We start from the raw sequence: 114,789 nt of genomic DNA on the forward strand, positions 1-114,789 counted from the left end.
AAACTGCAAATGTAAAACAATGTAGCAATATTTTGACGTTCACCTACAGTATAATATTGAATAGAATATCCACTTTTTACAGAATTAAATAGAGCTTGAAATTCTAAACATTTTAGGATTTGTATATTTTGTCAGGAAATATGCTCTTTGACTGGATAATCTGCATTTTAGGTGTGGGCTTATTCTTTTTAAACACTTTGAAATAGAATAAAGACAAAAAGAGTGTTGAATGAGTTGGATTTTGAAGCTTTATTGCATCTTTAATATTATTGTGCTGCTACATTCGACAAGATGGACACTTGCAATGTCTCCAATAAGTTAATCATCAAACAACGGTTAAAACACACACACACGCACGCACGCACGCAACAATAATACATACTGTATACACAAAACTAGAGCACAACACGCTTGTCTACTGGCATACAGTAAAGTTATTAACCCTCTGAGGCTCAAATTAAACTTCGGTAACAGGAACAGATATTTGGGGAAAATTATCATATGAGGTAGTAGTAACCAATTCAGAAATCTCTATATTCTCCCGAGTCATCTTATGCAGTATTGGTTTCAAAATAAAGGAGATTGGTAGTGATGCTTACATTAAATTGATGCCTAGAAAATCAATTTCAGTGAAGCCAAGGAGGCAGACATTTTGAAAGTGAGTACTGTATGGCATCTTGACAAGCATCTTGCAAGTCACAACGTGGTATCCATAGTATCGATGCTCAAAAATTGAAGTATTGCCTGCATAGTAATTTCTATTTGATTGGTTTTTCAAATAAATTTAAGTAGGTTTAACGAAATGCCTACTTCTGCACATGCGCCAAACAAAGGCGGAAACATCTTGCTCTGCTGCGCATTAAAAATATTCTAATTACACACGTGTGCATGCATTCCAAATTCACGGATGAGTGTTTCTGCTGTCTAATAATCAAAAATGCTAAATCGGATATCATGTCATGTTGCCTCAACAGATAGCATCTATCAAATGCTGAGTACCAAAGAGTTTTTAATGTATACATTTGTAGAATTAATCATTACACCTTTTTCACAACCACTAGGTACCAGTAAACATTTATACAATGTGACACATTTTCTTCATTGTACGTGAACTTATGTATATCACACTTCCTGGATTGTTTTTTTTTTATATAAAAAAATGCTATTCTTAAGTAATTACGCTACATCTGTGATCATTATATTATCTGTCTACACGTGTTGCTCCTCTTCAAATATGTACGTGTACTGTACTGTATATAAGTCAATGGCATTTTGCATGGTTTGTTAGCATTTAGTTAGGCTTAAGCTATGAGCATATTTTAAATACAGTATGTATACTGTACTGCCCTCTGGTGGAAAAAGTAGTGTTTGCGCCTTTGTATGTTTTTTTACCCTCGAGAGCTACCGGAGTGCATTGTACTCCAAGCAATGTTCCTACACGGCTACACAGCTAATCCAAAATGTTGAAGCCTATAGTGTTTAATTTTGGCACCAGAAATATCTGTCAGTAAGTATATAATTTTCAGGAGTGTTGGCTTGCACTAGGTTACTGAATCGGATGTTTAGATGTTAGTGTTTAGTGTTTTAGTGTTTAAAGTTCTAATGTGACATAAGTTACTAGGCGCTAGTTAGCATAGCATTTGCATGGTAGTGCCCATGTAAACTAGCATTATGCTAACGGTTGAAAACAAAACCGTTTTCTGTAAGATTTGCAGCTAATTTTTGCAAATGATGCAAATCTATATTATTTCTCATCTAGTAAATTGCCAAAACAGCAGGCTTCCTGGTCTTTATTGGAGACGCTGATTGCTATCTGTACAGCCAGCTCCTAAACACTAGCAAAGACAGAATATATACATTTCTTTTTGTATGTTTAGTTTGACACTAAGCTTCAGCTGAGAGTGGCATTAAATAGCTCGAAGCCTCTTAATGAACAATTGTCGACTATTTGGCTAACAGTTGCTCGTATCTCAAGTCATCCAAATGGAGACTCCAAAAACCCACAAAGTTGGGTCACTCATATCTCAAGGCACTACTGTATTTACAATTTCAGTCCTACGGAATTAGAATTTTGTGCGGTATGCAATGATATAAAAAATAAACAAAAACAAAGTGCACAGAGAAGGCAAGTTTTTTTCCCTTCATTTCACCAACATTCCACTGCAGCAACCTCTTCACAGTCATGTGACAAGCATTGAGTGAGACCAACAAACAGCATCAGGTCCTTCAGTGTCCATGCAGTGACGCTGGCGTAGACGCTAGCTGGTAAACGACACACGCAGTCCACCGACTCCAACAAACTCGCCGCTGAGGCTGCTTTAAGGGGAATGTTTTTCGGGCCTCTTCCCACTTTCTAAACTTCAACAGAACCTCTCAAATCCGATACTTTTGTACGATTCGAGAGATATGGACATTTGTGCAGAAAAATGCATTTTTTTTTTTTAGCAAAACAAACATAAAATACAAGACTAATCCAGAGCAAAGTCAAAAAGTCAAGAACCAGTCGATAACAAAACCGTTTAAAAAAAAGATGTGATGTATACCAATTAAAACCTAATACAACAATAAAAAAAAACATTGCAAGGACCATTGAAAAACAAAGTCCAGAATTGGCCTAAAACAGTGATCAAGTAAAAAGGTAAAAACAGGTAGTAACAAGCTACCATAGTCAAAAATAGACCAAAACTAAGTTAAAAAGTAGTCACAAAAAAGGAAAAAATATCCCAAAAGAAAGTGAAAAACCAAGTCAAGAACAGTCAAGAGTAAAGTCAAGAAGTAAAAAAACAACAACTCAAGAAATATCCCAAATGAGTCAAAAACTAAGAAAAAATATGTTCCAGCTTGACTTATTTGACTCTTTTTGGTCATTGTCAATTTTTTACCTAGTTTTGGACCTGCTCTTTCTACTGATTTTGGCATGATTAACTTTTTTTTTTTTTTTTACCTGGATGTCTGTTTTTTAATTGCTCTTTTCTTAACTTTTGACTGGCATTAACTTGGTTTTAGCCGTGTTTTGAAGATAATTCCATTTTATTTTATTTTTACTGTTTTTGACTTTTTACCTTAACTGGCTCTCTATTAGTCATAACCAGTGTTTTGTTTAGTGTGTGTAGCCAGTCTTTTACAAGCATGTACCACCGTATTTGACTATGGTTGATGACGTCGGCTAACCTTTCACAGGGGAGCCGCCGCCACAAGTGTGCTAGCAGGATTGCTGGCGGGTGGCCAGCATGCCCGCGACGGGCGCCACGGCGAGGTAGTTGGAGGGCACGTAGCCCCTCTGCCGGCCTCGCACCTCCACCAGGCTCCACTCGCGGTTGCCACGCTTGTCGTGAGGCTCTAGGACGCGCACCGGCTCGCCCGGCGTCACAGAAACTTCGTGGTTCCCTCGCGCCGTGAAGCCATACGCCGCATACACCTGTAGACACATCAGGCAGACAAGTGCATTAGCAATGCTAATGTGCTAACACACTACTCATAGCTAAACACTAGTTAGCCTTGTGGGTTACATCCCTCCCAATTCTAAGCCTCAAAACTTTATTCTTCTTTGACTGTGATTGACTGGTTCTTTTGTTGTTTTTGAACAGTTCATAACTTCTTTTTTTTTACTGGTTCTACTGGTTTTACTGGTGTGTGTGTGTTTTTTTATGCTGTTTTTTACTGTTCTCGAATTGTTTTTGTTTTTATTGTTTTAGACTCTTTTTTAACTGTTCTTGACTTCTTCTTTTTTTACTGTTCATTTACCTGATTTTTGACTGTTTAAGAATTTTATTTATTTATTTGGTTGGCTAGGTTTTTATATTTTGTTACCTTTTTTCTTCACTTTGTGGCTTGTTTTGGACTGTTTTTGACCTACGCGTATATTTAATTGGTACTTGACTTGCATTGCATTGCAAGTGCATTAGCAATGCAATGCTTTTTTTTAAAGCTCAAATTAAGAAGAACAGCGACTCAATCAGAGCTAATCTTTATTTATATGTCACATATTAATGAGAAATTCTTACATCACAGGCATTTAAAGACCAACTAAAATAGCTTAAAAAATGACATTGTGTTATCTTGCAAACCTGACAAAAGACATTATTTAAAATTTTTTATATATATATATATATATATATATATATATATATATATATATATATATATATAATAGTGGCATGGGACCTTTAACAGTTTTTGGCTTTTACTGGGTAATGTGTTAGCATTGTGTTTGCATATTGGCATATGAGCGTGCTCCAGACTGTTGGGAATGTGTCTGATGGCACCACATAGAGGTTAAACGGCCGCTGATCAAGCCTTCTTTGACGTGAGCTTAACATTTCAGATCAATATGGATCTTACTTTGAAAGGGAACATAAAGCAAATCCCTGACTGCTTCATAGTCGCAACTTTGAACATGCACATGCACATACTCATTTACTAAAGAGCAGTGTGCTGATGACACGGTACCCTTGCAGAGTTTTGTAGTCAGCTCGGTGTCACCTCACAGCGACCTTTCTGTTGTTGTTTTTTTACTCGGCTCTTGTAAGCGATTTATGAGTGGTTCTTAACTTGACTTTAATTGTTCTAGTTGTTTTGGACTTCTGCAACTAGGGTTTTTGGACGGTTGACAAGGTTTACTGTTTTTTTACATGTTTCGTCAGAGGATTTTGACTTATTTTGACTCAGTTATTAATTGTTTTTGACTTAACAGTTTCCTTTACTTGTATTTTGTTAAGTGATTGTGGACTTGTTTTGCTAGTTAGTTTAAAAAAAAATTGTTTTCAGAACGTTTCTAAAACTTATTTTAAATGGTTCTTAACTTGTTTTTGACATGTTCTCGATGTTGATTTTGACATTTTTTGGGCTTTTAAAACGTTTTTTTTCTCTTCTTTTTTTTATTTTTTACTGGTCTTGACATGGTTTTTACAGTACATGTTTTTGGATTGCATGTTGACTTTTTTTTGACTAGTTCTGAACTGGTTATTGCCTTTTGTGGCACAGTGGTTTTTTTTTTTACTTGTTGGATTTTGATGCATTGGGATTTAGTTTTTACTTTATTTGCGTGTTTTTGTGTATGTGACAGTTTGTCTGGTTTTTAACTTTTTAATGCGTTTTATTCTCTCCTTTTAATAGACTAGTTCTTTACATGGTTATGAGTCTGTTTTTTTTAGATTGTCTTGAATTGCTTTTTGAATAATGTTTTGACTTTTCTTGACATGCCTTTTGATTTGTTCGTTTTTTTAATATGTTTTTGGAATGGTTTTTGAATGTTGTTTTTAAAAACTTGTTTTCTGAACTTTTAATACTAGTTACTCACTTGATTTTTGACTAGTATTCACTTAGGTTTGCTTTTGGTTTTTCTTCTGTTTAACAGTCTTTTTAACAGTTTTTGTCTTCTTTTAGCAGCTTCGTAACATGGATCTACTTTTCATAACTTTTGACACAAAAATGCACACACACACTTGATATTGATAAGCTAATAAGCGGTGTGCCAACGACCTGCTGCCCTTGCCGAATTCGGTCGCCATCTTGGTGTCATTACAAAGTCTTCATCTTGCAGCAATAACATCATCAAGTAGCATGTAGCGGGTAATTAGCATTTTGCTGAGTGGCTGTCTGCAACCTTGTCAACACCCCCCAAAAATTTGACAGTGACACTGTTGTTGGGAAGGTGGGGCTATAACAAAACATAACATTTGGGCATGACTCAATGGCCCCGTTGCTTGAAATGAACTCTTCATCATCATTATCACGATCACATGGCCTCGAATCGTGTGTATGTCTTTTATAGGAGGAGGCTCAGGGACGCCTGGAGGAGGTCACCTGAACCTTCAGTCATTTTGACAGGCGGTCAGGGAGTGCATTACGCACGCACGCGCACGCAGCAACACATCTTATGAAATTGTGCTACATTCATTCTCACTCTCTCCAGTGTACACACTCACACAAACTATCACACACATTGACAAGCCTTGACATTGCACACTTGTCACAAAACACACAGGATGTATGTGTGGTCATCTGACAGATTGATGCGCTTGCTGCAGCATACAGGGTCAGAACACATCACTTAAGCGCGCGCGCACACAAACAAAGTTGTCACAACATTTAATTTAGGAAGTAAACACTTGCTGGTGTTCTAATGATTTCAGACTCAACCATATAAACACTATTATACAATGTTGCTATATTATTGCCAACACTATACTATAATCGAATATCATTCATGCGTTCATGCTGTGATTATGTATTGTAAATAGTTGGGGATGTGTATAGACTCCCCTGCACAGAGCCCGGCAACTAGCCAACTATTATGGGTATTATTTGGGGGGTTTATTTATATGAATGCTTTTCATAATAAGAACTATTGTTGACATGGTTCTTGGCTTTTTTATTTTTACTGGTTTCAGACGACTGGGTTATTCCGTGTTCTTAAAGACACTGCAAAGTGAATTTAGAGATTTGTTTCTCAACACATGATACATAATTACTATGAACTATGTATTACCCAATTATGGAGCTGCAGTGTTCTGCCATTTTTCACTATTCCAGACACTACTTACTACGCACCCTATTTTTGATGATCCTTTTAGCTACTGTACTCTATTCACACAGCGCTGCTGCACACATTCAATGGTCTGACCGGCACCCTGTACACCTGCCAGCACGTATTACCATAGACAACAGTACATATACATAGGGTCAGGGCCTTGAGTGCTGAATCAAACGTCGATGTGGCAAAGTCAAGCTGTGAAGATACCTCACTCATTTGCTGCTCAACAAAACAGAATAATTGGTACATTAAAAAAAACATGTACCATGTGAAGTTTAAATAAATAAATGTTAAAAAATGTCTTCTGTTTTAATTCTTCTTAGTAAGTCACAGTGTCCCATCAAAAATCAGTGGGCTCGTCTTGTTGTCCTTGGGGCTAACTAGTACCCACTGGCACAATTTAAAAAAAAATAATTCAGGACAATGAAGCAAAAATGCATCTGTGCTTGCTTTCATCTTGCTCCCTCCCTCCTCCTCTGTGTCTAACTGCTCACCCCTCACTTAACTCCATCATGAATGAACATCATCTTTACAGATGTCACGTCTGCATGGAGGGGGAGAAATTAGGAGCTTTTTTTTGGAGGTGTGGCCATTTATTTATGCAAGCCGATGATACATCCAGCTGGTCAAGTATTGCATATCAGTGTAAACAGCAGTAACTGACATAATTTGTACAATATAGGCGTGTGAGGTTGAGTGTAGTCACCCGGAAGCATGGTTGGCTGAACGCCACCCCAGCCGCTGTTGTGGTGGTGTGTGGTAGCCCTGCCGTGTATGAGTGTCTTCTGATGACGTTGACGTCCTGCGGGAGGCTCAGATGAGGCGAGGGGGGTGGCTCCTGCTCCGCCTGGTGATAGTGGATCAACCTGGAGGCCGGCGCATAGCCTCGTGGGCCTGCGGGTCACAAACACAACCACACTAGTCAGTTCATTAGGCACAGCTTGATACAACAGTGGTGTTGGGTTCTGGTTTTGCTACTGTTGACTGCCTTTGGAGGGGGTTGAGCAAGGTTTTCATGTTTTTGACTTTTTCTTCACTTGTTTGGATTGGCTCTCAATGTGGTTCTTGACTAGGTTGTTTTTGAGGTTTTTTTCTTTTTACGGTTTCTACTCTGTTCATATGTAACTGTTTTATAACTCAATTTATAACTGTTTTTGACTTGTGTTTTGTTCACGTATTTCTTGTCTTGGCTTTTGATTTGGGTCCTTTACTTGGGATTTTGACTTTTTTTTGGACCAGTTCTTCACTTTTTTTTAAAATAATTTTTATTATAACAATGTTTTTAAACTTGTGTTTTGGAGTAATTGTCCATGTGTTTTAATGATTATGACTATTGAATGACTTATTTTCTTAAATTGGTTTTGGCTTTGTTCTTGAAATAGTTTTTGACTTGTTTTCAACATAGTTCTTAAAAGTTCTCTTTTTTCCAATTGTTGTTCTAGATGTAATTCGTGATTATTAAAATAATAATAATTCTTGGTTAATTTATTTATTTATCTTTTTTTGGGATACAGTTGTTGAAATGGTTCTTGCCTTATCAATGTGGCTCCAGAGGTGTTCCTCCTAGTTTTTTCACAAAGGCACTGGCCTTGTAAAAGGTGTAACAATCCTGTAAGGTGTTACTGATAGTTTGCTGATCCGCAGTGACTGAAGTGCAACTTCCTTTTATTTTTGGTGACAAGCTATCAAATACAATGTTTCCTGGCATGAAGACAATGTCCATGCTCCAATTTGAATAATTGCAAAAGGATGACCATCACTACCCACAAGATAGAGCTAGTACGCTGCATTAGTGTGCGGCACTCAAGTGAATATTGTTTATCATATTCCACCTCCTATAAAAATAACATAATAGAAATGGAACGCTGTAAACATTAGCTGTGCGTATGATCATATGGTGTACTGTCCAGTCGGCATCCAGTCCCTCACCTCCGGCATCCACGAGCCACCTGCGTTGGTCTCCGCGAGTGTCTGCCTGGCTGATGACGGCTACGAGCTCTCCCTTGGCGAGGTTGAGGTCCAGGTCCCGACTGCCCACCACAGCGCTCACCACCTGGTAGATCTTGTCGGAGCTGTGCTTGATAGTCAGCAGCTGGAGCCGCTGATGTGAGGACGAGTTCAGGGGCTGACCAAACCAAATGGGGAAAGAGAAATATGTCATGGCTGAGTCTTGTTTGTTGGTAAAAAAAAAAGATTTGCAAAGGTAGACACAGACCTGAGAAGTGGGCCGCAATAGCAGCGTCTCCACACTTTGAGCCAAAGTATCCAACCTCCTCGCCTCTTCGAGCACTGCCGTCTCAGCCCACTCCCAGAATACACGAGTGTCTAAAGAGCTGTGAGCAAGCTGCGAGGAGATGAAAGGCATGCTGGGAACTGGTCTAAAATGGCCATTAACGGCAATGACTCGTATTTGGGGCTGGGGATACCTGTTGGGCGAAGCTCTGGAAGAGCTGCTCCAAGTCGGAGGCAAGGTCTCTGTGTAGGCAGCTGAACGTCCCCAGCATGCTCCAGATCATCTGCAGCGCTAAACTGTTAAACTTGGGAAGCTCGTTAAGCAGCAATGTGTTCATCGTCCTGCATGAAGAACACCAGAAAACGTTTTCACTTAGCAACATGAGATTTGGTTGGAATGCTTATCATGAGTGGACCTACAAAAATCTATGACTGAAATGAACTAGGAAGTCTGCCAATTTGGTTTGAAGCACACGGTTTCATTTCATTGTGTCCTTTAAAGACAAAATTGTTCTTGCCACCTTCCACGAGCAACACCATCAATTTATGTATCATGAGAAGAACTAAAAATAAAAGAACAAAAAGTCTCAAAAGCCAAGCAAAAAACACAGACGGCTAATTTAACCATTTCCACGGGTCCGGTTGCTATGAAATTCAAACCTTGTATACTAGACAGACGGCTAACGCTAAATCGTGATTTATTGGAACATGGAAGAAAAGACGTAAAGTGCACGGAGCCTTGCCAGTCCTCACCTATACGTGTTGGCAATGGCCTGCTCCTCATAACTCAGGGCAGTCTTGGCCTCGATCACTTCATAGTCAAGCAGCTTATGCAACCTCTTACGAATCAGGTTCCTTGGGCCCACCAAGAGGTCACGGAGCGCACACAGAGGCTTGTGGATCAATGTCCTCATCCTCTTTTCCTGCGAGGCAAACAGTGACAACATCAATCATCAATAATAATATTCTTACAATAATTTTAGTGGGCGCTGGCGAATGACTCACAAATTCAGGTAGGATCCACTGTCTGAGTCCTGTGGTGATCTCCTTATAGCAAATGGGTGCCTTCTCACCGTCCATGTCCAGGTCAAACTCCTCCGTCTTGCAGTTCAAGAAAGTCTGACGACCAAAAAAGAAGATAGCGAAGATGGCTGATGCGCTAGCAAGTCAACATGTTATGTTGGTCCAGCAAGGTGAAGCTACCTGGAGGTGATGGAGGTAGAGCTCCACGTTGTCCAGTAGCTGCAAGATGCCATCCTCGAGGACATTAAAGAAGCCTTCTAGTGTGTCAAACTCCTCATCCACTAGCTGCAACAAAACATATATGAGACACTACATACTTGGCAATTTCAAATTAAAAAAAATATGTTGTACATATTTTTTAGCTAGATACATAAAGTTTTTTTTTTAATAACTTTGTATACAGTGACTTTCATTAACGAAAACCAATGTGAATCGAAAAATCACTTTTGATTTAACCAAACCGAATTGTTAATTTTCAAATATATCATCCTTGAATCATATCCCACACCACTTACTGAGATACACATTTGTCTTTCCTGAGAGAGGCACAATTGATGTTTCTTTGAATATAATTAACTTCAATAGTTTGGGTTTTGGAGAGTTTTTGGATGTTCTTACTTTTAGTCATTATAAACATGACAAAAGCTACAGCCGTCCCATATCATGTTTCATATTTTATATTTCTGAATAGAAATGATAATAAGAAACAACCCTCTCCTAGATTTTCTTGTTTAACACATTTGTTTCATTTAAAATAATGTCAATAAAAGCATTTGAATTAGTATAATTTATACAAAATAATGCAATAGAAAAAGTTAATATTTTCCATATTTTTAAGTTAAAGGGGAAGTCAACCTCAAACATTTCCTGACAATAATATGTTATATGTGACCTCACTAGTCTAAAAATGACATTCTGATTAATATTACATTTGTGGAATAAGAGTTATGATGCAAAATCCAGCCATTTTTATCCATCTCAGCTTCCATAAACAGGTGAGCTGTGATTGGTCGTGGACTGAGCAACATTCATGTCCAGTTCAGTTGAAACCCAGTGGCAAAATGGCCGCCCCCTGAGATGGATAAAAACAGCTGTATTTTGCTGCTTAACTTATATTTCACTAACATGATATTAACCAGAATACTATGTTTAGACTACTGGGGCTGCATAGAACATATTATTGACTTCCCCTTTAACTCATTCACTCCCAGTCATTTTCACTGAAGCAACCCCCTTCACTCCCAGCTGTTTTACTGGATTTTGACTGATTTTGCAAGGCCCACAGAATATTGTGTTCTATTGCTATAAAAAACATGAAACCTACCATTAAAGTCTCTTCTTTTATCAGGAAAAAAAAAGTATATTTCTATCTGTTTCAGTTTTGCAGAAATTAGCATTAGAATCTAGCTAAGTATTATCATTATTCACAAATCTATTTAGAATTCTGAGTAATTAAGGGGTTTTTTTCCAACATGGTCCTGCTTCATTTCCTATGCTCTGCTGCCACCTGCTAGCTGTTTGTGTAATAACTACCATTTCTTCAACTGTTCTTTGCAGTTGAGAGGCTGCATCAAAGCCTTCTTTCTGTATGCTTAAGCATAAAAAAAAATACATTAAAAACGTATAAATATGTCATTGGGACACTTCAAAATAGAACATATTTACACGTTTTGGGGAGCAAATGAGTTAAGCATGAAGATAGGTAGGATTTTATGATGGACAAAGTAGTATTATCTTCCTCTAAGAGTGTGCGTTTGGTGTGCGAGTGAGACTTTTGTGTGTGATACCTTGGTAACCATGCCGGTCTCATGTTTGATAAACTGTCCAATCCTGGCCGTTTTCTTAGCAATGCTGTGTGAGTTCAAACGGTTGATCTTGTCCATAATGCTCAAGGTCTCGCTCTTCTTGTACTTGTCGGCTGTGGGGATGGATGCAAGGCACAAAGAGCTCAAACTCATCCCGTTGACTGATCTTGGATGTGCTGAGAGATTTCAAGCGCTTCTCACCAACTTCCCGGAAGCGCTTATACTCGTTGATGCGACAGTTGATGGCGATGGAGGTGTGTGCTGTCTTTTCCAGCAGCGTGTACGTCGGGTGCCCTGCGCCTATGTGCTTCTGGATTGTCTGCAGGAGGAGAGGGTAGCGGGCAATTCGCTGCACGGGCATCACCAGGAAGAAACTCAGCGAACTGGCATTCACTTCAGGGCTGTGGAATCAAACATTTGAGGCCAGGGAGTCAGCAACTTTTGGCTTGTGAATGTTCAAAAAAAACCTACGCTGATGCCTTGATGACTTCGACAATCTGGTTCCACAGCGCCTCCTTCTGTTTGTAGGAGTTCTCCACCACGATGACGCAATTGTAGTTAGCCAGGTACTCTTTGTAGGCCGCCTCGATATCGGAGGACAGGCTGAGGAAAGTGTCACCTGTTAGAAAGTCCGACACGGGGAATATAATGTGAGTTTGAAGACCACGAATTGTTACGGTTGGATATAACTCTGCTATGTTACTGGAGTGTTTTATTAAAAATATATCACAATTATCTATCAAATATTTTTGCTTGTTTTCAACCTGCTTGATCTATGTGAGACTATGATTTTATTAACTATCCAGAGCAATAAGTGTTACGGGGTAATGAGCTAGCGTTGATTCATTTCCGTGGCAAAATACAGACTATCCATAACAGTTGGCAGCTCTGCATAATCACTTTTTGCTGTCTCTGTGCTCTAAGATTTGGTATGGTTGGAAATAAATTTTGAACAGAAAGTAATACAAAGACAGATTTAACTTCTACTCCCACATTTTAGTGGTGAGCAAATGATAACATTCGTGTAGTTCCACGATAACAGGAAGTGTCCTTGGATGTTTTTAGTGGTGGTTACAGTTGAAAATAATGAAGGACTTAAAAATCTATTGCGACATTTTCAGTGTTGACCTTTTCAACAGTTACACTTGTGTCCTTCTTTAACATTCGGAAGTGTCCAAACCAGGAATTGAGCAATTTCGACAGAATGTCACAGGAATTGTCCTGAGCTGGGATGGTGTCTATTTTAATTTCAAGGGAAATCCTCCCTGCTCCCGAGTCCCAAAAGCAGCGTCTTTGCTGGCAGGAAGTGTCAACAATCTATGGAGGAAATAGGGGGAGGTTGTGGAGTTCCCACTTACACAGCACCTCCAGGAAGCGTGGCTCTTCGGGTTGGAGCTGCTTCTGATCCAGCAGACTGAGGAGTCGACTGGACACGTCCATTATACCCTCCACGTAAAGGAACATGCTGTCCAGGTTGGCCAACGGAGGCTGCGACCAACGCATAAACACACAAACACTCACAGTGAGACAAGAAAAGGCCACTCACTCAAATTGCGTTCACAAGCCTTTTTTGTTTTGTGTGGTTCAATAAATTGTCCCCCCATCACCAGTTATCAGTAGCCATTTTAAGGGATTTCAACCATTCAAATGAAGAAAATGGCCTCAGTTAAGGATTTAACAAAATCAAAACCTCACCAAATTTGGCACACACTTATATGCCGGTGGCAAAAGTTTTTTTTTTTTTGGTGGGGGGGACGTGTTTTGGGATTTTATTAATATTACACTAGTGATTACTGGATACTTTACTGTTTAATGCTTTTTCTCTTTTTTTGGGTGTGGGTATCTTGTTTCCTTTTATATGGTATTGTCGGTTGTGGTGCTCCATTTATTTATTTTTTTATTCCATTTTTTTTAATCCAATGGCCAAGTACGTTCTGTTCTTGTGTCCCCTGTGACTGAAAGTTTGCATAATAATAATATATTTTTAAAAAAGTTTAAAAACAAAACAGTTTCATAAACAACCTCCTCAAAACTGACTCAATTGTGCCCTTAGTAAAATGGAAAAAAAATACTTTAAAAAAAAATAGCCCATGTTACATTTTGGAAAGAGTTCAACCATTAGTAATACAGTTTAATTGACTGTCAGTAGCAATGTGACAGTATTTCCACTTAAGTAACATACTAGCACCCACCAGGAAGACGTCCATTAGTATTTTAGCCCTTTGAAGGTTCATACATGAACAAACTACTCCTAGAGAGTAGAGATGGTTGGTCTTTTAGCTACGTAGATAATACACTGGGTATATAACACAATGTCTCTCACTCGGCATCGTCCAATTGTTTGTCATACTGTACATTGTATATGCACATGGTACACAGGTTTCAATAATAAGCTCTTTTCTATGACACTGAAATGTTATAAGGAAACAATGTGGACCATAGCTGTTGAGGAGGTCTGATGAGGCAACAGTAGGCAAATTTACCAGTGAGACACTGAACAATCTGCACTGTGCACTGAAAACAAGGCTGCTACTTGAGCATTTAACAATACTGCACAATGGCAACACTGTGTAAAGGAGGTCATTGTTCACCATTCACAATGTTTACGACATTTCCATCCTCACGCCTTCTTATTTTACAAGGACAGCTATATCCATCTTTGGGTTTATTCCCTGCATGTTATTTCTGTGTGAGCAGCGCCACATTTCCTCCTTTTGATCTTCTTCAATCTCCCACAGTCGACTACCGTCTCCATCACGCGTTATCGTTTCCATAAAGTCAGATTCCATTACGCTTCATGGCGCCTTTCATTAGCTCCAGCGTGATTAACGATCACACAGGCCACAAAAACCAGCCAAGCGGCTGATGTGTTGAACGTAAATCAGCAACAGTGATAACGTCTACTCGTCAAGATGTCTGTTATCTTCTTCTCCTCTTTTGTTACTTTTTCTGCTATTACTTTTTTTTTTTTTTTTTTTTTACTTCTAATCCCAAAGTTATTATATACTTCCTTTTTTCTGTTTTCTTTCAGGTATCATTGGGACAGATGGCTATCAGCAGCTGATAGCTTAGATTTTGCAGGTCTTGTAAGCATATCATTCTTATGCCTCACCAATGCCTGACATTGGAGCAGCACTGCACAATTGTCACCTGGCAAGAAGTTTTTCCCGTCCTTGACTGCAATTAAGTACCAGTTTGAGGGCAGACATCGCATAGCTCCATTTTGTAGTATAATTCATCTTATCTGTTCTTGATAAACCACGCAGCACAAGGCCTACTATTATCACCAGTGATGAAAACAACGCCAAGGAAAGTCTATCTGGCTGTCTGCACTACAACTCAGCATCAACAAGAGTTTGATTCAACAGATGCTTTAGAAAGTGATCATGCTTTACCCAAACTGACTTGAAGTTGTTCAAAGGCTATAGCCATAAGACTATGATGCTTATCAAAACAGGGTTAGGCTGGGTACACACATCAAGCGAATCCGGCTATCACAGCAGTCTTCGGGCAGTACGTGCCCTACCCAAAGTCGTTTTTTGGTATAAACTTGGGTTCCCAAGAAAGCAGGAAGTATTTTTCCAAACCAAGTATTTCCTTGCCGACATTGCCACTAGGGTGGTTCCGATACCGTTTTTGGCCCCCCAATACCGATTCCGATACAAAGTTTGTACCGATACCTAGGTTGTTTTTTATCAACATGGAAAAGCTGCCCTGCCATTGGTTCAGAGCATTCAAGGGCCAATAGGATATCTTGGCTCGGCATGAACAAGTGAATTTGCAGTCCCCTGGTCTGATTGTATACCTAATGTAGAGGCCAGTGTGTATGAAGAATTTATTACGTAAACAGAGGAACTTTGTGTGCTTTGAGATCTCCTGTGTATTTGATATGCATTTATTTTAGTGCTGTCAAAGTTAAAGCGTTAACTAATTAATTAATCACGAAAAATTATCACATTAATCATGTATTAATGCAGATTAATTTTGGCTGCAGATGATCCTTTAGCTGATAGTGGATAGTTGCGTTAAAGGTAGCGCAGGTTATGTTTGAGCTATAAACATAACTACTTGCATTAAAGTAAAGCATTTGATAAATGTTTGCGTATGACAGTCAGAATATTTGTTCATGTCAAACTATTAAAGTCATTTTAAATTATGCAAGTAATTAACTGATTGGAAAAAGAGGAGGATGAGCATGCTCAATGGAGACATTTTTTTGAAGACGTCCTCATAACATTAAATGTCGAGAAAATTAACAAATAACAGGTGCTCTTTAAATTGCCTAATAAGCCTTTTTAATTAAGCGATTAATCAAAATTCTAAAATGTTGATCAATCTGATTAAAAAAGTTGATCGTTTGACAGCTCTAATTTATATTTATATGCATTGTTCTACGCATGTATTGTTATGCTGTACCTGTAATTTTTGCAGGTTGCTCCTGATGGTCACCGTGCTGACCTGCAGCATTCTCAGGTAATTCCTTTCAGACTCCACCAGCTCCCGGATGGACATCAATTGCCTCTGTGCCGCCCTCTCCTTCGCCACCCTCTCCTCCTCCGCCATCTTTTCCACCTCTTCTGCTGAGGAAACATCTACACTCTTCTCTTCTTCATCATCTTTAAATGCATCATCTTCTAGATCAGGCTCCTCCTGGAGCTTCTCTTGTTCCGGCGGTGGATCATTCATAGAGAGATTCTCCGTAGCGTCCACAGAAGACAGAGAGGGATTAAAAATAGTGCGGGGGAAGGGCACAGGTCGAGGCATGCTGGGCACCTCCATGATGGAGATCACTCTAAATGAATACAGTAAAAGAAATGTTTCATTTACAGTAGTGTAGGATACAAGGTTTGTTAAGAGCAGATTAATTAATGACAAAAAATTTGCGTGGTATGGTGTAGCTTTGAGGAGCACAACGAAGCCACAGGTGACGAGACTTTGTTATTATTATTGAGCGCACAATGGAAAGCAGCAATCTCTAAAGTTTTGTCATACAAGTGGCAAGCCAGAATGATCCGGAGCCCAGCTCGGCTCACCAGGAGGCCGAGGGAGACGCTGACAAAAAGCATCCGCTGTGACAACTGCATTGCGATGGTTGCAAAACAACAACTCTGATGACTCTAATCTAATGTGGGATAAATTGTAAGACCTCTTAGGAAACTACAAACTCATGTAAAACATTTAAAGCATCCATTAGCTCAACTGAGGTTGTGTGTTCGATCCCAGGCCATTGTGACCGCGTTGAAAGCATGCTTGAGCAAGATACTAAACCCCCAGTTGCTCCTGATTCGGTGTCATCAGTGTTTGTGCCACTCTAGATCTGATGATCAGTAGGTGAATGGGTAGTCAAAATGTAAAGTGCTTTAAGGGCCTTGTAAGGTGGAAAAGCGCTATATAAATTGACGGTTTTCATTTTGTTTTGCCGCTGAAGAAAGGCTGCTATTGGCATTACCAGCCTAACCCCGACCATAACCCTCAGGGCAAGGTTATCAGGCGGTAGGATACACTTGCTGGTCACAGCAAAAATAGCCACCAGGTTAAGGTTTCAAATAAATGTTAGTGTTTCAAATTAGGGATTCAATGCTGGGTTGCAGTTTGAGATTTTCAAGACAGTGTGAAGGTTTATAAGCCTTCATTAAACTAAATTCTGCTGGTTATGTTCAATCTCTAGTTGATCCCAAAACGCGTGTTTTTCCACACCGGACTCATCGTTAGCATTTTTTTTTTTTAAACACTTGTATTACTATTTTAACGTGAATAAAATCAATGTCTCTCTAGTCACTAATGAAGCATTGACAGCAAAAGTTTCACACTGGAACAAATTATCTCTATAAAAACATTGTATATTTCCTTCAAGCATGCTAGTTGTACTCCGTCTTATTTTAACCATTTGGCATTCCAGTGTGGCTCCATGTGAGCGTGGAGGAGTCCATAAAAAAATACACAGAAAGTAAAATGAGCCAGTTGGTTACAATGCAAAAGTACATCCTCATGCTCAAAATACAAAACAACAATACAAACCTTGTAAAGAAGACTTTTCAGTGTATCTGTGAGGATCCTCGATGTTCTTGCTGCATGGAAACACAAACAGGCGCAAGCTGGTAGAAGTTTCCCCCCTGACTCACGCACACACTGCACGGCCTCATGTGGCACAAGTGTGTGAGTGCTGATTCACTAAAATGTGTGTGTTGTGGGGGGGGGATGGGAGTGGAAAGGAGGGTGGGCCGGCTGTTTGGTAGAGGAAAACAGGAGGGGTGGCACACACACATACACGCACACACATCCATGCACAATAAGCTGATTGACTGCAGCAGCCAAGCAGCAGGGAGAGGAAGTGACACTCACGCTGATGCAAAGCCGATTGGTCGACAGCTCCTCACAGGGCGGGCGAGGACCAATCAGAATGTCTCCCGTCCCACCCCTCCCCAGCGGAGGGGCGTCAAAGGCCTAATAAGACGTCACTGAAGTGGTCCCCTGGCGGGAGACAAAAGCGTGGCGGGACGTCCCATATGCTGCCAATTGGTCATGTTGTTCTGCGGAGAGACAATTTTGATAAGATTTATAACAGCAGCAACAAAGTTCTTGATTCTATTGTGCAAGGTAGCATTTATCATGAATAACTGCCAAGAGGTGAGATAGTATTATTAACTATATCACATTTTACATTGTTACTGAGCGTCCCATCGAATGTTTTTTTTTCCATCACTGTATTTACTTCTACTGTGCATCATAGCTGCCTGTTATCATGACAAAGTTGCAAGCGGAACGATCATGCAGATCAACAATCGTGCAATGTGAAAACAAGTTTTCTATTGTACAAAGTGATGATTATTGTGAACAGATAGCAAGAGGAACGATACATTGCATGACTGAGCGTACCAGAAACAGGTTGTTGTTTTTTTAAATTCAGTCATGTATGTGTGCTAGGTGGCTGCTATGAATAGCTAATGAGAGGGATGATTGTGCATATACATTTTTTTATTTTACCCTTTATGGATGTAATGATATCCATACGTCACGAAATGAACCTCACGAATGTATAAAAACGAACCATCTCGTAAAAAGAAATTAAAAAAGCGGTTCATATTGGAAAAAAAAAACAATACTGTGTTTTTGTACATAACATCAGTGACAAAGAAATGTAATGTTTTTGACGGAGATGTTGAAAAAGATTTACTGGTTTGACTGAAAACTGCCGCAGTGGCCAAAATCTTCCTAATAAACTAACCACCAGAACTACACAAATGCAATACAACCTCACCTTTTTTTAACAGATGTGCTGCTTTTAATATTGTGGCATGTTGCAGACAACTTCATGGCACTTTTAATGTCGCAATATCAGGATATTTCCGTTATCATTACATCGCTAATCCACTGGTGCCTTATATAAAAGTGACTCGGACTTTAGGAGTCTTTTAAGATATGAGCCGTTGCATAGTTGAGCTCAGTGGGAAAAGATGATCTGAGATACAGTATGAATGCTTCTGAGTTAGAACCAACGAACCAAATTCAACTTGTATCCCAAAGCACCATTGCACATCGAGTACTGTAATTATACTTCTTTCCAGTGTGCAAGGTGGTGGTTATATTGAATAAATTAGAAAAGACAAAAGTGATTACATAATCAGATGACGTGTGTTAGTAGGTTGTGGGAATTTTTTTATTTTTAGTCTTTGGTCCATTTCTAAAATGTATGTTTAATTTTAATGTGCAAATGGTGGCATAGTGGCAAAATGTGTCTTGGCATGACGTTCATTGACGAAGGAGACAAAACGGAGTGCTGCTCCCAAGCCGACAGGGCCAAGCTAACAAAAGTTTGTGCATTTATTTTTATTATTTCTTACCGGGAACATCACAATGTCAATGACGAATCAACTGGACAAATGAGCTTTGAAGGAACAGTAGCTCGCTTGGAACCAGGAACTAAGCATAGTACCCTGCCCACTGCCAAGAATAGTACATGGTCTAGAATGCTACAAATTGTACCTAGTAGTCGAGTAATGCTGTATCGACGGGAAAGGGTCATGAATATTGTGTCATGCCATAATCAGCTTGAGACAAGGAAGGAATTCATCGCTGTGGAGAGCTGGAAATGCTGCATGACGACATTCCTGAAGGTAACAATGGATCCATACTGACGTTAGCTCAGTTAAAGGCTAAACACGCCCTTAAGACAAAAACATCAACATGACCAACAACATATTATCGTACAGCTTTGCTTCCTTTTACTTTACATTTTGGTTTGTGTTTATTTAAACTGCCCAAAGTATAATTTTTATAACCAAAATGTCTTTTTGTAACTTTATGAAAATACAATTTTAAAATTACATGAAAAAAGGTTTGGGGGCCGGGGGGCGTCGGGTGTGGGTGTGGGTGGGGGCGGAAGGTCGTTGGGGTCGTGGGGATTGGGGTGCCTGGAGTGTCTGCCGTGCCCTGTTCTGCTACGTTGAGCTTGGGGCGCGGGCCGTGTCGGGGTGGAGGGCGCTCCGGGCTACTGGGTTTGCTCTCTGGCCGGGGACCAACGCGGGGCACGGGGGTTGTGCTCTGGGGCGGCCTTGGGGGCCCTGGGGGGTTGCGCTTGCCGTGTCTGGAACCGGGGTCGACGGCTCACCTCTTTGGTGGAGGTTCTCATGCACGCCAGATCTAACACACTAGTATCTACCGAAATTCAAACAGAAATTGCTTCTCCCTTTGGTCGCTGAATCGGTGGAGGCTGGTGTTTGTGGATCTCACTCTGCTTCATCTATCCTTCCTTCCTATCCTTAGTCTTTGCTTTGGTCTCTTGAGGTATCCCTAATTTATTGGAATTTAGATGTTTCTGGGGTTGGTGAAAGATTCTGGTTTGTAACTGCGGGTAGTATGTGGTGTCTGGTCGGTGCTGGATTTCACTTTGTTTCATCTTTCTTTTCTTTGACCCTTCCTCTGGTCACCTGACAACTTCACGATTCTAGCGGGATTCTGAAGTATTCGGTTAAGGTGAAGGGTATCGGATTTTTAACAGGTTGCAGGTGAATTATCGAGCACAAACTCACGCGCATACAAATCTGATCCATTATTATTATTATTATTACTATTACGCAGTACAAGAAAAATCAAACGCTGCAAAGAAGTAAACAGATTTGTGCCACATGCATCCCCTGTGCAATAAGTCAACTTTCAGGATTGTGACCGGGGTCACATTCACCAAGTCGCAGATTGGCAAACATGACAGGAATCGCTTTTCTCGAAATAACACATGGTTGTACTACGATTTTATTCTCCTAAGATCCTGTTTATATTCTGGTAAATTACTACCATTTTCTATTTAAAATTTACAATTTTATTCTCATAAATTCATACATTTTTGGTTGTGCTATGATTTTCATCTTGTAAGATTCCAACTTTGTTTTCTTATTATCATGGTGACTTTTTTCCCTGAGCAGTATATAAAACAACAACAATTTATTTATTTATTTAAGACTATTTTTGCTTTCATATTATGTTGTTCTGTTGTGTTATGTTCTATAAAAGGTTATCAACTTCTCAGGACATAACTTTTTACCTGAACATATAACATAACATAATTTTGAATTGATTGCACTACAATAATTTTATTGTATTATGAACGTTGTTCTTATAAAATTATGATTTTTTTTCACATAGCATTATGTATGAACAATATTATGTATACTTTACCGGTACTTTTATGACGTTATTTTTTCCAAAACCAATACATAGTAACATATGACTTATGTTAGGTAACCATTCTACTGTTTTCTAGAGAGAGGAAAAAAAATCTAAATTTATTCTGAGAAAACTGTCAACCATATTTATGTAAAATCACAACCTTTTTCCTCATATCACTTTTTTTGCATTACGACTTTTTCCATGCAAATATAATGAATTATTTCTCATAGCTAGCATTCTCCATTGTTTCCACTAAACATTACCATGTTATTATGATAAGATTATGATCATTTTCTCTAAATAATACAAGTGTCTTAACGTTTCAAGTTAAGAACGCAGATGTTAAAATAGCTTGAGGGCTCTATTCTCAATCGTTTTTAACAGCAGTCCCGGCTACAAAAGAAAATTGAAACAAATCACATTTCGTAATACGTACTACAAACTCAGCTGTAGGGTTATTTTAATCGTGAAGTCACATTACTGTGACTTTATGTCATTAGAATCCTGTGAGAGTTGCTCTTGTAATGATGAACAACAAAACAACAAGGAACAGGTGCATATGACTCAATAAAATAGTAAGATGTATTGACATTTTTGCTCTGTAACAGTGGAAACACCTTTAAAAAAAAAAAGACAAAACAAAATCGAAGATTTTCTTCAGGTAGTTTCCATACGTTTGTATTGTTACGAGTGGATTGAAAATGTTTTCATGCCAGTGCCGTTAGCTGCTAAATGAAGTCGTTTGTTTTAAAATTAGACACAATTTTAGTTTCTTTCGAAGAATAAACGATTTTAATTACCTTGTCTCGGTCCCTTTCTACAACGTACAAACTCCTTGTTGTTACTCTGGTCTGGAGTCGCGTGCACCTCATCAGTTTAACACACAGTACGCTTGTCAATCTCGCGAGACTGCTTCACAAACGTGATGATCGTCTGGTCACTAAAAAGTAGTTATTTGATTTTTTTGTTAAATCGATTTAGGTTAACACATTGTTTCATTAAACGTCGCTAATAGCATTTTTCAGATGTCACAATAACAAAAATGGTAAATTATATCTTTAAAAAAAACAAAAACAGTTCTCTCCGCTGTCCACCGAGACTTTAGGGGGCGATATGCAGCTGACTTATGTACTGTGTTGTTGAGGTGAAAGGTTAAGAGTTTGACGTCGCCACATGTTGTTGATGTTGCGCTTCAGCTACAACAAACCACATACAACTGCACCCGTCGGTGAGTTTAATTGATTTTTGTTGCGCCTTATAAGTAAAGTGGGATCTATTTGGTTGTCGTTATGAAAGTATGAATCTCGTTCTCAGCAGTTAGTCACACAGTTCCATTTTCGGACGGCCGCAGTGACTGGTTGATGAAAACTAAACAATGAATAACTCATACTATGTTGTCTCTTATTCCCTATTAAAGTTATTTTCCCCATATTATATGGTATTCGCTTGGTTGGCCGCGTTTTATTTGTCGTTTTGACAACGCCAGCATGTAAGCTAGCGCTCTGTGTTAGATTTTCTCACAGGCGCACCCACTGGCAAAAAAATTGAATAAAGCAATTAAATAAAATCGTTATCTTTTAATCATCAACGGCCTTGACAACGTTTGCAGTAGAGTAAAGTGTCTATTTTCCATCAAGTGCACTAAGCGAAGATATTAACTTCTTGAGTTACAGTACAACAGCATAATTAGTAATTAATTGCATTTGAGGGAATTAAAATCGAAATTGGGCCATTTAATTATGAAATGGTCCAATTCCCTTTTAATTTAAAAAAACAAATATTAAAAAAAAATGCAGGGTTAATGAACACCTCACTAATAAAGTCATCATCATTTTCTTTGTAAAGGCATTTCCCATGTGCAAGTGTCCTGAGTTGCAATGAGGAACTTAAAGCCACTAAAGAGCCTGCAGAGTTCGGAGCTCCAGGGCCCAGGCTCACCGCAGTGTTTGTCGCTACGCACCGATGCCGGGACGCTACTGGTCGTCTCCCAATACTCCATTACAGAGTTCAACCCTCAAATTGGACAGGTAAAGCAGGGTACACACATTTTTCAAAAATGTTCTGTTTGTACCAAGGTTTCCTGAAAATGACAAATTCGATTTTTGTGTTGGGGGTGGAAATAAATGCCTTTTTTGGGAATGCTTTTGTTTGATTCCCTACAGAAAATCTGCTTTAAAAATGCCTTCAAATTAGAGTGAAGCAATATACCCAACGGGCGGGTATCCACCGGCCAGAAGATGGACTAGCCATTCGGTTGTCGCATTATGTACAACTCCAAATGAGTAGAGAGTGAAAGACATGGAAGGCAGTGTGCCATCAAGCTTATTGATAGATACATAGACTTTGGCTCATTTTCTTGCATTGTTGTGCATTTAGAATGTGAATTTCTGAAGTAGTTACATGCATGTTTATGTACATGCTGTGACAGAGGGGAGGCTTTTTACCTTGAGGTTTGTTTTTGTTTTTTAATCTGTAAAGAAAATAATTTATTTATGTGGAAGTTGATGCTAGTTAATGCTAGGCTTTGTAAAAATGTTCCTAAAGTAAACAAAAAAGAAGAAGAAGAAGAACAAGCAAAGAGCAAAACTTTTAAATAACACAATTCAACTGGTCAGCGTCAGTGAAGGGAAAAAAATACCGGTAGATTTTTTAATTACAATTACTGGTTGATTATTTTTTTTTAAAGAAAATGTGGAGTTTATTTATTTATTTTTAAATAACTACTGAGCCCTACCTGATGCTTGCTTTTTTTATGATTGATTGTTGATGCACTTTTTTTTATTTGTTTAATTTAAATTTTTTCTTGTCACAGGTGGTAAGTGAGGCCTCACTGACAGCGGACGGCTACCTCCCAGCAGATGGCAGCGGCTGCGCAGTCGGACTGCAGGACCTGGCGGAGGTCGAGTCTGCGTGTTTGGCCACGGCTGGTGGGGATGTCGTCGTCTTTGACTTCAACACCAGCCAGGTGGGTTGCACATGGTTTTCTACAGTGGGCTTCTTTGTTAAAGTTATTATTAACTTGTCTGGTCTTAACAGTTGGAGTGTGTCGGCAGTGTGGAGAGCGGGCTGACCTCCATGAGCTGGAGCCCTGATGAAGAGCTTGTCATTCTCACGACCGGTCAGCTGTAAAATTAATTTGAATGCAGACTTTCCCCAGCTATATCGCGGCTCATCTTTTGTTCCCCTACTGTAACACAGATTTAAAAATATATACTTTTTTTTAGTTTTTACAATATAGAGTGGTGCCTTGGCTTACAAGTTAATTCATTTCATGACCACACTCGTAACTCAAAACATTAGCCCGTTGCTTGGTGTTTGGCATTGCTTGTTAGCATTAAGCTAGCAGGCTTTGTATTAGGCAAAGTTATACGAATGTTTTAAATAGACCACATTGTGATTCTCTGCTTTATATTTAGTTAGACACTAAACTTCAACCGCACTGTACTTGCAATGCATCTGTAAAGTATTTACAGTGCTTCACTTTTTCCACATTTTGTTATGTTACAGTGGCAGCCTCATTCTAAAATTGAATACATTTGTTTTTTTTCCTTCGCTGCATGAGTACTTTCTGGTTGCACTGTTGTGCTTTAATGCCATTACATATAGGAAAGGGCAAATTGGACATCTACAGTTCCGATGCACTTTTCAACTGTTTATAAACACAGACACAATGAGGACACTCACACAGGAGCTGCTGGTGGCCAGTGATTCCTATTCAGTGATTCATACTTCCGTGCTCGCAGGTCAGGAAACCGTCATCATGATGACCAAAAACTTTGAGCCCATTACAGAGTTTGCAATTCACCAGGATGACTTTGGTGAAGGTACAGTGACTCATTTTTGGATTTATGGTACATTTAAGTACTGTTGTTTAACTTATTATCCGACTTAACAGGGAAATTCATCACAGTTGGATGGGGCAAGAAGGAGACGCAGTTCCACGGTTCAGAAGGCAAACAGGCCGCACAGAGGAAGGCTCAGGTCTGTTACTGTGTCGGGAGAGCGATGGTAACATTTTGTTACAGTACAGCCTTATTACTTATTATGTTGAGCCTTATTCCAAAATGGTTTATTTTTCCCCTCCAAAAAATTCTATACATAACACCCCATGACAACATTTTTACACGTTTGCAAAATTATTAATTCTAAAACGAAGAAACCACATGCACCTAAGTTTTCACAGCCTTTGTCTTGAAGCTCAAGAATATAAAATTAGGTTGCCCTGACGGAAAGATGTATTTTCCATAGCAAGTCTTTTCTGGCCAACATCGCCATTTTATAATACTACCGTCTCCTGTCCTCTTTGGAAACATTCAGGAAACATCAAGCATTTATCCGGCCGGATCTGTCTGTTATTACGGTACCGGTACTCGCTTTTTGTGAGCTCATTTTTGATCATGTGAGATTTCTTTAACATAATCCTAATGTTTGTGGCGCTCTGTTGAGATTATCGGAACAGACCACACACAATCCCACCATTCTGTCACATAAAAAAAATAAAAAATCTTGAAATTAAAAAAATGTCTGTGCCAGGCCTTAATTGGAGTACGCTTGTTGTAAATTCTGTTGAGTTGACATGATTTGGAAAGGAAAACTTCTGTCTATACAAGATCCCACAACAAGCATGAAATAAAGGAATTGTCTGTAGTAAATAGGTGTGTTAGAAGTTATAGATCTGGGGCAGGTACAGAAACATTCTGTTGCATACTCCCTCAAATTGTTTAAACTTGAATTTGTGGAGACTGGTGACCTAAAAATGGCTTTGCAATGACTCGCTAATCCAACTTCGTGGATCTTGAGAGATGGTCTGAAGAGGAATCGGTGAAACTGTCCAAAGATAGGCAGGCCAATCTTGTGATCATTAAGAAAAACGTGAGCCCGTGAGGCTGTAATTGCTGCTAAAGCTGCATCAATCAACAAGGTATTGAGGAAAGGCTGTGAATACTTGTGTATATAAAATGTATTTTGTTTTTTTAATTTTAATACATTTGCAATTAAAACAACAGCTCGTTTGATTTATTCAATTTAGGGCTATGGCTATATAGCTATAACATAACAAAATGTGGAAAAAGTGAAACGATATGAATAGTGTCCGAATGCACTAGACATACGTTATAAATGACTGTGGTTGTTGCCAATGCGCTTGCAGGACGTGAAGCCAGCGGCAGAATGGGACAACCGCCGGCCTCGGGTGACGTGGCGAGGGGACGGACAGCTGTTTGCTGTCAGTGCTGTGTGCCCAACGACAGGGGCCCGCAAGGTCCGGGTGTGGAACAGGGAAGGCGTTCTGCAGGCCACCAGCGAGCCTATCGATGGCCTGGAGCAGCCGCTATCCTGGAAGTAAGAAGTTTGTTGATTTAAAGATGACAGAAGTGTGGAAAGTTCTCTTTGCACTTGTTAATCCGTGTCGTGCTTGGGCCTATTTGACACCTAAAGTCTGGTACATTGTGGCTAGTGTAAGTTCAGTTATTTATTGTCAAACTAAACATAAAACAAAGAATTAGATGTTTGTGTGTATAAAACGGCCACCTATTTTAGCTTTTAGTCCACTATCTTAATGCTATAGTCTTTGGAGATTAAATGGGTCATAAAGTCCATGGTTTGATTCATATCTCGTTGTTGTTTTTTGTGATAATTTTTTGTGTGGTTCGATGCATACTGACTCTTAGGAAAATCAGTGTTGTATGATTGGGCTAAAAGTGAAAGAATGAGGCAGTTGAGCATTTGACAAATTGTGACAGTCTGAGGTCAAAGGTAGGTTTCTTTTATAGTTATCATGCTCGCAAATGTTATACCCTTAAAAAGTGGAATATTAATCAGAGAAAAAATGGACACACTTGCCTCTCATCAACAACTGTCTGGAGTGAAGGAGCACACTTCATTAAACAGAAACAAATTAAACATGGGACAACTGTAAACAAAATGCCAAGAAATATGCTACAATAAAAAAAAAAATCCATGGCTGTGTCACATGATTTATGCAGTTGCTTCTCTTGACAGTTATCTAAAAAAAAAAACTCCATGTTTCAGACCCTCCGGCAGCCTGATGGCGAGCACTCAGCGCCACCCCAACAAGCACAGTGTGGTCTTCATGGAGAAGAACGGCCTGCTGCATGGAGACTTCACCCTGCCCCTAAGAAAAGACCAGGCCAAGGCACGTCCATGCTTCTGCAGCCCGCTATCCTATGCTTCTGATGCTAAAGATTGATGTGTTTTCCTTTCAGGTGAAGGAGCTTCTGTGGAACAATGACTCCACGGTCCTGGCCGTCTGGTTGGAGGATTTAACAGCGGGCGAAGATGGACGCCTTAACACATGTGGTGAGTTCACTTTTTAGTGTCGTCAACACATTGTAGACATGAACATTGTCACATCTTCCACCTGCAGTGCAGCTGTGGACGGTGGCAAATTACCACTGGTACCTGAAGCAGAGCCTGGATTTCGGCACAGACCCAAGCCAGACACCGCAGTGCGTGTGCTGGGACCCCGAGCAGCCCCTGCGGCTGCACTTGGCCACCCGTGGCTGGCGCTACCTGGCTTACGACTGGGGCTGGACGACAGAGAAGAGTCCGGGGACGGATTCCTCGGACAACGCCAATGTGGCTGTGATTGATGGAGGTGAGGACCAATTGGATAATAGGAATGCTGTGGATTAATACTATCAAAAAATATAACATCTAAAATATAATTACACCTTTCCAGACAAGATCCTGGTGACCACCTTCAGGCAGAGCATGGTTCCTCCACCCATGTGTTCCTTTGAGCTCCAGCTCAGCTCACCTGTCAATCAGGTTACTTTCCTCTGCCAGCCTCAGAAGACCAACCAGCTGGCGGCACTTACTGCTAATGGAAACATAACCATCTACGGCCAAGGTTTAGTTTCCAAAATGAGTACTCGACAATTTCTTGTAAATTATTAGTTCCAGCATATATTAAGTTTAACACAGCTACCATTCCAATATTTAATATATTTTACATTCAAAGGGCATTATTATATTTAAATATCTTAAATGACTTAATAATAATGTATGATATTTTTAATAAATTGCAAAACAATGATGGTAAACAAAACAAGCATAACTTTAATTAGTATAGGCATGTGAGCACAGATTTTTCATTGGTTAAACTGAAAATATTACACATTAACAAATAATAATGGATCTAGTGTAAAACCTTGTGGAACTCCAACACTGGCAAAAATATATAATTTACCACAAAAGGCAGAAAAGCTTGAAGATAAATCTCAGTGAATGCCTGAATTTGAATTTGAAATTTATCATACAATGGTTGGAACTTGTGAACCTCCGCCACAAATGTTTACATAAATATTTAATTTATCGCTGCTGAGGTTAATTAGTGGAACTACATAGCAACTAGGAAAATGACTACTCCCAATTTTACCACAGCAATAGATAAGCCTCAACATTTATCTTAAACATGCTTGCTTGCATTCGACTGCAAAAATATGTGTGACTCTAGCACCAAAGGTTTATGGAACTCTGCCACAAAAATCCACATTAATATTAAGTGTACCACATCTGTAAATTGTTAAAAATGCTTGAAATTGACTTTGAGTAATAATAATGATGATGATAATGCATTAGATTTATATGGCACACTCTCATATAGGTAAATGACAGGGGATTCAGCACAAAGCTTTGTGGAACTTTGCCACAAATGTCTGTACATGAAGCTACATTTATTTTACCGTTTGATTGAACAGGTTCTGGAGGAAAACCTGACAAGGTTGCAAATGAATTCAGAACTGTGGTTCATCCCCTGGTCCTTCAGAAAACCTTCAGGTAACAAAACCGTCAGTCACAAACTTGTAAAAGCAATAATCCATCTTAAAAACTTGACCTGTTGTTTTTGCAGCATCGCCATCCACCAAGAGTCACCGCTGTTTCTGCGACATCTGCTGTGGCTTCAGGACAATCTCTTCGTGGCTGTCAGCACGGGTCTGCTGCCCACTTCCTCCGCCCTGATGTTGCTGTGCCCCGGCCAGGATGCCGATGCCGGCACGCTCTCAGTCAGGTATCGAATCATGCTGGAACATCGATTATTCATTAGCGGCGACATGATTTTTTTTATCTTCTTCTTTTTACCGCTGCAGATGTCGGCTGGAAGTGGAAGGCGTCGTGATTAGTGTGGTCCACTGTTGTAGCACGCGCTCGGTGGCCCTACAGTTGGAGGATGGGCGCATCAGGAAGCTGCTTTGGGGTCAGTCAGTAACACTCACATTAAGTCATTTCGTGCTTGGGTCAACTAGACACTTGTATGTGCTCATCTGTAGACTTGGAACAGGGGGACGTGTGCAATGTGGACATGTCATATACAGTTACTGCAATGTGATCGATTGCTGCCAGTCATTCATGTTAACTGCTACCGTGCGCAATGTAAATACACAGAAAAACTTGAGAAAAAGGTACACTTCCAATTTCACAAGACACCCAGTCACATGAGCAAGCATATTGTACACGTCATGTGACTGATTGCCACCATTTGGTAATCTCTGCACAATAGAAATAAACAGAAAGGCCAGTAATAATCCACAGAGCATCAGATAAAAGTAATATTTTTGTGCAGATTGTGCCAATCCATCGGTGGAGGAGTGGCGTGACTCCAGCGGGTACAGCGTCAACTTCCCCGTGCCCTGCACTCAGATGGCTTTTTGCAGCGTGGATGGCCAGGTAGAACCAGGCTTAAACATAGCATTTAAATTCATTTCTATGAGTAAATTTGTTTTGATATATAAGTAAATTAACTAATGAACTAAACTTGGTACCACTGCAAGTGACTAGTTTCCATTTAAAACCAACACTAACTTTATCTCAGGAATGTGTGATGGGCCTGACGGACAGATCTCACTTGTACGCTGCTGATATGGAGGTAGGTGGCCATTTTGGCACACTAACTGACAACCACATTCAACTTGTCCGCTTCGTCACTTCCTTCAGCTCGCCTCCAACGTGTCATCTTTCGCTGTGTGTGACGACTTCCTGGTGGTCACAACGCACTCGCACACGTGCCGCTGCCTGCGACTGAGCACGCTTGGCCTTAAAGGTACAGGACCATCATTTTGTCCCTCTAGAGATGACTGCCAACGTGGACACTAGTGATAATCAGCAATCCAAAAATTCCTCTTATACTTAATATTAGTGAAACCGCCACTTTGCACAATAGCAACTTTTCCAAACACGAGTAAAAGTCCACTATGTCTGCAATGAGGCTAACATGCATGTTTTTCAAATGCGACTCCAAGGGGACAAAAATAATAGCTGCACCTCACATTAGTGTTGCACGAGATACCGGTACCAGTACCGTACCTGAATTTTTTGGGGGGCACCGGTACTTAAAAAAATAAATACAAGATAGCCCGCCAACTTTGTTTTAAAGGCGGGTACACATACACGCATGGCCGCCTGTCTACCAATATGCGGAAAACGCCTTAAAGGGCACGGCTCAGGAAGATGGCTTCACGCACTAAACATTGACGAGCTCGCTGACCGTGCACTCCTCGTTGAGAAGCATAACTAGCTAATTAGTAATTGAGGCTTCATGCATTGTACACTGCAAGCGCTCGCGCTAATTAAGTGTAGCACTCGCTGGCCACTCTTTGTTGAGAAGTACAACTCGCAAAGTGTCTATGGAACTTTTTTTCTTACATGGCCAACAGCCACGGCAAGCAAGCCGACATGACGTTTTGTAGCGAGAGCAAATGTTTTTTCGCGGAGAAGCAGAAAAAAAAGCAACAATCACTCCTGGCCCTGCAGTGGACTCAAGGTGCGTTCAATGAACAGGCACACAGTAGGAAATCCTATTTATGCATAGAAAAAGTTCAGATGACTGACAGAGCAACAGGTTGCGACACATTTTTTGACACTTCCCTTAAAAAAATAAGTCGAGTGTTAATTATTTTGTTCCCAGTTTGTAGTATTTGATTACACATTTGACTAATTGGGAGCGTAATGGAGAAGAGCAGAGACATGCACGCACACTAAAGCAAAATTACATTGAGTCATGGGAGGAGTGCCACTCTATTACCAATATTTAAAACGGATAACAACAAATGCAGTCAAATACAGTACTTCAAGAATATGGCATGCAATGTGAAAGCACATACAGTATATACATAAATATATACAGTATTTACATAAATTAACATGTATACATCCTAATATTTTGAATTAATAAAATAAAAAGTGCTGCTTTTGCTGATGTTTTAGATTTTTGTCGAGGTACTAGTTCAGTACCGGTATCGAGGTATTTTAAGCAGATATAGTATCGAAGTCAAAATTTTGGCTTTGTGACAACACTACCTCACATACATATTGTATCGGTAATATATAAATAATAAAACAAATAGATGGTTGCTATGTCAGAGTTTTCTGAATGTCTGGAACGTAACACCCGCAATAAATGAGGGATTACTGTGTACATTTTGTCCCATTTGGAAAGAAAAAAATACAATAAAATCCCATAAAAAAATATATATATATACAAAAATCTAAACTTCTTTTGAATAACGTTATTGTCATTTGCCTTTTCTATAAATCAGGGAATAACGTCAATCTGAAATCTGACAACAAATGCACTTTGAAAATGAAAACCTCCACAGCACTGCAGGCAGCCATGGCCCAGGACGGCGGGCAGAATGACGAGACCCTGCGGCGGGTGGAGCGGGGGTCCCGTGTGGTCACAGTGGTGCCGCAAGACACGCGAGTGGTCTTACAGGTGATCAGCAAACGCGCACCCTCTGCCGGTCACGGTCGTCCACAGATGTTCACCGCGTTGCGTTTGTGTGTGCAGATGCCGCGTGGGAATTTGGAGACTATTCACCATCGGGCTCTAGTGCTGGCGCAGCTCAGGCAGTGGCTGGACGAGTGAGTAGATGACAGTGCAGAACTCCGCCAAGGCCCAACAGTCTTGTGTGTGTGTGTGTTGTGTACAGGAGGTAAAGATTCATGCAGTAACTGCTGTCTTTTGTTTCCCAGTTTGAGGTTCAAAGAAGCTTTCGAGTGCATGAAGAAGCTGCGCATCAACCTCAACCTCATTTACGACCACAACCCAAAGGTATACCCAAATCACTATTAATAATCTATGATAATATTATTATTTTGATGTCATTTGGAAGAGTACTATCAAATTCATGTGAAACTAGATGAAATAGTATAATGAATTAAAACATTCTGTGATGCAACACCTGCTCAAATCCCACTCTGACCCGCTGTCATATGGGTCATATGACACAGGGTTCAATTTTAAAATTATAGGTCAATTAAAGGTTAAAACATTGAGGGAGGAGAAAAAAAAACAAGTATGAAACTAAGTTTAGAAATTAAATGAACAATTTTCAAAATGTTCTCTTCTAAATATCTCAATTCTAATAATAGGTTTTAAAAATATAATAACCTATTCATAGTTTTACAAATTTAAGCAAGGAAAAGAACTGAGACTCTTTTTTTCTATTCAAATGAAGGTCAAATGATTATTATGGTCAGGTCAAAATAAAGGCTAAAGAGAGATACTTAACTCATTTAGCCATTTTAGGCGATAAAAAGTTAATATTTTGTCTAGAATTAATTTAATAACTTAAATATTTTTCATGTACAGTTAATTATTGCCTTTAAAAACACATTTTGCCACTTGCTGTCGACTGAGATTTTTTACATCACAGGAGATCAGAGCTCAGATAATGACCAATCACATTACAACTGACCTGTTTTCTTAGTTTCATCATGTGCCATTAGCACACTGAGCCCCATGATTGGTCGTTACCTGAGGCCTGAGCACACGTGATGTCATTTTCAGTCCACAGCAAGTAGCAAAATGTATATTTAGCGGTATTAATTGTGCATGAAATATAATGAAGTTATCAAATAAATTCGCGACAAAATAAAAAAAATTTACTGCTGAAAATGGCTAAATGAGTTAAGTACCACTCCTTTAAAGGGATAGTTCGGGTTTTCGGACATTAATCTGTATGGCATCGTCACCTAAAGTGGTGTGCAATTAGCACTGACTTAACGCTGACAGCGTCCTGTGACACGAGATCTGGTCCGGTTTTGGTCGAGACAAAAGTAGTCCTGCAAGTTGGTTGGTGTCACGGAAATAAAGTGTTTTTCTTTTCACGCAACCTGCTACTGTTGGCCGCAGCCAACGCCGAACACAAGAAACTTTACTCGCAAGCCTAATTAGCACACGTTACCAACAATGTATGGACGAGTCCCTTTCCACCGCGAGACGTGCGATGCGTTCACAAACACTCAGACACAAGAATACAAAACAGAATGTGTAACACAAAAACGCACAACACATCTTAGTTATACAATCTTATAAAGTTTATACAATCGTTATATGCTCTCGCTCTCCATTAGATCTCTCGCATCAGGTAAACACTTCCAATCAACTTGGTTTGTGCACGTCTGTCAGCTGGATGCAGCGCGCTGCGCGGTGATACAAACAGAAAAATAGCCCGGCAGTAATAGTCTGGCTTTTTTCTAATGTGCAGTTTTGTGATGCAAATGTATCACTCTTTTGAACACAAATTGTTTTTAGAAGAAAAACGCTTTATGTCTGTGACCCCAGCCAACTTGCCGGACTACTTTTGTTTCGACCAAAACCGGACCGGGCCTTGTGTGACAGGATGCTGTCAACGGTAAGTCAGTGCTGATTGCACACCACTTTAGGTGAGGATGCCCTACAGATTCATGTCTGAAAACCCGCACTATCCCTTTAAGTGAATGTAGGGGGCGGGGAAAATATATATATATATATTTATATATATATATATCTTTTTTTTTCAACGAACAAAAACCTTTTTCTCCTGTTCAGTTTTTACTCCCCTCTTTCTTCCCTTTTCAACTGCTCGCTTCAGGTGTTCCTGGAGAACACGCACACGTTCCTGACACAGCTGGACTCCATCAACAACATCAACCTGTTCCTCACGGAGCTCAGGTCAGCCCATCATTGTCACGTGATGGCTGCCTACTTCTGGTTCTAACATTCCAACACCATCAGGGAGGAGGACACCATCAGTAGCATGTATCCTCGCCCGGGAGGTTGCATGCAGCTCCAGCAGTCGCCGCCTGTCTCCGCATGCAAGAAGGTGGACGTGGTGTGTGACGCTCTTCGCAAAACCATGGAGGGCACAGATCCCAACAAGTCAGTGACAACTTTCAATCGGAATTCATAGAAATACATTTGTATTAACTATAAATAATAGATGGATTTAATTTTTTTTAAATCAATGTAATTCGATTTTTCTTTTGTTTCTTGAGTAGTCACCGGTACCAAATACCATACCACTAGTACTTTTGATACAACCCCCCCCCCCCCCAAAAAGACAGATCTTTATATCCCAATATAGCATTTCCTTAAAATTTCATGAAATTAATGCCAATTTTCTAATTGTCTATTTTATATTTCCTGATTGTAAAACAAACACGGGGGGGGGGGGGGGGGGGGGCAGACAATTCTGGTATAGGCCTGCCACGAGTACTTAAAATTGTTTATATATGTATTTATCTATTTTCTTTTTTCCCCATTTTATTATTTTAATCAATTTCATTCATTTTCTAATAATAGGTCAGAATTTTTGTTTTCATTATTTAATGTTTAAAATATTTTTCAATAAATATTGAATTTTTGAACTCTACTATTTAAAATTGTAATCTGCCCATTAACCATTATTAATGCATTTCCTTTTTTAATTGGATTTTTAAAAACTATTTAAATTTTTTTATTTGAAGATAATAAAAAATAAAAAAAAGGAATAGTGTTCTTTGGTCTATTTCCATTTTTACATTTGAACCCAATATTTAAATTATTTATATTTTAGATTATTTTAATCTATGTTAATTATTTGGAATTTATTTCTTTTTTTCTATTTAAATGTCATGAAATTAGTCACTTTTGATATATATATTTTTAAATTTGACTAGAGGACAAACTCCTTTTTTTCCTTCTTTTTTTTTTTTACTTATAGTTATGTAAAGTTTTTAATCTGATCTCATAAAATACAATAACATTTAATACACAATGACTTTTTCTTCTGTTCAAATACCAGTAAGTTAAATAAAAATAAATAATGAAAATGGATTTAAAAATGTAATGAAACAATTTGTACTTTTTAATGTGTTTGCAAGATAGAAGGCTTTCTTTGTATTGTTATCTTTTCAAAATTTTAATAAATAATAATGTATTGTATTTAATGTGCTACTGTGTCTTTTAGCACCAATAAGAACCCTCACATAAAATAGAATAATAATTAAAAATACCAAAAATGATGTTGTGTGTTTGATTCCCGGTGGTTCAGGTTCTGTCTGTCCATACTAACGACGCACGTGAAGAAGTCAACTCCTGAGCTGGAGATCGCCCTGCAGAAAGTCCACGAGCTTCGAGGTGAGCACTTGGGCACAAACAACACGAATCGTACGGCAGTTTTTAAGAACAAACATTGTCATTGCGTTTGCAGTGAACCCCCCTGAGGAAGACGGTGGCGCGAATGCCGAGGAGGCACTGAAGTATCTTCTCTTCCTCGTCAATGTCAACGACTTGTACGAACACTCGTTGGGGACGTACGACTTCGACCTGGTGCTCATGGTGGCTGAGAAATCACAGAAGGTACTAAAAGAAAGTCTGACCGGGAATGCTTTAGGGCCTATCTGTATTTATCTACAGTATATGGATGAGGTCAGAGGTCTTGGAGCCAAAGTCAGCTGGATGCCTCCGGATTTTTTGTTTGTAAAAAACTCTGATGATGCTGTGCACAGGACCCCAAAGAGTACCTCCCCTTCTTGAACATGCTGAAGAGCCTGGAGGTCAACTACCAACGCTACACCATCGACAAACACCTGAAACGTTACAGCAAGGCGCTGACGCACCTCACGAAATCTGGTAGGCCTCCATTTTGTCTCACACAGGAAGCCACCTTTACACAAAGGTGGGTATTAACAAGTAACAACTTTACACCAATTGGATTGGCTGATATTTTGCATTTTATGGACATTTTCTGATCGGCTTTAATGTCTTAATTTGCAGAATAGTGATCGGTTCCCTGAATTACAGCCGTGTTGTTTCCCACATTTACATTTATCCGTGGCAGGCCATCATAAATGAATCTTGGACGCCACTAAATTTTTGACTGTCAATATTTAACATAATTCTAGTTTTTAGTGAAAGAGACCCATAACCGATATTCGGAGCCGATATTCCTTTTCACTGAAAGAGAAAATATTGGCGTCAAAATTAAAAAAAAATACAAACTTCAACTCTTTGTCAAATTTTTTTTTAAAGCATATGTTTATTGAACAACTTTTAAGATTTGCAAAGTAATGGAGTTTTTTTTTCTTTTTAGCCTCTAGTCAATAGACATCTTTGTTTTTAAATTCAAACAAAAGATTCAGGGACCTCCCAGGGTCTTTAGCATGTAAAAACTAAATAGCTTCATATTGTTTCAAAATATCTGAAATGTTGAATTGTTATTTATCTTAGTTTAAATTTCAAACAAAAACAGAAGGTGCAGTTCACTGAAAATTTAAGTAAATAGTTCCCTGAAATTAACACAATTGTACATGATCTATTATCGGCCATCGGATTCTACGAAAAGGTTGACGCTGATATTTGCCAAAATGCTGAATATCAGTGCCGAAAATCAACTCTGCCAATCTGTCAATCTTTAATATACAGTACCTCAAATGACTGAAGCATCAAACCTATCGTCATATAAGTTTAAGAGTTAATCTTAATGGTGTCAGAAGCATCAACAGCTCAAACGGTATCGATCCCCATGTCACTCCAGAAGACGTAATGACGTCACAAGGAGGAGGTGCTTCAAGGACTGAATGTTCCTTTCGCGTCTGCACCCTGAACATTAGCTGCTTTTCCACCAACAAGCCCAGGATCTTTTGAGTTCCGGGTAAAGGGAGGTCTTGGTTGTAAAAGTTCCGCAGAGAATTTGTAATTGTTTTTCCACAGCGTCTTAGAGTTCTTGGTAATTTATTCAAATGAGTTTGATGACGTATGAGTTTGATGAGCCCAGCCGTTGTAAAAACATCCCCCGCCCAACCAATCAGCCTTGGTCAGTGCAGCCCGCCCCCTCAAAGTTTCAACTTGGCTCAGCAAGACCCTTTTGCTGAGATAGTACTTGGATGCCCCCTGGGGAATTTAATTACCCCGGAAATTGTAGTTGGTGGAAAAACTGAATTTTACCAAGGTAAATTGAAAAGTTCTCCAAAAGTTCCGGCGGTGGAAAAGCCCCTATTCAGTGCCTCGAGCACTGCCTCTGGCCGTGGTCCGGCACTCAGAACCTCAAGCCTGGTACACACACAAGGATTTTTCAAATCTTAAAAGATTTTTTTCTCGTTGTCAGACTGCCACACGTAAAAATCGGCCATTTAACAGTTTTGGTCGTATTGTGTGTGGGGTGCTCAGATAATCTCATCACAGCTCCTCACACACATAATGATGGTCTTCCACCACTGGTCAAGAATCCAGTCCTCCGAGGGAAAATCTCTCGTGTGATCACAAGTGACTACACTTTTTTTATTTCATACAACTTTATTGAACAATACTAAACGATACACAAATAAATTGTAAACACTACACAAACATGTTATTATTACATAAAAAAAAGAGCCACAGTTCTCATCGCTTTCTTGTTGATAGTGACTTCACAAACACGAAGTCCAAGCACTTCGGGCTATGCGCCGATGTTTGCCAAATGTTTCCGAAGGTGACAGACGGCAGCAGTATAAAGTGTTTATGTTTGCAAGGAAGTAATTGCTTTGGAAATGGGTTCTGGTGTCTGGGCAAGCCACGTTTTTATAAAAATGACATTGTGTAGGCATATGATAATGTTTAAAAATAAATAAATAACACTGAGAAAGCTCGAACCCGTGACCACGCGCTACTACCCCACGCAGGACAACACATTAGACCGGGTAAAAGTGCTACCTGTAGTCATCACGGCAACGCTTGGTCCTTGTAACTGCTTGGTATTCATAAAATGGGTGGATGAACTTCAGGTTAGGTGATATTAATGTGTTTAATGTATGGGCACACAAAAAAAAAACATAAATAGAAATTAAAATATGAATTTTCTGGTTTAGGAGCTTGATAACGTTTTAATTGCATTTACACTATTTCCCATGGGGAAAAAATGATTCGGAGGTTGAACAATTCGGACTTTGAACACTTCGCAGGAACGAATTATGTTCGAACTCCGAGGTACCACTGTGCAAGTATATACAGTACAGTAAATAAGTTATTGCAATAGACATTGCTTCTTTTTGTGATTAGATCAATGATCAGTTTATTTAAACTCCCCAATAACCCCGATCGTGTAGCTACATAACTCACCAGTTACTCAGTACTTGAGAACTTTTTCACTGATTTTACTCAAGTAATTCTTTGAAGGACAACTTTTTGAGCATTTTTATTCAGAGGTAACAATACTCGAGTGAAATTTTCAGCATCTCTAGCCACCTCTCATTACACACAACTCAATGAAAGGGAACTCAATGTCTTAATCTTTTGTTTTAGGAGATGAGCATTTCCCAGAGGTTTTGCAGCTCGTGAAGGAGCAGAAACTTTACAGCCAAGCTCTGCGTCTTTACCCCACCGAAGGCGCACACTACAAAGTACGTCACATTACCCCACTTCCCACTCAGCTTCCTCTCACAATCACGTGACCTCCCCCAAGGCGCTGAGCTGCACTTACGCCAAGCACCTGCTAGACGGGCAGCGGGCAGAGCCCGCTGGCCTGATGCTGTGGCGATGCGGCGAGCTCGAAGGCGCCTTGCAGGCCTTCACCGCCGGCGCCAGCTGGAGAAACGCCATCTGTGTGGCGCAGCAGATCCCGCTGCCCAAGGACCAGCTCGCCCTGGTGGCCCGAGACCTGGCAGGTAACCGTGACGACTGGCTGCTTAGCCACTTCGCAGAGTGAAGCTGAAGTTTTAGACATGTTGTTTTTGGGGCCATTTTCCAAATGCGTGGATGTGCACTTGGTATGTTGTGGCTTTTTAACTCGAGTCGATTCAACTTGAAATAGTTGATCTGCCACATCCAATATGGCGGACGCATTGGGCAAGTTGCTTCCACGTGGGGTTTATGTCTGACGACTAGCTGTTTCGCAAGTTGGCGCTAAACTTGCTTTTGTAACCGTTTGCTTCCTCTCAGGAAAGCTGAGCGAACAACGACGCTACACGGAAGCAGCCGTGCTGCTAGACCAGTACGCTAAAGTAGGTTGTTCACACATAAACAACAGTTCTTAGTAATGGCAATAAGTGTGATTTCTGTGACCACGCAGGACTGTGAGGAGGCCATCTTAACGCTGATCACCGGTGCGGCCTGGGAGGAGGCGCTCCGACTGGTTGGTGGACAATGTGCAGCACACATGTTGATCATGCTTTATCTTCCTTCCACTGTGAGTTAATTTGAATGTGTTTTTTTATGCTTGAGATCACCCTGCACGACAGAGCCGACATCATAGAGACAAACCTGAAACCTGCCCTGGTTGAAGGTAGCTTGAAGAGCCATTTTGTGTCCATTTTTTTCTCAAGTAAAACCTTCTGTCTTTTAATTAATTAATTAATTAATTAATTCTCCCCCACTACGACAGCGGCCTCAGCACAGATCTTCTTGGTGGAGACGCAGGCGGCCACTTTCTCGCGCCATCGCTCACGTCTGGCGCTGGTGCGGCAGCAGAAGGCGGACAAAGCTCGGACGGGCATGCTGGGTGAGGACGGGGAAAGGTTACGTAATGGGTATGGTAATGGTAACGTCAGCCCCGAAACAAACCGACATCTCTTCCCCTTGCAGACGAGGATGGTCCCGACTGCGCAGACGCTGACCTTTACTCCGAGGCCAGCAGCGTCATGACCGCGTCCAAGTACTCGCACAGCAACTCGCGCGTTTCCTCGTAAGACACACACACACTCCTAGAGGCCTTCAGTTCATGCATTCTCATGTGGTCAGATGTGTACTAATTATGATGCTTGGTTTTTTTTTATGAATAAAAATAGTTTAAATGCATCAAAGGGATGTGGGGAAAAGTACTGTAGATAAATTAGTTTTCTCCTGAGCAAATACTAAGTTAAATGATTTTTTTTTTTTAAGTTAACATTGAATCATTTTTAATTAATAACTTACTGTATTCACGTGTATTGCCATAAATTTCACCTTGAGATTCAAAGTTGAAAGTAGAAAAAAATCAAATGTAAAAATTTAAGTGTTGCAATTTTTTTTATACAGCATTTTGCAATTGTATTTTTATTGACATTTTTGTATTTAATTTAAAAAAATATGTTTTTATTTAAATGGTATTTAAAAATATATTACACATTGTACAAAAATTGGTTTTGTTTTCACATGTTAGATTTTAAGGAAATTAACATTCCTATTTAAAATATGACCATTAACTGTATGTAATTAAAATGTAATAGGGATTCATTATAAATTAAAATCTATTCTAAATTATACATACCATTTTATTATACAAGATTACATTTTTGATTATTTTATTGTTTGATAAAAAAATGTTTTTTTATTTATTTATCTAAATGTATTATTGTTTTAATTTATTTATTAAATTTTAAAAATGGAAATGGCATTTTATATTCGTTGGTCATAAATGTCTTTTGATTTTGACCAAGCCGTTTTCTCAACAATATTCAAAAAGATTCTAAATGTCTCTTTATTGTGATTTGGAAAACAGCCACGATGCAACGATTGATCGACAACTAATCGATGATCAAATCATTTAGAGACCTATTTGAATTTAAAATTCCTAAAGAAGATGTATGAAGCTGCTGTTTCCTCAAAATTCCATTCCTTTTTAATACATTGTTCTGCCTGGAATGTTTGAGTGTAAATATGTCACCAAGTGACATTAAAATTGGTGTTATGTGATGCAGGAGGTCTTCAAAAAACCGCCGCAAGGCCGAGAGAAAGAAGCTGAGCCTGAAGGAAGGAAATCCTAGGGAGGAGCAAGCCCTCATGTACGCCCTCGGAGAGCTCGTCACGAGCGTGGACAAGTTGAGAGGTGAACGCCGTACACTTGAGCTTTTATTAGGCACATTTACACATTACAGGGATTCAAGTTTTCTTTTCTACAGAGGAGGTTCAGGCGCTGCTCAAGGCTCTCGTGCACTTCCGCTTCGACAGGCAAGCCGATGAGCTGCAGCTCGTCTTTGATGAAGCTCTGCACGCTATGGAGGAGGCCATCCCTGAAGTGTGGCCACAGGACTCGCAGAGCAGCCACACACCGGTAACCCGTTATCTTTTGTCACATTCATTGCAATAAATACAAATACTGAATACTACTACTTTAAAAACCTTGGCTAAAACAACAAATCCGTAACTTAATTTTTTTTTTTTTTTTTTAAGTCCACCTCAAAGCATGCTGGGTACTCCTCATTGAAATAGTCTATAGTGACAGCTGTGTCAAACAAGCATAGCAGTTTGCGGGTCTAAATGAGCAGTTTTAGCATCATTAAAACACAGATTTTTAAGCTTTTCTGAAAATTGAACGGCGGAGAAAGCCCCCAAAAGCTTCGCTGGGATGCTTACGTTGCCTACTCAATACCTTTCATATCACTAAACAGTATTTGTATCACACTGCAGTCCTAAGTTTTGATTTAGACTTTTGAAATCTGCACAATAAATGTTTTCAAAACATTACAGTAGAGCTCATCTTCTTCTTCTTTTTTTTATATAAAACAATTTCTGTCAGTGGTTACTGTGCCTTTTGTGAACATTTGATAATTTTATATAGCAGCACTACTGGATGTATTTCTCTTTTGATACAGATCTGTTTAATGTCACTTCAAAATAAAATGAAAAAAGGTAAACAGTCGTAGTATGTTGTATAATTTTATTAAATAGCAAAACTGAAAAATATATATTGTCTTATATCGTTATCATGATATAAAATAGCCCATATTGTGATAGAAGATTTTTTTCCATATTGCCCAGCACTAAGCAGAGATATACATATAGTAAAAAAAATAATAAGGAATTATCTTAGAGATGATGAGACTTCAAGTGGGGCATGAAAGAAACCGTTTCAGTTTTTATTTAGTGAAAACTAAACTGTGACATTTTCAGTTTGTATATTTAAAATTATTGAATAATAAATAATTATTTTCTTCAATATTTTAGAATTAAATAAAACTGTAAATATAATATATAGCAGAAGCACACATTAAAATTTACAATAAGTTTTAAAAATCTGACAAAATTTATTTTAAAATTAACTATTTTAAATGCAAAATTAAAAAGTTGTTTTTTTCCTTTTTTAAATTAATAAAATTGTAAATGTACACACATGTAAAAAAAATTGTGATCAATGTTTTTTTACAAATTACTTTCTTTTTTCTTTTTTTTCCTTCTTTTTTTTACAATTTTTTCCATTTTAAACTTTTTTTTTCTTTCTTTTTTTTACCCTTTTAAATAGTTCTCCATTTATTTAAAATTGGCTATGAGATGATAAAAAAAAGATGAGCCCTTACCAATGGTAGGGGCTCATCTTTTTAGCATCTCAGGAGTTACAATACAAATACCCCCCATTCCAAAACCATGCTATACAAACAACAAGAAAACGCACCAGACCTTTTAAATAGTTCTCCAATTATTTAAAATTGGCAAAAATTTATAGTACATACAATGTTCATTTGTTTCATTAGGAAAAATGTACATGAAAAAAAACATTTTCCTTTTATGAAGTCTGAAGGGGAAAAACATAGGCGTGTTAAACATTGTGGCCTCTCTAAAAATGAAATACCTATTTGACATATATTAAACTACAGAAAAACATTGCATTGTTTCAAGCAGAAACAAATGTGAATATATATATATACATAATATATAATGTGTGTGCTTGGTGCGTTTCAGCTGACGGGACCCAACTCAACAGCAAATAGCATCATGGCTTCCTTTCAGCAGCAGCCGCTGCCGCCAACGTCACAACAAGGTCAGCCTCATTTTAATTGAAGAGCTCCTTTACTCAGTACATTAATCAGAACAGCAGTTTAATTCTGATGTGGAGCAATTTCTTTCCATTTGGCTATAACGATTCGTTCTAATCAAAATACAGGTCATTTTATCAATCTTATTATTACTTTCAGATGACAGTAAGTAGGAATAAGTCATGCATTACATTTTGGAATTGACTTAGCATAACACTATTGGTCACCAATAGTAACCACTCACAGTTTACAAACAACTTTTAACCCTGTTTCTTTAACACAGAATTCATCTGTAGGAAATAGTATTGAACAATTGTCTTTAGCGTAGCTTTGCAATGAAATTGCATACAAAATTATTGAAATATGTAGATCTTTGTTTTCTATTGTATGTTAGCGTTGTGACTTTGCATTTAACAATTTTTGATGTGAGAGATCTCAAATGAAAACTTTATACCATAAAATAGAGGGGGGGGAATATTTTCTAAATAATAAACGTTTTTTTCTTTATTAGCAATTCAATTGTAAACATTTTAAATTAACCTTTTTCCCACATTTTTGTAAATACGAACACTTTAAAAGAATCATAAGATCTATTTTTAAAGTAATTTATTCAATAAAAAAAAGGGGGAATAAATTTAGCAGTTTATTACATTTTTTTTTTTTTTAAATAATACTATAACTTATTGTTTGTTTGGATCCCCAATAGCTCTTACAATGTGCAAAAGCTCATCTTTCTGGTGTCCGTAAAAGTGAAGAATAAAACAATACAAAATACGGTTAAATAAGCAATGAATAGACATAGTATTAATAAAGTAAATACAAATAGAAGACAGATAATACAAAATTATGAAAAACTACCAAACACAAGAAAAAGACCCATATGCATTCAATGTCGTGTTCAGTGCAGTTATTTCCACTACCCATTGCAACCCACATTTCCAACTTGAGACTTTATTTTCATTAGATGTTCTCTTTACATCTTCTTGAAAGTGTATTTCGTTTGTATATTTACGATCTATATAGATATAGATATATATTTCAAGATTTGAGTTTTGAAACTGCTAAATAGTTGCAAATAGCTTGTCTTGTAATATGATTGTGTTCACTTCATGTACACTACTTAATCTGAGATGTACTTTGGATTTTTATATTGTAAAGACAAAATTTATGAAAACAGTTTGCAAAAAAATATATATATACTTTCATCATTTCCTCTCTCCAGATATCGAGATCTCTACTCCACCTACGATGCGAAGCAAAGTTGAGTGGAAGTTGGACTTTTAAACTAAACCCCCCCCCTTTTTTTTTAATGTAAAAGACAATAAAAATGATTTAATTATACTGTAAATATGTACTTGTTGCAGCATTTCCTCATCGATTCCGCACACCATCTGGTGTGTACAAACGTTCTCATTATCCTCACATGGTTTTTGTTGCATCTGCCAAACGGCCACAGCTTGCACAAGCGAAGCAGGCGCCGCTGCATTTCCCGTGGAAGCTGGCCGCTTTTGTCCTGCCTCGTCTCCTTGAGACTTGGCGGAGGCTCCTTGGCCGAATCTCGCTTCTGTTGCTATGAGATGAGTTGTATTGAGTTACAATACAAATCCCCCCCATTCCAAAACCATGCTACACAAACAAGAAAACGCACCAGACCACTTCTAAAGAATGCTGAAAGCCAGTTGGATATTCTGACACTCATTCTAATGTTTCGTTGTTTATTGCTTCATTTGTTTTTTTATTGATGAGCGAACTGTTTAACAATCAATATTATTGAGGAATATTGCAGGTTTATGTAGAGAATGTATCGGTTATCTGTACCCAAGTACATTGATATTGGTCTTATTTTCTTTCAACTGCATTTTTCTCTTGTCTGTCATTTGCTGCAGCAACAACCAGATTAATAATCATAACAGTAATACTACAACTAATGCAGTAATAGCAGAATAACAGAAACAATAACATCAGCATTCTGCACAGAATACATTATTTACTGGGCCCCAAAAAATTAAATTCAGGAAAAATTTGGTCCGCAACTTGGCAAACTTGATTTGGGTCTCAGTGAGAACTAATTGGAGAATTTAGTCTTACAGAAAGGATTAAAGGGAAGGTTTCTGCATTTCAAGTTGAATCAGAATATACACTGAATTCACACATCATGCTTACAACAACACGGCACTGTGCCGTGCACCTGTCCCTTATTTCAGGATCAGAAAGTTGCCAACCCTAGCCAAAAGAGCACACATCCATTCACAAAACATAGAAAACCTGCTTCTGTTGAGTTTTTTTTGTGTGGGGGGGATAATATATGTTTACAATCCAGTCATTGTTTATACATACCCCTAGTAGTTTGGAGTGTTTTTTTTCTTTTTCTTTTCTTTTTTTGTGTGCACTTTTCTGTACAATTTTCTAAGTTATGACAATGTTGAGAACACCAAATTCCCCAGGTGGTCATGAAAAATACAATGGCAGCACTACATATGCAACTTGACATGTTATTACTGATTTGTTCTGGGTTTAAGAAAATAAAGAATTAATAAACCTAAATTTGGGTTTTATTTTGGCAAAGATCAATTTAACTCATTCACTGCCATTGACGGCTATAGACTTTTTTAAAAATCATTTAAACTATTTCTATTAGTTTAACTTTTTTTTTCCACTTCTGTTAAGAGTATGAAAACTAGAAAAAAAATATTGTACATTTAGAACAGATAGAAAATTTGTGATTAATCGTGAGTTAACTATTAGTCATGCGATTAATTACAATTAAAAATTGTAATCGCCTGACGCCCCTAATTTTTAACAATCTTTTCTTTTTTTCCCCAATAAAAAGATTGCAAAAATGTCTAGGTTTTCATACTCTTAACAAAAGTGGAAAAAATGTTAAACTAATAGAAATAGTTAAAATTAATTTTTGACATTTATAGGCGTCAATGGCAGTGAATGAGTTAATTTTTACTTAAGTACATTTTCAAGTTGGTACTTTTACTTAAGGGGGTGACTTCAGTACTTTTTTGCACAAATGACAATACTTTTACTTAAGTACTTTTGACATCTGCTTACCATGCTGGACCATATTTACTTCACTTCAGTAAAAACTGCCGAATGACGTCGTCCTTTGTGCGCGTTACCATGTCTCTTGATGTCGTATCACATTACGGACATGTTGCGTTCACATTAGAAGTTACATTTGTTGTAAACGAGTACATGAAAAGATCAGATTCAACAACAAAAATCCTTGAATTGGGCATTACGCGCCCTGCAGTGTAAACACCCCAACTCTGCTCATCAGTGCAAAATCTGGCAATTGACAGAAATCTTCCTTTTGATTCAGAACCAACGGGTTTGCTGCCTCAACAGGCAGCTGCAAAATTGAGGTTGTTTGAAGGATTTCTTGCCCATCCATATTTGTCAGCGATCCAAGTGCAAAATCTCTCACGTTAGGGGGCCATTTGTGTGAATTAAGTGTAGGCCCACCCTATAGTTTTCCTATTTGGATGTGTGACTTGTTACCCTGGAGATGTTCTCTCTCTGTGATGTAATTCTGAATGTTCCAGATCTGACCCGTGCAGCGCTGCACAATGAGATGATAGTAGCTGTCTTCACCCTGGGCGATCTCCAGGCACCGCTTCGTCACCCTGTTCTGGATCGAAGACCCCTGGAATGCGGTAATAGTTGTTTGTTGTTGTTGTTGTTGTTTTCAAAAATGGGAGATTTCCCCTCAAGCTGCTGCCACCCACCTGCTTAAAGTCCCACAACATGTGGAACTTCTTCTGCGCGGCTATCTTGCACTCGTAGAGGGCCGGGTAGATGCCGCTGCCGGGGTCCACCAGGCAGCGGTTGCTGTTGTACTTGTGGGATTTGATGCCACCCACGTAGAGTTCCCCGTTGGTGCGGTAATAGCAGCGCTGAGGCAAAGAGTAAGGCCGCAGGGAATTTACACATTTGGAAACTTTTCCATGGGGATTAAAAGGAGTTAATGGGGAGAACAACACAATTTAAGTTTTGCTCTTAATTAATTAATAAAAATAAATAAAAATAATGATGATGATTAGGGATGGGCGAGTGCCGATACCAGAACACATTTCACGTATCGGTACTCACAACAGCTATCGATACTGGTATAGGCCTACTGCACTGCTTTGAGAAGAATGGCGAACAAAGAAGGTGAAACAGGAAACAGAAATGCAGAGTAGCCTTCCAAATTAAAAGCATGGATTTCAAAACAAGATGTAATTAAACATTAATTAAACACTAAACCGCTTGAGGAATTCTCAACATATTATATATATAATATAAAACATATTTTGATTGGGATTATTTGTTTTATTTTATTTATCAATTTTTTGAAATTCATTTTATTGTGTTTCTATGCAAAATTACTTTTATGACTTTTATTTTTATGATTTATAAAAAAATATATAATTGCCATTAATTTCAAGCCATTTTAAGGAAATTTGCTATAATTGGGATACTGTATCGAGGTATTTTTTGAAAAAAAAAAATCTGTCATTGTTTTTTATGCATCATAAGTACTAATGGCATCAACACTTGGTATTGTGTCGGTCTAAAAATAAAAAGTGGTATCGAACATCCATAATAATAATGATGATGATAATAATAATAATAATTAATAAGGTTCTTAAAGAGCCTGTAATGTGAATTCAGAGTTGTTTCTGAATACATTCTGTGTAAAGATAATTGTGAAAAGGCTAACTACACAGTACTGAATTATTTAATTTGAATTTTTTCATTAATTTTAAGGAACTTAAAAAAAAAAATTATTATGTAATTACTGAATAATGCGGTTCCATCCGTGAAAAGTGTTACGTGAGACATCTTATTTCCAGCCTTGCTAGTGGGGCAAAACTGTATGTCAAAGCTGCCTTTTTGTGAGGTTAAAAAGTGTACAAGTTGGCCTTAAGAGCCTCATTGAATAAATGCTCAGAGCGCTTCATTGATGGTGGGCTCATACCTGTGGGGCAAAGTAGTGGCACGAGTAGAGGATGGGTGTGCTGCCGGGAACCGGACCCTGGTCGATGCACAGATCCGGCTTCAGCGAGTTTATTAACTGCAGAGAGGAAATGGAGCAAAAGTTTTGGTTCCTGGCATGTTGTGCGACGACGTGCACAGAGCACAGGATGCCATTGATGACAGGAGTCTCACTCGAACAAGTTTTTTTTTTTTTAGGCCTTCATGTGGGGTGTTTGCGTCCCCTTGTGGGATTGCACTCTTATTAATGTAGATGATGGATGGACAATATTTAACAGTTAAATATGTCAGACTAAAACAGACTGCCTTAAAAAAAAATCGTTACAATGAAAGATTTATCTTAAGTGAAGTATAGAAATTGTATTTTATTTTTTGTTTATAAAATCAAGCAGCCAATTATGTTTATTGAAATGCATAGACTCGTTTTTTTAAATAAAAATAATTAATGATGTTAAGTTTTTATTTTTTAATGAAAAAAAATTAAATGTATTCTTAAAAGTCACTGTTATAAATTTAAATCAAGTATTGGCGATTGTCAATTTTATGTTAAGCGATGTTGTCGGCATCTATTCAAATTAACCATTAAAGTCATCTGTAATCTAACGTAGTTACTTTTAAAGTCAAGTCAATCTTCAAGTCAGTAAAGTAACTGTTACTTTTTTCAAGGTAACTGAGGCCACACTGGTTATAAGCATGTTCTACTTGCTGGCCATCATTCTGTTGTATCTTCTTCAGCTAGTGGTTGAAAACTAGGGGTGTGAATTGCATAGTACCTGGCGATTCGATCCGTATTACGAATCATAGGTCACGATTCAATTCGATTAATCCCGATACAAATCTATAAATTGATTATTGCGATTTTTTTCTTTTTCTTATTTTTTTTTTACTCAAATTTAGAAAAAACGAATCAGTTAACTTGTACATGTACACTGTAAGATTTGTATGAAAAATTATTTATTTACCTGAAACTTTAGGCTTATAACTGAGCTACTGTGTTTAACAAACAGGTTGCAGTCTGTTTCATGTTTGAACAGCACTGAAATAAAAATATTAAGGCTTTAATGTTCCATTAATAGAACCCTAATCCTAAAGTAAGACATTTTGTTGAATATTTCCATCAAAAATTGATGTTTAAAAATCGATTCTCTCGCATATAGAATCGATTCGAGAATTGTGCACTATAAGATCGCGATATATTGCCGAATCTATTTTTTTTAACACCCCTATTGTCTTCAGGTTTATGCGACTTCTGAGGAAGGCGGCAGCGAACGCTGAAACTAATACAAAGGTAAATACAAACTCTACTGTCTCTAAAAATAAACAAACAACATTACAATCATGACACATTTCACACACATCTTGACAGCAATGAAAAAAAAGAAAGAATGTAAATTATCATCTTACCCCTGGACACATTTACAGCCAGGCCTTACGTGTGTTTTATTTACGCGTGTAAATAAAAACTACTTTATGGTTGAACCAGTCCTCAAACGCATCCTTCACACGTCCACAGTATGGGTTGACCGGCAAAAGATGTATTTATTTTGGTAGTTGACTATAATCTGATGAAAGTCTCACCGCTCCGTAGCCGACCAGGTCTTTGAGAGGTTCCAGTAAGGGGTAAACGTTATCCAGGTACCACTTGAAGGGCTTGCACTTGAGCCGCTTCCTCAGCGCCTTCCGTTCAGACACGTCGCCGATGTCCACGCTGTGATTCTGAGTTAGAAACATACAACAAAATGGCCACCGCGCTGGCTTTTCTCAAATTTCACTGTATCAACTACTGGTTTCATTGGCAAACTGTCATATTGTGACAAGGGTTGCAAAGGCTCTGATATTTTTGGGCACATTTCCAGGAAGTTATTGGTACATTTCCATTATAAGTTTAGCTGGAGAGTTTGGAAAATAATAAGCAGAAATATAAATGTTTTGTAATGAGTAGACATGCATGCAAATAATAGTAATAGTTGTGCCTTGAGAGACAAGTTGAATTGTTTTGTGACCACGCTCCAAACTCAAAACACAATTATCTCATATCATCTTTTCCCATTGAGATGAATTGAAACGCCATTAATCCGTGCCAGCTCCCCAAAAATAGCACTCTATAATATCATACTTAATAAAAAAAATAAACCATCAGTACAGCACTAATAGTAGCCATTTTTTGCAGAGGATAAAGAATACATGACTGAGTACTGTTATATTGTCTGTCAACATGTGTTGATGTACTGTTGGTGTTCAGTCCATTGCTTATAGATTTACAGCATTGTGACATCAATACTATTTTTTTTTTTATTAACATTAGCATTAGGCTAGATGGCTTAAAAGCTAAATGTGTGGTTGTTAGGTTGACAGTTAACTTCAATTGGGAGTGGGAATGAATTGTTTAGCATCTACCGAAATTGCTATTTATTTTGAATCACTGGCACCGTAATCCCCATGTCAAGTTTCTGGGCTTGTGAGTGAATCTGCAATTGGTTTACCTGCAAGGGAAGGTTCCAGGCGATGTTGACGTTATATTTGTACTCATCCATCCACACCTCGGCCACGCGCAGCGCGTTTCTCTTCATGGTGACGCTGAGGTCGGGCAGGTAGGGCTTGACGGCACGCTCGACGTGGGCGATCTTGGAGCAGGGGATCACCTCCACGCTGCCGCCGCACAGCCACGCCTGCGGGCGCAAACACCAACCCGAGCCACCGGATCACACGCTGAGCAAACATTCCATCTTTGTTTAGTGCTGGAACTGCACCAGAGTCTCACCCGGATGCCCAGCTCCACGTTCTCGCCGCCGTATATTTTCATTCCTCCGTCCAGGCTGCCGATCTCACCAAAGAACTTGCGATCGGCCGCGAGTATCCCCATGATGGCCGGGCTCCTTTTTGGGAGCAAGAACAAAAGTTTCTTTCCAAATTGTCACTAGTGAGGTGTGTGCATATTGCGTCAATAGAACTTGCAGTATCCTCAAAAATGGCTGTCGCTGCAAAGAATGTGCTCATTTTAAATTGTATAGGCCTAAATGTAAGAACTCTCCCAATATGGTAATTAACGCTGTCAAAGCTTTAACTTTGACATCACTACTAATTATGTGTTTTACATGTTATATTTTAATTATATTTGGAATTAGAATGTTATTAATTTGTACAAATATTAATGTAATATGTTCTTTTTATTTAATATAGCCTATTTATTATCCTAACTAAAGTTTACTAACTCAGTCACTGCCATAAATTCATAAAAATAAAAATAAAAAGATTATTACAAATTAGGGGCAAGAGGCGATTAAATGTTTTTAATTGTAATTATCACATAACTTCACTAGTTAACTCGTGATTAATCACAAATTCTATATGTTCTAAATGTACAATTAAAAAATTTCGGTTTTCATACTCTTGTTAACAAAAGTTGGGGGAAAAAAACTAAAATAGAAATAGTTCAAATTAATTTTTTACGTTTATAGCCGTCAACGGCTGTGAATGAATAAAAAATATATATATATTAAAAATTCGGGGCGTCAGGCAATTACAGTTTTTAATCGGAATTAATCGCATGACTTCGCTAGTTAACTCGCGATTAATCACAAATTTTATGTACAAAATTAAATGTACAATAAAAAAATCTAGATTTTCAACAAAAGTGAAAAAGAATGTTAAACTAATACAAATAGTTATAATGAATTTTTGACGTTTATAGTCGTCAATGGCAGTTAATGAGTTGGTGTTTTAGATTTAATTTGACATTAACTTGAAAGTTGAAGACTAGTGTCATGATGACCGTGCAGTCCTTGATGCAAGCCAGCAGGTGGCTCTGCCCTGAACAAGCGGATTTTAGTGGTGGCAATATGAATACATTTTCATCAATGGAGCACCCCCCCACCCCCCGCATACTCATGGTTCAGCACCTGGGTTTCACCGATTTGCAGATGTTTACTTTCCCTTAAATATACAGTATTGTTCAATATTTTTTAGAATAGATTTTTGGTTAGCCGCTGTTTTTCATGGAAAACTAATTTTGGAGGTGTAGCAGTGTTGTTGTTTTTTTAAGAATTCTTTGGGTTATTTCAAATGCATTCAAATGGCCGACAATCATTTGCCTATTTCACTATTCATAGGCCAGCTCGGTCCCTATTCCGCTGCATTTTTTGAAAATTACTTTCATTGAATATTTTAAATTTGTTTTAGGATCCATTTAGTATCAATATAAAAATAAAAAAATGAATTTCATTTTCAATTACTATTTTATTAGATGTAATTATCCATCCATCCATCCATCCATCAAGGATCATGGGGGGTGCTGGAGCCTATCCCAGCTGGCTTCAGGCAGTAGGCGGGGTAAATGAAATGTTTTTGGAATTATGATTCTATCTGCTTCAGGAGCTGAGATATTAATTTAGTAGGCATTGACATTATTGTTGAATATCCAGGATCCGGGGTGTGGAGGGGTGGCCGTGGGTGGCCATTGGTGAATTTTGATAACGCTTGATAGTAGATTTCCGAAATTAAACCACATTCAGCTGCACTGGGAGGCGGACGTGCTGACCAGTCAGACACCGTGACGCATAGATGCAATTTTTTTATTTCAATACTATTTTTTATTAGCACTTTTTTTCCATTTAACTGTAAATGATCATTTATGACATCATTTTGATCACGGCAAAAATCAGCACCCAAGCTAAGCTAACCTTTTTATGATCGTGAGGCGAAACCCAAAATGTGCGACTCACTTTGCAGGCAGCGACTCGTCCTTGAGCTTGTACCACTCGGGCCTGAAGGACTCGTACATGCACCACAGGGCCCAGTCGAAGGCGTCGGCCGATGGGCCGTAGCGGGTCACCGTCAAGTCATCGTAATTGACCCGATCGAAGACGGGCGTCACGATGACCGTGCGGTCCTCCTTGACACGAGCCAGCAGCGGCTCTGCCCTAAACACGCAAGCGGATGTCAGTGGTGGCAAGCCAAGAAAGTCAATTCATTGAATCAGTACTTTCACAACGCTATTTATTTACCCAAGTATCTGTACTTTGACTTAGTTACAGAATGACAGGCATGGCAAGCATGAAAATGGCAAAATGACACCAACCATTGCACGTGGACTTCAATGTGGGCATCCAATATGGCCAACACGTCGCCGGTGGCTATCTTCCATCCGGACAGTCTGGCCTGGGTGAGGCCTAACTGCTCCTTGTGCATCACCCGCTTCAGCAGGCCTGGACGCTCCTCGTGGATGACCGCCATGTAGTCCTCCAGCTTCTCCTTCAGGTCGTCTGTGGATGCACGTTCAAGGTGACAAATCCATTCTCATCTCTTACTTCTTTGTTTGTCACTTACTGAAATAGTGACAAAATGTCCATTTCCAGCATCATGCTCTAAGGAATTCTGAATGTTTTTATTTTATTTTATGCGAGCCTCTAACAAAATGGTTGGTATGTACCTTGATAATTTATGTTTTTGTTTTTCAAAGAGGTAACCAGAAATTCTTCAGTGGCTTGCCAGGTTGACAACATCTCACTTGCCATAGTAGGCAGTGTGTGGCCATTCACATGTAGATGTGCATGCTTATTGCTTAATGTCCTCTGTAATTGAGAGGTTATTGTTTATCACACCATCCACAGTCAGGGTTCTATCAAATAAAATGCACACATATCCAGAAACCTGCTCAACACACTCATATTACAAGCTGGAATAAGTATAAGTAAAAAGCAATCTTTTGCTGAGCTTAATTTACTAACTAATGCAATTTTATCTGCCGATGTTTTGCTTTTGTGTACCATCTCTGTCTCATGCACCGGTTTGCATTTGCTAGCTCGCAGCTAATCAGATTTGCATTTGTCACCAGTTTGCATACTGTAATTGACGGCCCCTCTGAAAAGCACAATGACACAAAAATCTTTTAATTCTTCACAACTCTAAATGCCGTTTTATTTATTTATTTATTTTTACTTAGGCTTGCTCCTGCTTGTATTTTATGAATGTGTTGAGCAAGGTTCTGGATGTAATGTGTGCATTTTATTTCATGAAACCATAAGCGTAGACGTTATGAAAACAATGACTTCCCTTCTCAGCCATGTCATTTGCTTGCTATGGTGTGGAAGTAATTATTTTTTAGTGTTTGCGTTCAGCTACAGTTATAAATTTATTTTCACATTTTGTTGACACGATCCCTCGTTTATTTAAGTTTTTTTTTTTTTTTACTTCTACATAATATAATAATATACATTAGCTAGAGTATTGGTTTGCATGTGTATGTAAAACAATATAAACTTCCTTAGCATATCTTTACACCGATGGATTGGTTTAAGCGTGTTAAATAAATTGGGAGAATGCCAAATTGGTATGTGCTTTGAAAGAGGAATTTGGACATCCCACTTTTAGTTCCTGTACCATTTGTGCTGTGGTCATCCACCAGTATTATCTCTTTGAGCAGGCTGGCGGGGGTCTTGTCTATGATGCTGCGGACAGCCCGCTTGATAATGGACAGAGCTTCGTTCAGGTAGATCAACACCACGCTCAGGCTGGGGAGATCGTCGGGGTACTTTTTCTCTGCACATCTATTTAGAAGGATGAGCAAGAAAAATGTCATAAATCATATGCTTAAATGATGGGTTATGATACATCATGCTCTTGTTAAACATGATGTTTTACTATACATCAAATTTAAGCGATGATATAAATCATATCTAAAACGGTCATAACAAACATCTTATATTCATCATGTCATTTTATAGTAGAGATGTTTGGTGACTTTGGAATTCAAGTCATGATGCAAAGATCCCCTGTAGGGTCAAAGAAGTACATTTATCCTAAGACATAGGGGAGATCACACTTTGTATCTGAAATGCACATTATCTTTTGACCATACTTAACAGGACGATTATATTTGCTTCTGTTATAGCTATAGCTTTAAAGCAGACAATCACCCTTAAACTGGAAGGATAGGCAAAAAGAATTATAGCTATAATGACAAAATTTGGTGTTGAATTTTTGGGGTCAGTGAATGTAACTGAATGGGTTTCAAGTTTAAAAAAAACAACAACTCTGGAGTAAAATATGCAGCGGTCTCTATGCATGTTTTCATTCCACTTTTGGGGTACAGACAGACATGTTAACTTCCACAGTCTACCCCATAGCGTAGCATTAAACTCTTTCAAATATATATTCACAGTCTGCTTAAATAACGTCACAATACCATAAATGATGGTATTACCTTATTGTTGCAGTTGCCCAAGTGTAGGCGGAGCGATTAAAGCCCCATATCTCATTGAACTCATTCACTGCTAGCCCAGTTCAAATAGATTTTTGCCGTCTATAGCCGTCAATGGCAGTGAATGAGTAAAAAAAAAAGAAGAAAAAAGATTATTAAAAATTAGGGGCGTCAAGCGATTAAAATGTAATTAATCACATGACTTCAATAGTTAACTCACAATTAATCACAAATTGTATATCTGTTCTAAATGTACAATAAAAAAAATCTATGTTTTCATACTCTTGTTTACAAAAGTGGAAAAAAATGTTTAACTAATATAAATAGTTAAAAATTATTTTTGACGTCTATAGCCGTCAATGGCATTGAATGAGTTAATGACGCATTTGCTGTTTGACAGCTCATGCAAAACTGTGTGAACACAGACTTACATGGCATAATTTGACATGCTCAACTCAACTTCTTTATAGAGCACAAAAATAAATAAAAACAAAATAGATTAGAAGTACTTTATTGTCATGATCTATGACGCAGATGCAACAAAACTGAGCTTATGAAAACATAAACCTGTGAATAAGATGCATTTTTTTCCATATAAAATGATCCAAAATCGTCCCACCGTACTATACACAGATTCATAATATATATATATATTTATTTATTAGACGTTTACTAATACCTTGATGTTATAGAAGAAAGCAAACATATATTCCAACATATTAAATTTCTTATGTTACAAATTAATGTAATAGTAAGTACGTAAAAAAAACACACACAAAAACAACAGTTTGATTGTAAACCGAAAGGGAAACTAGTCAAGCTAAAGCCACAATTGCTACCCATGACAGAACTTGCACCAATGTGGTGAGCATGTCGTGGCATAACCACTGACTTGACTCGTTTTGTAAGTCACTGAGGTTTCGACCTCTTGCAAAATCAAGTTCTATCGCTAATTATGAACGCTAAAAAGCTACGTACTGCTAATTACGCTGACATGGTATTATACGCCCTTTACCAGCATTACCGGCTCCAGTGGGATATCTCTAGCGTTTGTGGCTCGTTGCCAGCAGATTTAATTTGTAGGCATAGAAGGCTGAACTAGTTTCGTAATTCCATTGTAGTAATTTAAAATAAGAATTAAAGTTGAATTAGTGCTGTCAAAGTGAAAGCTTAACTCCAGAGTTAAATCTTTAACTCTGCTTTATCTAAAGGTTTAAGGCTTTAATTTTGACAGCACCAAAGTTGATTTAACATCTTGTGAACTACTGTGTGGATTTTGTACCTGGCGTTCCGCGTGTCGGGAATCTCCCTGTTGAGCGGCAGCCTGTCGCTGAGGAAGGCGTTGTAGCCGTATTTGACGAACAAACCCTCGGCCTCCTTCTGCTCCTCCTCGCTCAGACCCTCACCCCACTTCTTGAACAGCGCCGAGTTGGGGAACAGCTTCTTCACCACCGCCGTATCCTTGTTGTCCGCCTTTTCTGCCTTGTCCTCGGTTTTCACCGCCCGCACTGCCTCTGGCTGAAGCTTGTTTACTGCTTTGACTGTAATATGGAAAGCTGGTTCACTGTTTATTCCATTCCCTTCATATGCAACTTAAAGTCCATGTACTAGAAGTGTTTAAAACATCTCTGCATTCGGGGCCAGTGGGCCGGGCACCACCAGATAGCGCTGTTGAGCACTATGCAGGCTCATAATTGGCCTTCTTTACAGCTAATAGTTTATTAAATATAATTTTTGCAAGAATAATAATACTCAAATAACAATTATGTTTGTAAGGTATTTTTTTTAAATAAATATATATGTATAATACAAAGCCAAGTTAAATGGTCTAACTTTCTAAATCAGTGTGCATGCCCCAGGCTCCTCTCGATAGTCAGCCATAGGGCCACATTAACTTGGCAATCCAATTAAAATGCAGGACTGGTGTCACGTGACGCCAAGGCCCAATCAACACACACTTAATTTTCGCGGATAGCAGTAAACTAGATTGGTTTTCACAGGGAGCAAAAAGGTTATGCGTATTACTATGGAGGTAAATTTGGTGCAAAACTAACTTGTGCAAAAAATGTGTACCTGTAGAAAAAAGTCTAAATTTGTATCTGTAAAAGTCGTGATTTGTATCTGTAAAAAAAATGTGTGCCTGTAAAAAAAAAAATTGTGTCTGTAAAAGAAATGTGTACCTGTAAAAAAAAAAATTGTCTGTAAAATAAATTTGTACCTGTAAAAAGAAAAATGTGTATGTGTAAAACAAATTTGTATCTGTAAAAACAAATTTGTACCTGTAAAAGTCATGATTTGTATCTGTACAAAAAAAAATTTGTACCTGTACAAAAACTAAATTTGTATCTGTAAAAGTTGTGATTTGTACCTGTAGAAATGACAACTTGTAGTCAAAGAAGTCGCCACTAGGAGTCACAAGTGGGTTTTCTGCTGCTGTCCAGTGACGTGAGTTTTGCCCCATTTATCTCACTACAAAAGGTGCAAAACTGATTCGTACTTGTAGAGCGCCGTGATTTGTACTTGTAAAGAAGGGGGCGGGCTCTGGTGTAATGAAGGGTTGTTTTGACCAATCAAGTGAGAAGGATTTGAGCGGATTGGAGCGCAACCTCATTGGTTTAGCGAACGACGGTGGCGGGACTCGCGGAAGGATACAAGCAGGACACATCGTCGCCAACCAACATACATATTAAGAATACTTCAGTCGACTGAAGTATTCTTCCTCAACATACATATTAAGAATACTGAAGTATTCTTCCTCAACATATATATTAAGAAGTAAAAGTTGTCATTTCTACAGGTACAAATCACAACTTTTACAGATACAAATTTATAGTTTTTGTACAGGTACAAATTTTTTTTTGTACAGATACAAATCATGACTTTTACAGGTACAAATTTGTTTTTACAGATACAAATTTGTTTTACACATACACATTTTTCTTTTTACAGGTACAAATTTATTTTACAGACACAATTTTTTTTTTTTACAGGTACACATTTCTTTTACAGACACAATTTTTTTTTTTACAGGCACACATTTTTTTTACAGATACAAATCACGACTTTTACAGATACAAATTTAGACTTTTTTCTACAGGTACACATTTTTTGCACAAGTTAGTTTTGCACCAAATTTACCTCCATACATGCACAATTCTGAAGCCTACTATATGGGCTGAGACCATTTATAGGCTGAGGAAAACCTCTGCAGTTGTTTTGCATTAACTAGCTGGCAAGATTAGGACCAGGGTTATTAAAGTTTTGGAATTTTTCATTTTAGTTGGGTATTACTTCGTTTTGAGTTTTTTTAATTTTTTTATTCAGTTAGTTTTAATTAGTTTTCAGGGTGGTTCTGTTCGTTTCTATCCGTTTTAGTTATTTCATAAATGTTTAGTTTAGTTTGAGTTAGTTTCAGTATTAGTTATAGTTTTAAAAAAACAAGTGTATTACTTGTGCGCAGTATTTAAAAACCACCATGGGAGTGACATTATCTGAAGGTGCTTTTCTATTGTGCTGCTACGTCACTTTTGTGTTACACACTTTCAAATGTCCTTATTCCAGTTAAAATCAAAATAAATCTACTTAAAATCATCCCCAAAGGCTCATGCATTAAATTAATGATCAAAGACTAAAACGAAGGACGTTTTTGCTATAATTATAGTTAGTTTTAGTTAGTTTTGTCAACATAAAATGTAGTTTCAGTTCGTTTTCGTTTTTAGTTTTATTTCGTTAATGAAATTGTTTTTTGAATTTTTGTTTGAGTTTTTTTCGTTAGTTTTAGTTAACTAAAATAACCTTGATTAGGACACAGGAAGCCAGCAATATAGAACTTCACAATATTTTGTGAATCAATGGATTTATTTTTATTTTTTTTGTGTTTTTATTTCTGCCATGATCATGAAAATCGAAGCAAATAGAGGTTTAAAATATTTCACTTTGTGTGTGGTGAATATAACACATTTCACTTTTTGAAAGAGAATATTGAAATAAATGGACTTTTCTTCAACATTCAAATTTTCTGACCTCAGTGACCTGCATCTTTAAGGAGCTGCCTCTGGTTCATTTGAGACGACAGACACATCACTACTATCTTGTCTGTTTGATTCTCAGTTTTGTAATTCAATGTGTATAAATGAGGCAGAAATTATACATTTTGACATGCAAACTGTGATGTGACGCCGCTTATTACGATCTTTGAGAAAAATGGGTTTGTATTTTACTATTATTTTATATTGAATAAAAATAACAAATGAATACAAGGACATTAATATATGACAACCAATCAATTTCAAGGGGATAAGTAGATAATACACGAGGGATAATACAATAAAATAAAAAATTCTGATGACATTAATAATAATAATAATTACATACAGTACATGGGCAGGCTTCATTGGGATGAAGACAAACCAAATAAGAGTGAAGGACTCACACAGGCTCTCAATGTTAGCCTCCAGCTTTTCCATCCTCTGTCCCTGGACGGAGTCGTTGTAGATGGCCATGTGTAGATGCCCCGAGTGGCTTTGCACAACAATCCGAATGCAGCCCAGGTACAGCAAGGTGGCAGTCACCAAGGCAGCCAGCAGGATCCCTTTGAGCCACCCGGGTCTCATGTCGACGGCGCCTGAAAAAACAACAGAAGGGAGGAGGGAGTCATTCAGCTTTTATCCCAGGCCGCGCGGGTGGTGTGGGTGTGGGCATTGGGTGCATAGTTTGCTGGGATAGGCCTACATATGCGCACCCACTGAGCATATGCACTTCCTTGAGATGCTCAAATTAGCAACATTCGTTTCAAGAAAGAGTGATAATTACGGCGATTACGAGAATCGAGACCTGATGCAAACCTCATTTGGCAGCCGAGAGAGTCAAGAGCGAGAAATTGGCTCTTTGCAAAGCTGACTACTTCTTGAATTGAATACCACTCCTTCTTTCATATGGTTTGCAGGAATACAATAATTTGTTCCATTTGTAAACCCGTTTGTCACCATTTGCTGATTGTACTTCAAATCCTTCCGGTTGCTCCATGTACACTTCACAATCAATTGGAGCGTGCAAATAAGCAGTTTTGACATCCATTTGGTGAAGCTTTAAGTATGGAGGTACTCGTGCATGAAACTGCACTGATGTCATTCAATTTAATCTCAAATTTCCAGTTTAAGGGAAGCAAAAGAGGCATTTGAGGCTAAGAGCTATGACCTATATGCCAGCAGTTCCTAAGGACTTTAATCTTCTATTTCATAATATTTTATGTTAAAGTTTCCTCAATGACTATGGTAAATTTTCAAGATCAATGAAACAATTTCTCTGGCTTTAAAAAAAAAGGGGGGGGGGGGAAATGAATAATTTTGTCCTTGTTTTATTAGTTGCAAAATCCAATGTGACATCTTACCCCATACAGTGTGACAATTTACACGTTGGTGGGGCCACATGTCACATGTTCACTCCCTCTATTTGATGGATTATAACTTTGCACTGACACAAAGTATGAAAATGACATAAATACAAAAAAATAAACGTAAGAATTTGGTCTTTCATCTGGTATACATTTTGTTTTTATATGTTGATTCCAAGAAATATATAAAAGTATAAAAAGTGATGCAACTAGCCCCGCCCGGTCTGACCTCGATTTTTAATGAGGACTTTAACCAGCTGACATTTGAGAACGATATCTGGTCCAACTGGAATTCCCCAACCTGTTTTAAAGTGCTCCTACCGAGCAATTGCTGTGGTTTTCTTAAACTAACTATCTTCATGTTTTTCCATAGCACCTTTGATATGGAAAAATATGAATGTGTGTGCCTCATATGAGAAAACATATTTCATAGTGAATGGTACGTAAAATCAAGCCAACTGTCCTGAAGATTTTGGAAGATCCTGTTGGTAATATTTTTATTTGATTCATATTCAATTATAATTGCAGTCCATTATTTTATTTTTTTCATTTCTGCTGCTTGATTGTGTTTATATTCAATTTTGGGGTATTTTGAAAGTATTTCTTTCAAAAGCATCTTTTCACCTTCACTAAATTTTTGGGAATATTTTCTTGCATGCTTCATCATTGGTCCAACTTCTGTTCCACACACAGGCACACACAGCACTTTAACATTTATATTACAAATAATCCATTCCAGGTTTTTAGGGCACCATCACCTGTGTACAACTTGATTTCCTTAGTTTGAGGCCCCGTCGACATGAAAGCTTAGGAGTGTCGCGCAAGTTTTTTTTCCCCCCGCTCTCTCTCTCTCTCAGTTTGAGCAATACGTCCACAAGGAGGCGCCGTTTCGGAGCCGGAAAACAATCACTTGCATAACCTGGCCCCATAATAATACTATATTTTAATGGAAATCGAACTTGGATCAGCGGCTCGGAAGATGAACGTTTATCTTTCTGAGCTAACGAGCCAGTAGTGACGTTAATGTTTTTGTTAGTGTTCACATGTATGTCAATTTGCCGTCGAACTAATGTTGAGGTTAGTATGAGGCTTTCAGTGAGATTATACAGTACACGTTACGTCTTTACATGGGACACTAATGCTTGAGGTTAGTAAAAAGCAGTGAGGTCTCACTTTTGGATTTTTGCGCTATTTAACATGGCCGATACATGTCGCTAAACTAAAATACGCAACACTTGATCATCATTTGGAACCTTTTCAAAACGACCTATGTGGTTGTATTTATTGGAGGACTGTCTCGTTTGGTCTAAACAGATGAGTTTAGAGAGTCCGCCTGCCTCGTCGCCAGAACCAAAGCGACTGAAGGCTCTGCTCCTGGTGACGAGGCAGGCGGGTGGGACAGTGAAGAGGAGAAAAGAAGAGCGGGCAGGTGAGGCAATATGGATAAGGTAGGTCGGAGGGGCGAGCTCGTGGATGGCTTTGAATGTGACGAGCAGGATTTTATACTGGATGTGGTATGTGATGGGGAGCCAGTGGAACTGTTGAAGGATAAGTGCGCGTGCGTGCGTGCGTGGTGCGAGCGGGGTCTTGTTTTTGTTACATAGTGGGGCCAACATTCTGGGATTTCACAGAGTTGTGGGGCCCACCCGTCCACGTGGGGCCATTTTGATGGTCCCCACAAGTTTAGACCTCTTTTTGAGGGTCAAGACTTGGTTTTAGTTTAGGTTTGAATTGGGTTATGGTTGAGGTTAGGGGCAGGGGCTAGGAAATGCATTATGTCAATGAGATGGCCCCACAAAGATAGTAAAACATACCTGTGTGTGTGTGTGTACTTGTACATACGACATTGTGAGGACCAAAATACATCTTTAACCAACAGATTGAGGACATTTTTGTGAAGTGGGGACATTTTGGCCGGTCCTCACAACTCAAGATCTCTTTTTGAGGGTCAAGACTTGGTTTTAGAGTTGAGGTTTGGGTAAGGAATAGGGGTAGGCAATCATTTTTGATGGTTGGGGTTAGGGGAAGGGGCTAGGAAATGCATTATGTCTATGGATGTCCTCACAATTATATAAGTACAAATATGTGTGTGTGTGTGTGTGTGTGGGGGGGGGGGGTGTGTGTGTGAGAGATTAGGGCAGATGAGTTTTTTGGACCAGTTGAAGTTTATGGAGTTTTTTGAGGGAGACCAAACAGGAGGGAGTGGTGACGAGGCTATGCACGAGAATGGCAGCGGTGTGAGGGGTGAGAGAAGAGCGGAGCCAGTGGATGTTTTTGAGATGGAAGTATGCGGAGTGAGGAGAGGAGAGAGGAGCGAGTGATGTTAGGCCCTATTGATGTTTGAGTAGATCTCAAAAGGCCGTCCCGTCCTTGCGTTTCAGTGTGGACAGCACATCCCTTCCTGGAATAATGAGTAGGCCTCGTTGTCGCAGTCTGATGACGCATCACCCCGTTCTTGTTTGTTACGGTGTATAACCACCACACCATTTGTTTTGTTTGTTGTTTTTATTTGTTCATTTTTCCTTTCGGACGAGTCATTGTGACAGTTTCAACGTACAGTTTTCAACATGAAATGAATTACACCCGAAAAGAAACAGGGCTGACGGGATGAAGCCAAAGCTTATTGATTCCCCAAATACATGTTTTCCTCTCAAATCATTATTTCGATTCCCTGGCCTGGAAGCAAATTTGTAAGTTATAAGGTCGGCCATTTTTGGAAGCTTTATACTTTATCTGCATAGTCCCGAAGTTTATTAAGTCATATAATTTCAGTAATTTTGATTTCATAAATAATTCATGTGTATGTGCATTTGAAGCGCTTTCTGATTTAACCCCTTTTGAGCTTTGAATAGGATTGATACACTTCTGGCTAGTTTTCTTTTTTTGTAGACTTGTGTGTGGATTCCATGTTAACATGTCGTCAATAATTATTTCCAATAGCTTGTGTTTTCTAACACGTTCAATAATTACATTGCTTACTTGAATGCTTACAATTTCTTTGAAACCTTTTTTTGCCCAAAAGAATAAACTTGGTCTTATTAAGATTCAGTAGCAATTGATTTGCATTAAACCATTGTTGCAGTTTGTATAATCCATCATTTGCAGTTTGAACTAACCTTTGTATATCCTCACCTGCACAGAGAATATTTGTGTCATCAACAAAGAGTACCATTTTTAATACACTTGAAGCCTGACATACGTCATTTATATATAGTATAAAAAAAATTGGACACAAAACTGAGCCCTGAGGCACACCACATACAACTTCCAAGCTTTTCCAATTCTCTCTAATGTTTTAAGTAACATTTCATGATTTACTGTATCAAAAGGTTTTTAGATTAAGAAACATTTTAATATAATTCAATCTTTGATTTATGACATCTGTAATGATTTCCACGGATTCAGTCAATGCTTGTGTGGTAGAATGTTTTTTTTTCCTAAAACCATACTGACTATATCGTCTAGTAATTTGTGCATGATTATGAAATTGTCAAGTCTGTCATTAAAAAGTGTTTCTAGTATTTGAGACAGTTGTGGTCAAATTGAAAGAGGTCTTTAATTACCATATTCATACACCGGCAACAGCTCCACTTCATTCGCTCTACTGGCGGTCACAAAATCAACAATGCTTTCATATGGACACTTTGAACCCTCATTTTGCCGTTACAACAATCATGTAACAATATTTCTGCAAACACCACCGATAAAAAAACAAAACAAATTCATTGAAGTCATTTGCAATTTCTTTCATATTATTGACGTTCATGATATCCCATAATTGACAAGTATAACTTTTATTCTCTCTCATTCTATAATTTGGCATAATACTGTTTTTTTCCAATCCCTCCATATAGCATTTAGTTTATTTCAATATTTGTTGTATCTGACTTCTGCCTGTTCTGTCCTTAGTTTAATAAATATCTTGAAATCGTTTTGTTTTTTTCTACAAGCATTTATAAAAGACTTGGTTTGATTGTTTGATATAAAGCATCTTTACTGGACGGTGTTGATCAAACAATTGTTCTAGTTTGTTCATAAAACTTCCATACGCTGTGTTTACATCCATTGCATCACAAACAGCTCCAGTTTTGAGTTGTGTTGTTAATATGCTGCCAATCGTAGTTCGTGAATATTGGGAGATGATCGATCGGTGATGTCATTAATCAGTCATTTTGAACTCATTCACTGCCATTGACGGCTATAGACGTCAAAAATTCATTTGAACATTTGTTCCCACTTTTGTTAACAAGAGTATGAAAACCTAGAATTGTATTTATTTATTATTAAAATTTGTGATTAATCACTAGTGAAGTCATGCGATTAATTATGATTTAAAAAATTAATCGCCTGACGCCCCTAATTTTTAATAATCTTTTATTTTTTTAATTAAAAAAAATAGGGCCGTAATTTTTTTAGTAATTAATTGCATGACTTCACTTGTTAACTCACAATTAATCACACATTTTATATCTGTTTTAAAAGTGGGAAAAAATGCTTAACTAACAGAAATAGTTCAAATAAATTTTTGACATCTGTAGCCATCAATGGCAGTGAATGAGTTAATTTTCTACACACTCAGTGAAGAGCTCGACCTTTTACAATTATATGTTTACCTTTTGTCAATCAATTCCATGAGATAATTAAACCGAGTCGACATATTATTTAATATGTCAAACTTCATGCTACTGTCCACAAACAAGGCGACCCCTCCTCCACCTTTGTCAGTTCTGTTCGTACATACCATATTACATCCTTGGAGATCAAGGTCTAAGTCTTTGTTGTCTTTCATCCATGTTTCAGAAACAGCTATATTGATTTTTTTTTTGCCAAACTTCTGTATATAATACAAAAGATGTGTCCAAAGTTAGTGTTGAGACTCCTGCTGTTGAAATGAATTAATGAGAGTTTACTGTCCAGATTGATTCATTTGTTGTATTGATCTTCAGGATAGTAGTTAGCTGACTGGTTAGCATGTCCGCATCCCAGTGCTGAGGGTGCGAGATCGAGTCTGGGCTTCGGCCTTCTGCTTGTGTGTGTTCTCCCCGTGTCTGTGTGGGTTTTCTGCGGGTACTTTGGTCTCCTCCCGCATTCCCAAAACATGCATGACAGGTTAATTGAGCGCTGTGAATTGTGAGTGTGGATAGTTGTTCCACTCTGTGTGCCCTGCAATTCAATTGGCTGGCAATCCCGCCTACTGCCCAAAGCCAGCTGGGGATGCACCCCAGCGACCCTTTTGAGGAAAATGCGGTTAAGAGAATGGATGGATGGATTTGACAACGATATTGTATTATTTATTTATTTTATTTCATATTATTTTTTATTTATTTATTTTATTTAATAATAATTAGTTGCAAGTTAAATTAAAAGGGTCAAATGTACATGTTTGAACTTTTAGACCACGATTAGGTCGCTTCCTGTTTTTCGCTAATATAGCAAAGCAGAAGTCCGATGCAGCTCGCAGAACGCTCCACCTCACGCAAGATACTAAAGTGAAGCTAATTAAGTCAAATAAGTGCCCCTGTTTGTTCATTAGCAGGCCAAAGTGGTGTGTATATGTTTTATTTGTATTTTATGTTTATGTATATTTAGTAAAGCTTGGTTTATTTCATTGTACACCATTTGTTTGTCTCAGCAGTTCTACGGTGTGTCTGTGGTGTAAAAAGCGAAGTAAGGCCCACAGTAAACATCAATGCAAAGAACTCTTGTCTCCGTTTGTGAACAAACCGGCATACGCCCTCTGTGAACGCCCCAACTCTGCTCATCAGTGCAAAATCTGTCAAATGACCAAAATCTTCCATTTGATTCAAACACAACTAGTTTGCTGCCTCAACAGACCCGATCGTTTTCCGATTTGAACGGGTGACTTGTTACCCCTCAAGTCGCTCTCTCTGTGATGTAATTCTGAATGTTCCAGATCTGACCCGTGCAGCGCTGCACAATGAGATGATAGTAGCTGTCTTCACCCTGGGCGATCTCCAGGCACCGCTTCGTCACCCTGTTCTGGATCGAAGATCCCTGGAATGCGGTAATAGTTGTTGTTGTTGTTGTTTTTCTCCAAAATCCCCTCAAGCTGCTGCCACCCACCTGCTTAAAGTCCCACAACATGTGGAACTTCTTCTGCGCGGCTATCTTGCACTCGTAGAGGGCCGGGTAGATGCCGCTGCCGGGGTCCACCAGGCAGCGGTTGCTGTTGTACTTGTGGGATTTGATGCCACCCACGTAGAGTTCCCCGTTGGTGCGGTAATAGCAGCGCTGAGGCAAAGAGTAAGGCCGCAGGGAATTTACACATTTGGAAACTTTTCCATGGGGATTAAAAGGAGTTAATGGGGAGAACAACACAATTTAAGTTTTGCTCTTAATTAATTAATAAAAATAAATAAAAATAATGATGATGATTAGGGATGGGCGAGTGCCGATACCAGAACACATTTCACGTATCGGTACTCACAACAGCTATCGATACTGGTATAGGCCTACTGCACTGCTTTGAGAAGAATGGCGAACAAAGAAGGTGAAACAGGAAACAGAAATGCAGAGTAGCCTTCCAAATTAAAAGCATGGATTTCAAAACAAGATATAATTAAACATTAATTAAACACTAAACCGCTTGAGGAATTCTCAACATATTATATATATAATATAAAACATATTTTGATTGGGATTATTTGTTTTATTTTATTTATCAATTTTTTGAAATTCATTTTATTGTGTTTCTATGCAAAATTACTTTTATGACTTTTATTTTTATGATTTATAAAAAAATATATAATTGCCATTAATTTCAAGCCATTTTAAGGAAATTTGCTATAATTGGGATACTGTATCGAGGTATTTTTTGAAAAAAAAAAATCTGTCATTGTTTTTTATGCATCATAAGTACTAATGGCATCAACACTTGGTATTGTGTCGGTCTAAAAATAAAAAGTGGTATCGAACATCCATAATAATAATGATGATGATAATAATAATAATAATTAATAAGGTTCTTAAAGAGCCTGTAATGTGAATTCAGAGTTGTTTCTGAATACATTCTGTGTAAAGATAATTGTGAAAAGGCTAACTACACAGTACTGAATTACTTAATTTGAATTTTTTCATTAATTTTAAGGAACTTAAAAAAAAAATTTATTATGGAATTACTGAATAATGCGGTTCCATCCGTGAAAAGTGTTACGTGAGACATCTTATTTCCAGCCTTGCTAGTGGGGCAAAACTGTATGTCAAAGCTGCCTTTTTGTGAGGTTAAAAAGTGTACAAGTTGGCCTTAAGAGCCTCATTGAATAAATGCTCAGAGCGCTTCATTGATGGTGGGCTCATACCTGTGGGGCAAAGTAGTGGCACGAGTAGAGGATGGGTGTGCTGCCGGGAACCGGACCCTGGTCGATGCACAGATCCGGCTTCAGCAAGTTTATTAACTGCAGAGAGGAAATGGAGCAAAAGTTTTGGTTCCTGGCATGTTGTGCGACGACGTGCACAGAGCACAGGATGCCATTGATGACAGGAGTCTCACTCGAACAAGTTGGTTTTTTTTTAGGCCTTCATGTGGGGTGTTTGCGCCCCCTTGTGGGATTGCACTCTTATTAATGTAGATGATGGATGGACAATATTTAACAGTTAAATATGTCAGACTAAAACAGACTGCCTTAAAAAAAATCGTTACAATGAAAGATTTATCTTAAGTGAAGTATAGAAATTGTATTTTATTTTTTGTTTATAAAATCAAGCAGCCAATTATGTTTATTGAAATGCATAGACTCGTTTTTTTAAATAAAAATAATTAATGATGTTAAGTTTTTATTTTTTAATGAATTTTTTTTTTAATGTATTCTTAAAAGTCACTGTTATAAATTTAAATCAAGTATTGGCGATTGTCAATTTTATGTTAAGCGATGTTGTCGGCATCTATTCAAATTAACCATTAAAGTCATCTGTAATCTAACGTAGTTACTTTTAAAGTCAAGTCAATCTTCAAGTCAGTAAAGTAACTGTTACTTTTTTCAAGGTAACTGAGGCCACACTGGTTATAAGCATGTTCTACTTGCTGGCCATCATTCTGTTGCATCTTCTTCAGCTAGTGGTTGAAAACTAGGGGTGTGAAATGCATAGTACCTGGCAATTCGATCCGTATCACGAATCATAGGTCACGATTCAATTCGATTAATCCCGATACAAATCTATAAATTGATTATTGCGATTTTATTTAATTTTTTTAAAAAAAATTTTTACTCAAATTTAGAAAAAACGAATCAGTTAACTTGTACATGTACACTGTAAGATTTGTATAAAAAATTATTTATTTACCTGAAACTTTAGGCTTTTAACTGAGCTACTGTGTTTAACAAACAGGTTGCAGTCTGTTTCATGTTTGAACAGCACTGAAATAAAAATATTAAGGCTTTAATGTTCCATCAATAGAACCCTAATCCTAAAGTAAGACGTTTTGTTGAATATTTCCATCAAAAATTGATGTTTAAAAATCGATTCTCTCGCATATAGAATCGATTCAAGAATTGTGCACTATAAGATCACGATATATTGCCGAATCGATTTTTTTTAACACCCCTATTGTCTTCAGGTTTATGCGACTTCTGAGGAAGGCGGCAGCGAACGCTGAAACTAATACAAAGGTAAATACAAACTCTACTGTCTCTAAAAATAAACAAACAACATTACAATCATGACACATTTCACACACATCTTGACAGCAATGAAAAAAAAGAAAGAATGTAAATTATCATCTTACCCCTGGACACATTTACAGCCAGGCCTTACGTGTGTTTTATTTACGCGTGTAAATAAAAACTACTTTATGGTTGAACCAGTCCTCAAACGCATCCTTCACACGTCCACAGTATGGGTTGACCGGCAAAAGATGTATTTATTTTGGTAGTTGACTATAATCTGATGAAAGTCTCACCGCTCCGTAGCCGACCAGGTCTTTGAGAGGTTCCAGTAAGGGGTAAACGTTATCCAGGTACCACTTGAAGGGCTTGCACTTGAGCCGCTTCCTCAGCGCCTTCCGTTCAGACACGTCGCCGATGTCCACGCTGTGATTCTGAGTTAGAAACATACAACAAAATGGCCACCGCGCTGGCTTTTCTCAAATTTCACTGTATCAACTACTGGTTTCATTGGCAAACTGTCATATTGTGACAAGGGTTGCAAAGGCTCTGATATTTTTGGGCACATTTCCAGGAAGTTATTGGTACATTTCCATTATAAGTTTAGCTGGAGAGTTTGGAAAATAATAAGCAGAAATATAAATGTTTTGTAATGAGTAGACATGCATGCAAATAATAGTAATAGTTGTGCCTTGAGAGACAAGTTGAATTGTTTTGTGACCACGCTCCAAACTCAAAACACAATTATCTCATATCATCTTTTCTCATTGAGATGAATTGAAACACCATTAATCCGTACCAGCTCCCCAAAAATAGCACTCTATAATATCATACTTAATAAAGAAAATAAACCATCAGTACAGCACTAATAGTAGCCATTTTTTGCAGAGGATAAAGAATACATGACTGAGTACTGTTATATTGTCTGTCAACATGTGTTGATGTACTGTTGGTGTTCAGTCCATTGCTTATAGATTTACAGCATTGTGACATCAATGCTATTTTTTTTTACTAACATTAGCATTAGGCTAGATGGCTTAAAAGCTAAATGTGTGGTTGTTAGGTTGACAGTTAACTTCAATTGGGAGTGGGAATGAATTGTTTAGCATCTACCGAAATTGCTATTTATTTTGAAACACTGCCACCGTAATCCCCATGTCAAGTTTCTGGGCTTGTGAGTGAATCTGCAATTGGTTTACCTGCAAGGGAAGGTTCCAGGCGATGTTGACGTTATATTTGTACTCATCCATCCACACCTCGGCCACGCGCAGCGCGTTTCTCTTCATGGTGACGCTGAGGTCGGGCAGGTAGGGCTTGACGGCACGCTCGATGTGGGCGATCTTGGAGCAGGGGATCACCTCCACGCTGCCGCCGCACAGCCACGCCTGCGGGCGCAAACACCAACCCGAGCCACCGGATCACACGCTGAGCAAACATTCCATCTTTGTTTAGTGCTGGAACTGCACCAGAGTCTCACCCGGATGCCCAGCTCCACGTTCTCGCCGCCGTATATTTTCATTCCTCCGTCCAGGCTGCCAATCTCACCAAAGAACTTGCGATCGGCCGCGAGTATCCCCATGATGGCCGGGCTCCTTTTTGGGAGCAAGAACACCCACAAAAAAGTGCTCAGTTTCTTCCAAATTGTCACTGGTGAGGTTAGGAGTAAGCCTGGTGTGTGCATATTGCATCAATGCAACTTATAATTTGCTAATTTTCCATGTAGAAGCTATCCTTATAAAATAATTTATACTTAAAATGTGTTTTACATGTTCTATATTTTAATTTTATTTGAAATGGATGGCTGGCTGGATGGAATTAGAATCATATTAAATTGTACAAATATTAATTACTCTTAAATTTAAAATATTTTAATTATAATTTATTTTAACTTCCTCAATATTAAAAAATATATAGAATTTTTATAAATGTAAGTATTTTTTTATTCAAGTTTTTAAATGTCATCAATTTTCCAAAAATATATTTCACTGGAAATTACAATGTGATACATATATATATAATATCTAATGTACCAATAATGTAATATTAAATTAATTTAATATAAAATATTTTTTACATTTCATATATTTCTTATCTTAATTAGAATTAGAATGCTATTAAAGTTTATTAACATTTTAAATGGAATTTTATATCAAACTATCCATCCATCCGTTTTCTGAACCTCTTATTTAGACTGACTAATTTGTACTATCAATACAGAGCACCCCCCTGCATACTCACGCTTCAGCACTCGGGGATTAACCTACTTGTGGATTAAAAAAACAACAACATATATATATATATATATATAGTTTGAACATAATTCGTTCCTGATAAGTGTTCAACCTCTGAAACGTTTTTTCCTATAGGAAATAATGTAAATGCAATTAATCCGTTCCCAAGCTCCAGTAACAGAAAATTCCTATTTTCATTTATATGTATGTTTTTTACATTTACAGTACAATACAGTATTTAAACAATAAAAAATACCTTATCTTACCTGTTGTGGTGTGATGGCATCAGTGGATGATAAATGCTATGTTAATGCTAGCTTTAGTTCAGTGCTGAGTTTGTGTATTTTTACATTGGGCATATTGTTAGACTACTAAGCGGTCCTTGCATATCCTGATGTTGTTTTTTAATAACTTAATTAGCATAGCATTAAGTTGATACATATTTACAATATTTTAATTATTTATTTTAATTAAATGTATTTCAATTGTACTGTAAATTTGAGTTTTATCAATTTATTATCAATATTTAAAAAACGAATTTCACTTTGAATTACTATTTTATTAAATATAATCAGTAGTTTTTAATTTATCCTTTTCATTTGCGTATTTTTTATTATCTAAGTGTAAATTCTAATTTATACATGACATGGTTTGATCGTAGCAAATATTAGCAGCAAGCAAGCTAAGCTAACGTTTGCAAGATTGTTTGATCCGTATCGGTTTGAGGTGAAACCGAGGAGAGCGGGCGGCAAACTGTGCGACTCACTTTGCAGGCAGCGACTCGTCCTTGAGCTTGTACCACTCGGGCCTGAAGGACTCGTACATGCACCACAGGGCCCAGTCGAAGGCGTCGGCCGATGGACCGTAGCGGATCACCGTCAAGTCATCGTAATTGACCCGATCGAAGACGGGCGTCACGATGACCGTGCGGTCCTCCTTGACACGAGCCAGCAGCGGCTCTGCCCTAAACACGCAAGCGGATGTCAGTGGTGGCAAGCCAAGAAAGTCAATTCATTGAATCAGTACTTTCACAACGCTATTTATTTACCCAAGTATCTGTACTGTGGCAAAATGACACCAACCATTGCACGTGGACTTCAATGTGGGCATCCAATATGGCCACCACGTCGCCGGTGGCTATCTTCCATCCGGACAGTCTGGCCTGGGTGAGGCCTAACTGCTCCTTGTGCATCACCCGCTTCAGCAGGCCTGGACGCTCCTCGTGGATGACCGCCATGTAGTCCTCCAGCTTCTCCTTCAGGTCGTCTGTGGATGCACGTTCAAGGGGACAAATTAATTCTCATCTCTTACTTCTTTGTTCTTCTGTTTCTCCAAGAAAGTGGGAGAGAAATGACAGGAAAAGCCTACTAGAACAGCAGAAATGTATTTTGGATTCATCAGGGGCACTTTAAATGGCGGCTCCCATTTTGCACATGTTTGAATTTGATTGGTTAATTCTGAACAAAGCCACATCCCAGTTATAAGATGGTGTGCATATTAGTGTAATCACATTATTAACCACATTTATTTTTACATCCTCTCTCGAAAACATACATCAATTGAGTTTTACAAGTGACAGTTAAGATCTTGGTCTCAAGTATATTACAAAAGCTCACATATTGTATAGACTTCTTATATTCACTGTAATGGGATAGTGGGTCACTGACGTTTTTGTTTTGATTTGCTTTTTTAATAGTAACGTCCAATACAAAACTGCTTGCATTTTATATTTATTTTATGCAGTTAGTTACAACAAAAATAAATATTTTTTGAAATGTGAGTCTCAACCAAATGGCTGGCATGTACCTTGATGGGATAATGGCAGAAACTGGAAGAATGTACTCATTTAAAGAAATATTACAAGCAGCTCAAATTGTTGTGGACATTGGAGTCATTGTATGTTTTGGATTGTTTTTGTATCATTCCATTTCTGTTTTTCAAGGGTGTAGCCAGAAATGTCAACATCCAACTTTTAGTTCCTGTACCATTTGTGCTGTGGTCGTCCACCAGTATTATCTCTTTGAGCAGGCTGGCGGGGGTCTTGTCTATGATGCTGCGGACAGCCCGCTTGATAATGGACAGAGCTTCGTTCAGGTAGATCAACACCACGCTCAGGCTGGGGAGATCGTCAGGGTACTTTTTCTCTGCGCATCTGTGTGGAAGGAAGAGCAAGAAAAATATGCCATGATGAGATAGACTTGCAATTTGTTGCTAGAGCGCAAAAAACAACAACCACAAAATAGAATAGAAAGCCTTTATTGTCACAATATAGGGCAGGGGTAGGGACCTGTCCTGCCTGTCTCCCTCCTTTAACACACCTGATTGATGAACAACAGCTGAGTCAGCTGTGTTTGAGGAGAGAGACATGGAAAGGGTTCCCTATCCCTGATTTCGGGTGCAGAGGCAACAAAATTGAGCTCATAAAAACATACAGTAAAAGGCAAGCAAAAATAAAAAAAACAATGACAGCAGGATGAGGATAAATGTTCATATGAAGCTTTGCAACCTAGAAATATATGTAAGATTCGTTTATGCAACTACTACGTTTTTAAGTCCGAGTCCTTGACAGGCGCGAGGGATGTAATAAATATCTGTTAGTTTAGAGCACTTTACAAGCACTTCTGCAATCCCATATAGTCTCTGCAGCGTGTCCTCATGTTTCTGGGACGTCAGGGAGGTCGTCCTAACCAGATGACCGAGTGCCTCATCCTATCTCTAAAGGAGATCTCGAACACCCTGCGGAGGAAACTAATTTTAGCTGCGTATATATCTTGATCGTGTTCTTTCGCTCATGACTCAGAGCTTGTAATCTAGAGATAGGTGGTAGGAATGTAGATTGACTGGTAAATCAAGAATCATTATCATAATCATCATGACTGCAGACAGTGTGCCTACCTGCCCGTCAGGTTACGAACACGGGCAGCCTTGGCGGAGTCCAACTCTCTCTGGAAACGAATCCGACATGTGGAGTGGAGCACGCGCGGTCCACTCGGACTTAATGCCCCCCACCTCCCGCCAGACATGGGCAAAGTTCTTCCGAAGGTGGCAGTTAAAACTACTCCTGACAGATGCAGCTCCTCACAATGCATCAAGCACCCCCCCCCCCCTCCCCCCCCTCCCCCCCCCCCCCCCCCCCCCCCCCCCCCGCCCCACACCATCAAGGTCTTCAGCTCTTGTATGTCATGTGCAGCTTCCTTCTAACATGATTGATGTATTTTTTTCTTAGTTGGAATGATGATGACGGATCTCATCAATCTGTTAGGGCAGATCTGTTTTTAATTTGTAGAAGAGATTGACAGAGGAGGCATGAACTCCAGTTATGGGATTTTTTTTTTCTAGCAATCTAAAATAAGAACTAGAAAAATTTCTGCGGAAATTTTGAATGGGACTGCTGACTCTTGCGAGGTGGAAAGACACATGTAGTACTTGTAGCAATAGTAGTAGTAGTAGGACTTTTAGTGGTAGCAAGTACTTGTAGTAGTAGTAAGTAGTATTATTAGTAGTACTTGCAGTTTGTAGTAATTTTAGTAGTAGTCAAATGGCCAAGATGGCCGCCGACCCGGGTGGTCGAGGGGGAGAGAGTCCATGGCGTACACCTAATTAATTGGCCAAGATGGCCACCAGCGAGGCAGATCGAGCCGCATCGTTTTTGATCTACGGTACGGTCCGCATTTTTGCGGAAAAATCTGTGGAAGATAATATAATAAAAATAATAATAATAATAAACCCGATTTTCTTAGGATAGTCATATGTGCCTGCTTTGCTACGCAGCAGTCCCATAATTAAAGGTGATATAACGCCTTGGGAACTATTCATAAACAGGGCAACTGTGCCTGAGTGTACAGTTGTGCTTGAAAGTTTAAAGTTATAAGAATGCCCATAAAATCCAAAATACTGTGCCAATTGTTTTGACATATTCACGGATTGTAGAGATGTGCATGTGAATTTCGATGACGATTCATAGCATTTTTGTTTCAGTAAGCAACGTTTTAGCTTTTGTACAATTACAGTCAAGCACAACTGCAAAATCCGGCGCACATCATCTCATGTTGAACATATCTTACTTCACGTATCAGATTGAAAATGATGTCTTAACATACATCATGGCATTGAATAATGTCATTTTATGCATTGTGTCATGTTCAAAATGTCTTGCTATGCACAATGTGATTCAAGATGGTGTCTTACTATGACAACAAGACAAATCATCTTTGTCATATTACACTTGACGTCTGACTTTTAATCCCGTCACGAGTCAGCCATCTTGCCTGCTAGAAAGAGCCAAGTGGTGTGTTTGTGTGCGAGAGATTTGGATTTTGCACCTGGCGTGCCGCGTGTCGGGAATCTCCCTGTTGAGCGGCAGCCTGTCGCTGAGGAAGGCGTTGTAGCCGTATTTGACGAACAAACCCTCGGCCTCCTTCTGCTCCTCCTCGCTCAGACCCTCGCCCCACTTCTTGAACAGCGCCGAGTTGGGGAACAGCTTCTTCACCACCACCTTTTCCTTGTTGTCCGCCTTTTCTGCCTTGTCCTCGGCTTTCACCGCCCGCACCGCCCCTAGCTGAAGCTTGTTTACTGCTTTGACTGTAGAATGAAAAGCGGGTTCACTGTTTATTCCATACCATTCATATGTAACTTAAAGTGGAGCAATTTGCTCAAAAATATCTTTCCAATAGCCTCTTTTTTTTGGGGGGACCGGTTATGACTCAAACATCTTCTAATTGGCATATTTACACCTTAGCTGTTCACAATTGGGTACTCCTGCAAGCCTGTGGCCAATAGACTGGATTTGGGTTCGAATTTACTGCCCTATGTCTGTGATGTGATATCATGCGCCCAGTGTACCTGAAGATGCAGTTTGATGTTTTGGCCACATGTGGCAGTAGCGATTCAGAATTTAATTTCCTGCATTGATATGCTTTCATTTACAATATATGAATAAAAATGTAACTCATCCCCAGCCAGCCTTTTGCTCCACCCCTCACTCATAGTTGAAAAAGGTGCTCAAAGGGGGCGTGGCCTGGAGAACCATTGGGTTTGCGAGGTGGGTAGAGGTTGGGCGTGGGCTGGCTGAGATTGACAGCAGCAGTGAAAACTATCATCTAAATACTACGACAAACTATTCTAAATAAAGGAAACAAAATGTGATGCTAATAAATCATTAACCTGAAAATCAATATAAAGATGTTTGCAAACACTAATATTCCAACTCGCTAAGGAGGCGTGTATATATCATATATCATATATAATTCCATGGTGGCAGAGCGGCTACATCAGTTTCAAGGAAGTGGCGTGGGTAGACCGGAACAGCCAAATTATGTTTTATTCCCAATGTTTAACCTGAAGATGGTGCCACACGTTTTTTTTTTTTACCCAAATCCAAGCTTTCCACAAACCTGCACTAAAATGTCAAAATAGTTGACAGCATTAGTAGACATTCGTTTATACAGTTTATCAGCACAACAAATTCTGTAAAATAATAAAAGGAATAATTAACCCCAAAAGCCCTAAATGGATGCAACAAATATTGCAGGACTGTTAATTTAAAATGCTCAGCTATACATGGCCCACTCTTGCACTAGATGGAACATCTGGTTGGTTGTTGTGTTGAATACGGCACATAAAGTACATGGCGTCATTGGGTTGAAAACAAACCAAATAAAAATAAAGAACTCACGCTGACTCTCGATGTTAGAAATCATCTTTTCCATCCTCTGTCCCTGGACGGAGTTGTTGTAGATGGCCATGCGTAGATGCTCCGAGTGGCTTTGCACGACACTCCGATTGCAGCCCAGGTACAGCAAGGTGGCAGTCATCAAGGCAGCCAGCAGGATGCCTTTGAGCCACCCGGGTCTCATGTCGACGGCGCCTGAAAAAAACAACAGAAGGGAGGAGGGAGTCATCTTTGGTTTTTATCCCGGGCCGTCCTTTGCCCTCCTCACAGGGCCGCCCCATCAAACACGCACTGTGCGTAGGCACGGACTAATTTATGAGTGGACTAACATTGTCACAGACTTGCTGTTGGGGTAAGTGAAACCATCGGAAGAGGCCTGGCGGCCATTTTACGTTGCCGCTTTCTTAGTGCTCATAACTTGAATACATTCATTACTCTGAATTGTTTCCATGTTTTTTTTTTCTGTCTTTATGACAACAATGCCAGTGTGTGTGATGTACGATTGTACCATTAAGTCTGGGAGAAGCTGTACATGCACATTCCATCAGTAAGAATGCAGTTATACAGTAAGAACTTATTTTTCAATGAAAGTTTCACCTGTTTGCTTGGTCCGGCCTGTCTCATTACACATTTTTTTTCTTTTTAAATACATTTTTAATAGATTTTCTTGAAAACTTCTTGGGTGTTGGCAGTTTACTTAGGTGGCCCACCCAAGTATTAATATGGTGTGGGAAGCACTGATTTTTGTCCATGGTCATCATTAATCCTTTATTCTCAACCACTGTTTTATAAATATTGACTTAGTGAATTGTTTAAAGCAATTTCAATTGTTATGCTCACAAGAATTATGCATGTACATCCATATGATCAATTGAGCCACAGTCATTATGAATGAAATATTTTATTAAATGCATTTTTATTACTTTACAAAATGTACATATTACTGGCGTCGGGCCAAATTTTCATAATTTATATTTTGGTGGACAAGCGGTTAAGAAAATGGATGGATGGGTGCTTTTTATTGATTTTTTAATCAATACTATTGGTCAGACTCAGTCCACACGTGAGTTTTAGTTTTATGAATTGTTGAACAATCTAATGTAATGAAAATGGCTTGATCTCTTTAATGATGCAGTTTTTGGTGTCCCTGAAAAGTGATGATTTTGGAGATGCAAGGACTCACACCACCAGCTTTTGAAATGGATGAAAAGGAAAGAAAAAAAAATGAACATGTACACTAATATTATGTTTTAAATGTATTACTATCCCAACAGTAATTTATGTGTGTTTTATTCCTCTCATATAGAGAACGCGGTTAAGGATCCCCGCATCGATCGAGCCATCGGAATTTGCAAAAAGGTTGTCGCTGCTTTTTCCTACAGCTGGAAAAAAAGAAGAGAGTTGGGTGAAGCGCAGTTAGAGCTTGGCTTGCCTCTTCATCAGCTCATAAGAGAATCCCCAACGAGATGGGGCTCGCGTCAAAAGATGATTGAGCGATTCCTCGAACAGGAGAAGGCAATAATTCGTGTTCTGGGGTTAGATGTGAAAAGCCGCCATCTTGTGCCTTCTTGGCAAGACATTGAGGTCTTGGAGTCAGTGAATAAGGCAGTTAAAAATGCGTCTGTCAGCGGAGAGGCATGTCAGTGTCTCCTGTATTAAAAATGTCATCCATTTGTTTAAAACTAGGAAGGAAAATGATACCGATCTTACCAAAACAATAAAAAGGAACATACTGGGATACCTCGACTCAAAATACAGTGACCCTGTAAAGGATGAACTCTTGGACATGGCCTCTCTGGTGGACCCAAATATTCCAGACAACATACATATCTGCTATTGCCAGAAGCAAACCCTGACACCGATCCACTTGAGTGGTGGAAGAGCCATGAATACAACATTTCCCGGCTTGCTAACCTGGCCAAGAGATACCTCTCTAACCCGGCAACAGGTGCACCATCTGAATTGTTACATGCAGCAGGGCATGCCTCAAGCCAGAGGACAGGCTGGTCTTCCTTGCCAAAAATGTGTAAAAAAAAAAAAAAAAAGACACTGAATTATTACATTTGTAAAGTGCAAACTAGGATTTTTTTTTTTATCTCTATCTCTATCTATCTATCTATCTATCTATATATATATATATATATATATATATATATATATATATATATATATATATATATATATATATATATATATATATATATATATATATATATATATATATATATATATATATATATATATATATCTAGATAGATAGATAGATAGAGATAAAAAAAAATCCTAGTTTGCACTTTATAAATGTAATAATTCAGTGTCTTTTTTTTTTTTTTTACAGTGTCAGTGTCAGGGTTTGCTTCTGACACTGAATTATTACATTTATAAAGTGCAAACTAGGATATTTTTTTTTAATCCCTATCTATCTATCTATATCTATATCTATATCTAGATAGATAGATAGATAGATAGATAGATAGATAGATAGATAGATAGATAGATAGATAGATAGATAGATAGATAGATAGAGATTAAAAAAAAATCCCAGTTTGCACTTTATAAATGTAATAATTCAGTGTTATGTTATATTTTGTTTCCAGAAGTATTTTATTTAAGGCAGAAATTTCGCATTTTAGTTATGTTAAGTGCTAACACTTCGGGTATCCATAGCTACGATGGCGTATTAGGGCCACGTATAATATATATATTTTTTTATTTATGAGAAAATAAACTACTGCCAGTTTTGCGAAGCTTCACACCCTCAGGATCATGCATTTGAGTTAATTTGTTAAAATATTTATATTTACTTGTACATTTATGTTTCCAGAATTATTATTTACACATTCATACTTTTATTTCCGTCTACGTCTCTGGCCTGGGAACGCCTTGGGATCCCGTCGGAGGAGCTGGCTGAAATGGCTGAGGAGAGGGAAGTCTGGGCTTCCCTGCTAAAGTTGCTACCCCCGCAACCCGACCCCGGATAAGCGGAATTGAAGACGGAACGGAACTTCTTTTTTTTTTGTACAAAAAGCTAAGTTGATGTGTGGAATCTGCTGTTCTTATTCACTTGCATTTACTTAAAGTATGCTATCTTCTGATTGGTTAGTGTTAGTCAGCTGATAGGGGGTCAGGAAGTGTTGTCGCTCTAGCTGCCGAGATGAAATTTGCCACTTTATAATGTGGCAAAGCTGCCGTAGTACAGAGATAGGAGACAGAGATTCATATCTGAGTGACAATGTTGTTTTTCAAAATATTTTAAGTCAAGTGAAGCACAACCTTCCTCGCGTCTGTGTGTGTGTGTGTGTTTTCATTGCTCCTGGCTCACTTGGCCGGCATGTCAGGTCTGCGTTCCCTCTGATTGGTCATTCGTCATTCCTGAAAGGAACAGTGTGTAATATTTTGCGCCATCTAGTGGTGAATTAATTCATTTAAAAAACACAGTATTTAATTTCAATAATATGAAAAATATACATACGTTCTATCGCATTATTGTAATCGTAGGTCTAGTCATCTTAAATTATAATACATAGGTCGTGCAGCACCTTACAGGAGGCTGACATTTTTCGCCACCATCTTTCTGCTATGTACGACGGTGTATTAGGGCCACGTATAAATAAATTCATATATTTTTAGCGTGGGGGGTGTAATATTCCGAGAGAGAAAACTCACGAGACAAAAACTTGTATATTTGCGACTTTATAATGTGGCAAATTTGCCACTTTATTTCTCGTAAATTTATGAATTTATTCTTGCAAATTTGCCACTTTATTTCTCGTAAATTTATGAATTTATTCTTGCAAATTTGCCACTTTATAAAGTCGCAAATTTACAAGTTTTTGTCTCGTGAGTTTTCTCTCTCGGATTATTACACCCCTTACACTAAAAATATATGAATTTATTTATACGTGGCCCTAATACGCCGTAAGTAATGTGGTTGCACAAGTGTGTGCACCCTCTTAAAGCACAGATGTGGCTGTGTTCACAATTAGCCAATCATGTTCAAACTCATGTTAAATGGGAGTCCGCGTGTACCTGACACCATCTCAATTGCCTCTGATTAGCCTCAAATTTATTTTGGATGTTCTAGTGGGCTTTTCCTGCTGTTTTCCCCCCATTTCTTGTTGAAGCCTAAAAGTGTGCTAGCACTGACTTGCAAGTTTGAACTGCTCATAATTCCGTCCACAATAATTTTCACCAAAACCTTTGAAAAGTAAAAGCGCAATAGAGTTCTGTCATTGCATTTAGAAATAAATCTCTGAATTTGCATTACAGAGTAATTCATTGGGTTTTTGTGTAAGTGTGCATTTACAAGCACACTAATGTCCACACACACACACAGGTATTAATTAACACTATTATGTTTGTTTTTGGGCTGGTCGAACCTGCGAGAAGCACCAGGACGCAGTCTCTCATGCTGCGTTTAGCTTGTCCAAGGGCAAACAGGAGCCTGCATCCTTGTGAGCCACACGGCCGCCATCTGTCAGGCGGGACACAACACACTCCCATTGGAGTACAGATGCAACATCATGTCGTAGATTTCAATTGAATGAATGTAGGCAGCATTGAAGGCGTGGTCTTGGTGTGTTTGAGAGGCAAACTTTCTCTTCTTAGACAATAGAAGCTTTGACAGCCATGTTTGCTCATCGATTAGCAGTGCTCCTTCATCCTGGTTGCATCACATTCAGATGCTTTCCGCATCATCATGCTAATGCCATGTCTATGCATTTTTACACAATGCATCGAGTCATGGTTTGGAAATGTGACTTCACTTAATTCATACGTACAACAGAAGGGGAAAACAACATGCAGGGTTTCTTCAGGTTTCGACACTACTCAGAATAAGAGTGGGAAATGGGATTTTGTATAAAAGTTCAGAGATTTCCAGAAATGCAGACTTCTATTTCTGTTTAATCAAAATAAGATTAAGATATAAGAAATACAATTTGCAAACATCTTTTACTTTGGAAAACAATCAACATTTTTGCCTATTTTCCAACCTGTTAGGAATCAAACGAGTAAACAAAACATATAATTAATTTTGTTTGTGCCTTTAACGCACTGTCAATTGGAAAAAAAACTTTCTGTTTTGAATAAATGGATGGAAATGATGATTATTCAATTAATCCACAAAGTAATCAACAGATAAGCAATTATTAAAAAATAATTGTTAGTTGCAGTCTATATGGACATAAAAAATGTCAAATGTTAAAATTATTGTTGTCATTTTTATGTATAGATAAAACTGGAAATAGCATCTTTAAACTATTTTATTTTCTTCATTAAAAAAAAATCAAATAGAATTGAATATACAATAGATAAAATTCAGGGTTAAAAATTATTATCATTATTATTATTATGTTCACTTTTTGTAATTCACTAAATGATATTTTACATACAAAATTATCTTGCTTTCTTTAATTAAAATATTAAATTGTAAAATAATTTTTTGTTTTGAAATTGTAAATAAAATGTGAAAATGAAATGGTCTTTTTCCTTATTTTTAATAAATGTACTAATTTATTAAAACAATTGAAATCAATGTCTGATGTTTTTTTTTAAATCATTAAACACCACTATAAAAACACAAAATAAAAAATAGAGAAATTGTTTCAAAAAGAAAAATAATGCTTGTAGTATTTTCTCTGTCCTTTTTAACTAAGTCCGTGGTTGGTTAAATGTAAAAGAGAAAAAAAACAATGTAAAAATGATTTACTTCCACCGACAGTTCTTCATCCAGAGCGAATGAAGCCGTCACCCTCACATGGTTTTGGCACGTCTGCCGGCCAGCCGCAGCTTGCGCAGTCGACGCAGGCGCAGACGCTTTTCCCTGGCGAGCTGGCTGCTTTTGTCCAGTTTTGTCTCCTTAAGCCTCGGCCGGGGCTCCTTGCCCAGGCGGAAGTCGCAGACGGTGGGGAAGTAATCGTACATCACCATACAGAAGCGTGAGGACGGCAGGTAGCCGGCGGCACTGGCAGTCACACGGTACTCGCCGGGGTTCAGCAGGCGCCAGTAGTCACCGGCGGCGGCTGCGTGGGAACAGCAAAAATGGAAGAGAGTGGGAAAAGAACCGTCCCCGTGGCTGTGGTTCTCAACTGTCCTCAAGCCACTTTTATAGCAGTTAAGCTTTGAGCATTTACACAACCATGAGCCCGTGTTATAAAAATGTATTCAGTAGTTCAATTATTCAACACAAACAAACCACCTTCACACGAGGAGTCATCAGTCATATTCACGGCAAAGTAGACTGCACGTAGCCACCAAAAAACAGGACATTTCTTCTACTGATAAAACAAACGCCATCCAATGAAAACTAACAACAAGATTCCACCAGGGGGCGCCAAAGTAATTGGCATGAGTACAAAACTGCAATTAGCCGAGGGTGAGCATACCAAAAAATGTGGTCCCAATTCTTCTGTCTTTTGATCTTATTGAATTAAAATTTGTGATGTGGCACTTCAACATACTTCCGTGAATCCCATTACTATTAAAAATGATTTTGGGTGGCATTTTAGGGCATTTCAGAAAGAAAAAAAAAACGCTTAGTGCTGGTAAACTTGTCAATCGCAAACTGTGAATAGGCGTGTGTTCACTTCATCATAATATTTAGGGTTAGTTTTGTGTTAGCAGGGTTTTTACAGTTTGGGAATTTTTTATTTTAGTTAGTTTTTATTTAGTTTTTTAAATTTCGTTAGTTTTAATTAGTTTTCAGGGTGGCTCTGTTAGTTTTTATTAGTTTTAGGTATTTCATAAATACTTAGTTTTAGTTAGTTTCAGCATTAGTTAAAAAATGTGTATTACTTGTGCGCAATATTTAAAAACCACCATGGGAGTGACGTCATCTGAAGGTGCGTTTCTATCGGTTGCTGCTAGATGACGTCACGTTTGTGTGACACACTTTTAAAAGTCCTTATTCTGGTTAATATCAAAATAAATCTACTTAAAATCACATTTGAAATCATCCCTCAAAGGCTCATGCATTAAATTGATTACCAAAGACTAAGACAAAGGAATTTTTTGCTATAATTATAGTTAGTTTTGTAAACATAAAATGTAGTTTCAGTTAGTTTTAGTTTTTTTAAAAACATTTACGTTTTTATTTTATTTCGTTAACAAAATTGTTTTTTGAATTTTATTTTTTTACGTTAGTTTTAATTAACTAAAATAACCTTGGTGTTTAGTCATTTTAGCATACAAACCTTTTGTGACTTTTTTTTTAACATAAAATTCGGGCCTTGGCTGAATAAAGGTTGTAAAAAGGCTGCACTAACCTACAGTAAATATAATGCATAAAAAAAAACATGTAGGTCACAATGCAATGAAAAATGTCAATGAAAATTCTGAACTCTCCATCCGTGACTGACCAGTTGACTATCATTGCCCTCGAACCCGTGTCAAAAACCTTTGCTGTACACATGATTAAATTGACAGTACCTGAACGGATGTGATGGTCGATGTCTTCTACTTGAATAACGGCATCGGAGATTCCCGCCTCCGTGTCTTTGTCCCGGACCACACCTTTGATGCCCCGGTGAACCTGGAACATGTCAACCGTTCATTTTTATTGAGAAAGGCGGCCGTTATGTATTATTCACGTAACAGGACAAGGACATTTTTGACTTTGTGGATTATTTGTCATCATTCTGTTCACTTCTATCGTGCGAGGTAGCAGATATCACCAATAGCTCACATTAATCAGTCATGTAATACATGCATGTGCCCATATTGCGGAATTTTTTTGTATTTTGTGGATGATTTAATTTTCTAGTCATTCTGTATTTTTCGATTGTGCAAAGTGGTTGTTCTCAAGAAGAATAAGAGAGAGGAGCAGTCCCATGAATCATGTAACACGTGCCCATGTCGCGAACTGTTTTTATTTTGTGGATTATTTCTCGTCAATCTTTTCATTTCTGTTGGGCATGGTGGCGGTTGTCACGAATAACTGGCAACAATTGTGGTCATAATATGCATGTGGATTACTTTGAGGTGTTTTGTTTTTTCTATTGTGCATGGTGGCGGTTGTCATGAATAATGGCCAAGACTATGGCATTACAGTAATACCAAAAATATAAAATGTGTCTCCTTTTCAGATTACTTCAGGAACAATGGGCGAGAGGCGCAGTCTCCATGACCATATATGGCCATGCTGTGGACTTTTTTTGACTTTACAGATTATTCTTGCAAGAGGAGCCATTGCATTCATTTTGTGATCTTTACATTGATCATACTTGCCAAAGCATATAATGTACTTTTTTTTTTTACTTTCTGTATTATTTCTCATCATTGGATTATTTCTTATTGTGTTTGTATTGCGCAAGGTGTCACTTATCACAAATATTTGGCTAGAGGAGCGATTGCATGAACTGTGGACACTATTCTTTTTTTCTTTTCTTTTTTACTTTGTGGATAAAGCTACGCTCGGGCACCTGCTCCATGTAGACCAGCAGAGATTCTCGGTTGTTCTCCCACTCAATGGGAAGCTCGCTGGCGTGCGGGAACTTGTCGCAGGACAACTCCACTGTCACCTCGAAGCAATTTGTGTGCAGGTAGCTGAAGTCGTTCATGCCTACACACACACACATAATAATAATATATGTGCGGTATTGCTAAAAATGGAGTTCTCGCTCTTACTTCCAGGCACGTTGTGCCAGTCAGCACCGTTGATGATGTTGTTGTAGCGGATGAAGTCCTTGTTGTGGCAGGGCCGTCGGTCCGGGTTGGACATCACCTGCAACGTTCCAGAGTCAAGAGGTTTGGCTTTGTTGGCAACCACCAGCAGGGGGTGAAATTCATTCGGGCCTGACTAGTCAGCTGCCAATAGGGGTTGCTGTAGCAAGCAAAACAGGAAATAAAAAGGAAGCAAACAAATAATGTGTGGGGCAATAGAGACGTCATTGACTTGCTCAAAACGGCTATCAGAAGTTGAGTTGAAACAAAATCCTGTCGTTCTTATCCATCTCAGGGGGCGGCCATTTTGCCACTTGCTGTCAACTGAAGATGACATCAATGTTGCTTAGGGCTCAGGCAACGACCAATCATAGCTCACCTGTTTTCTGAAGCCGCGCTGTGATTGGTGGTTACCTGAGACCTGAGCAGCTGTGATGTCATTTTCAGTCGAAAGCAAGTGGCAAAATGGCCACCTTCTGATATTGATAAAAAGTGCTGGATTTTGCTGCTTAACTCATATTCCACTAACGCAATAATAACCAAAATACCGTATTTAGACTAGTGGGGCTTCATAGAACATATTATTGTCAATAAAAAATTGTTAGGGTTGACTTCCCCTTTAAGGCACAACTAGTTAGCTGCCATAACAGGTTGCTATATTAATCAAACTAAAGTAAAGCAAGCAAATCACGGGGGGCAATGGTGGCATTATTTTCTTATTGGCAACTAGCCAGTAGAGGGCACAATTTATTCAGGCCCACCGCTCCCAAAGAGGGTTGCAGAAAACAAATCTAAATAGGAATTAACAAGGGATAATAAGAAAATCAAGTGTGGGCAAAATTGTTGTAATTTACTTCTTGGTAACTCAAGAAGCCATGTTGTACACAGTCTGCTATTTTGGTGTAAAGCGGCCATTTTAGGAAGAATTTTGATTCACCAAATTGAAAAGCCAATTCCACTTACCAACATGAACATTTGTAGTCATGTCTAACATCATGAGTAGACACACAAAAAAGTTTCAAGGAGCAATACTTTAAAAGACACAGTAAGTTGGCCATTTTTGTTTGAAGTAGCCATTTTTGTTCCATTTTGGCCTTTTCCAGGGATCCTCCAAAAATGAACTTATCCAAGCCAGTTTCTCTTGTCAACATGAAATTTGGTGGACATAAAAGTAGACCCACAGAAAAAGTCTCAAGAAGTCATGCTTGAAAAGTAGTCTGACATTTTGGTCCGAAGAGTCACCTGATTGGTGCTGGCGTAAGCGGCGGCCAGCCATCGAAAGAAGCTGTCGTCCGGGGTGGGCGTGTGCTCTCGCGGCGCCCAGTCGCGGGTCATGTCAAACGGGTACGTGACCACCAGCTCTCCGCCGTGAAGGTTGGCGCCAAGCACGAACGGGATCTTGCGCATCCAGCTGATGACGGCTCTGGTCTCGGACGCCACCTGCCGGGCGGACGGAAGCTGAAAGGAGGCAAGATGATGGCGAGGAGGAGGAAGGGCGGAGGAGAAGTACGTACGAAGGCATCCTCCGAAGTGTACTGCTCGGGGATTGGGAAGTAATGGTTGATGAGTTTGGAACGGTTCGTCTCCAGCTCTAAGGCGGTCCACATGACTGAGTTGAGGTCGGCGAAGTTGTGGTTCATATCGATGCCTTCGTAGCTGTATCGGCCTAAAGTCCACCCGGACAATTCTGAGCCCTGCAGATAAACACTCCATCATCATGGTGGGCAACGTACAGGCATTTACATGAGCAAGATTTCAATCATATTTGTTGCATCAATTTGGCTTTTATAATTTAAAAAAATTGAAAGGTCGTTTTTTTTTCTCAGAAAATGTGAGTTTATTTTCATAACAATATGACATTTTACTTGAAAAAAAACTTTTTTAATGTTTTGAAATTAAGATTAGTTTTCTCTTGAAAAAAAAATACTTTATTCTCGTAGTACTTTGGGGAAAAATACAAATTTGTTCTTATAAGATAACGTTTTCTCTCGAAAAATACATTTGAATTCTTGCAAAGTTTTGATTACAAGGTTTTGATTACATTTTTCCTCAAAAGTTTGATTTTATCTTCCAAACAATATGGCATTTTTTTCTTGAAAATACCCCAGCGTAACCTTAAACTTAATTTAATACTTCACTTTTATTAGATTGAAAGGTTTTTCCCGAGAAAATACAACTTCAGTCTTGTGAGATTAGGATGTTTTTAACTTGAAAAAAATATAACAATTGCAGCCTATTTTTCACCTTTTTTTTTCTCATAAAAATGTGATTTTATTCTTGCAACATCACTTTTTTCTTGACAAAATAAAGGTTTTATTCTTATCATCTATATTTTTTTAAACTTTAAGATGATAATTTTGTTCATATAAAAATGTAACTTTATTCTTGTAAAGTTATTACTTTTTTCTTGAATAAATATGCTTTTTATATAGTAAGACTAAATTTTATATTGTCAGGAAAGATTACATATCCTCATGTAAAACATGACTTTAATCATAGAATTTAAAGATTTTTTCTACCAGATTCTACCCTCATAATAAAAAAACAACAACAGCCAAAAATCCAAATACAGTATTCTGGTAAAATGACATTTGACAGGTGAGAAGGTACAAACCTTTTTGAAGGCCATTTCATAACCGTCGGGGTTCATGGAGGGCAGCAGGTGGATGCGAGTGTCTTGGACCAAGCGGACGACGCGCTGGTTTCCGCGTTTGTACTCGCGACACATGAACTGCATCAGGTTGAGAAGGAGCTCGCGACCCAGGGCTTCGTTCCCGTGCATCCCCGCCACGTAACGGAACTCCGGTTCTCCTGCCACAAACACACAAAGCAGTGGAGAATTCACACATCATTCACTTGACATTACAACTTGAATATTTTAACGAGCACCTTTTTCCTCAAAAATGTCAAAATAGTACTACTTATTTGGAGTAATATTCCACCATCACCATTGGATATTTTGACCGTGCTAATGATAGTGAACGTATCATCTCTAAATTTATGCTAACGCTTGAAAGGCCCAGTCAAATGAGTCTCCATTTAAGGCTGCCAATTTACAGGCTCTCTGCGTGAAAGAGGCCTCGTGTCATCCACATACATGCGTGTTAGAGTATGTTTGTCAAATAGTCAAGTATGGAATGCCTTTTCCACGCGACAGCGTCAAATATTCCCACAGGAGGACCAACATTCCACAATAATCTCCATGTGTGGAAGTCTTGTTGCACTCAGTCATAAAAAAATATATATATATATATTTATATTTGGATGCACATTCCCACGATAAGGCGGGAAATGGTTTGGCATGGGGGCGGAGCCGAGGAGGCCAAAGATAACATTTGTACAAGTGGAGCGCAAACCGGACAAAATTTCACACAGAGGCGACCTGTTTGGACGTGTGGTGTAGAAGACACACAGGGGACTGTAAGAGAGCATTACCACAATATAAAGTGACTCCTGTCTCTCATCACAGACCTTCAAATGCATCAGGGGTGCCTTCAGATACAGCTTCCATCATCATGCAATACACAGGAACCTCAGAAAGCCCATAAAATAGGAAATCATGGAAATACAACAAATCTATTAAGTTGTTTTCTTCTAATTAATCTTTTTTTTTTTTTACAAAGTGTTTTATATGGTATAACTATGACTTAAACATTTTTAATAAAACTTTCATCTTGTAAATTCAGACTTTAAAAAAAACGGACAGTAATTTCTGGACTACAAGGCGCACGTGACTATAAGACGCGCAGGCTAAATTTGGGGAATACTCGAGTTTGTTACACATTAAAGCGGGTTCCCACTACTTTCCTTTCCATATTGAGGGAAACAATTGTCTTGCTCTCGTTCTGTCTCTCCTACTGTATTTGGGCTCACTTGGTTTGTTTTGCTCTGCCTGACGTTCAAGCGCTTCCTTTATAGTGCGCCTTTTGTATTAGCCACAGGGTTGATTGCAAGTGAAAAAAGTAGCGCCTTATAGTCCAGAAATTACTGTAAGTCAGTAAAATATTTTTTTCTGCAAAAAAAAGTGTCACAAAACATTTTAGTACAATTTTAATCTCATTAAATTGTGATTTATTTCTAAAACAAATATAGCTTAAATCTTGTACCTTTTTTTTTTAGGTACAACTTGACGTTTTTAATACAATTCTAATCTCAAATGATGACTTCTATTTTTTTTGGGGGGGGGGGGGGCGTACAATTAACTTTATGACGTCTTTTCTTTAAAAAAAAAACAACAACTTTCGGACGAATTATGCTTTTTTTCCAACTCCACTGTTGACTTTTTCTTGTAAAATGATCAAGTTTTCAAAGGTCTTTTTAGACTTGTAAGATTCCATCATTTTTCTAAAATAACAGACTTTAATCTTGTAAAACTACAATTTGCTCTTAATTATTGTAAAACGATATTTTCATTAAAAAAAACTAACTAACTGAATTTTGGAGTAAAAAAAACTTTTTAAAAATTGAAATTAATGCAATTTTTCTCATAAAATGAAAAATTTCTTTGGGCATCTCGGGTGCCTTCTGACACTTCCTGGGTACCTTTAATTGCCATTTCCATCATCATGCAATATTTTCATAACATGATAACAATTTCCTTGAAAAAACACATCTTTATTCTTGTACAAAGTAATTTGACAGAATTTTTTTCCACGGAAAAATACTTTTTTTCATGACAAAATACAACTTCAATCTCGCAAGGTTGAGACTTCCTTTACTTTGTTGAGGTGGGGCTACTGGTATTTTGTATTTATTTTCTTTTTCTATTTTTTAAACAAAATGTTCATTAGAGAAAAAATTTTCTTGGACAAAATTTTTCAAATTTCTCGTGAGATGACAACTCTTTCTGAAAAAACAAAATATTTAGAATGACTTCACGTGTATACATTTCACTTAAAAGCCCGGCTTGCGTTTGAGGAGTCTCATTTGAAATGTTGAAATTTCAGGATGTATTCTGACTTGATTGCCAAAATAGCCGTCAAGTAGCGCTCACCCAGTTCATGTGTTCCCGGGTTGTCCGAGATCTCCATGACGAGCAGCTGTAGCCCGGTGTAGCTCTTCCCGATGCTGTACATACGGGTGATGTCGGGGCACGCCTCATTCACCGCCTTCATCAACTGCAAACACCAAAAAGCATCACATGCGTCTGTCAATTGAAGAAGAGAACAAGAAGAGGCACACTTCTGGTCTGGATAAACTGAGGAGGAAAGCGAGCTGTGTTGTGGACATCGAGCTAGAAAGGAGGACACGAAGCAAGCTTCTGTCCATCTTGGACGATATTCTACAGAAGCCTTCAACTTTATTTATAACTTTGACTTCTTTCTTTCTTCTTCCAAAATATATATATATTTTTTTTGTTGAGTTACATTAATGAAGGAACATATTTTAAAATGATTGAATTGGTCTAATTTTTTAACATCACAAAAATATATTATTTGAACAGGGGTGTTTAGACTTTTTATATCCACTGCATTATATAGTAGGAATATTAATAATGTTTTTTTTAGTTTGTCTAATAATTCCTGGAAAGTGTTCGGTTGTACTGTAGTATTAAATTGGAGTTGAAATCATCTTGTTTGTCTTTGGTCTGATCTCAGGAGCCAGGCCAGTAAAGCGTGAATGTTTGCCTTTGTGACCGCCGCTCGTGCGCCGTTGCACTAAAACATCTCACAATATTTGTTTTGTGGTGGGGGCGGCAACAGGAGCGTGTTGTGGCACCGCCTCCCGCCCCCTTCCTCTCTCTTCACCTTCCTCATCTCTTTATAGTTGTGGTGCCTGAAGTCTAGTTTGTCCCGGGTGACTTCCGTCTGCCACGGGTACGCCACGTTAGGATCTGGAACAGCAGCACAGTGGAGCGCAGAGGTGAAGGGCAAATTCAAGGGTCACAACTGAGTTTTTAAAACCGACAGATGGACCAGTTCAATTAAAAATTTAAAAAATACAATACAATACAATTTGTGCATGTAAAATATGTAAAACTTACTAACAATAATTCATTCTCCATATTATTTTTTATTCAGTAATAATTATGAGTCTATTTAATGCAATAAATTAAGAATGAATATGTAAATGTATACTTTTTATTTTATTGACAAAAATATTAATTAAGCAATTGTTTAATAGAATGAAAACACAATGTTAACGTGTATGTAAAGTGACTTATTTTAGTCGCAATAAATTAATTAAATGATTTGCTAACCTGGTGTAAATTTGTTTATTTGATAATATTTTATTTTTAGCAATTATTTCGTAAAAAACATGACACCCTGTTTATTTACTAATTACTAATACTATTTATTTCATTATTAAAAATGAATTTACAACTTATTTAATACAATTTTTAAAATGTATTTCCTTTTTTTAACAAACATTTTAAACCTCATATTTAAAATAAATATATAAATTACTGATTTACAAGAAAATACTATTATTTAAAGAAATCAAACTGAAGTGTACAAATAAAACTTTTGAATTTTTTTTTACTTTATTATTTTTTGTAATTATAATGACATTTATTCTGTCTATATTATTGTTTCATTGTTATAAAAGTATTCATTTGTTTTTATTAGAACTGTCAAACATTTAAATTTTTAATCAGATTAATCACATCTTAGATTTTTGATTAATCACTTAATAAAAAAGGCTTTTTTATCAACAACAAAAATTCCCGCCAAATTTGAAGAGCACCGGTTATGTGTTAATTATTTTGACATTTAATGTTATGAGAACGTCTTCAAAAATATTTGATCCACTGCACATGCTCATCCTCCTCTTTTTCTAATCAGTTAATTATTTGCACAATTTAAAATGGGAAAAAAAATGACCCCGATATTTTGACATGAACAAATATTCTAAATGTGATACGCAAACATCCATTAAATGCTTTACTTTAATGCATGTAATTATATTTATTGCTCAAACACAACCTGTGCTACCATCCACTGTCACGCTAAAGGATAATCTATGGTCAAAATTAATACTGTGATTAATCTGTGTTAATTCACGATTAATGCGATATTTTTTTGTGATTAATTAATCAGTTAATGCTTGTTTTATGTTCCAATAAGCAAATAAGTAGAGTACCTGGCAGCGTGCATCCCAGCACCTCAGCCCTGAGGCAGATGTCTCCCCGCGTCCCATTCTGGTACCACGTCTGAGGGTTGATCCGGATGTAGCGTGCCACCGTGGATGTGTTGAAGACGGCCAGCACCGGCGTCTCCGCGTCACGGTTGCCTTGGAAAACCTGCGCAAACACACACATATGGACAGAGATGCGGTGGAGTGGCAACAGGACAAGACCAGGTGGCGGCAGGAGATACTTACGGCTTCTCGAGTCCCGTTCATGCATGGTGTCCACAGCTGGGAGTCGTTACTGAACTGCACCTTGTAAGAGTAAACCACGTCCCAACTGCACAACAAACAAGCCTTTCGTAAAAATTGATTTGATAGAACTTTTTTGTGTGCATATTATTTAAATTAAAAGTATTATTTTTTTTATGAATTAACATTGGAAAATCAAAAAATTCTATACACTTTCCCTTTAATCCAAAAATACTAATTCATTCTCCCCCCCAAAAAAATCTTGAAATTATTATTTTTTTAAACTTTGATCTAACTTTTTCCTTATAAAATCAGATTTGATTGCCATATAATGTGGACTTTTTCTTTAAAAAACATTTTTTTACATCATGTATTCATTTTGTTTTTTATACATCTCAAGACTAATGACTTTTTCTTTTAAAAATCTAATTCTATTCACATAAAAAATTCTTTTTTTGGGGGGGGGGTAAATTACTTTGTCCTGAAACTACATTATCATAAAACTAAGATTATTTTTCTCAAAACATAATAAAAAAACAATGTGAGACGATGACTTTCTTAAAAAAAAATTAAAATACATCTTTAATTTGGTATGATGAATTATTATTATTTTTAAATACACTTTTGATCTTATACAATAACGACTTTTAACAAAATAAATTATTGATTGATTGATCTCCAATTAATACAATTTTTTTTCTTGTAAAAAAATTGACTTACTGGTAATTTTTGTAACAAAGCAACTCTTGTTCTTGAAATAAACTGAATTGCCATAAGAAAATGAACACAACATTAATCTTATAAAACTGACTTTTTTTCTTGAAAAACACTTTCTTATTCATTGTATTGTCATAAAAATATAACTAAAAAGACTACTTTCTCTTAAGATGTCTAAAATTATTAATTTAGGCTTGTAAGATAAGGCATTTTCAAATGTAACTTGAATCTTGTACGATAATTGTGACTTTGATGTAAAAATACTTGAGAAAATATAACTTAATTCTTAGAAAAATTATGATATAAAAAATACAACTTCGATCTCATACACTGACATTTTCCTTTAAAAACAAATGTAAAATCTATTTTTATGCATAATTTAACTAAACAAATTAAAATTCAATCTTATTAGTCTGTGTTGAAAAAAAACCTTGAATCTTGTTGAAACTTATATTTTTTTCTATTGTAAGATTACGGGGGACAGGGGGGTCGCAAAAAATATAAATACAATTTGAAGACTGATCTGGTAAACCTTTCAAGAAAAACAAAGACAAAATGACTTTTCTTCATAAGATTACAACTTCTTGAAAAAATATACTTCATTTGACTGAAGTGCAGTACTGTTTGACAAAAGTGAAAATGTTGACGACTTAGCTAGCTTGTGGAGCTAACTAACTAGTCTTCTTCTCTTAGTCCTGACCTCCAGATGGAACTGCGCCCCTGCAGGATGACGCCGGTAAAGCGCGTCAGTCTCAAGGCGTCCACTTCGAGCCACTGCTTCGTGTTGCGTTCGTGGGCACACCAGGCTCCGTCGTAGATGTCGCCATCCTCGATGCCCGACTGCCAGGTCAAGACAAAAAAACACGTGACCGCCGCGTCGTTGTCATTGCGACGTGTTGACGCTCACCTGGATGTTGAGTCGCCCGCGGTGGGGGCCCAAGCCCCGGCGCTTGTAGGACGATGCCCTCAACTGGGTGTCTTTCACCTTGAGGGACTCCAGACCCAGCGGAGGACATTCTGAAGGCGATGCCCACGCCGTTTGATTGGCACGGAATTAAAGTCGCGCAATTAGTTCACACTTTCACACTCATTTCTGTTAAGCAAGTTGGCAGGTATCACAAATCACAGGCAAGAGGAGTTGTCACGGTATTTATAGGAGAGTACTTTGCACGTGCATGATCACGGATGCTGTGGATCATTTCAAGTTTTTTTTTCCTATAGCAAATGAAGATTAGCTTCTTTCAGTGTGTGTTTTTGTTTGTGTCAAACATTACAGCCAAGATGTAAAAATGGTCATCTTGCTCCCTGTGACCTTGTAGTCCTGCAGGATCTGGGAATGGCACTACAATTAGCACTAATACACAGTTAGGCAAAGAGATATTTGCACAGCAGAGTCCATTCATGCGCCACACAAAAGATTTGATTATTCCCTGAGAGTGGTCCTGCAGGAGACTTTGTGTGCGATCAGCGAAGCATGAAGGAAGCAACAAGCATCACAGAATTCAACATATGGACAAAAGTATTGGGTCAGCTCCAGAAGGTATTATCACAGCCCGTTCTAAATGTCAAAACATTAACGCGGCGTTAACATGAATGGCCAAATTAGCTTTTAAATGGCCGAATTTCTGTGTCTTTTTGGCCACGGCTTCTTGAAACTTTTTTGTGGGTCTACTACTCATAGACATGCTAAGCACATTTTAAGGTGATAAGTAAAAGTGGCTTCGGGGGGGGATTTTTGAATTCTTATAAATGGCCAAATTGACCCTAAAATGGTTGCTTCAAACCAAAAAAAGCTGACTGCTGTCTTTTCAGGCATGACTTTTTCTACTCGTGATTGATATGTGTACCAAATTTTCTGCTGCTATGCGGAACTGGCTTCGAGGGCTGAATTTTTGAATTTGTGTCAATGGCCAAATTGGCCATACATATCAAACCAAACCGGTAGCCTTCTTGTGTTTAAGGTATGATAACTATGCTAACAAAATTACTATTGTTGAGGGGAACCGTTTTTAAATGCTGAATTTTAGATTTTGCGTGAATGGCCAAATTGACCTAAAAATGGCTGCATCAAACCAATATGGCCGACTTCCTGTGTCCTTTCTTTCTTTTTGTGGGACTATTCATGCTAGAAGAAATGTCTACTAGATTTTATGTTGTAGTGAAACTGGATTCGGGGAATCCATTTTCAAATGTGTGTAAATGACCAAATTACCTTAATGCTACAGAGTATATTTTTGTTTTGTTTCACCAAAATAGAACACCTCATGTGTCCTTTCAAACATGGCCACCTACAATTTGGTTATGGGTCAACTAATAAACATGTCTTCATGTTGACAAACTTCATATTTCTATGTGAAACTGGCTTCAGGGGCTAAATTTCCTGATTTGTGTAAAGGACACTAAAATGTCTGCTTCAAACCAAAATGGCCGACTTGCTGTGTCTTTTCCGGAATGGCTTCTTGCGACTTAGACAAAACTCAAATTCATGATTGGGAGCTGAATTTTGAAAAAAAAAAAAGTTTGTGACAATGCAAGCACGCAATTCCAAAGTTGTAAATTTGACAGCCATTGATGTCCCAATACTTCGGTCCATGGGTCAGAGGTCACGCGACTGATGAGTATACAGCAGTTGTCACATGCACACTTGTCATGCCTCAAACTCAAAAAAAGTTGTCTCTCTTGAGTTTCGTGACAATGTAGCATCAGCGACACTCTGCGCCATACGTACGTGTCGCCGTCTCCTTGGCAACAGGCGGGTTGGCTTTGGATTTCTGAACAAATTTTGGCCTCTTGGGGGCAACTTTTAGTTTCTTGAGGACACTTTTGGACTTCTTTGCTATCTTCACGCTCCTGATGGGTATCCTCTCTACGAAGAGTATGTGGCATGCATTTGTCAAAATACTCCAAGGATCAAGAATTAAAACACATATTTTTTCAGCAAACTGTTCTTCAATGACTGCGTTCAACTGATCAAGATTATCTGAACACAAAAGACTTCTGTACGTTCACTATGTCGCCAGAAGTGGGCTACTACGGTAATTCTCCCTGCTGGCACACTTGTGCAGGTAATATACCGATGTTTTGTATTTGCATTGTTGACATGCATGTAACCTGGAGCACACTTTTGAGTGTCAAGTCGGTGACACACAACACTTTTAATAAAGCCTTGAAAACCCATTTCTTTTTGTTAGCTATTGGTGACATCTTGTACCCGTGCCGCCGTGCGCTACTTTACCTCACACCCTGTGCATCTCATGGAGGGCATAAGTCTCAGCTGCAACCAAGTTACGCCCAGAGGTGGTTATTATGTAATTTAGGCCCACTGTGATGTCACAATCTTCCGAAATTCTCAAGAGCTCGCTCACATACACATTTTCAGATAATTGAACATTGATTTTGCTATTTAATTTCACACTTGACAGCAGAAAGGCACTCCAGAGACCTAACTAATTCTATACAAGACATTAAGAAGCAAATATATATATATATATATATATATATATATATATATATATATATATATAGGTGCATTAAATGACAGCAGACTTGTCACATAATTAAATATACAACAACTTAAAATCGATTGTACCTAACTGCAGAGGAGTTTCTGGCTCCTTACTCGGAGTTTTCCGACTGGTGGACTTCGGAGCCGTCGGGCTGCTGTCGGCGGGCGCTATTGGAAAGAAGCCCGCCTCGGTGGAGGCTCCTTCGGGCCGTGCGGTGCTGGTGTACCTAGTGGCGGCGGAGGCCCTGCAGGAGATGAGCACCGGGGAAATACAAAGAAGGAACAAAAACAGAGACAAGTGCAGACTCAAAGATGGCATCGTGACGTTTCGCTTTTTTCTTTTTTTTTAAGAAGTTGCCTCTGCGCGAGTTACATATCATCAAGTTAGCAGAAGCAGGTAGTTATTTCCGGTCAATCAAACAATTAAAAGCTCATTTTGAAGACACTAAAAGAAAAGTTGGGCTGAACCCGGAATAAAAATGTACGATTGACTTGTTTTAATCAATTATCAGTTTTCCAACATTTCTTGAAACGCTTCAATCCCCAACTTGCAGATACAATAAGAGCATTGCATTTTGTTATGAAAATAAATTGAGCGGAAGCAAATATTTTTCTTTCGTACACTCACATAGTACAGTATTCGGTAGCCCCCTCAAGATTTCTCAAATTATATATTAAAAAAAACCCGCAATTATTAAGTGCCCAGACAATCAGGTTCTTAATTGCCCCAAGATGTTACAGATGGAGGCAAAGCAATTTATCGATAAAACTAAGTTATTCCTTACTGAAAAAAGCTTCTCCCCTCAGGTAAACATAATTGCTCGGCAACAAGACGCCACCAGGGAGCGCCAAAACAAATATTGGTGGCTCAGATGAGATTATTTCCTCAAAAATATATATTCTTTAGTTGCATTTGGATATGCGATTTACTGCAAAACCTTATCATCTCCAATGAAAGTTGAACACAATTACTCCATGCTGGTTAAACAGCTTTAATAGCACAGTTAAGGTGGAAAAAGGACAGTGGATAAACTGACCTGTCCAGAACTGAGATGGTGATTGTTATTTCTATGGATTAGAATAATCCTATTGTTGACATGTTTGAAATTCACGTGTCATTTTTGTCACTGATAGTTCAGGGGGAAAACAAACATAAAAAGTCCTTAAAAAATATTTACAAAAGTAGGAAAAAATACAAGTGTAAATGACAAAAAAAAAAAAAATCCACCCAGTTGAACACAAAACTTTCTAAACTCCTCATCAATCCATCAACAAGTGATGTTTTTGCTTCTTCTTCTTCTGAACTTCTCCAGGGGGACTACGACGCCACCGTGGCTGTCTTGCCACACGCATACAAGCGAATCCCAAGAGTTCACATCCCGGATTGTTCAGGGCTTCCAGAGCTTCAGGAGGCCGTCTTCGCCGTATGTGCCGATGAGGTTCTGGTGTGGATGGTGGGCGATGCCGATCACATCCTTCTCATGAACCTGAGAGTGAGGATGGAGGAAACGTGGTGAATGAGCGCTTTCTTTCCCGCCAAAACCTCAAATAACTGGCCGCACGTGTTCCATACCGTCAGGGTTCTCTCCAGCTTGCCGGTGACGGTGCTGAAACAGTAGAGCACGAAGTCTTCGCCCACACAGTAGATCCACTCGCCGCGCGGTGATAATGTGCAGCACACAAAGTCACCTCCTTCCCTCTTACCCGAACTGAAACTTCTCACGATCTGCAGTGAATCCACAGTTGCGACATTTTAATGATGATAATGCTCAAATCTATTGGCGCGAGAGGAAAAAAAATTAGTACTTTCAAGAAGCTTGGGGAAATTAAGTTTAAAAAACCATATGGATAAAAGTAATTTGCAGCATTGGGTATAAGATCTAATGGAGGGCTGGGTGGGGGTTGGGGGGAATCAGCTAACGCGACCACAGAAATTGGTTGACACAATTTTTTAAATATTTTAAACAATATTTGGCCACTTCTGTGTTTGTTACATGGAAATTTGTTGATGACAAACTGTCCGTCATTAACAAATGTAAAAAATTCTATGCAGCAATACTCATACATTTAATTAAACCCAACATTTAGAGTCGCTTTGAACTTAAAAAATAAATAAAATAAAAAACACACCAAAAATAAAGTTTTGCAAAGCGGAGCTAGCGTGTATGCGTGACGACAAGCTGAGCAATCGATGGGATAATTAATAGGATAATTTGATAGTGAAAGCGCTAGGGCCTAGGCAGATGAAGTGCTGAACAGGAAGCTGTGAGTTCCAGGACTACAAAGTCAAACAAAGAACAGTGACATCTAGTGGATTTGTTCAACACAACATCAACTGTGCATTCAAAACAATAAATGGAAGGTCAAACAATTTGAGAATTGTAGTTAGTACTAGTTTATTTAGTTTACTTGACTATATTATACAATAGTTATTTTTTAGTTAGTTTTTTTTAAAATAAATCCTGCGCTCATTAGGTACTCTATTTTTGAAAAAAAAAAAAAAAAAAAAACTAAACTGAAACGGGGCCATTTAAAAATTGTTTTTAAATTAAAACCAGCTCTAAAAAAATAGTTCAAACGAACTGAATTTAAAAAAACTAAAGTCAAAACAAAAATAAAAACTAACTTAATGAAAAAGTAATATAATCCTGGTCTTTACACGGGTGCGTGTCCGCCTGTGTTATGCGTTTGTACCTGTCCCTGCATGTTCATGATGACCACGGTGTTGGAGCGGTTGCACACCACAAAGTGTTCCGGGTTCTTGGGCAGCAGGAGGACGTTGTTGACAGTAATGTCGGTGCCGGCTGACGAGCCCAGCGGCTTGAAGGTGCTGCTGCACTCTGTTGTCTTCACATTCCACACCTGAAGTACACAAGTCGCATAAAAAAATAATAATACAAAAACCACTCCAATAACATACATGTCAAGCTGCGGGCGCACCTTGACTGTGCCGTCAGAGGAGGCACTGACGATGTGGTGACCGTCGGGGGTGAATGTGGCCTCGTTGACAAACGACGAGTGGCCCCGGAATTCCTTCAGGGACTTGCCTGACTTCAGCCCGTGGATCCTGACCATAAATAAATTCATACATACATACATAAATAAATAAATATGAAAGCTTCTTAACACTGTTATAGTATGTTATGACTAGAAATACATTTGGTGAACAAAATGTACATGAAGTATGATGTAAATGTCATACATTACATTAGTAAATGCATTAAATATGGTACGTTAGGTGTATAGATAGTAATTAGTCAATATGATGTAAACAGATTACATTAGACGTGCACAATGAGTACATAAATAACTTTAAATGTGATCATGAGCATTAGAGGTGTATAGAACATTAAATCTGACATCAAGATGCTAAATTAGAGGTGCATACATTAAATATAATGCAAATATGGCACACTAGTTTTACACACGCCAAATATGATTTCAATATGGTATATTTTAGGTACATAGACTTAGAATATGGCACATTAGAGGTGTACAGACGGCAAATATGCTACATTAAATGTATAGAACAACACATATGATATGTATGGTACAGTCAAGGGTTCAGACCGCCTGTTTTGTGACTGAGGGTTCTTCTCACCTGATTGTCTGGTCAAAGGAGGCGCTGAGGATCTGGCTGCTGTCCTTGCAGAAACTGAGGCAGGTCACTCCTTTACTGTGCGCGCGTTCGAACCTCCTCAAACACTGACCGCTCTGAATCTTCCACACCTGCCGACACATTGGACGCACGAGGTGTGTCAGTCATCGGCGTGCGCATACGCACACACAAAACCCACCTTGATCTTTCCGTCTTGGGCGCCGGTGGCCAACATCTCGGTGTCTCGACTGAAGCTCATGCACAGCACGGCGTCGTCCATCATCATCATGTTATCCTGAGCTTGGTACTTGAGATCCTGAAAGACACATAACAGTACTGTAAGATGAGGTGAAAATGAATTGCATTTGAAAACTAACTAAAAATCATTTTCAATCAAAATGCATTCTTGTGTTTTGACCTGCTAAAAACATACACAGCGCTCTAAACTCAAACAAAAAAGTCACTTTTCTTACAACATATTCCCCTTTTAATGCCTCGACCGGTATTTTATTTACCTTTCGGATTTTTCCTGTGGTGAAGTTCCACACCTCGATGAAGCCGTCCACAGAGCCAGTCACCAAGTACTGGCCGTCGGGGGAGAACCTGGAACATTCCACGTGGGATTTTTGGCCAAACTGTAAAAGAAATGAGACATTTGAGCCTCACATAGAAAAAATCCGAGAGGATTCTGGTACAGTAAAAGTCCGGCGCTACCTTGATGAGCTTGCTGAGCTGCGTTGGGAAACGCTCTTCTTCGACATCTTTGACGGCCGCTTTGCCCCTGAACAAGTCGATGGTCATCCCGGGGGGAAGGAGACCTTGATGCTGCTGCCACTTGAGCGACTGCTCACAAAAACAAATTGTTCCTCAATATTGTGACTGCAATTCAATATGCAACTTCTTTTTTTAAGGTCTTTTTTTTTTAACAAACACAAGCAAATAAATGGACCAGTGTGTATTATAATCAACACTAACAGATCTATTGTACAAAATTTAAATGACACCAAGATGGCGACCACTTATGTTGCTACTCTGAATGTGTGCGGCAGGTCCTGGAATCAGCAAATAAAAATGTAGAGTTGGCTGCTGTTGGCTCAAGTTAGCAGCTGGCCATTAACTGGCTAACGGTTAGCCAAACTTCGTGTTGAGTGCCTCTGGGCATCAGTTGCAGTGCAGCTACTAATACCAAACTTTGCACATTCTGTATCTTTTACATATTGCTTTCCATTGGGCTGGTGTTGATTTGCATCATGAGTCTGGCTCACCTGGCCCAGGAGAGCCATCAGACGGGACGGTGGCACCACGCTGACCTCTCCCGCCAAAGCCTGTGCGATAGCCGCCCGACGCTTCTCCTTGCTGCTGCCATCTGGATATGCCTGCAAATAAATTCATTGGAATTGAGCTCAATGATCGATGACCATGACGATTGATACAACGACAACACGGTGCATTTTCCTCACCTCACGGGGATCAAAGTAGGAGCGAGCAAGCAGGTTCTCCAGGTGGATGTACCTTTCCGGCTGGGTCTGCTTCAACATGATCATTGGGTCCGTTTGCCTGAGGAGGGAACGCGCCGCGCCCAACTCTCTCAACTCTATGAGCTCCAGCACAACCTGTACACAATACACATGCACAAATGTCACTGTTATGCTCCAACCGCAGGTAATGATGAAATTGCAAACTATTCGTTGCCGATCTGTCTGGCATACAAGGTTCAAATTTGGTAGCAATCAGACAAAATCTCAAAGACAAGTTGAAGTTGGCTTTAGTTTGAGCCAGTAATTGCTGTCAAAATACCTAAAAGCGACTTCCTGTATATTTTCAGGAATGGCTTTTTGACACTGTTTGTGGGTCTACTTATAATATACATGCTTACAAAATTCCATTTGGCCAATGCTAATATAATGCCTTTTTAAAGGAGATCCCGGAAACGGCCAAAATGGGCTCAAAATGGCAGATTCAAAACAAAATGGCACACTGATTGGCACGGTCACCTAATGAGAAAATATTATTTTGGGATTTTCATATACATCTCTTGTATTAAACTGTGTGGTTATACCTAATATTATGGCCTGGTGAGAGAAAAGAAGTAAAGTGAGCTGACCTGCTCGTAAAGGTCTACGAGGGTCTTGTCAGGCAGCTTGAGGGACTGGATGGCCTGGAGAACGGTGTCCCAATGTCCGCTGTTGATGTCAGCCACAAAGCTCTCAATGCTGTCGACTGTGTTTAGAGACACAGTGGTCTCCTCCTGGAGGATTGCCAGCGACCTGTGCAGGTTGTTCTCCTTCAGGTACTGCATGATGAGTCGGACCACGCTGGAAGTGACACAAGTTAGGGGGGTCAGTCTTGCAATAAAATAACTAGCTCAAGAGCCACCTTAATTTTATTACAATATTATTATTATTATTAAATGGACAGATGGGCCCAAGTGATTAGCAGATGTACTAAAAATGTCATAAAAACGGGTGTAAAAAAAATTATATTTTTTTAATCATTACCACCGTTTTTTAAAATCAATGTTTATGTAAAACTGCTCAATTTATTCTTTTTCAATGTAGCCTATGTACCGAACCTTCATTTTAGGCGTACTGCTGCATCCCTTGCGCGTGGTTTTAAAGTTGTAACTAAAACTGCAAAGTGGCCCGCGATGAAAAAGATTGACAACCCTGTCCTGCAATATCGTTGTACGTCTAGTGGTAGAAAGAAACTATTTTAACGCCAATTTTAGCTGGTCGAGCTATGGCTTAGCCCCGGGTGGCTAACGCTAGCTAGGTCGAGAGTGGCCTCGCATGCGAGGACGTGTGAATGCAATACAACGCGATAGATAAAAAGGGAGGTTTGTTCTTTCGTGTACTTCAAATGCAAGATGTCAAGAGTTTGTTTACTCACTCTGCGGATTCAATCTCCAGAGACATGGTTAGTTCTGTGATGGAAAAAAAATTCAACAAGAAACAAACACCAAGCAGAAGCTATGCAGGTTAACCCGGAAGTAGATCAACGACTTCATCGCTCTGTGTTTCATGGCTGGTTGCAAATAGCATTACTTCCATCTACTGGTAGTTTGTGGTATTGGAGCTGCTTCTCCTCAGTCGAAATATTGGGCCTCAGTGCGTGTTCACTAAGTTCGCGGGTGTGCTCAACGTGGAGGAATGTAGGGACGCAAATTTTACGGATATCATTTTTTCCGACTCTTTAAGGATGGCTACATTTTTACGTCATGTATAATGTTTGCTCATTCATTTAGATCATGGATGGGAAACTTAAATGAAGCAGGGGGCCACAAAATGAAGTAGGGGTCACAATTTTTCATCAGCACTACCGGGGGAGAGGGGGCACATAGCATCAAGCACTTCCTAACGAGACGGGAACAAAATGGGCATTTTAAATATGGACAAAATAGCCTACGTGCAATGTCTTTTTTTTGTTTTCTTTTTTTTAATTGAACCGCTGAATAGCAAAACTTCATTAAGTGCAAGAAATCTTTTTGTGCATTTTCAGGTACAATGTTTGTCCTGCATGTCATTCAACAATTCCTGCTATCTAGTGGTAAATTATGATAATAAAACTTAAAACTATGCAATGGAACCCCGCTATTTGCCAGGTATTGGCACCGGGCCAGCCCATGAATAACAAAAATAAATAATGAGGTAATAATCATCATCATCATCATCATATAGAAACAAAATATCGAGGAAAAATCAGCTAATAAGTGATTCCACTACAGGAGATGTCAAATGTCTCTTTCTCTGTGTGCAAAATAATTATTATGTGTAGCAGACTTAAGATGGATCTAGCACTCAAGAAGGTGAACACTCAGGCAGGAGTCAGGACAGACACTTGTTTTTATTCTGCATGTTGCAAAAGAAAGACAGAAAGTCACACTCGGAGGCAACGGCGAGGTCTTTCCCCCGTACAGAAGCAGTCTCTGCTTTTCTTTTTTCTTTTTTTTTCTTTTTTACCCTGTGTGCACCTTAACAGATATACCTTAAAAAATAAGGTACACCATTTTAAAGAAAATACAGTGTTATTGTAATTAAAGAAAAATATTGGTTGACAAATAAACAACCTCAAATAGAATTGTAGTCACTGTATCACATTTTGAATCCACAAAAACATATATTTTTCCAGCTCAAAATTTGCAAGACAAAAGTAACATTTTATATTATTACTACCACATTTAGTTAAGTTTATGTGCAACAGAGAACATTAAATTAACAACGAGTCAAAACACACCTGCATGTAGCAAGAGAAAGGCACAGTCACACTCGGAGGCAACCGCGAGGTCTCTCCGCTGCAGCGAATGTGGTATATGCCACTGAAGAGGCGGGACTTCCGAATTCCTGGTTTTCACACATGAAACCCGGAAGTCCGTGGCATCTACCCCATTGATCATGTACAAATGAAACCAAAACTCAGACATTTATTATAGTTTAGTGTCACTTTTAGCAACCAAAACCAACTCTCAAAATATGATTCGTTATAAATCTACATTACATTTCTATACAGTTTAGGAGCTTCTCATTAACTTTTGCAACTCGCTAGCGTAAAACAATGGAGAGAACATCGCAACACGTCTCACCCGTACAAAAGCAGTCTCTGCTTAGCCGGGGAAACGCAGCATTTACAAAATAGTCAATATGAATTAACAGTATACAGAAATGACTTTTAAATTGTTTTAAACCTAAAATATGAGTTTTGAGAATGTTCACAAAATGAAAATAGCAAAATATCTTAAAACAAAAATATTTACTCGGCTACATATAGATATACTATTCCTCTTTTTCTGTGCAATTCTATAGAACAATCATCCTTTCTTCCTTTTCTCTTCTACTTTATGATGTAATCTTATTAACTCCTGTTAACCGGTACTTACAGATATGGCTCTATCATTCTATCTGGTGCTCACGTGTCAGGTGATGGTCAGCTGTAAATGGGATGATGATGATGAGACTGATGAGATTGATGGTTTATTTGAGTAGTTATGTTGTTGAACATGAACACAATGACAAGGACGGCAGCAAAGTAACAAGTTTTCATCAGGAAACACAAGTTGGACCGTAACTGAGTGCTAGAAAACACCATCCATCCAGCCATCCATCCATCCATCCATCCATCCATCCATCCATCCATCCATCCATCCATCCATCCATCCATCCATCCATCCATCCATCCATCCATCCATCCATCCATCCATCCATCCATCCATCTTCTGAACCACTTATCATGTCATGATAATCACTATACTCACCATAACAATCAAGTCACCATAACAATACAAGTCATGTAACTCCTGCAAAAAAACGATTGTTCATTGTATTATTTTGTCTCCCAACTACACGATGTCATGTTCGTAGTATACCATACTAACAATGTAGTCAGACTTTGGCCTACATCCAAACATGGTCATGTGTCGGCGTGTCGCGCACTGAGCCATCCTTCCTCAGTTGTCGTTTATAATTGCATGCAGCAGGGGGCGCTGCAGGCGCATTTCTTCCCTGGAGTCTCTGAAGGTCTTTCAAGGTTAACATGTTTTGATGCTCTGAGGTTGGTAATCGTGACATCATCCCGCAGTTTGGGGGAAGAAAAAGATCCGGTGGGATGGCGTCAGGTTGGATTTCACCATCTCCCAGCAGGACACAACATCGCGGGGCTGCCAGGAGAAGGATGGTAACGGATAAAAGCAAGAGCTTGAGGGGAAGAGGAATGAATAAATGCATAGTTTATTTCAGCAAAGAAAACAGTGGCAAAGCCCCACAGAGTTGTTGTTTTTTTCCATTAAAGGGGGTGCAAGCTTTAGAACTAATGGTCCACAATAAACTTGTAAAACACACAGATGGGCCAGGTCACATGTAGATTAATTAACCAATTATTGAATCAAATAAACATTACTTACAGTAAACTCCCATTTATTGGATATGATAAGCCAGTTTCACTTGGCAACGTGAATTTTGGTAGGCATGTCGATCATAAGTAGATCCACAAAAAAGTCTGAAGGACACATGCTGTTAAAAATGCAGAAAGTCTGCCATTTTGTTTGGAAATGTCAATTTTAAGGTATTTTTTTGGCATTTCAGCAACAGCAACATGAAATTAGACCTACAAAAGTCTCAAGATGCCATATATGAAAAGATACAGGAAGTCTGCTATAGGTTTAAGTAACATTTTTGTGTCATTTTGGCCATTTACACACCGCCTTTAATAGATGAACTTGCCCTAACTCATGTCACTTACTAACTTAAAATTTAATTACAGTTTATTATGAATAGACCAGGAAAAAAAGAATCAAGATCACATGCTGTAAAATGCAGAAAAAGTTTGCCATTTTGGTTCAAACATCAATTGTACAATAAAAAAAATAAAAATAAAACACTCAAAAAAAACTAGTCCTATAGTCAGTTTCACTTCGCACCATGAAATGTAATAGCAATTTGCACCCAGAACAGAACCACAAAAAGGTCACAAGAAGCCATGCCTGAAAAGACACAGGAAGTCCACCATTTTGGTTTGACGTAACCATATTAGGCAATTTCCTGGGTGGGGAAGGAAACACAAGCATTTAAATAAGATTTTTTTGAGTTTTGACTTTTATAGTAAAAGAAAACCTTTTTATTGTGCTGTAATATGATGATTATATTTGTGGGGGTTGATGACTTTAATCATGAGGAAGCTTGGTCATCATTCTTCCCTGGTGAGGCGTTCTGGCCATATTCACCCGGGAAGAGGCCTGGGGCATGAGCCAGGACACGCTGGAGAGGAATCCCCTCTGAAAGAGCTGAAGGAAGTTTCTGGGGCGAGGAAAATCTGAGCTTCCCTGCCCGGGGACAACCCTGGATAAGCGAAAGAAAATGGATAGATGGATGATTTAAATTGGGATTTCAATCAAATGAGGAAGTTTGGGAGTCCGCTAATGGCACTGCTCCTGTTAAAAAGGAGGGCGCCCTCAGCTATTTATTAGTCTCTCAACAGCCTGGATGAGGCAAGTACACAGCGGCTTCCGCGTACAAAGAGACTTCCCATGAGCTCGCCAGCTAGAAAGCGAAATGGGAGGACTTTCATGTGTGTGTGGGGGGGGGGGGGGGGTTGGCACAATGTGCTGATACGAGTGCTTGGAACACGGCGAGCCTTTCACTTTCACTTCTCCATCCACTCGGGCATGCAGCGCAAACACGAGCGCCAGGTGCTTTGAAAAACACTAGCGAGGAGGCTTGTGGGGAGATGAGCATCGAGCGTTACACGCCCACACACAGACCACAATATCATGTTTAGAAATAAAGTAGAAGAAAATAAAAAACAGCACACTTTGTAACAAATGGACACATGCACTCATTATGCCATACAATTACTTAAATTGCAAACAGTTAATAACGTTAACCACCACCTTGTTGGCCATTTTGGTTTAAAGCAACCATTTGGGTGTCCTTCGTTCAAAGCATTTTTGCTTGGACTTGCCTTCCTAAGAGCATTGGAAGTGTGGCAGAAAAGCAGAAAAGCCATTTGGAGCTAATTAACGTTGTTTGATTGTCGGCAGGGATGTGTGACGTGCTACCTTTTGTTTGTTGTCCACCAGGTTTTAAACATGGACACACGGGGGACAAATTGATTCCCCGAGTAGTGCTGATAGGCATGCACAGCCACGATAATAAATAAATCCGTCTTCTGTCAGCGGCCTCTGCGGGGAACTCCATCCCAAGGGAGGCGAAAGGGGGAATTCAGCAACAATTTACCTTCCTTTGGAATTCCTTTCTGCTTTTGCAGCCTGTGCTGCAATAATGGAAACGTTCCATGACTTAACGTCACAAAAATTACTTGTAGCGGCAAACCAAGAATTTCCCGACACAAATCAGCATTTTGGAGAGCTGACCTACAGAATGACGTCGGGGTCACCAGTTGTAAGGAGACATTTTGACCCAATTTTTTGTTACCTTTTTCATAAAAAAAAAAAATACAAAACAACAACACTCTATTGAATAAAAAACAATAAAAGCCAATGAAAAGAAAAAATATGTTAAAATTTAAGGTGAAGTGTAATTAATGTTCATACTGTATTTGAGAGACTTTAAAGAGGAACTAAACCCAAGATGCCAACATATTCTGTTATATTTGAAATGTGCATATCTTCTTGACCAGCTGCTGTTTACTAAAGCCGAGGAGGCGAACGTTTGCAAGTGTTTTGAGAAGCCAGAAAATGCTGATTTCTCATCATTTTAACTCAATCACTCCCAGCCATTTTCACTGAAGCAACCCCCTTCGCTCCCCGCTGTTTTACTGGATTTTGACTGATTTTGCAAGACCCACAGCATATTGTGTTCTATTGCTATACAAAATAAAGATTCGATTCTCTTCTTTCATCAGGAAAAAAAGTATATTTCTATCTGTCTCCATTTTGCAGCAATTAGCATTAGAATATAGCCAAGTTTCATCATTATTTACAAATAAGTTTGAAACACTGGGGAAAAGAGCTTTTTTTGCAACATGGCCATGGTTGATCTCGTATACTCTGCTGCCACCTTCTGGCCGTTTCTGTAATAACTAACATTGATCTAAGCTTTCTCTTCAGTTAAGAGGCTGCATCAAAGTCTTCTGTATGCTCTAGCATAAAAAAACCCATAAAAAACATATAAATATATTTTGGGGAACATGGCAATATTTAAAATAGAACATATTTATACGTTTTTGGAAGCAAATGAGTAAACATTGTTTCTTGTCGCAAGGAAATCTTGAGCATGTTCAAGAGTTCTTTTCAACAAGGAAAACCATTAAAACATTCGGCGAACATTGTGACGTTGAACGAACCCTGATGAACCCTGCCCAGATAGCAACATTTATTCCCTTTGGTGATATCAGAAAGCGGAGTCAGTCGAGTTGGCCAGTCAGTTCAGTGTAAGAATCTGCTTCTTATGAGTGTTCTCATTTTGTATTTGTCTGTTTGACTTTTTGCCCCAATCAGTAAGCAACTGTGGCTCTCCTTGCCCATATACAAGGGCATCAGAGAACTTCAATTGCTCCGTTTTTTTCGCCTTTCTCCGTGGCTTTACTTCGTTTTCAAGCAACAGGTCGTCACTTGGAAAATTTGTAAGTTGGGGTACTCGTAAGTCAAGTTACCACTGTATAGAAAATAAGCGGTTGTAGTAATTCCAAACAAAATGGAAATGCTTTCCCTCGTGCAATTTCAAGTGTGCATTGAATTATGGATAGAAACAAATTGATACTTGGAGCTAAAGGTGGTACTACCCCATCCTGTCCCCCACCCATTTCATTATCTTTTTATGATTTCTTTGAATAATTTAGATTTAATAATGCCACTGTCACCCAGAAAATGATCACATCACTACTTATTCATCTTAAATAGCAATGTTTTATTCAGCGGGCACACTTTTTGTTCTATAATAGCCTTGTGTTAAACAACATTCATCATTTTGTGATGATTTTTTATGAGTTTGGATCATGCATGTTGACGCAACCTCATAAAAATGCATTGATTTCATGCTTTTATGTTGTGGTGCTTAACGCGCATTATGAATAAATGATGCATGCATGTTGTATTTACATGTAAAAAATGCAAATGTATGGGTTTTGTATAAACTGCCCATGTCGACTAATGTCTTTAACGCCGCACTACAGGGTAGACATTTTAGAAGCCATATTGAATTTATCAAAGAACAAAAATGTCAGACTAATCAGCTATTATTCTTTTTCATTGTCTAAATGGTCATCGTTTGAAAAATATCGCAATTTTAGCCATGGTCAGAAAATAAACGATGGCATGATAGATGAAGATGCAACATCTGAACAGACAAAGGAAGTCTGCCATTTTGGTTTAAAGCAGCCAGTTTTAGCTCAATTGACTCAGTGGCAACAGGATTCAAATAAATAAATAATGTCTATCATGAGGAGACCCACAAAAAAGTCTTAAGAAGCCTTTTGGCATCGACTATTTTAGTTTGAAGCTCAACTCAACTTTATTTGTATCTCACAACATAAAACACAATAATTCAAATAATAATAACGATACAATATTAAATAACTATACAGTATAGAAATATTCTTTTCTCATTAAATCCTTCCAGTTAACAGCGTAAAAAAAACGATCGTAAAGTTTACGGTCATTTTGGCAATTTTCAGGGTCTTTCAAAGTCTTTCACTCACCAGAGACCAAATTTCAACTTCATATACTTGACAGATGGCTCAAGTGCGATAGTAAACAACATTCATCAGGGCGGTGCTGCACAGCCACTGCTTGATGCGGGATAACGCTCAAAAAGATTTTCCCGTTTAGAGGCGCACACACACCCCCACACACACGCATGCCCTTTTCAAGCACTCCAGTGTGCAGCTAAATAATTGATTGAGCGCTTTTTCCTGCGGGAGGCGAAGTAGGCCAACATGTCTGCTGGTGTGTTCAAAGACCTCCTCCTTTCTGTCTGCCGGGTACATTCGAAATGTTGCTCCTTTTCATCAACTTCAATCAGGTACTGAGAAAAGGCCAACTTTTTAGCAGGAAATAGTAGACCGATGCCACGTTTTTGCCATCATCTCTCTTTTTTCTTTCTTCACTGGCAATAGCAGGTACTATTTGCTCGAGCGATTGTTGTCATTGTATCAGGATAGAAATAAAGACCAACCAACATTGGACTAAACAGGGAATCGAAGACAATCCGTAAATTTGCTTGATCATGAGTCTCGACGTATATATATATATATATATATATATATATATATATATATATATATATATATATATATATATATATGTGAAAGGTACATGCTTAGAAGTAAGGGTTCTAAAAGGGTTGTTCATGAATGGCAGAGGTTCTACCAAGAACGATGGGCTTCTGGAGAACTATTTACTTTTGGAAATTGGGGAGTTGACCTATTTCTTCTTGGGTGTGGCCGGCAGTTGTGGCTCAGGAGGTAGAGCTGGTTCTCCAGTAACCAGAAGGTCTGCTGTTCAATTCCCACTTTCTCCAAGTTGTGTCATTGAGTCCTTGGGCAAGATATTTTACACACATTTCCAGTGCCAATCACACCGGTGTACGAATGGTGCGAATGTTTGGTGGTGGTCGCGTTGCCGAGGGGGAAAAGCTGGATTTGAGTGTGACTGAGTGCTGCCACCATTAGGATGTGCTAATAAATAAATTAGAGCTGTCAAACGATTATTTTTTTAAAATCAGATTAATCACAATTTAGATTTGTGACTAATCACGATTAATCGCTTAATAAAAAAGGCTTTTTATCTAAAAAAAAATTCCCGCCAAATTTAAGAGCACCGGTTATGCGTTAATTTTATTGACATTTATTGTTATGAGGACGTCTTCAAATTTTTTTGATCCACTGCACACGCTCATCCTCCTCTTTTTCTAATCAGTTAATTACTTGCATAATTTTGACATGAACAAACAAACAAATATTCTAAATGTGACACGCAAACATTTATTAAATGTTTTACTTTAATGCATGTCATTTGACAACCTGTGCTACCTTAAACGTAGCCATCCACTGCCACGCTTGTCACGGTGGGGAGGAGGACCCAAATGCAGGAGAACCACGGCAGGGAAGCATGTAATACTGAACACAATTTATTTAACAAAAACACTAACAGGGGAAATGGGTAAAACTCTAAATAAACAAAACCAACAAAGTTATGAAAGGACCAAAAATCAAAGTAACAACAAAACACAAGAGTGGTGACAGCGACAATGATCCAACTGACGAGACAACGAGGGACACCTGGACAAGACACAAGTGGCTGGGGGAGATGATTGGACGACAAGGGAACAGGATGACGAGTACAGGTGCAAACAACCCAACCAGCAAGACAGGACACAAAGCCAAAACAACAAACCCATGCATGACAGACACAAATCACAACAACGCTAAAGGATAATCTATGGTCAAAATTAATGCGATTAATCTGCATTAATTCATGATTAATGCAATATTTTTTTGTGATTAACTCATTCACTGCCATTGACGGCTATAGACGTCAAAAATTAATTTGAACTATTTCTATTAGTTAAACATTTTTTTCCCACTTTTGTTAACAAGAGTATGAAAACCTAGAAAAAAATATTGTACATTTAGAACAGATATAAAATGTGTGATCAATCGTTAACTTTTGAAGTGATGCAATTAATTACAATTTAAAAAAAATTATCGGCTGACACGATTTAAAAAAGATAAGAATATTAAAATTTAGGGGCATCAGGCGATTAAAATTTTTAATCATAATTAATCGTTTGACTTCACTAGTTAACGCATGATTAATCACAAATTTTATATCTGTTCTAAATGTACAATATTTTTTTCTAGGTTTTCATACTCTTGTTAACAAATGTGGAAAAAAATATGAAACCAATAGAAATAGTTCAAATGAATTTTTGACGTCTATAGCCGTCAATGGCAGTCAATGAGTTAATAAAACCCTTAAGGAACAAAACTCCTTGTGTATGTTCTAGATAAAACCTTTGAAACATAAAAGGGTTCTCAGTTTAACTTGCTGTATAAGTTCTAGATGAAACCCTTGCAATATAAAAGGGTTCTCAGAGGAACCTTCTATGAAGGTTCTAAATGAAACCCTTGAAACATCACAGTGTTCTCAGTGGAACTCCCTGTGTGAGATCTAGATGAAACCCTTAAAGGGTTTGTTGTTGAACCTTTCATACAGGGTCCTGGGTGGAACCTTTCACAGATGGTTGTGGGTATAACCCGTTATGTTCTCGGTAGAACCCTTTGGAAGGGTTCCAGGTGGAACCTTCAAAAACAGCAACCAAAAAAGGGTTCTCCTATGTGGACAAGCTGGGGAACCTAAAAAAGGTTCTAACAAGCACTTTTACTTCTAGGCAAGTATTGAAGTGGGCCAGCGAAATTCCAACATATCAGAGGCAGAACGTCGAATGTATGAAAGCAATTGTCGCTATGATATTAAGCCCCTTCCTCGCTGAACATCAACGACACCAAAAACAAGACTGTAACTGGAGGGACGGCTACAAAGGCAAACGTTTCGAAAACTCCTGGCTTGGATCAATTGTGATCAATGTGTCAGAAGCTTGCTGCTAATTACTCCATCAGCAGTGACAAGATGGCAGCTGTCAGCCATCAATGTGGGCCGGGGGAGAGTGGGGGGAAAAGGGGGGTTTGGGGGGTGGGCTTCATCTTGAGGGTCTATGACAGAAAGCATTCGTGCTTCATGGGCCCCCTCACATCTGGACTTGGAACGGCTGAGTGGATTTCTGCCATTAAATCGACATTTATTTCAATCCGTCTTGCATTCGTTCATGCAGTCCCATGGTGCGTTCGGGTACAATCGAGGGAATTCGAAGGGGACGTATGATGTGAAAAGATTATTTTTTAAATTGGTGGAACGCCTTTAGTTTGTTTTTCCGTGGTTTTTCGGGGGGGAGGGGGAGGTTGTTGGGTAACGATTGTATCGTAACTCGATTATTTGTATAGTTACATTTTAATTAATTAATTTTAAATTTTATATACTGTATTTTACGATATTGCCTTTTGATGCTGAAATGGATAGCGCACTGGAGATGATGTTTTGTTAAATGACCACAAGAAAACCCAACCAAACATTTTATACATACCTGTGAGAAAATGCCTTCCAAAAACCTGATGGGGGTTGGTTCGGATCCCAGTTGGTTCCCAGTTTAAAAGTGG

The 114,789-nt window shown here is 38.5% G+C and overlaps 6 protein-coding genes, 1 long non-coding RNA gene and 1 pseudogene across 13 annotated transcripts; 3 read left to right on the forward strand and 5 right to left on the reverse strand.

Moving 5' to 3' along the window:
* Window positions 1-230: 230 nt before the first annotated feature.
* arhgef37 (Rho guanine nucleotide exchange factor (GEF) 37) lies at window positions 231-22,151 on the reverse strand. Of its 2 annotated transcripts, none has more exons than XM_086085459.1 (16): window positions 22,059-22,151; window positions 17,938-18,125; window positions 17,614-17,663; window positions 16,012-16,387; window positions 12,954-13,083; window positions 12,067-12,214; window positions 11,797-11,996; window positions 11,578-11,708; window positions 9,971-10,075; window positions 9,773-9,886; window positions 9,521-9,690; window positions 8,962-9,109; window positions 8,751-8,879; window positions 8,465-8,660; window positions 7,242-7,429; window positions 231-3,418 (listed from the first exon to the last, which is right to left on the reverse strand). In XM_086085459.1, exons 4-16 carry the CDS (start codon window positions 16,372-16,374, stop codon window positions 3,203-3,205), a joined length of 2,238 nt encoding a protein of 745 aa, XP_085941585.1. In that variant the 5' UTR covers window positions 16,375-16,387; window positions 17,614-17,663; window positions 17,938-18,125; window positions 22,059-22,151; the 3' UTR covers window positions 231-3,202. The 2 variants fall into 2 exon arrangements, with proteins under 2 accessions (XP_085941585.1, XP_085941586.1); XM_086085460.1 differs by having other exon boundaries at window positions 17,614-17,820.
* Window positions 22,152-22,376: 225 nt separating this feature from the next.
* On the forward strand, window positions 22,377-46,875 carry elp1 (elongator acetyltransferase complex subunit 1). Of its 4 annotated transcripts, XM_086085744.1 has the most exons (37): window positions 22,377-22,486; window positions 23,104-23,285; window positions 24,071-24,223; window positions 24,295-24,376; window positions 25,002-25,082; window positions 25,154-25,239; window positions 26,408-26,598; window positions 27,289-27,412; window positions 27,483-27,576; window positions 27,644-27,874; window positions 27,959-28,129; window positions 28,980-29,058; window positions 29,132-29,290; window positions 29,370-29,476; window positions 29,843-29,946; window positions 30,092-30,145; window positions 30,214-30,319; window positions 31,875-31,990; window positions 32,066-32,139; window positions 32,251-32,329; window positions 34,134-34,213; window positions 34,277-34,420; window positions 35,574-35,659; window positions 35,733-35,881; window positions 36,031-36,154; window positions 38,801-38,898; window positions 38,961-39,162; window positions 39,437-39,498; window positions 39,567-39,629; window positions 39,719-39,779; window positions 39,879-39,995; window positions 40,079-40,178; window positions 41,173-41,300; window positions 41,374-41,525; window positions 43,151-43,229; window positions 44,447-44,484; window positions 46,779-46,875. In XM_086085744.1, the coding sequence occupies exons 2-37, from the start codon at window positions 23,136-23,138 to the stop codon at window positions 46,782-46,784; spliced, it is 3,930 nt and encodes a 1,309-aa protein (XP_085941870.1). In that variant the 5' UTR covers window positions 22,377-22,486; window positions 23,104-23,135; the 3' UTR covers window positions 46,785-46,875. The 4 variants fall into 4 exon arrangements, 2 of the variants coding, with proteins under 2 accessions (XP_085941870.1, XP_085941869.1); XR_015096031.1 differs by lacking the exon at window positions 44,447-44,484 and having other exon boundaries at window positions 41,423-41,525; window positions 46,779-46,843; XR_015096030.1 differs by lacking the exon at window positions 46,779-46,875 and having other exon boundaries at window positions 41,423-41,525; window positions 44,447-44,572.
* On the reverse strand, window positions 42,997-60,027 carry LOC147168330 (putative polypeptide N-acetylgalactosaminyltransferase 8). Its single transcript, XM_086085746.1, has 11 exons — window positions 59,844-60,027; window positions 56,694-56,952; window positions 54,592-54,758; window positions 53,291-53,474; window positions 52,935-53,132; window positions 50,975-51,089; window positions 50,697-50,882; window positions 49,792-49,929; window positions 48,197-48,292; window positions 46,962-47,129; window positions 42,997-46,879 (listed from the first exon to the last, which is right to left on the reverse strand). Exons 1-11 carry the CDS (start codon window positions 60,022-60,024, stop codon window positions 46,700-46,702), a joined length of 1,872 nt encoding a protein of 623 aa, XP_085941872.1. The 5' UTR covers window positions 60,025-60,027; the 3' UTR covers window positions 42,997-46,699.
* A 1,386-nt stretch (window positions 60,028-61,413) lies between these two features.
* Window positions 61,414-74,650, forward strand: LOC147168331 (uncharacterized). The gene is made up of 4 exons (XR_015096032.1): window positions 61,414-61,880; window positions 66,718-66,828; window positions 69,379-69,430; window positions 72,429-74,650. It is a non-coding gene; the product is annotated as an uncharacterized LOC147168331 (long non-coding RNA).
* On the reverse strand, window positions 64,341-77,538 carry LOC147168332 (putative polypeptide N-acetylgalactosaminyltransferase 8). The gene is made up of 11 exons (XM_086085747.1): window positions 77,330-77,538; window positions 75,978-76,236; window positions 73,641-73,807; window positions 72,738-72,921; window positions 72,422-72,619; window positions 70,902-71,016; window positions 70,624-70,809; window positions 69,721-69,858; window positions 68,123-68,218; window positions 66,888-67,055; window positions 64,341-66,818 (listed from the first exon to the last, which is right to left on the reverse strand). Exons 1-11 carry the CDS (start codon window positions 77,508-77,510, stop codon window positions 66,678-66,680), a joined length of 1,833 nt encoding a protein of 610 aa, XP_085941873.1. The 5' UTR covers window positions 77,511-77,538; the 3' UTR covers window positions 64,341-66,677.
* A 917-nt stretch (window positions 77,539-78,455) lies between these two features.
* On the forward strand, window positions 78,456-81,858 carry LOC147168333 (zinc finger BED domain-containing protein 4-like; annotated as a pseudogene).
* Window positions 81,859-82,868: 1,010 nt separating this feature from the next.
* On the reverse strand, window positions 82,869-97,912 carry LOC147168334 (putative carboxypeptidase X1). 3 transcript variants are annotated; one of them, XM_086084898.1, is made up of 15 exons: window positions 97,614-97,912; window positions 96,753-96,890; window positions 94,932-95,041; window positions 94,725-94,864; window positions 93,311-93,395; window positions 93,071-93,230; window positions 91,735-91,820; window positions 90,981-91,104; window positions 88,602-88,798; window positions 87,502-87,681; window positions 87,230-87,427; window positions 85,979-86,048; window positions 85,747-85,886; window positions 84,755-84,857; window positions 82,869-83,349 (listed from the first exon to the last, which is right to left on the reverse strand). In XM_086084898.1, the coding sequence occupies exons 1-15, from the start codon at window positions 97,846-97,848 to the stop codon at window positions 83,081-83,083; spliced, it is 2,235 nt and encodes a 744-aa protein (XP_085941024.1). In that variant the 5' UTR covers window positions 97,849-97,912; the 3' UTR covers window positions 82,869-83,080. The 3 variants fall into 3 exon arrangements, with proteins under 3 accessions (XP_085941024.1, XP_085941023.1, XP_085941025.1); XM_086084897.1 differs by having other exon boundaries at window positions 85,952-86,048; XM_086084899.1 differs by lacking the exon at window positions 96,753-96,890 and having other exon boundaries at window positions 85,952-86,048.
* Window positions 97,913-98,505: 593 nt separating this feature from the next.
* Window positions 98,506-104,137, reverse strand: smu1a (SMU1 DNA replication regulator and spliceosomal factor a). Its single transcript, XM_086085794.1, has 12 exons — window positions 104,017-104,137; window positions 103,232-103,442; window positions 102,588-102,740; window positions 102,393-102,503; window positions 101,842-101,970; window positions 101,643-101,762; window positions 101,327-101,443; window positions 101,131-101,258; window positions 100,470-100,596; window positions 100,224-100,391; window positions 99,103-99,255; window positions 98,506-99,016 (listed from the first exon to the last, which is right to left on the reverse strand). Exons 1-12 carry the CDS (start codon window positions 104,040-104,042, stop codon window positions 98,918-98,920), a joined length of 1,542 nt encoding a protein of 513 aa, XP_085941920.1. The 5' UTR covers window positions 104,043-104,137; the 3' UTR covers window positions 98,506-98,917.
* Window positions 104,138-114,789: the final 10,652 nt, after the last annotated feature.

The sequence above is a fragment of the Leptonotus elevatus genome, chromosome 9, assembly GCF_054856555.1.
Source record: "Leptonotus elevatus isolate MCC_2025b chromosome 9, RoL_Lele_1.0, whole genome shotgun sequence".
Lineage (NCBI taxonomy): Eukaryota > Metazoa > Chordata > Actinopteri > Syngnathiformes > Syngnathidae > Leptonotus > Leptonotus elevatus.

Coding starts and splice junctions, on each gene's coding strand:
- LOC147168330 (XM_086085746.1), bottom strand. CDS start 60,024: ATGAGACCCGGGTGGCTCAAAGGGATCCTGCTGGCTGCCTTGGTGACT. Junction 51,090..52,934: donor GACGAGTCGCTGCCTGCAAA/GTGAGTCGCACA, acceptor GCTCCCAAAAAG/GAGCCCGGCCATCATGGGGA. Junction 49,930..50,696: donor CCTGGAACCTTCCCTTGCAG/GTAAACCAATTG, acceptor TTTCTAACTCAG/AATCACAGCGTGGACATCGG.
- arhgef37 (XM_086085459.1), bottom strand. CDS start 16,374: ATGGAGGTGCCCAGCATGCCTCGACCTGTGCCCTTCCCCCGCACTATT. Junction 11,997..12,066: donor GAAGTCATCAAGGCATCAGC/GTAGGTTTTTTT, acceptor TTGATTCCACAG/CCCTGAAGTGAATGCCAGTT. Junction 7,430..8,464: donor GTGGCTCGTGGATGCCGGAG/GTGAGGGACTGG, acceptor TGTGACCCGCAG/GCCCACGAGGCTATGCGCCG.
- LOC147168334 (XM_086084897.1), bottom strand. CDS start 97,848: ATGCCATCTTTGAGTCTGCACTTGTCTCTGTTTTTGTTCCTTCTTTGT. Junction 87,682..88,601: donor ATGAAATGGCCTTCAAAAAG/GTTTGTACCTTC, acceptor GTTTATCTGCAG/GGCTCAGAATTGTCCGGGTG. Junction 83,350..84,754: donor CGACCATCACATCCGTTCAG/GTACTGTCAATT, acceptor GTTCCCACGCAG/CCGCCGCCGGTGACTACTGG.
- LOC147168332 (XM_086085747.1), bottom strand. CDS start 77,510: ATGAGACCCGGGTGGCTCAAAGGCATCCTGCTGGCTGCCTTGATGACT. Junction 76,237..77,329: donor TTCTAACATCGAGAGTCAGC/GTGAGTTCTTTA, acceptor TTCATTCTACAG/TCAAAGCAGTAAACAAGCTT. Junction 72,620..72,737: donor ATTGAAGTCCACGTGCAATG/GTTGGTGTCATT, acceptor TTGCGTGTTTAG/GGCAGAGCCGCTGCTGGCTC.
- elp1 (XM_086085743.1), top strand. CDS start 23,136: ATGAGGAACTTAAAGCCACTAAAGAGCCTGCAGAGTTCGGAGCTCCAG. Junction 24,224..24,294: donor TTGACTTCAACACCAGCCAG/GTGGGTTGCACA, acceptor TGGTCTTAACAG/TTGGAGTGTGTCGGCAGTGT. Junction 24,377..25,001: donor GCTTGTCATTCTCACGACCG/GTCAGCTGTAAA, acceptor CCGTGCTCGCAG/GTCAGGAAACCGTCATCATG.
- smu1a (XM_086085794.1), bottom strand. CDS start 104,042: ATGTCTCTGGAGATTGAATCCGCAGA. Junction 103,443..104,016: donor CTGGAGATTGAATCCGCAGA/GTGAGTAAACAA, acceptor TGTCACTTCCAG/CGTGGTCCGACTCATCATGC. Junction 100,597..101,130: donor TCCTTTGACCAGACAATCAG/GTGAGAAGAACC, acceptor ATTTATGGTCAG/GATCCACGGGCTGAAGTCAG.